The sequence below is a fragment of the Sesamum indicum genome, linkage group LG1, assembly GCF_026168435.1.
Source record: "Sesamum indicum cultivar Baizhima isolate 11 linkage group LG1, ASM2616843v1, whole genome shotgun sequence".
NCBI classification, from domain to species: domain Eukaryota; kingdom Viridiplantae; phylum Streptophyta; class Magnoliopsida; order Lamiales; family Pedaliaceae; genus Sesamum; species Sesamum indicum.
This window is the reverse complement of record NC_142657.1, coordinates 15,643,326-15,748,243: the sequence shown is the minus strand read 5'-3', so window position 1 is coordinate 15,748,243 and position 104,918 is coordinate 15,643,326. Positions and strand designations below refer to the sequence as shown.

General features: G+C 33.9%; 12 protein-coding genes and 3 non-coding genes across 18 annotated transcripts; 7 read left to right on the top strand and 8 right to left on the bottom strand.

The window, feature by feature from the left end:
• Window positions 1-13,386: 13,386 nt before the first annotated feature.
• LOC105163137 (transcription initiation factor TFIID subunit 9-like) lies at window positions 13,387-15,742 on the top strand. The gene is made up of 3 exons (XM_011081386.3): window positions 13,387-13,837; window positions 14,516-14,809; window positions 15,263-15,742. The coding sequence occupies exons 2-3, from the start codon at window positions 14,549-14,551 to the stop codon at window positions 15,545-15,547; spliced, it is 546 nt and encodes a 181-aa protein (XP_011079688.1). The 5' UTR covers window positions 13,387-13,837; window positions 14,516-14,548; the 3' UTR covers window positions 15,548-15,742.
• LOC105163128 (putative GTP diphosphokinase RSH2, chloroplastic) lies at window positions 15,650-19,452 on the bottom strand. Its single transcript, XM_011081366.3, has 6 exons — window positions 18,365-19,452; window positions 18,080-18,265; window positions 17,235-17,695; window positions 16,729-16,887; window positions 16,294-16,645; window positions 15,650-16,071 (listed from the first exon to the last, which is right to left on the bottom strand). Exons 1-6 carry the CDS (start codon window positions 19,064-19,066, stop codon window positions 15,781-15,783), a joined length of 2,151 nt encoding a protein of 716 aa, XP_011079668.2. The 5' UTR covers window positions 19,067-19,452; the 3' UTR covers window positions 15,650-15,780.
• An 8,682-nt stretch (window positions 19,453-28,134) lies between these two features.
• Window positions 28,135-34,887, top strand: LOC105163116 (exportin-T). 2 transcript variants are annotated; one of them, XM_011081344.3, is made up of 14 exons: window positions 28,140-30,286; window positions 30,414-30,503; window positions 30,588-30,677; window positions 30,819-30,923; window positions 31,182-31,241; window positions 31,595-31,657; window positions 31,728-31,823; window positions 32,114-32,278; window positions 32,552-32,725; window positions 32,832-32,897; window positions 32,968-33,066; window positions 33,627-33,773; window positions 34,205-34,361; window positions 34,451-34,887. In XM_011081344.3, the coding sequence occupies exons 1-13, from the start codon at window positions 28,556-28,558 to the stop codon at window positions 34,292-34,294; spliced, it is 2,976 nt and encodes a 991-aa protein (XP_011079646.2). In that variant the 5' UTR covers window positions 28,140-28,555; the 3' UTR covers window positions 34,295-34,361; window positions 34,451-34,887. The 2 variants fall into 2 exon arrangements, with proteins under 2 accessions (XP_011079656.2, XP_011079646.2); XM_011081354.3 differs by lacking the exons at window positions 32,968-33,066; window positions 33,627-33,773; window positions 34,205-34,361; window positions 34,451-34,887 and having other exon boundaries at window positions 28,135-30,286; window positions 32,114-32,295.
• Window positions 34,888-35,164: 277 nt separating this feature from the next.
• Window positions 35,165-37,979, bottom strand: LOC105163106 (trimethyltridecatetraene synthase). Its single transcript, XM_011081332.3, has 3 exons — window positions 36,846-37,979; window positions 35,911-36,159; window positions 35,165-35,609 (listed from the first exon to the last, which is right to left on the bottom strand). Exons 1-3 carry the CDS (start codon window positions 37,737-37,739, stop codon window positions 35,229-35,231), a joined length of 1,524 nt encoding a protein of 507 aa, XP_011079634.2. The 5' UTR covers window positions 37,740-37,979; the 3' UTR covers window positions 35,165-35,228.
• A 4,394-nt stretch (window positions 37,980-42,373) lies between these two features.
• Window positions 42,374-42,445, top strand: TRNAD-GUC (transfer RNA aspartic acid (anticodon GUC)). The gene has a single exon. It is a non-coding gene; the product is annotated as a tRNA-Asp (tRNA).
• A 146-nt stretch (window positions 42,446-42,591) lies between these two features.
• On the bottom strand, window positions 42,592-42,673 carry TRNAS-GCU (transfer RNA serine (anticodon GCU)). Its single transcript has one exon. It is a non-coding gene; the product is annotated as a tRNA-Ser (tRNA).
• Window positions 42,674-45,044: 2,371 nt separating this feature from the next.
• TRNAS-GCU (transfer RNA serine (anticodon GCU)) lies at window positions 45,045-45,126 on the bottom strand. The gene has a single exon. It is a non-coding gene; the product is annotated as a tRNA-Ser (tRNA).
• Window positions 45,127-47,516: 2,390 nt separating this feature from the next.
• Window positions 47,517-48,848, bottom strand: LOC105163095 (uncharacterized). Its single transcript, XM_011081321.3, has 3 exons — window positions 48,396-48,848; window positions 48,148-48,313; window positions 47,517-48,063 (listed from the first exon to the last, which is right to left on the bottom strand). Exons 2-3 carry the CDS (start codon window positions 48,309-48,311, stop codon window positions 47,703-47,705), a joined length of 525 nt encoding a protein of 174 aa, XP_011079623.2. The 5' UTR covers window positions 48,312-48,313; window positions 48,396-48,848; the 3' UTR covers window positions 47,517-47,702.
• Window positions 48,849-52,544: 3,696 nt separating this feature from the next.
• LOC105163073 (Alpha/Beta hydrolase fold-containing protein) lies at window positions 52,545-57,356 on the bottom strand. Of its 2 annotated transcripts, none has more exons than XM_011081302.3 (8): window positions 57,096-57,356; window positions 55,805-56,117; window positions 55,042-55,239; window positions 54,656-54,928; window positions 54,444-54,546; window positions 54,189-54,307; window positions 53,659-53,835; window positions 52,545-53,513 (listed from the first exon to the last, which is right to left on the bottom strand). In XM_011081302.3, the coding sequence occupies exons 2-8, from the start codon at window positions 56,102-56,104 to the stop codon at window positions 52,713-52,715; spliced, it is 1,971 nt and encodes a 656-aa protein (XP_011079604.1). In that variant the 5' UTR covers window positions 56,105-56,117; window positions 57,096-57,356; the 3' UTR covers window positions 52,545-52,712. The 2 variants fall into 2 exon arrangements, with proteins under 2 accessions (XP_011079604.1, XP_011079612.1); XM_011081310.3 differs by having other exon boundaries at window positions 55,805-56,108.
• A 7,787-nt stretch (window positions 57,357-65,143) lies between these two features.
• LOC105164552 (protein NEGATIVE GRAVITROPIC RESPONSE OF ROOTS-like) lies at window positions 65,144-66,614 on the top strand. The gene is made up of 4 exons (XM_011083224.2): window positions 65,144-65,271; window positions 65,463-66,028; window positions 66,123-66,294; window positions 66,368-66,614. Exons 1-4 carry the CDS (start codon window positions 65,211-65,213, stop codon window positions 66,385-66,387), a joined length of 819 nt encoding a protein of 272 aa, XP_011081526.2. The 5' UTR covers window positions 65,144-65,210; the 3' UTR covers window positions 66,388-66,614.
• Window positions 66,615-68,877: 2,263 nt separating this feature from the next.
• LSM1B (Small nuclear ribonucleoprotein family protein) lies at window positions 68,878-72,343 on the top strand. The gene is made up of 5 exons (XM_011081283.2): window positions 68,878-69,311; window positions 70,902-70,970; window positions 71,049-71,164; window positions 71,250-71,312; window positions 71,834-72,343. Exons 1-5 carry the CDS (start codon window positions 69,251-69,253, stop codon window positions 71,909-71,911), a joined length of 387 nt encoding a protein of 128 aa, XP_011079585.1. The 5' UTR covers window positions 68,878-69,250; the 3' UTR covers window positions 71,912-72,343.
• Window positions 72,344-73,804: 1,461 nt separating this feature from the next.
• Window positions 73,805-78,117, top strand: LOC105163057 (uncharacterized). Its single transcript, XM_011081269.3, has 5 exons — window positions 73,805-74,206; window positions 75,202-76,120; window positions 76,680-76,775; window positions 77,202-77,338; window positions 77,655-78,117. Exons 1-5 carry the CDS (start codon window positions 73,998-74,000, stop codon window positions 77,824-77,826), a joined length of 1,533 nt encoding a protein of 510 aa, XP_011079571.1. The 5' UTR covers window positions 73,805-73,997; the 3' UTR covers window positions 77,827-78,117.
• Window positions 78,118-80,239: 2,122 nt separating this feature from the next.
• Window positions 80,240-82,608, bottom strand: EXO70D3 (exocyst subunit exo70 family protein D3). The gene has a single exon (XM_011081258.3). The coding sequence runs from the start codon at window positions 82,442-82,444 to the stop codon at window positions 80,636-80,638; it is 1,809 nt and encodes a 602-aa protein (XP_011079560.1). The 5' UTR covers window positions 82,445-82,608; the 3' UTR covers window positions 80,240-80,635.
• A 1,501-nt stretch (window positions 82,609-84,109) lies between these two features.
• LOC105163037 (pollen receptor-like kinase 3) lies at window positions 84,110-86,944 on the bottom strand. Its single transcript, XM_011081246.3, has 2 exons — window positions 85,472-86,944; window positions 84,110-85,373 (listed from the first exon to the last, which is right to left on the bottom strand). The coding sequence occupies exons 1-2, from the start codon at window positions 86,835-86,837 to the stop codon at window positions 84,652-84,654; spliced, it is 2,088 nt and encodes a 695-aa protein (XP_011079548.2). The 5' UTR covers window positions 86,838-86,944; the 3' UTR covers window positions 84,110-84,651.
• A 12,686-nt stretch (window positions 86,945-99,630) lies between these two features.
• LOC105163022 (jasmonate ZIM domain-containing protein 1) lies at window positions 99,631-101,915 on the top strand. Of its 2 annotated transcripts, XM_011081227.3 has the most exons (5): window positions 99,631-99,934; window positions 100,196-100,343; window positions 100,538-100,929; window positions 101,070-101,127; window positions 101,662-101,915. In XM_011081227.3, exons 1-5 carry the CDS (start codon window positions 99,766-99,768, stop codon window positions 101,753-101,755), a joined length of 861 nt encoding a protein of 286 aa, XP_011079529.1. In that variant the 5' UTR covers window positions 99,631-99,765; the 3' UTR covers window positions 101,756-101,915. The 2 variants fall into 2 exon arrangements, with proteins under 2 accessions (XP_011079529.1, XP_011079536.1); XM_011081234.3 differs by lacking the exon at window positions 101,070-101,127.
• The last annotated feature ends 3,003 nt before the right edge of the window (window positions 101,916-104,918 follow it).

The window sequence follows — 104,918 nt, the reverse complement described above, 5'->3', positions numbered from 1 at the left end:
TCTTTTTTCTTAAATCTTAATTGAGCTTTGTCTTCTTCTTCTTTTTTTTCTCTAATTGAGGTAATGATCATGGCTGACTGGGTTGGATTCATTTGGTCGCGTTAATTATTGTTAATTTCTCTGGCAGGCGTTGTTTAATTTCTGTGAAATCTAATTAGGGTATTGATTTTCTTTTAATAGTCAGCATTGGGGATTCATTGGACGAGATTTGGGTTGTAATTGAATTATGGGTTTAAGTGCGCAATTCAAAGATGCTTGAATTCTATGTAAAATTTGCATTCAAAACCTAAATTTGGTAAAAGGCCGAAGGAGAAAAGGTGGAGTTGAATTTGCTGAGCTGAACTGAAAGTAACATTCAGTATTCTCGACCTTGGATTTTTCATTCGTTCTTCCCCTTTTTCTGGTTTTATATCGCATTCCTGGACATAATACATTGATAAGAATTCTCTCTTAAAAGGTGGCTTAGTTTCCTTACTGATTTTGGTGAAAATGTTCAGGGGAAACTAACATATGAATTCATGTTCAGATTTCTTGCAATCTGGAACGTGATCAGTGAGAGATGGCAGAAGGGGGAGATGATAATCCAAGGGATGCAAAGATCGTAAAGGAATTATTAAAATCAATGAATGTCGATGATTATGAACCACGAGTCATTCACCAGTTTTTAGAACATGCTGCAAAATCTTCAATTGATTCTGACGATGTGAAGCTTGCAATACCGTCTAAAGTCAATTTTAGTTTCTCACAGCCTCTACACGGCTATAACTCCTCGGACTTGGAGTTGCACTTAGATGACCTGAGTGGCGATCAGGGGGCCGAGCCGGAGAGACGCGATCCCGACAGCGGGGACAGATCTAAAAAACGGAAACGGGCTTCGCACAAGCACGGGCACGGGGGTGAGGCAAAGGAGAAAGAGCCAGTGGAACCCTCTGGCTCTTCAAGATCTAAGCCCCAGCATTCGAAGTCGTTGAGCAGGATGGCTAAGGAAGCCGCAGAGCAGACCAGCCAGGCCGAGGAACGAGAAAGGCTCTTGAGGTTAGCGCAGCTCGCTTCATGCTGGGAAGAGAGCAGGGAGGCCTTGCGAGGTGGTCAGTCTCAGGGAGATCAAGCGTCTCCGAGGTGGGATAACTCTTCCAGCTCTACGCTCTTTTCTGAAGCGGGGGATGAATCCTTCGATCTCTATGACTCTTTCACCTCCTTTCGCGACCAAAGCTCCTTAGTAGTGAACAACCCCGTTCGGGTCGAGGAATATGGGGTCCATGCTCAACTGCAGGTATTCTCTTATTTGTTGATCGTTGTTCTAGCGTTTGGTTTCTAATCGATTTCATTCGATATCGCAGGCATTAACCTTCTTTCGAAGCTTATCCATGAAATGCACTAACTATCGAAGAAGTTCCATATTATCCGATAGGAAGGTGCAGGATCTTCAGACCCAGCTGGCAGAGCGGGATAGAATGGACCGAGCTCACATGGAGGAGATGCAGACTTTAATCGAGAAGGTCCAGGGTCTGGAGAGCGAGCTTACAGCTGCTAAAAAGGATAAGGAGATCGCCCTATCTAAGGGCCGGAAGGAGGGATTCGATGTCGGCAGGGAGGTCGGCCTGGTAGAAGGCCACAAGCAGGGGCTGGAGGAAGGCCAAGCTGGTCGCATCACTTTAGAAGAACATCATCAAATCCTGGCCAGCTCTCGAATGTCCACAGTCCGCGATTTCTTGAAGACGGACACTTTCGTGACCGCTGTAGAGATTAAAGCTGCTGACTCTTTCGCCAAGGGTTACAATACATGTGAGGCTCAGATTAAAAAACTTGGCGGCTTCCAAGAGTCATTCGACCGCGGTCAGTTGGACATTACGCTTGATGGAGATCTTCAACCTTATCCTGCTGAGCCCGACCTCAAGGATGATGAGTTCGCTGCTTTGAGGGAAGAACTGGAAGCTGAGGCTGATGCTTGATGTGATCTAGTTCCAAACTTTTTGTAATAGAATCTTGATTTTGTTTGAACAATTCTTTCCGTTGATACACTGGCTAATGGTTTGCTTGGATTGTAATTTTTTGATATTGGATTCTAAACATTGAAGGGTATGAATTTTTGATATTGCCCTGTAAATGATGCTTCATCAATGGAAAAACAAATCTTTTGGCAGCTCGTACTTTCGCTCTCTTCTATCTCAGTTTATTGAACACTTCCCTTTTAATTGTAGAATGTATCTTTTTCAGATCGCATAATAGTGGTCTTTTTCAGACGCCAGCTCTCAACTTTTTCAGATCGCGTATAGTTGGGTGCCTCTTTTTCAGTTGGCACGAAGAGTGCATCTTTTTTCAAATCGCACAAGTTGAACGCGTCTTTTTCAGTTCGCGTGTAGTTGGGTGCCTCTTTTTCAGTTGGCACGAAGAGTGCATCTTTTTCAGATCGCGCGAGTTGAACGCGTCTTTTTCAGTTCGCGTGTAGTTGGGTGCTTCTTTTTCAGTTGGCATGGAGAGTGCGTCTTTTTCAAATCGCACGAGTTGAACGCGTCTTTTTCAGTTCGTGTGTAGTTGAGTGCCTCTTTTTCAGTTGGCACGGAGAGTGCATCTTTTTCAGATCGCACGAGTTGGACGCGTCTTTTTCAGTTTGCTTAGTTCTTCGAAGAATTTAATAACAAATAAAGACAAGCATAAAATACGCGTATTTCTCGGACCATTATAATATGCAAAGATAAGTTGGTTTCTTAAAATTGCTTCAGAGAAATTACAGTTCGTACAAGTTTTAATGACTGCTTTCTAATACAAAAAATTCGAGCATCGTAACCTTGATGTGAACTCTCAAACTCGAATTCCTCCAATGTGATCTTCGTACTTGGTGGCCTTTCGCAGGCTACTCAGTCTCCGAACGGTCGATTGGCCTTTCACAGGCACCCAGAATGCGATCTTGTCGCAGTTGATGGCATTTCTCAAACTTTGGATAAAATAGATGATAAAACTCATAAGAATTTAAAAATTCTAATTTTGTAATTAATATAAGTAATATTAAAAGAATTTGATAAGATTTTAAAATATAGTTAAAAAATCTTTATTTATTTATTTTTAAATACGTTTATAAGCTCATAATATTTTATTATTTAATTTTGAAGGCTTATTTCTAGAAAAAAGAAACACTTATGCAATACATGAATTGATGGGTACGTAAAAAATGAATAGAAAAACATTGATCAGTGGGCCCTATTATAGCCCACAAGCAGATTGCATGGACGGGCCCAGTAAGAAGGTGATATGGTTAAAAGCCCATAAGGCCCAAGAGCGCCTGCAGAAATAAGCGAAAGTTAACCCAACCAAACACGCCCAATATTGGCTCCCAATTACCAAATTCTCCTCACTCACAGTCGTCGATCTTCTTCTCGGGATCAACTTAAGAACTCCTCTCGCGTTCTAACAGTCTCTCGCGGGAGGGCTTACAGTTCATCTCAGGTCTCTCTCTCTCTCTCTCTCTATATATATATATATATATATATATGTGTGTGTGTGTGTGTGTGTGTGTGCGTGTGTGTTTGGATGTATTTGTATGTGCGTGTGTATATATTGACTGTGATGAGAAAGTTTTCCATCTTTTTTCTTAAATCTTAATTGAGCTTTGTCTTCTTCTTCTTTTTTTTCTCTAATTGAGGTAATGATCATGGCTGACTGGGTTGGATTCATTTGGTCGCGTTAATTATTGTTAATTTCTCTGGCAGGCGTTGTTTAATTTCTGTGAAATCTAATTAGGGTATTGATTTTCTTTTAATAGTCAGCATTGGGGATTCATTGGACGAGATTTGGGTTGTAATTGAATTATGGGTTTAAGTGCGCAATTCAAAGATGCTTGAATTCTATGTAAAATTTGCATTCAAAACCTAAATTTGGTAAAAGGCCGAAGGAGAAAAGGTGGAGTTGAATTTGCTGAGCTGAACTGAAAGTAACATTCAGTATTCTCGACCTTGGATTTTTCATTCGTTCTTCCCCTTTTTCTGGTTTTATATCGCATTCCTGGACATAATACATTGATAAGAATTCTCTCTTAAAAGGTGGCTTAGTTTCCTTACTGATTTTGGTGAAAATGTTCAGGGGAAACTAACATATGAATTCATGTTCAGATTTCTTGCAATCTGGAACGTGATCAGTGAGAGATGGCAGAAGGGGGAGATGATAATCCAAGGGATGCAAAGATCGTAAAGGAATTATTAAAATCAATGAATGTCGATGATTATGAACCACGAGTCATTCACCAGTTTTTAGAACATGCTGCAAAATCTTCAATTGATTCTGACGATGTGAAGCTTGCAATACCGTCTAAAGTCAATTTTAGTTTCTCACAGCCTCTACACGGCTATAACTCCTCGGACTTGGAGTTGCACTTAGATGACCTGAGTGGCGATCAGGGGGCCGAGCCGGAGAGACGCGATCCCGACAGCGGGGACAGATCTAAAAAACGGAAACGGGCTTCGCACAAGCACGGGCACGGGGGTGAGGCAAAGGAGAAAGAGCCAGTGGAACCCTCTGGCTCTTCAAGATCTAAGCCCCAGCATTCGAAGTCGTTGAGCAGGATGGCTAAGGAAGCCGCAGAGCAGACCAGCCAGGCCGAGGAACGAGAAAGGCTCTTGAGGTTAGCGCAGCTCGCTTCATGCTGGGAAGAGAGCAGGGAGGCCTTGCGAGGTGGTCAGTCTCAGGGAGATCAAGCGTCTCCGAGGTGGGATAACTCTTCCAGCTCTACGCTCTTTTCTGAAGCGGGGGATGAATCCTTCGATCTCTATGACTCTTTCACCTCCTTTCGCGACCAAAGCTCCTTAGTAGTGAACAACCCCGTTCGGGTCGAGGAATATGGGGTCCATGCTCAACTGCAGGTATTCTCTTATTTGTTGATCGTTGTTCTAGCGTTTGGTTTCTAATCGATTTCATTCGATATCGCAGGCATTAACCTTCTTTCGAAGCTTATCCATGAAATGCACTAACTATCGAAGAAGTTCCATATTATCCGATAGGAAGGTGCAGGATCTTCAGACCCAGCTGGCAGAGCGGGATAGAATGGACCGAGCTCACATGGAGGAGATGCAGACTTTAATCGAGAAGGTCCAGGGTCTGGAGAGCGAGCTTACAGCTGCTAAAAAGGATAAGGAGATCGCCCTATCTAAGGGCCGGAAGGAGGGATTCGATGTCGGCAGGGAGGTCGGCCTGGTAGAAGGCCACAAGCAGGGGCTGGAGGAAGGCCAAGCTGGTCGCATCACTTTAGAAGAACATCATCAAATCCTGGCCAGCTCTCGAATGTCCACAGTCCGCGATTTCTTGAAGACGGACACTTTCGTGACCGCTGTAGAGATTAAAGCTGCTGACTCTTTCGCCAAGGGTTACAATACATGTGAGGCTCAGATTAAAAAACTTGGCGGCTTCCAAGAGTCATTCGACCGCGGTCAGTTGGACATTACGCTTGATGGAGATCTTCAACCTTATCCTGCTGAGCCCGACCTCAAGGATGATGAGTTCGCTGCTTTGAGGGAAGAACTGGAAGCTGAGGCTGATGCTTGATGTGATCTAGTTCCAAACTTTTTGTAATAGAATCTTGATTTTGTTTGAACAATTCTTTCCGTTGATACACTGGCTAATGGTTTGCTTGGATTGTAATTTTTTGATATTGGATTCTAAACATTGAAGGGTATGAATTTTTGATATTGCCCTGTAAATGATGCTTCATCAATGGAAAAACAAATCTTTTGGCAGCTCGTACTTTCGCTCTCTTCTATCTCAGTTTATTGAACACTTCCCTTTTAATTGTAGAATGTATCTTTTTCAGATCGCATAATAGTGGTCTTTTTCAGACGCCAGCTCTCAACTTTTTCAGATCGCGTATAGTTGGGTGCCTCTTTTTCAGTTGGCACGAAGAGTGCATCTTTTTTCAAATCGCACAAGTTGAACGCGTCTTTTTCAGTTCGCGTGTAGTTGGGTGCCTCTTTTTCAGTTGGCACGAAGAGTGCATCTTTTTCAGATCGCGCGAGTTGAACGCGTCTTTTTCAGTTCGCGTGTAGTTGGGTGCTTCTTTTTCAGTTGGCATGGAGAGTGCGTCTTTTTCAAATCGCACGAGTTGAACGCGTCTTTTTCAGTTCGTGTGTAGTTGAGTGCCTCTTTTTCAGTTGGCACGGAGAGTGCATCTTTTTCAGATCGCACGAGTTGGACGCGTCTTTTTCAGTTTGCTTAGTTCTTCGAAGAATTTAATAACAAATAAAGACAAGCATAAAATACGCGTATTTCTCGGACCATTATAATATGCAAAGATAAGTTGGTTTCTTAAAATTGCTTCAGAGAAATTACAGTTCGTACAAGTTTTAATGACTGCTTTCTAATACAAAAAATTCGAGCATCGTAACCTTGATGTGAACTCTCAAACTCGAATTCCTCCAATGTGATCTTCGTACTTGGTGGCCTTTCGCAGGCTACTCAGTCTCCGAACGGTCGATTGGCCTTTCACAGGCACCCAGAATGCGATCTTGTCGCAGTTGATGGCATTTCTCAAACTTTGGATAAAATAGATGATAAAACTCATAAGAATTTAAAAATTCTAATTTTGTAATTAATATAAGTAATATTAAAAGAATTTGATAAGATTTTAAAATATAGTTAAAAAATCTTTATTTATTTATTTTTAAATACGTTTATAAGCTCATAATATTTTATTATTTAATTTTGAAGGCTTATTTCTAGAAAAAAGAAACACTTATGCAATACATGAATTGATGGGTACGTAAAAAATGAATAGAAAAACATTGATCAGTGGGCCCTATTATAGCCCACAAGCAGATTGCATGGACGGGCCCAGTAAGAAGGTGATATGGTTAAAAGCCCATAAGGCCCAAGAGCGCCTGCAGAAATAAGCGAAAGTTAACCCAACCAAACACGCCCAATATTGGCTCCCAATTACCAAATTCTCCTCACTCACAGTCGTCGATCTTCTTCTCGGGATCAACTTAAGAACTCCTCTCGCGTTCTAACAGTCTCTCGCGGGAGGGCTTACAGTTCATCTCAGGTCTCTCTCTCTCTCTCTCTCTATATATATATATATATATATATATATGTGTGTGTGTGTGTGTGTGTGCGTGTGTGTTTGGATGTATTTGTATGTGCGTGTGTATATATTGACTGTGATGAGAAAGTTTTCCATCTTTTTTCTTAAATCTTAATTGAGCTTTGTCTTCTTCTTCTTTTTTTTCTCTAATTGAGGTAATGATCATGGCTGACTGGGTTGGATTCATTTGGTCGCGTTAATTATTGTTAATTTCTCTGGCAGGCGTTGTTTAATTTCTGTGAAATCTAATTAGGGTATTGATTTTCTTTTAATAGTCAGCATTGGGGATTCATTGGACGAGATTTGGGTTGTAATTGAATTATGGGTTTAAGTGCGCAATTCAAAGATGCTTGAATTCTATGTAAAATTTGCATTCAAAACCTAAATTTGGTAAAAGGCCGAAGGAGAAAAGGTGGAGTTGAATTTGCTGAGCTGAACTGAAAGTAACATTCAGTATTCTCGACCTTGGATTTTTCATTCGTTCTTCCCCTTTTTCTGGTTTTATATCGCATTCCTGGACATAATACATTGATAAGAATTCTCTCTTAAAAGGTGGCTTAGTTTCCTTACTGATTTTGGTGAAAATGTTCAGGGGAAACTAACATATGAATTCATGTTCAGATTTCTTGCAATCTGGAACGTGATCAGTGAGAGATGGCAGAAGGGGGAGATGATAATCCAAGGGATGCAAAGATCGTAAAGGAATTATTAAAATCAATGAATGTCGATGATTATGAACCACGAGTCATTCACCAGTTTTTAGAACATGCTGCAAAATCTTCAATTGATTCTGACGATGTGAAGCTTGCAATACCGTCTAAAGTCAATTTTAGTTTCTCACAGCCTCTACACGGCTATAACTCCTCGGACTTGGAGTTGCACTTAGATGACCTGAGTGGCGATCAGGGGGCCGAGCCGGAGAGACGCGATCCCGACAGCGGGGACAGATCTAAAAAATGGAAACGGGCTTCGCACAAGCACGGGCACGGGGGTGAGGCAAAGGAGAAAGAGCCAGTGGAACCCTCTGGCTCTTCAAGATCTAAGCCCCAGCATTCGAAGTCGTTGAGCAGGATGGCTAAGGAAGCCGCAGAGCAGACCAGCCAGGCCGAGGAACGAGAAAGGCTCTTGAGGTTAGCGCAGCTCGCTTCATGCTGGGAAGAGAGCAGGGAGGCCTTGCGAGGTGGTCAGTCTCAGGGAGATCAAGCGTCTCCGAGGTGGGATAACTCTTCCAGCTCTACGCTCTTTTCTGAAGCGGGGGATGAATCCTTCGATCTCTATGACTCTTTCACCTCCTTTCGCGACCAAAGCTCCTTAGTAGTGAACAACCCCGTTCGGGTCGAGGAATATGGGGTCCATGCTCAACTGCAGGTATTCTCTTATTTGTTGATCGTTGTTCTAGCGTTTGGTTTCTAATCGATTTCATTCGATATCGCAGGCATTAACCTTCTTTCGAAGCTTATCCATGAAATGCACTAACTATCGAAGAAGTTCCATATTATCCGATAGGAAGGTGCAGGATCTTCAGACCCAGCTGGCAGAGCGGGATAGAATGGACCGAGCTCACATGGAGGAGATGCAGACTTTAATCGAGAAGGTCCAGGGTCTGGAGAGCGAGCTTACAGCTGCTAAAAAGGATAAGGAGATCGCCCTATCTAAGGGCCGGAAGGAGGGATTCGATGTCGGCAGGGAGGTCGGCCTGGTAGAAGGCCACAAGCAGGGGCTGGAGGAAGGCCAAGCTGGTCGCATCACTTTAGAAGAACATCATCAAATCCTGGCCAGCTCTCGAATGTCCACAGTCCGCGATTTCTTGAAGACGGACACTTTCGTGACCGCTGTAGAGATTAAAGCTGCTGACTCTTTCGCCAAGGGTTACAATACATGTGAGGCTCAGATTAAAAAACTTGGCGGCTTCCAAGAGTCATTCGACCGCGGTCAGTTGGACATTACGCTTGATGGAGATCTTCAACCTTATCCTGCTGAGCCCGACCTCAAGGATGATGAGTTCGCTGCTTTGAGGGAAGAACTGGAAGCTGAGGCTGATGCTTGATGTGATCTAGTTCCAAACTTTTTGTAATAGAATCTTGATTTTGTTTGAACAATTCTTTCCGTTGATACACTGGCTAATGGTTTGCTTGGATTGTAATTTTTTGATATTGGATTCTAAACATTGAAGGGTATGAATTTTTGATATTGCCCTGTAAATGATGCTTCATCAATGGAAAAACAAATCTTTTGGCAGCTCGTACTTTCGCTCTCTTCTATCTCAGTTTATTGAACACTTCCCTTTTAATTGTAGAATGTATCTTTTTCAGATCGCATAATAGTGGTCTTTTTCAGACGCCAGCTCTCAACTTTTTCAGATCGCGTATAGTTGGGTGCCTCTTTTTCAGTTGGCACGAAGAGTGCATCTTTTTTCAAATCGCACAAGTTGAACGCGTCTTTTTCAGTTCGCGTGTAGTTGGGTGCCTCTTTTTCAGTTGGCACGAAGAGTGCATCTTTTTCAGATCGCGCGAGTTGAACGCGTCTTTTTCAGTTCGCGTGTAGTTGGGTGCTTCTTTTTCAGTTGGCATGGAGAGTGCGTCTTTTTCAAATCGCACAAGTTGAACGCGTCTTTTTCAGTTCGTGTGTAGTTGAGTGCCTCTTTTTCAGTTGGCACGGAGAGTGCATCTTTTTCAGATCGCACGAGTTGGACGCGTCTTTTTCAGTTTGCTTAGTTCTTCGAAGAATTTAATAACAAATAAAGACAAGCATAAAATACGCGTATTTCTCGGACCATTATAATATGCAAAGATAAGTTGGTTTCTTAAAATTGCTTCAGAGAAATTACAGTTCGTACAAGTTTTAATGACTGCTTTCTAATACAAAAAATTCGAGCATCGTAACCTTGATGTGAACTCTCAAACTCGAATTCCTCCAATGTGATCTTCGTACTTGGTGGCCTTTCGCAGGCTACTCAGTCTCCGAACGGTCGATTGGCCTTTCACAGGCACCCAGAATGCGATCTTGTCGCAGTTGATGGCCTTTCTCAAACTTTGGATAAAATAGATGATAAAACTCATAAGAATTTAAAAATTCTAATTTTGTAATTAATATAAGTAATATTAAAAGAATTTGATAAGATTTTAAAATATAGTTAAAAAATCTTTATTTATTTATTTTTAAATACGTTTATAAGCTCATAATATTTTATTATTTAATTTTGAAGGCTTATTTCTAGAAAAAAGAAACACTTATGCAATACATGAATTGATGGGTACGTAAAAAATGAATAGAAAAACATTGATCAGTGGGCCCTATTATAGCCCACAAGCAGATTGCATGGACGGGCCCAGTAAGAAGGTGATATGGTTAAAAGCCCATAAGGCCCAAGAGCGCCTGCAGAAATAAGCGAAAGTTAACCCAACCAAACACGCCCAATATTGGCTCCCAATTACCAAATTCTCCTCACTCACAGTCGTCGATCTTCTTCTCGGGATCAACTTAAGAACTCCTCTCGCGTTCTAACAGTCTCTCGCGGGAGGGCTTACAGTTCATCTCAGGTCTCTCTCTCTCTCTCTCTCTCTCTCTCTCTATATATATATATATATATATATGTGTGTGTGTGTGTGTGTGTGTGCGTGTGTGTTTGGATGTATTTGTATGTGCGTGTGTATATATTGACTGTGATGAGAAAGTTTTCCATCTTTTTTCAAAGTTTTCCAATTTTTGGAGAAGTCAAAAGTGCCCTTTATGATAAACTAACTGTGCTATTCAACTTTTCAAAATTTACATTAATTGATAAATTATTTTTGTTTCTTTCTTTCTTGTTATTAATGTAATGTGTTGGTTTATACATTTTACTCTTATTTATAATATATTATAAAACGTAAAACAATTATTTATTATATGTATGTAGGAACGACGTGCTACAACAACTAATATAAAAAAAATTCCATTTTCACACACAAATAGCGATTACTTACACCGTGACACTAATTTTTTAAATTACCAAAATTGTCCTAATGTACTTTCAACCATCCCTATTTAAATTCTTTTTTTAATCTATATTTATGCTAGCTATCTATATTAATATGAAAATTTTACTCACAAATGATGGTTTGTAAAACAAAAATACCAAATTTTGTGTATTAATAATATCACTAAATTATTTTATTTTTTTTAAATATGATATATTGATTTATATATTTTATTTATAATTATAATATATTTTAAAATATAAAAAAATATTTATTATATGCTCGTCAAAATAGCGTGCCATAACGACTAAGTGCATATATATATATATATAAGTAAAATGATTTCTTGTGCCGCCCTATTCTTAATTACAGTGTGGATGGGTTGGTGGGTTTATAACATTTACTGCCGACCAAATTATTATTATTTTTTTAGTTGTTATTTATATTAATGTGTGTTTGTGTGTGCATATGAGTTGGAAGATCGATGGTGTCAGTAAGATGCTCATGCGTCAGGTTGTAATCAACATTTCTTTATGTCTCAAATTTAGTTTTTATTTTATTAATTTGGGCCCAAAATTAAATTAATTTACAGAGAGCTTCATGATTAATTACAGTTGTTAAGTATAAATACACTTTTTAAAGAAATTGCACAGACGTCTCTTTTATGGGGCATAATTGCAATTTTACGAAGATCGGAATATAGTTATGTAATTAGATATGACTTTATGGGTGTTGATATAAATAATTGCATGTATGGGTGGCATGTGATGTGAGGCTGATCAAATTATCAATAGCTTTTGTTTGTTTCTCTCACACGTGAAAAAGTTTGTTTCGGACCCTGTGAATTCGGTGCAGTAAAATTTTAGTTACGGCCTACTTAAATGGGTTTATATTCTGATTTGTGTTAATATTTAGGAATAGTTACACTGTTCTTTTATGGAATTTGAGGTAAATATACACAATTTTTTTGTAATTTAAAAAATTATATATAATACTCTTCATATTTGTTTTAGTTCAATAAATAGATTTAGTTGTTAGTCACAGTTCACGAGATTTGTTGATATTAACAAAAAAAAAATTGAATAAAAATTTATATTTATCTCTAATTAATTTACTACGGACTTATTGCAAGACAAATAAATATTTTTTTACGGAGGATTTTAATATAATTATACGAAACTTCATAGGAGGACAATGTATTAATCCTTAATATTTATCTGAACATATAGAGAATTAATTATCTCCTAATGTAAAAATAAAAAAAATATCTTGGACAATTCATTTATATTTGCTATATATATATATATATATATATATAACATCTTTCTCACTTACAAGTAGCGGTTACTTACATCGTGAGAGTAATTTTTTAAATTAACAAAAATGTCCTTATTCATTTTCAACCACCCCTACTCGAATTCTTTTTCTCATCCATCATACTGTCTATCCATACTAATATGAAAATTTCATCATACTAATTTTTTTTTCTCATATTGATATTTTCCTAAATTAGTTTTATTTTATTTATTAATTAAATATGATGTGTTGGTTTATAATCTTATTCTTATTTATAATATATTTTAAAGTGTAAGCAATTATTTATTATACTCACACAGGGATGGCGTGCCACAATAACTGTATATTATGTAAATGAGAGATCAAGGGTGACACCCTATAGACCAATCAAGGAGGTCTGCACGTGTGTAATGTGTGCCAGTTAGAATCCATACAATCAGTTTACAATTATCAAAAGTCAAAGTCTAACGACGTGAAAATTAAACACGTAGGACATGACGTTTAATTGGCTCCACTAAATATCTCGGCAAGATTTCAAATCCATGTGTTGGTGCGACGATGTTCACCTTAACTATTAGATTATGAAGATTGGTGGTATTTACAACTATTTTTATTGATTTTAATTTTTGTATGAGCTAATTCCATTAGGTTTTTATTTAAGTTTTGTGGAAAACAACCCAATATGTCATTTTTGAATTATGAATTATAATTTTATATATTTTTTTGAAATATTTTTATGGACTATTTTTTTTTTCAGAAAATCAATAAGGGTACAAAAGTAATTTCTACCGCATCATATAAGAACAACATAATTATTTTTTATTCAAATGGGTATTTGAAAAATAATTGAAATAATAAAAAATATTGGTAATTATATAATTATTTTTATTAAATTGATCAGACAAAAAAAGGGGTTGTATCTATTTTTAACTATATATATAGATTTCAAGTTTGGAGATAGGTAAAGAAAAATGAGGTATTTTTTATCTAGTAGGTAGATTATAGATTATATTATACCCATGTAAATGGTAAAAATCCACTCAGCAACATAAAAAGCCAAAATTAGATTAACCGTTGAATCCCGCCTTCTCTCTCTTTCCATTCCCGTCTTCGCTGTATCCCATCTCTCTCTTTCTCTCTCTCTCTCCTCCATTTCCTCTCTCTGCTCCTTCTCCATTGCAGAGAATTGGGGGATCACGACGGGGATCCGAACAGGAAGAGAATATTAGGAAAATAGGTAGAATTTCCATATCCGGAAACCCTTGATTACTTTTGCTTGAATGTTGTTCGCCTACATTGTTGACTTAGGTTCGAGAATCCAATGTGATGCCCTAACCTTAATTCTCCGATTGAAGGATCCTTCTGCCTCGAATTCGAAGAAGAATTCAACTTTGGGACCAAATCTTTGGACCCTTTACGTTGATTTCTTCAAAACCAAAAGGAATCCTGGAGGCCGGTCTGTTCAGAAATTCCAAACCCTGGTTTCTTTGAATATCCCCCCCTTTTTCTCCCCCTGTTGAAGGTTTGAATTTTCATCTTGTTTGGTTTTGTTAGAAGAGGAGTTTTGAAATGAATCCAGATGCAGGGTGGGCGTGAAGAAGCTGTCTTTGTTTGAAAAGAAACAATTTTTACTTTGTGGCGTGATTTGTATGGATTCGCCATTATTGACTTTGTTCATTGCTCTCTTCTTTGGTTTCTCTGCTCTCATTGTTGAGTCCCAAGAAGATGTGAATACCCCACCCATGGCTGACTGGGTTGGATTCATTTGGTCGCGTTAATTATTGTTAATTTCTCTGGCAGGCGTTGTTTAATTTCTGTGAAATCTAATTAGGGTATTGATTTTCTTTTAATAGTCAGCATTGGGGATTCATTGGACGAGATTTGGGTTGCAATTGAATTATGGGTTTAAGTGCGCAATTCGAAGATGCTTGAATTCTATGTAAAATTTGCATTCAAAACCTAAATTTCTTAAAAGGCCGAAGGAGAAAAGGTGGAGTTGAATTTGCTGAGCTGAACTGAAAGTAACATTCAGTTTTTCTCGACCTTGGATTTTTCATTCGTTCTTCCCCTTTTTCTGGTTTTATATGGCATTCTTGGACATAATACATTGATAAGAATTCTCTGTTAAAAGTTGGCTTAGTTTCCTTACTGATTTTGGTGAAAATGTTCAGGGGAAACTAACATATGAATTCATGTTCAGATTTCTTGCAATCTGGAACGTGATCAGTGAGAGATGGCAGAAGGGGGAGAAGATGATATGCCAAGGGATGCAAAGATCGTAAAGGAATTATTAAAATCAATGAATGTCGATGATTATGAACCACGAGTCATTCACCAGTTTTTAGAACTTTGGTACCGGTACGTTGTCGATGTGCTGACTGATGCACAGGTCTACTCAGAACATGCTGCAAAATCTTCAATTGATTCTGACGATGTGAAGCTTGCAATACAGTCTAAAGTCAATTTTAGTTTCTCACAGCCTCCACCCCGAGAGGTAAGTAGCTATGTGTTTGTTTATGTTAATTCTTGAAGTATCTTTAGAATAGTTCTGATCGTTGTTTGGGGGTGTCGATGCTTCTTATACTGTAATACGAAGTGGATGAGAAGTGTAGTTTAAGCATGCAGAACCAACACTTGCATGTAATTGATAAGTCAGTTTAGTTCAAATATGCGGTATCAAAATGAGTTTCTTTGATACATTGATGCAACTTGGATGGTCATGAGATTTGGTCATTCAAATCTTGCCTTTTTCTTAAATTGAAATATGTTTTTAAACTCCGCTCGTCAGTACTCGTACCCCAAAATGCACCTGATCATTTCTTAGGACTAATACTTTAAATGGCCAAGGAGTAGGTTCTTATGTGGAAAAATGCTCTATACTTTCCCTTTCTGTTAATACGTGACTTTGTTATGGATGCCAAGATATTCACACCAGAGCGTTTGACAGGTGCTGCTGGAGTTGGCTAGGAGCAGAAATAAGGTTCCATTGCCGAAATCAATAGCAGGGCCTGGAATCCCTCTGCCACCGGAGCCGGATACCCTGATTAGCCCAAATTATCAATTAGCTATTCCCAAGAGGCAGAATAACCAACCTGCTGAAGAAACAGAAGAGGATGAAGAAGCTGCTGATCCCGTTACCAGTTCTAATCCAAATTCTCAAGACCGTAGAGATTTGCCCCAAGGAACACCCCAGCGAGTTTCTTTTCCCCTTGGAGCTAAACATCCACGATGACTATTTTGTAATCATGTCAATTAGATCAGAATAATATATTGCGATGATGATGAATGAAATCATGTCTCAGTAACATTGAGATTCATGTATGATAACATCATCTTAATTGCAATTAGATTGGCATTTCATTTCATTGCAGAACCATGAAAATCAGTTTATGTACAAGAATGACTGGTTCCTTTTTCTTCTTTTCAATTGAATGGTACACTACGAAAGAATGAGTTCAACTAAGGTCAACTTCTATAGCTAGGCACAGCACTTGATATGCTGCGACCCTGGTCATACATCCGCTGGATTTCTTCCCGATACACAGTCAATGACTTATCTGGTATTGTTGGAGTCAGTTCCACCACATCCCCCATTTTCAGTTTACATGTTGGATCACTGACAGGCTCATGGTTTAGCCGTGGCCTAAGGTCTGCCTTCACCGGAAGCCCATAAGAAGTCCACCGAGAACTGCCTCGACCCGTAGTTTCCAACAGATCCATCACAGATGAGTTTGCAGGTAACTCCTGAACTGACATCTGCAAGCCAATTACTGGGTCAAAAGCTGATTCATGCAAGAACATATAATACACCAGAATAACACAAGTGCACCGTTTGACAATGTATCCATGTTTAACATTTGAATACTATTGATTAATTTAGAAATTCCGCAACGAGAGATGCATAAGCAACCCTATATTAAATTCTGAATAAGCTGTTATCTACTTCCAAGTCTTGTGCATATAAAAGATATCACAAACCTTATCATTCTCAATCATGATGACGAAGACAGGTCCATCAGAGCCACATTGAGGTTTGCATGAAAATGTGCAATCTTTCGAATGGGTAGGGAACATGCAAGGTAGCTTTGTGGAGTCAAAAAGATCAACAGATGACCTGTCTTTGCTCATGGCCTCGCACTGCCAGGTAATGACCCATCGCGCCCATTCAACCATCTGAAGGACAAAGGAAGAGTATTTACAGTCACCTTCTTTGTATCTCCAGTGGGCAGCAAATCCATACTCAGCTTGCAGATGCATCTTTTTTGTTCGGATCTGAACTTCTACAGGAACCATACTCTCAGATATGACTACTGTATGTAGGGACTGGTACCTGCAAATTGTAAGATTAACATTAGGCATATCATGTAGCAAAACCCATTAAAAGTTGCATCTCCACTTTGAAGTCAGGCTTACCCATTACACTTCGGATAAACTATGTAGTCCTTGAACCTCCCAGGTATTTCATGCCATAGCTGCTGCACGACTCTTAAAGCTTTATAGCAATCTTCTTCAGTTTCAACTATCAATCTTAACCCGTGAATATCATGAATTTCATCCATATTTAGCTTCTTCCTGGAAAGTCAAAAATTACAACTCATGAGATATAATTACACGAAGAAGCAAATATTGAACAACCACAGCGTAGACGAGAAGACGACTGTAACTCTGAGATCTCTTTGCAACTTGCAAACACATGTAAATCGATAAATACACAACAATTATCCAAATCAAGTAAATGGATGTGTAATTTCAGAATTCTCACTCACATACTACTCACTGCTCAAAAGTCTCTTGCTCGACATGACTTATGCTGATGATAAATCGGGGGGGGGGGGGGGGGGGGGTAAACATCCACTTCTTTGTGTGTACCTACATATGCTTGTTTATGAGAGAGAGGCAGAAGGGAAAAATCTACGTACTTCAACATTTTGGAATAGATGCTAAACAAGCTTTTATGCCTCCCTGACAGACAGTGGTAGGAAACTGAACCAGCCTTGAGAGCTTGCTCTAGCTTCTCTAGAGAAGAAGTAATTACAGTCTCATCAAACGACTGCAGGAGCTTGGATGATAATTCTTGGTGCTGGACTGGATTGAGATGTTTGAAACAGAGATTTTCTAGCTGTTCTTTCCAAGTGTAGATCCCTAATCTATTTGCCAGTGGCACAAATATTTCTGAAGTTTCCTTTGCAAACCGTTGTTGTTTGTTCAAAGGTAATGCATCCAAAGTCATCATATTGTGCAATCGATCAGCCAGCTTTATTAAGACAGCCCTAGCATCTGCCATAGCGAGGAACATCGTATGCAATCGATCTGCTTCAACAGTTCTATTGGCAGTGTTATTCTCCCTTGCAAGCTTGCTCATTTGGCTCAGCTTAGACACCTGTCAGAATCACCACACCTCAGTACGAGTCTCCTTCAACATCAAAAGTTGAAAGCTCATGTTGTCTAAACTCCAAACCCACATTATCCAATTATGAAAAATATAATTAATAGACATCTGTCCTTCAAGTCATCACTCCTTTTGTCAATCATAAACGTATAGGCAACCAGCAAAATCAAGAGAACAACAAGATATCACCAAAGTCGGGCCATATTGATTAACAACATCCATTTACAGTAAGAATTGGGCGTGTTATGGCAAATAGCCAGACCAGACATTAAGTTGAACTGACAAGTTGAAATGATATGTGATTACAAATCCTATAACTGAACTAAAGCCAACAACAAATCTGATAGAGAAGCGTAAAAGTCATATGTCCCTTACCCCTTCCACTAAATCAGCCACTCCAGCTCCAAATGACCTTGAGATATGGTCATAAGTAACAGACGAATCGTCAACAGTGTCGTGCAAAAGGCCTGCAGCAACAACTGTAGAATTAGCACCAATGTTTGCCAGTAGAATTGCCGTCTCCAAGCAATGCTGCAAATAAGGATGCCCGCTTGCTCGCGTCTACACACATCAAAAGCATCACAATGCTCAGCTTAAATTACCGTCACACTTTCACATAATATGCAAAAATTATCCCAAAAAGAGAAAACTGCAAAATACCTGGCCTCTATGAGCCTTCTCTGCTTCATAAAAAGCCTTGACAACAAAATCATCCCTGAAAACCAAATGCCTCGACTGCGCATCAGAAAGCAAGTCTTTTGCATAAGACGGCAAATCCAGCTCCAGCAAATTATCCTCCATGTTGAAAGTAAGTTCATCATTTGACATAACATTCGAGGATGAGGACAAATCAAAGTCCTTAATATCCAATGCCAAAGGGGATGAATCATAATCTACACAAGAACCCAACGCATGCCTCACGAATCCATTAAACATACCCCCACTAACATACCTAATTGAACTGAAATCAGCGCTAGTTCTCCTGTTAGGGCTTCGAGAACCCAAACCAATTGAACTACTAGGCCCTTGAAGCACAGAAACCGGGCTGTGATGAGCCTGATCTCGTTTCCACGACGAACTCAACGAAGAGTATCGGAAAGAAGACCCCGATTCCTCGGTCCTATCATGCCATAAGGAACCCAATTCCTCCGCCCCGGTTGCATAAGTCGCAGATTTAATTGGCGGGGTCGAAAACAAGCAAGATAAGCCCCCCGCCACCGCTCTTTGCGACGGAGATGCCGACGCCGACGACGTTGACCGGCTGTTCACGTCTAAATCGTACGAGGCATGGGAACTAATCTGGTGGGGAGCCGAGCACACGCTGCTTGGGCTGGCGTAAAGAGCTATCGTCGGGACCGTCATACTCTGAACCAAATCTTTCAGCCCCGAAAACTCGTAATCGCAAGAACTCCAGTAATCTCAAGTCCTAATCTCTGCTCTAATCTTCAATTATCACTATCTAAATTCACACCCAGATAATCTAAAAAGAGAAAACAAACTGAAGTATCAAATTCCACGAATTATGGCGCTTTTATATACACACACACAACACAAATATATACGGATCCCAGAAAGACTTTTTCGATTAATTTTTCGGGGGGAAAAAAGAACAAACAGAGAAAGGAAGAGTCAAGACAGTGAGATCCCGAGAAGAAGAAATCGAAGGAATTTTAGAGAGAGAAAATTCCGGGGGTATGCTTCTTTATTCTTCTTCTTCGCCGATCTTTTTCCTGATTAGCTCGTGAGAATGTCGCTGCTTTAAGCCAATAATCGTGGGAATAAGAAGACCTTAATACCCTCGGAAAGTACCGGAAATAACGGGTTTGTGAATTTGTGCTTGCTGCTGCTTTGCAGCAAACAAGGAACCGTTTGTTCACTCTTTTTTCAGGAAAATTTAATTTATTTCAACTAGTATTTTTAGACTTCACTCTTTAATTATTATTAGGAATAATTACACTGTTGTCCCTCTATTTTGATGTAATTATATATAACTTTATTATAATTTGATATTTTCACCCTTATTGTAAATGAATTTTTCAATTACATAACCATTTTGTTAATACTCGTAAATTTTACTAATAAAAGTATTTATTCGTTAGATAAAGACATACGTCAAAAGTATTAAATGTAATTTTTTAAATTATGAGGATTTTATATATAATTACACTAATTTTATCGGAAGATGGTGTAATTATCCCTTACAACTATTATTAACTATTAATTATAATAGTATAGTATTATGCAATGATTATTTCAAGATTCCCAATCTAACTTTGAGATTTGCGGATAAGTTCATACGATTAAATTAATCCAGCTGGTCTTTGGATAAGATTGGAATTTACGTTGGAGCGATTTGCAATTATTTTAATATTTTTACGCTAGTCGATTACTGTCATCCAACGAACCAGTCACTCCATAACAATTTGCTTATTTAAATATGTTTACTGTCAATTTTGATTCATATATATGCACACCACTTCATTATTTCGCTAACCAACATCAAATAAATACAAATAATCAATAACTATTATTAAAGTACATCAGTCCTCAAATATCAATAACACCTCTTGATTATGAGACCTCAATTTCGTCAATTAAATTAAATTAAATTAGCTGTAAACTCTATATGTTAGCTATTGTTATTCCATTTTTTTTTTTTGTCCAATTGATTATTTAGAAAATTTACATGCCCTAATTGTTTTTTTTGAAAAATGAATATTTCAAATTGGGAGTAAAAATAATAATAATAATAACAATATTTATTGAAGGGTCATTAATTATTAATATGTAGACATGTCATGAGGCATTACTGTACTAGTAATAATGCACTTCCATTAGTCTACAACCATTAGAAGCTTCTTGCAGATATTATTTACATTTAATTAAATAATTATGCATTAAAATATTATTGTTCTTAGTTTAATTTATTTTAGAATTAGACCACGTAATTCTTTTCATAATATTATTATTGTACATATATAATTGCCTAACCTATTAAAACTATTATTTAAATTAGTCACCTAAATGACTTGACTGCCAAGTTAAGTTGATTAAGAAATAATAAGTGGACCACCAATTTAGGTCATAATTTATTTCGGACTAATTGATTTTACAAAGTGATTATGGATTTTGGATTTACGATTTTAATAATTGTTGTTAACTTTTAAAACCAACTTCATGTTATATGGTTAAATTTAATGTCGGAAGTGATTCCTGAAAAATGAAAAAAAAATTATATTTACATTGGAAACGTAAATTTAATGTCGTAATTATAAATATTTATTATTATTTAAAAATTATAAATACCCGACTAATAAATAATTAAATACCAATTGCATGTAAGAGTAGTTATTAATTAGATTAATTCAAAATTTTCATGGACAATGTCATTTTCTTTAAGAGAATCGATAATTATATGATTAAATTAGTAATTTAATAAATTGAGTAACTAAATAATAAATCAATTTGAAGAATATATCAATATAGTTAAATATTATAAAATAAATTATAATAAACTCGCATAAAAAAAAATAACAAACATCCATATATTTAATGTAACTCAAATTCATCATCTAAAACTTGTTATTAAAAATCTGTGAACCCATATATTCCAAAAGAAATGGATATAATTTGATGCTGTGCACAATATTCCCAACTAGATTTCCTTGTTTGAATAGTAAAAAAGTGCTTTAACTAAAGTATTTCATTGCTATTGTTAATCAAACATGCTTACCTTTTTAAGTTAAAACTTTTTTATATTTAGGCATTTCTACTTATATTTATTTTCTTCTAGAGAGAAAAAGAAAAGTGATGATGCTGTTTTATGATTCTTGCCTCTACAAGTTGGAGAATGTGACCCATATTTCTCCCCCTCTCTCTCTCTTCAATATAAGCGTCATCGTCTCATATTAAAGATAAAATCAGTCCTATTCACAACACGAGCACACGAGTTAAATTTAATCTAAGACTCCGAACCCTACTCATTAACAATAATCCACTCTGTAACAACTCGTTTACCGCTGGACCAACAACATGTCCGTGGAGAGTATGCTCATTGTTACTAGAAGTGGGCGCAATCAGAATTAAAAATGGTTTATTTGTCTTTAAATGAAAAAAAAATTGAGTAATCCAATTTTTAATCAAATCGAACATAAAAAATCCATTTTATTATTTTTTGGTATTTGTTATTGTTCGATTAACTGAAATTTCGATCGGATTGAATGTGGTTGTACGGGACGTACACCCCTTAATGGCATGATATTATAAGGTTTAGTATCAAGAAGAATATGTGTGGAGTCAGCAATCCACTGAATCTCTATAAAGATACTATTTTCTTTTTCCAAAAATAGATTCCACAAATATTTATGGCCACATCAATAAAATTCAAAGATGATAAAAGTGAGGAGTTTGATGTTGTGTGAACCAGTGCTAGAGAGCCTGCAGCTGCCCATGTCTGTAGAGATTCTATTGTTGTAAGGGGAACTATTACCTGCATTCAGTTTTTTATTTTAAATTCTATTATATATCTATTAAATTTAATATATATGTACACATATTTTTTTGTATAGTTTTTTAAAATAAAATAAATAATATAATATTTATACACAATATATATATATATAATAAGTAAAATTGAAAATGCAATACGATTTAAAATAGAAAACGGCACGTAGAGGTAATAAATAGGAACATATAGGGTTTAGCTCTTTAAAAATTAATTATTAGCGGTATCTAAGTTAAATCTTAATGTATTATTGCCATTGTTCTTTCGGCTCACTTTTTGCATTTATATTATTTAATTTCACAAGATCAATATCTAATTCTTTTTCTTTGGTCAAAATAAAATGGAAATTTTATTTTTATTGTTAATAAAAAGAAAAAAAAATCACAAGGCTAATTTGGTCATTGCGCAGAGAGTACATAAAACAAGTGAATGATGAATCATAGGGACCTTCCCGAAGAATTTTCATAAATAACTGTGTATTAATGAAAACTTCATGAAAAATGGAGATTCTTGGGATTTGTTCGTATGCGGGACAACAGCGAATGAGCAACCACGTGGCGGTCGGTGAATGCCATGTGGTCAGCAACGACGGCCTGCACCTGCTTCTTGGATAGCTACTCCCACCTTCCCCTTGAATCCCTTTTTCTTTTTTTATTTCTTTAAATATTATTATTATTATTTTTAATATTACAATAAGGAAAATTTGCTTTTGGTGTCAATTATGTCATCTACAAACGTAGGAGGAAATGAATTTTATTTTTTATGTTACACTAAAAATTTTAATTATAATAATTAATTTATAAATCAGTCTCAAATATTTATAAAATAGAGTAACACCTATCGGGCGGGGTAATGGTTGGATTTGAATTCTGGAATAATTCCATCTACACCCTATGATTTGTGATAATTTACATAAATTATCTTTATCTTTTACATAATTACAAAAAACCACCCATTGCAATCAAAATGTAAGAATAGCTTGTATAATAATATTGCGTGATCTAAAATGGATGCATATATTTAAAAGAAAATAAGGGTAATTTGTGTAAATAATATTAATATTTATGATGGATATATGTATAATTTTTTAAAAAGCGAAAATGATTTAAAAAAACCATAGGTCAGGGGGTGAAAATATAATTATTCCTTGAATTTATGATTCATAATTTTATGTCCTCGCTTTCGCGATAGTTCGCTTAGCGATAGATTCATTTTTCAGTAGTTATAATTCGATAAGAATATTATATAACGATAAAATATTATTAGCTTAATAAGATTTTTAGTTAAATTTATTTAAAAAATATTATAAAGTGATAAATCTGAATAATATCTTTTAAGTTTATAAGAGGGGAAATATTTTATAAATAAATTATTAAAATACTTGGATGAAATAAAATTATAAATTAACCACATAAAGAGTTAGTGACCATAATTTTCTAATCAATATGGTATTTTTATATATAATAAAAATTATATATAACCCTTAATTCTGACTCAGTCTATTTTTTGATTGATTTTAACGCCCTCTTGTATCTTTTTCTTTCTCTCAACTTTCTTAGTCTAGTTGATGCTCGTCTTCCTTGTATTTTTTTTCAATTTCACTATCCTTTACCATCATTTATCAAAGAGAAAGAAGGGCGCTGCGACTCTCCTTTATGTTCTAATTTATATAGTAGTTCTTTCTTTTAACTATCTCTTGCGTTTCAAGGTTTTTACTCTTATGGGTTCTTCTAAAAATTACATATACATTCTCTAAGAATGTAGCAGTGTAATAGAAAGTATTTATGTAAAATTTCATCGCTGAATAAAAAATATGCTCATAATTACACCTGCAACCTAATGCAATGTACATATAAAAAAATGTGTTCGTGAAATTACACATGACATCAGAACGTGTCAATGTAGGCTACCATTTAGAATATTGAAAATATATATATATATATATGTAGATACAATTAGATACCCTCTAAAAATTACAGAATTATTATAGTGATTGTAAAATAAATAATTGAACAATTCACACGTTATAAATAGAAGAAAAATTTATTTCAAGTACACAAAAAATGAAGTCACTTTCATATAAATTTCTAAAAAACACAATATATATTCATAAAAATAAGACAAAAAAGAAAGTTGAAAAATAAATAAGAAGTGTCGTGCTTTGACCGTGCCCAAAAATTTTGTTGACCCAAAACCCAAAAATTTTCCCAAGAAGTTGGAGCTGTGTCGGTTGTACGCATGTGGTGTGTTTTGTCTGCAAAGATTGCTATAGTCTTCAAGTTGTATTAAAACACCATCTCCGTACTGCGTCGTTTTGTGCATCAATGTGACTTTTTGTGGTATGTTCCGTGAAAGCAAAATTCAAACTAGCCTTCAATTTTGACTAATTAAACATTTACTCAAAATATAATTTCATTTTTTGTCTTTTTTTTTTGTCTTTTTTTTTGCCACTGTAGCACGCAATATTTGAATTAAAATAAATAGATAATATTGATTTTCAAATTTCGATGTTGTGATGTCGCAACTCCCGTGCAATAAGCTGACATGAGTTAGTGTTACTTTCAGGCACTAATCAATTTATAAGATAGAAAATCATAAAAAAAATGTTTAAGAGAAAATATTCATTTGATGATCATAGCTACTGAAAATCCCAATTAACAAAAAAAATATTATGAAATAAAATATATATTATTATTATTTATTTATTCCTTCTCAATCCTCATTATAAATCTTAAAAAAGAATTGAAAAAGGAAAAAAATACAAGCAACTCTCTGTGATATTACAGATGAGTAAATTATCTCCTATGAAAAAAAATTAGTAATTTACCTCAATGTGTTTTCTAAAATTCAGCAATTTATCCCACTATATTCTTTTAAAATGAATCAATTTATTTTATAAATAGAGAAATATATTACTTTATTTCAATTAACACCAAAAATTAAATTACTATTTTTTTTATAAAAAATAATCTGCTCATTTACAATATGACATCAAGTAATTGTAGCGAACCCAATTAAGAAATGGAGTGAAAGTCGAAAAAAAGAGGGTGTAATTATTTAGAGGAATAAATGTCTTTTTCTTATTTAAGATTAGGTAGATGAGTGCATGTGGAAACACAGAAACACGTGAATAGGCGTAGAAAACAAGTGCATTGCTTGTGCCAACTGTTGTAGGAAACGTGCAAACTATAGCTGGTGCACAACCTGTCCTTGCTTGTCTACATATCCCATCTCCACTAATCGAAGTGAAAAACAAGCAAAAGAGAGAAAAATGGTTTAATCAAACAAAATAAATAACAAATATACTTTTAGCATAAATTACAACAAAATTTCTTAAGTTTCGATATAGTTATAACAATCTTTCATTATTTGAAAAAAATACTGATGCCCCATTGATTTTAAGAGTAAATTATATTTTGTTATTTGAACTATGATTGTTTTTATACTTTGCAATCAATTTTTTTTTTTTTTTTGTGTAAACTTATTATCTCAACTTTGCGAAATTTGCACTTTGTCATATATGACCTTTCTTTTATTGATTTTTCTGCTGGAAAAACATCGCATTTGTACATGTGTGAAAAATATTACATTACATAACCCTTAATATCACATGGAATTGCATGTGATGTCTTTTTGACAAAAAACTTAGTTAAAATATAGTTATAAATGACAAAGTGCAAAATTTTATAAAGTTGAGATTGTAAATTTTCATCTATTTTTTATGATGAGTTGATCAAATTGCCTTGTGAAATAAATTATAATTTTTTAAATACTTATATGAACAAAGCAAACTTTTTTTTATTTATAATTTTCAAAATTTATCATAAATCTCGTCTGATTTTTTTTTGTATTTTAAAAAAAAAGTAAAGTAAAGATAAAACTGACAATTTTAGACTTTAATTCAAAGATTATATAATTTCATCAAACATTAGGGAAAAACATTTGTAATTTTTCAAATAATAAAAGGATACTCATAATTATATTAAAACCTTAGAGAAATTTATTGTAAATTACCCTATATTTTATTTATCATGTAATTATAGTTGGTGCAACTTTTTGTGATAATTCCTAGACTGCTTGTATAGCTTGGTTTTGCAGGTACTAGTTGAAAACGATGATTCGAGTGTAGTGGCAGAAACTTTTTGACACACTGGATCATTGTCCCCAACTTCGTCCTCTATTTTAACTCTTTTTGTAAGGGAGTAGTACTCCTTCCTTATGCTTTTGTGATTATCTGTAAGGGAGTAGTACTCCTTGTTTATGCTTTTGGTGATTATTTGTAAAGGAGTAGTACTCATTTTTACAGCTTCTTAGACATGATAGGGAGTCAGTACTCCCCGTTGTAAATTTGCTCCCTTTTTAATTTTAATAAAGAAGGATCGAGGACTCCGAAAAGCTCCTCCCACCCTTAGGTGGTTTTTTTTTTTTTTTAAAAAAAAAAAAGAAAAGGGAAAAGTAGTTTTTGGAATGAGAAGAGATGATACATATTGATACCGGGGGTATCCCTTTTTTAAGCTTAATGCCAAAAAGTCTAGCCTAAGGCAAAGGGATTTGGCCCAAAACAACCAAACATCAGTAGGCCAAGAAGCTACTAGTCCAACACTATCTCAACCTGCTGGCGAGATAATAATCAGTCTAGGTCCAATTACAACAAGACGGGGCTTATCCTACCCAACGGATACATCAATAATATTATACAAATCATTACTAGAACACGCCGGTAGGGATGGCTCCGGTAGCTGTAGCATGCTGGATAGCATGTTGGCAAGGGGTACTTGCTAGATTTTTGCCTACTTTCTTGTTGATTTAGCAAATTCTCTTCGTGTTGTCGTGGGGTGCATATGACATGGCAAACATATGGATATATACAATTTTATTGCAATAAAGTAGACATATCAAAAACTTTAATTAAGAGTATCTCAACCTCCTTTAATCACCCTTCGATTCTCACCTGCTCTTATAAATAGGGGTTCAGGTAGATCAAAGTCGGTACCCACATTTTTTTAACAAGTCCACTACTCAGTTTCCACTCTCCACACGAATTTCAGCACTGTCATTTATATTTTCAATATCTTCCATACAACTTTGACATACTTTACCAATTAAATTTGCTTGATTTTACATTTTTACTTGGATATTTTTTTTTATTTTATTCATTTCAAACACTTTACTAATTTAAGTATCGAATTGCTAACTCCTATTTTATAAATTAATTTTCCGATTATCTTTGATATAGACATAAAATTTTTCGATTTTTATGGTGCTGCTGAACTCCCTACCTCACATATTTAACTAGATAGTATGACTAAAGTTGCTTAAATAAATTTGTAACAAAGTATTAAATTTTTGTCTATCAAATGATTTGTTAAATTCTATATATATATATGTATTTGATTTACATGGTGAATTTTAATTATCAACATGCGTCAATTGCAAATATCAAGTATGTACAATTAATTAATAAAAATTATTATATTTAATCAACAACTATTATTAAAATATATCAATACCTACAGATTGATGATGAGACTTAAATCTTAGAGCCTCTATTTCGTAGCTTCGTTGGCATTAAATTCTCCATTTAACGACAATAATTTGGAGTAATTGCGACATTGGGGATTTGGGCCTCGACATAGACCATTGTGGGCCTTGTTATATTCTGTGGTGGGCTCATAACTGGGCTGTATTTGGGCTTTACTTCATAGTAATTAGGTGAAACTGGCCCAATAAATCCAGGCCCAACAGTTTTCATTACTATAATAAATTAGAAAATAAATAAATAAATATTTTAATAATTGCATTTTAGAAATTGTGCTTTTGTATAAACCTGCACATTGTTTTTAAGTTGTAATTTTTCTTTTTAAATTTTAAAAAAGAAATAAGAGAAAGGAAAGAAAGAAAAAAAAAGGTGGAAATAAATTAAAAAGAAAAAAAAAGAAAAAAGAAGAAGAAAAATGGTGAGAGCATTATTCAGTGCTTGGCGTGGTAGTAGGGTGGTATGTATTTTAAGATGTGAGCGGTTAAAAGAGCATTCTTCCTCTCTGTAGTGTTCGCAATGATTATAAACCTCCATTCACATAAACCTCAAATCTGGAAACAAAAGCTTTGCGGTTTTCTACTTCATTTCTGAATCCCTTTTTGAATTCGGGGTCTAAAAATTTGTTTAATCGGAGGTAAGCATTTGGAGTTTTGATTCATTTTGTAAAATATTCGTTGATAGCATCGGAATTTCCATGGAGAAGTAGAGAATTTGGTAGTCTCTTTAAGTGTAGTTCGAACTCGATAAAGTGGGCAATCAGGGGTGGGTTTTGAGTTTCCGGGTTTTGTTTTTAGTAGAGTGTAGGGTTATGGATGACCTGGAAAAGGCGATTTTAATTAGTTTTGATGAATCTGGTGCGGTTGATTCAGTGCTGAAATCGCAGGCTGTTGCTTTCGTTCAGCAAATTAAGGAGACACCATCCGTCTGCAGCATATGCATTGAGAAGTTGTGTTTTTGTAAGCTAGTTCAGGTTCAATTTTGGTGTTTGCAGTGCCTCCATGAGGTTCTTCGTGCTAAGTATTTGTCTTTGATGCCGGAGGAGAAGTCTTTCATTAGGAAATCAGTGTTTGGGATGGCTTGTTATGAGTCTGTGAATGCTAATGATACTAACTGGGTGAAGCTATTGGATGGCCCGGCATTTATAAAGAACAAGCTTGCGCAGGTTGTGGTGACTTTGATTTACTTTGAGTATCCGTTGATTTGGCCATCTGTGTTTGTTGATTTCTTGCCAAATTTAAGTAAAGGAGCTGTGGTGATTGATATGTTTTCTCGGGTGTTGAATGCTCTGGATGATGAATTAATTAGCTTGGATTATCCACGTAGTGGGGACGAGCTTGCTGTTGCGGGGCGAATTAAGGATGCTATGAGGGGTCAGTGTGTGCCACAGATTGTTGGGGCCTGGTATGACATTGTTCTGATGTATAGGAATTCCGATCCTGAGTTGTGTGCCAGCGTTTTAGATTCTATGAGGAGGTACATTTCATGGATTGACATTGGGTTGATTGTCAATGATGCTTTCACTCAATTGTTGTTTGAACTAATGCTGGTTGATGGCTTACCCGATCAGCTACGTGCTGCTGCTGCCGGTGTTGTTCTCGCAGTAGTTTCAAAAAGGATGGATCCAAAACCAAAGCTTGCTCTGCTGCAAAGCCTTCATATGAACAGGGTTTTTAGGCTGGTTGCCAGGGATGGCGACTCCGAGTTAGTTTCCAGTGTGGCTTCTTTGCTTACTGGGTACGCTACTGAAGTGTTGGAATGTGCCAATAGTTTGAGCTTGGAAGACGGTAAGGGAGTTTCCGGAGAACTCCTGAATGAGGTTCTGCCCTCAGTTTTTTATGTCATGCAAAACTGTGAAGTTGATTCAGCATTCAGCATTGTGCAGTTTCTTTCAGTTTATGTTGGCACAATGAAGGGCCTTCCCACATTGACGGAGACACAACTGCTTCATGTTGGCCACATATTGGAGGTGATCCGTGCACATATTCAGTTTGATCCCATGTACCGCAGCAATCTTGACGTGTTGGACAAGATTGGGAGGGAAGAAGAAGACAGAATGGTGGAGTTTAGGAAGGATTTATTTGTATTACTCCGCAATATTGGTCGTGTTGCGCCAGATGTGACTCAGATGTTTATCAGAAACTCCTTGGCTAGTGCTGTTTCCTCGTCAGAGGATAGAAATGTTGAAGAAGTTGAAGCTGCTCTTTCCTTGTTTTATGAGCTTGGGGAATCATTAAGTGATGATGCTATGAGAAATGGTAGTAGTCTACTGGGAGAATTGGTTCCAATGCTTTTATCAACTAAATTTCCTTGTCACTCCAACAGACTTGTTGCACTTGTGTACTTGGATGCAATAAACAGATACATGAAGTTTGTGTTGGAGAATACTCAATATATTCCAATGGCCTTATGTGCCTTTCTTGATGAGAGAGGTATACACCATCCAAATGCCAATGTGAGTCGACGGGCAAGTTATCTTTTCATGAGGGGTGTGAAATTGCTCAAAGCAAAGCTTGTGCCGTATATTGAGACAATCTTGCAGGTAACAGATCACACTTCTTATTGATTCTCGCCATTGTTGACATCTGGGCAGATGCTTGATAAAGAGTTACCAGTGTGGTAGTTTGCTAATTTATCTCATGTACTGTATTTATGCTGTTGAATTTCAGAGTCTACAGGATACAGTTGCCCAATTTACAAAGATGGACAGTGTCTCGAAGGAACTTTCTGGATCTGAAGATGGAAGTCACGTTTTTGAGGTAATTTTGTGCTTTAATATGTTTGGATACTTGTGAAATTTGACACTTGATGCTTCTGCTTGAGGATTTCACTCTCTTCTGCAGGCAATTGGATTGTTAATCGGGATGGAAGATGTACCCCTTGAGAAGCAATCTGATTATCTTTCTGCGCTGCTCACTCCACTGTGTCAGCAGGTCAAATTTATTGGCCTATTTGATATTTGTGCATTTTAACTACCCTTAGACTTCGTTTTCAATTGTGTGAGAATTATTTGGATATCATTTAGCTTTTCTGGGACAATGCTAAACTAATTGAAAACTCGTGTGCTTGTCCAGGTTGAGGTGGCCCTCTTAAATGCCAAATCTCAGAATCCTGAAGGATCTCTTGCACACATTGGAAATATTCAGCAAATAATTGTGGCCATTAATGCCCTTAGCAAGGTTCTTATGATTGTTTTATTTGACTTGTCTTAGTTTCCAATTCCTGCTCTTCTTTTCATGGTTATAACTTGATATGCTTTCATCTTCTCATTGGGTTGACACAAGAAATAGAACTTTTGAGAAAAATGGAGAAAGTGTTTTAGTTTTGCTATAAGTGATTTATATTTACCAAAAAAAATCTTGTATTTAGCTTAGTAGCTCCCTATGTACTTTCTTCATAAATATTTACTATGAACATAAGGCTATTGTGTGCTCCAGGGCTTCAGCCAGAAGCTTGTAACCACCAGTCGTCCTGCAATAGGTCTCATGTTCAAACAGGTAAGTTATCTAGGGCGGCAAACTTTTGTCAGATAAAAGAAATTAGGTTTATTGATCTTCTTCTTGAGCTTTATGACAATCTTGTTCCCGTTTCTCCTCCCATGCTCTTCATGCTTCTTTCTTTTTCTTTCCCTCTCTCTCTCTCTCTCTCTCTCTCTCTCCCACACACACACACAGACATGTGTGCACACCTTTGATATCTAGACCAACCCCCTGAACATGCAGGGGGGGGGGGGTGGCAGATACAAAAAAAAAAGGTTTTGCATTCCAGGTCTTTATGAAATAAATATAATGCTGAAGTCTGGTGGAGGTATCGGTATTTATATTACTAATGAGTTGATTCTTTGATACAGACTTTAGACATTCTCCTGGAAATACTTGTTGTCTTCCCGAGGGTAGAATCCCTGCGGTGTAAGGTAAGAATTTGAGATCTTTCACATTATTGCAACATTACAAACTCCTTGTACTGATGTTTTATTTTGGTAGGTCACTTCTTTCATTCATCGTATGGTGGAAACTTTAGGAACTTCTGTTTTTCCATATCTTCCAAAGGCACTGGAGCATTTGCTAACAGAAAGTGAGGTATAAACATTTACCTTTTTTGTGATTGAGACTTCATCTAAAAACCGTTCTGGTACGAGTGACTTGAAGTAATTTGCTTCTGTTTATGAGATTCTTTTTATTATATATTTTAGTAAGTGCTTTGAATGTGGCTTGGGATGTGGATGGTGACAAATAATGCTTCGGTCTTTGTTACATTCTGTTATCAGTGATACTGGTATTCTTAAACAAAATTAGTCGTGTTATACATCAGCTGTTTATCTCTCTTGGGTAAAGGTGAGGTCATTGATTTTGCTAATGCTGTCCTGCAGCCAAAGGAACTGGTGGGATTCCTGTTACTGCTTAATCAGCTCATCTGCAAATTCGGTGTTGGGGTCCATGACATATTGGAAGAAGTATACCCTGTCATTGCTAATAGGGTGTTTAATATTCTTCCGAAGAATGATATTCTATCAGGACCTGGCAGCTGTACTGAGGTACACAAGTCGCTAAGGTCGATTTAGTTGCTTAACCGATGGAATAGTTTACGTATATGGCTTTCTGCAGAAACTAAGATATCTTGATGAAACTCTGTATAGTATAAAAGTGTACATATCGGATATAATATACTGGTACTTGAGAAGTTGAAAAAGTCAATTGATTTGTGATTCGACATGTCTTTTTAGACCTGTATTGAAGCTGATGTACATCTGTCTGGTCAGTTGATGATCAGTAGACTACTTTTAAATCTTCATGGCTCTTTTCCTCAGGAAATCCGTGAACTGCAAGAGCTTCAGAGAACATTCTTTACATTTCTAAATGTCATTGCAACACACAATCTGTCGTCGGTTTTCCTATCCCCCAAAAGTAGTGGATGCTTGGAATTGATGATGCAGTTCCTATTACATGCTTGTTGTAATCATAAGGATATCCTTATCAGGAAGGTGTGTTTTAATGAATTTCGCATCCCAGAGGTTTATGATTCCAGATCTTTTAATTATTGGTTAATATGATTATATAAGACTGAATCATGCGTTGTCCATCATTCAGGCATGTGTTCAGATATTTGTTCGGCTAATCAAAGACTGGTGTACTGATCCTAATGGCGAAGAAAAGGTATTGTACTCTTGTAATACCAGTACCAGAGTCAATTTCTTCAAAGTGTTGACATAAAATTATGTTTCAGGTACCCGGTTTCCGGAGCTTCATAGTTGAAGCATTTGCAACAAATTGTTGTCTGTTCAGTGTGCTTGACAAGTCCTTTGAGTTTCGTGATGCAAATACTGTAAGTTTCCAGTCGGATTAGAATGGGCATGCTTATGAGGATAGCATTTGTAAATGTATGTAGATGTGTCACTGTCACCATAGATGATATAGATACATATACTAATCTCCTTTTGAAGTTGGTTAATGTAGTATGGCAATAAATTGACCATGCTATCTCTGTGCCTTACAATTTTGTCCTCTTGATTATTTTTAGCCCCCAAGAATAAATTGTCTTCTGATAAATATTGAAGCTCCATGGTGGCTTCAAAGTGAGCTTTACGCGCTCCCTGGTTTTCCCATGTCTGTAATTTTGTGTATAGATTCTTGCAATCTCTTTTTTGTTTTTGTTAGTAATGAAATCTAGTAATTTCTATGTCTTCTCTGGTCGACATGATTCACATGAACCTTTTTTAGAATATTGTCATTAACCTTGGACAATTCAATTAGTTGTGCATGAAATTTTCATAATTTAGCTGAACGAGTCACTGCTGTCGAATTGATTGGTGATTGCCTCTTCTTTTGGCTTTCCAATTCCTGCTTAACCACAACCTGATCTCTTCTTTGGGGTTTCTTTTGCAGCTGGTCTTGTTTGGTGAAATAGTAATGGCTCAAAAGGTCATGTATGAGAAATTTGGCAATTTTTTTCTCCTTCACTTTGTATCAAAAGGTTTTCCCAACATTCATTGCCCTCAGGACTTGGCAGAGCAATATTGCCAAAAGCTGCAGGTACCACATATAGCTTTCAAAGCTTTTGACATATATTGGCCAGTTATAGCATGTAAGCTGAGTGTGTTTACAGTATTGAGGTCATAAAAGTTATACTTCTAAGTAGTTGTCGTTTTGAAAACAAACAACAGTTTAGTTCTAAAAGATGATAAACTTAATTTTCCGAAAATAAGCTGGTTGATCTTTTTGGCAAACTAAGACAAATAGACGTGCCCATGCATGCACATTAACAAGTAGAAACTGATATAATGACTGGTTGTGCTGACTACTGTAGCTGTGAGCTAAATATTTTTAATCTTCATTAGACTCTTAGTAAGCATAAATCTTCTCTGGCCTTTCTCTTTCTCTTTTCTTTTTTATCTTTTCTCTCTATTGATGGTGACATCTGCATTTCTCTAGCGAATTGCCTAAAACCTGATGTCTGTTATCAGGAAAACGACATTAAAGCGCTGAAATCCTTTTACCAGTCTCTCATTGAAAAGTTAAGGCTTCAACAAAATGGCAGCTTGGTTTTCAGATAATAATGTGACAACATACTTGTTGATCCCCAATGTTGCTACTAGTGCTGTTCCGGAATTTCGTCAAAAGGTTAGTGTGCTAGTTAGTCCCGTCTGAATGTATTACCAGAAAACTTTAGTTGCAACCTTAAAGAGCTCTTGTTATTGATAAAATTGCAGGGGTCTTTCATGTACATAAAATTTGTCTGTTAGCTTATCACTCACAGCGAGGTACGGGCGCAAACAGGTCTGCATGGGATATGTTTTGTAGAATCCTGAACGGTTGTCCTTGGTCAAGTGGCAAATTTTCTTTTCATTCCCTTGCCATGGCAGATGTAAATTTGTGATTTATTCTCTCTCCATATTGTTCTTGTTCTATTTTGCCATATGTACTTAAAAAAGGGCTTCTCTTTTTTCAATTTTCCCTTTTCCTTTTTAATACAACTTTCTTCTCCTTTGCTCCATATTTGCTTTTCTTTTCTTTCTTTTGTTGTTTCCTGGAGCAGTTTTGTTGTGTTGGATACTGGAAGTGAGTTTCTCCTTGCTTATGAGGTTCTGGAGCTTCAAATGTGGTGTGTTGTACTTTATCTTTCTATTAATCTCACTATATTCATTTATTTCTTGTTTACCCTCTCATGATTGCTTTGTAAAACTCATTAGCATTATTATTATATTCACTACGCCATTTTCATTTCTTTCCCGTCTGCCCCATGGCCCCCATCTCCGCTGTTTTGACTTTCACTGTCGTGTAATTCTTGTGCTATGAGCCGTAAATGTGTGATTCCTTTTATGGTAGCGAGATTTGTTTGAGGTGAAAATCATACAGAATTTAGTGCATAACCTCACCAGTACTCTTTTCCTCGTATTCCACAACTGATTCTGTCTTGCCCCATGTGCATAACCTTATTGTTATTAGTACATTAAACACTTCGTGCATACAAGAATCTATCTATTAATATCACAGGTTATAAACCTCATATGGTAGTCTGGGCTTAACCACAGCAACAAGTGGGATCTTTCTTGGAGTTGAAAGTCCGAAAATTTCCTCCATGTTCAAATCTTCGGGCCTCATGTGATCAGGCAGTTCCCAGTTGAATCCATGAAGAAGGTTAGCCAAGCTCGACTGGATCACTTTTAAGCCCAGATTGTAGCCCGGGCACATTCTTCTTCCCGACCCGAAAGGCAAAAGCTCGAAGTCTTGTCCCTTGACATCGATCGCCTTTCCAATGAATCTCTCGGGACAAAATTCTGTCGGGTTTTCCCATAGTGATGGATCCCTACCTATTGTCCATACATTCACTAACACTTGGGTCCCTTTCTTGATGTCATATCCAGCAACCTAAATTGAAAGATGCAAGATAGTGAATTTAGTACGGGCTTTAACTAAAATAAATATCAAACTTTATGACTCGGGCATTTGTCACATTGTTTCAGTTGTTCCTTCGTAGAAAATTGACTCCTTGATGTATTGACATAAATAATAAATTAGTAGTGACAGTCTTCATGTGTCACATTTTTTAAATTGTTCCTTCATAGAAAATTGCCTCTTTGATGTATTGATATAAATAATAAATTAATAGTGACAGTCTTCATGTGTCGATGATTGATCGTATTGAAAACAATAATGAGTGCTGACATACCTTACAATCTTCCCTTGAGAATCTAGGTACGAGCAGGGGTGCGACTGGATGGAGCCTCATGGTTTCCTTGACAATGGCCTCTATGTAAGGAAGGTTAGGTATATCCTTCTCTTGAACCCATTTGTTTTGTCCTATGACGCGATTCAGCTCTTCCGTTGCCTTCTTGAAAATTTCAGGCTTTTTCAGGAGTTCTGCGATTGCCCACTCCACTGTCACCGCAGAGCTTTCGGTTCCACCGGCCAACAAATCCTAGAGAAATAATCAAATTACAGAATATCATATAATTTTGTTGAAAAATTAAAACATTAAATTTTGATAAACAAAAAAGGCGGATAAGAAATGAGCGGGAAGGGTGCCTAAGGTTAGACTCGACTATATTTTTAACAAGCGGCAATATTTGTTTAACTTAACCGAGCTTTCTCACATACACTTTTCATATGTGTACATTTGATAATGTCTTGAATACTAATTGATCATTGTAGTAGTAGTTCTTTTTATGTCGTCTATTCAGAGGTAAAGTACATTTTTTGAAAAGGTCAAAAAAAAAAGAGAATTTGTAATATATTATTGAAATTATAGAAATAGATGAATTTATATTGAGCTCAACCCAAATAAAGACAAACTTAAGCTCTCGATAAGCAACTCAAACTCAAACAAAATCTTAAACTTGAGTTTATTCGGACCCAATTAAAATCCCATGAAGATTGATCATAAACTCAAAAAATGTAACTCAAATTAATTTTAAAAAAGGGGCTCAAAGTTTGCATTCGAACCCACCTGACACCTTCTCGACTCGTACTCAGAAGACTCGAATTTAAATCAAAAATAGACTGACGAGCAGACCCAACTCATACTCAAAATACTAAGAAAACCAGGAATTTAAATTAAGAAATTGGGAGCCAACTCAAGTCTGACCCACTGGTTCGTACTCGTACCTGAGTAAAGGCCTTGACTCCATGCCTCTCCAGCTTCACCTCCAAAGTCGGATCCTCCGCAAGCTCCAGCAGAACATCCACCATATCTCTACTCACATACCCCTCCACTCTCCTCCTCCTCTCCTCATGCTCATCAAGAACATGCTCCAAAAACCTGTCGAATTTCTTGCTCACAATCTTCATCCTCTTCACATACCCCTGCAAATCCAAGAAACTGATCCAGGGAATCAGATCCCCCACGTTGATCACCCCATTCAGCAAGAACAGCTCGTCCAGCATTTTCTTGAACTCCTCCGGCGAAACCACGGCGTTCTCGTTGTCTTTGTCCAGGTACCTCTTCCCCAGAACCATGCGGCTGATCACATTCAGGCTCACCGTCGACAGATAATCCTTCAGCAAAACGGATTGACCCGAGGATTTGAACAGGTTTTTCAGCAGAGAGTTCATTTCCTCCACCCGGATGTACTCGTAGGATTCAAGCCTCTTAGCGCTGAAAAGCTCCATCAAGCACATTTTCCGGGCCTGTCTCCAATACGGGCCGTAGGGCGACCACGTGATGTCCGAATAGTTGTAGGTGGTGTACTTCCCGGCGGCGGTTTTGGGCCGTGAGGCGAATGTGACATCCATCGTTTTCAGGAAGACTTTGGCCATCTCCACGGAGGAGCCCACGACCACAGGGAAGGACCCGAATTGGAGATGCAATAAGGGCCCGTATTTCTGGGAGAGTTGGTGTAAGGATCTGTGTGGGAGAGGGCCTATGAGGTTCAGGTTACCAATAACGGGCCAGGGTTTCGGGCCGGGCGGCAAATTCAGTTTTCTACGTTGGATTGTTTTCGCTAGGAGATAAAGGAATACGAGCAGCAAAAGACATGCAGACCAAATTGGGGTTTCCATGTTGAGTTGCGATGAGCCCGAAACTGCGTAAAAATAATATGAAAGATATGAAGAATGTTGGAAATGGTGGGATGAGGTTGTAATATTTATAGGTGAGAAATTTGAAGAGATATTGAAGACTTCTGGTGTTAGTTGACTTGGAATTCTGGCAGTGGCTGCCTGCTTTTTGGGTGCTCAACTTCTCAGAAATTTTCCCAGTGTTTCTGTGAAACTTGGACGCATCTCTCTTTACTTTCGTGTACGATGTGTGTGTTCATTGCTTAAGTTTTATATCCAATAATCATCAATTTCTGTTATTTTGTGTGAATTTATTGTATTTTTTTAATTATAATAAAATATTGATCGAATATTGATGTACGACTCAATTTATATTGAGACACCCTACAGGAATATCAGCAAAAACAAAGAAAAGAAAAGGACTAATTTTATAAAAGCACTTGAAATTTGAGAATTTTACTATTCTTATGTCATTTTTATGAATCATTTAAAATTATTTCTCTAAATTCTTAATTCAAATACAAATCCATCAATCGAAATACACAATAATAGTTTATTAGGGGGATTTACTTGATACAATCTTAAAGAATTGGGGTCTGGGCTTGTGGCCTAGATCCGACATTAAACACTATTTCTCGTCAAGACTACTCAATTCATTTGGACAAGACAGATGAGTTTATCGTCTTGATCATAATTTTTTTTTAAAGAAATTACTAAGTTTTGTTTGATTGGTTCGTCGTCCTAAATATTAAGTTTTTGTACATTTTGTCGAGAGAGTACAAATTTTTATGTATTTTACAAATAGTACATGAAAATCTTTATGTAATTAAATTTCGAACATTATGAACAGCAAAAACAAAAGCATTCATAATTTTGTTTTTTTAATGAACACTCAATTTTGTAAGCTTCATTCAACAAAATTGTTATACCTTACAAACTTGTATTTTTAAAGTAAGAATGAAAATTATGCGTATGAGACTTTGTTCGAGTGGTAAGATTGATACTTCACAATTAAAAGATTATATATTTAGATCCCACGAAATCAGATATATAATTTACTTTTATAATAATTTATTAGTATATATTTCCTTTAAACATGTTGGTCGATTCGAAAATATCAATGAATTGAATGATATAAATCGAATCATATAAACAAAGAAAAAGTGTGGTTGAAATTAAAATAATTTTTTAAAGTAAATAGAAAATGTGAATGGATTAGTTTAAAGTGAAAGTTGCTTTTTAGTTTATTTAATAGTTAGTGCTACTTAAGAAAGTGACGACTTTGACTCTTGACTTACCTTTACAAAATTTCCTCATCTTTTCTTGACATGTTCATCACACTTTTCAGTACAATTCCAATTATTTATTTATTAAAAAAATAAAAAAACAAAATTGACTTGAGACAGACCAACTGAAGCTGATGGCTCTATGTACAGCACATTCAGTGGGACAGAACAATAAGGTTAAATAACCATCCTTCATTTCCAATTACATATATTTAGCATGCACGGATTCAAGCTGTAAATTTCTGGGGTTTCTTTTTTTGTCAATTTTAGAAGAATGGTTAAAATAATAAATATAAATAACCGTCAGAAGAAATATGACTTTTCGTCGTTGTGATTAATTACCATGATTCAAAGTAAAGAATTATAACGACTACTAATTAATCACGTTCACGCAACTGTTATTAGCTGTTGTTTATGTAAACGATGCTAAATATTAGTTATAGCTGAAAATCATAACAAGTATTTTGATTATAGATAAAATCATGGTAAATATTGATTAATCGTAGCCAGAGATTAAGTTTTCACATCAATTTTATTTAATTGTATTAAAAAGTGCTGATTTTAGTGTAGACAATATTTTTTTTGTTAAAATGGTATTACATTTAAGTTTTAAATATTAAGTTTCAAACAATTGAATGATGAATAAAATAAATATAGCAGATACTAATGAAATTTTATTATTATTATTATTATTATTATATGTTAGGTACAAACTAATTAAGTAATATTAAAAATGAAGAAAATGAGTGTGGAATTAATGACTTTGGCTTTTGGAAAGTATGGTTGAAGCAGCCAAGTCCATGTGAATGTCCCCACCCACCCCTGACATATGGCCATGCCACCCTAGTGACAAAATAGGGTGAATAGCGATTTATCTGCTTGCATATAAATTACACCCGACTTTAATTTTAATAGTAGTCTAATATCTAGCTCAATCATTAATTTTTGTTAGATTTTTATTCAATTTTTATAATAAATTGATCAAAATTTATAATTTTAATTATTTTCATAAATGAAGTGGGATTTTTTTTTATACTTTGCCATTCATGCCGTCAAATATTTTTATTTTTTACAAATATATAGATATACAGCAGGGGCAAAGTTGATAAGCCTCAATTAGAAGATTACATAATTTTTTCAAACATTAGAAGGGTATTGATTATTTTTCAAACTACGAAAAAATATTTATAATTATGCCAAACCTCTTAAGAACTCATTATAATTCGCCCTAATATTTCTTCTTCTAAATTTTCACCCCCATATGTTTTATTGTTAAATGTAAGAAAATTTAAATTAACTTCCAAAAGTAGATTTTTCTTACATAAACAGTTATTTCATATGATAATCCTAACTTTGGAACCAAACTCATTATTTCTTTAAAAATAAATAAAGAAGGATATCAAAATTAAAATATAAGCGATATATGCAATTGAATTAATAAATACCAACAAATTTAGATTGAAGTAATTCAGAATATAGTTATTAATATTATGGGATTGTAAAATTTCAGGACAAGTTAGAAATAATAAAATTTTCAAGATAAATATGTATATTGACATCGACATTTTTGGGGTGAATTACTGATTAAAAATCCAAATAAGTTGACAAATAATTGAGTTTCATATTAAAATTTTATATATTGTATTTGGGCTCTATAAATTTATCAGGTGGATTGATCCCAATTGAAGTATAAAATTGTTTCTTTATTTTGAATGGCTAATGGAGTCAAAACACTTTTAAACTAGTTGTTCTGGTATGTTGTTCCTGTGTGTATATAAAGATTAATTTTTTTTACATATTTTAAAATATATTATAAAATAAAAATATAGAATATAAATGAATACATTACATTAAAAATAAAAAAGAAAGAAAGGAAAAAATAAATTTTCAATTAATGAAAAATTTGGAAGGTTAAATAAGTTAGTTATTCTATCAATTGAAGGGCATTTTTGACTTCACAAAAAATTGATACAGTTGTGTAATTAACCTCCGTTTGTGACTGTGGAATACCCCCCCCCCCCTTTTAATATATAGTATTGATATGGATAATTGCACTCCCCTCACCTAAGTTTTGGTGTAATTATACGTAAACTCAGTGATTTGAGAAATTATATCTAGCAGTCCTAAGGTCAGTTTTCGTCTAACAAATCAGTTCCCCCGTTAGTCGAAATTCATCAAATTTACTGATATTAACAATATATATATATATATATATTATATACCCTCAATTGACTTATAGTAGGTCAAACAAATATTTTATGACCAAATTATTTTCATACATCATCACTGGTTAATGCATGTGAGGAGGTATATCTTTATAGTTATAAGCGTAGTTTAGTCCAGAAAAAATATTTGATTTGTAATAAGTCAATCGATGGTAAATATCAATTTTCATTCAATTCTTTTTGGTAGTATTAACAAATTCAAATATTTATTAGATTGAAGCAAATCTCAAGAGTGCTAGATATAATTTTCTAAACAACATAAAATCCACGTGCAATTATATTAAATTTTAGGGAAGGAAAGTATAATTATCCCAAAATTATATTAATCAATATATATACTCATTAATAGTAACTACTATGAAAATATAAAAGTAAGTAGTATTAATTAAAAGTAATTATGATTTGATGTGACCCAACAACCATAAAAGTATGAATTTTACATAAATTATTGATATGGGTGTTTAGTTTCATTTTCAACAACAGGTTACATGGGTTTTAGTACAGATTATCTGATTCACCGCCGAAACAAAGCAATCGAAAGTTATCTCGAATTTACACTTTAAAATGACCGATTCACCTTTCGTTCAATACTACAAAGTTTTGATAAAAGCAAGAATCACTAATTTTGGAGTGATATATCTTAAAGATAAACGTAATTTACAGTAGCTGGTGGAACACATTATTTTCTGCAGCTTCTCTTCCATGTTACAATACAGTATGCTTTCTTTAATTCATCTTATATATCACTTTCCCAAGAAATTAAGACAAGAGAGAATTTTCAAAGAGATGGTAGAAGAGTATTCCTTTGCTAAAACAAAAATAGAGACAACTTATTAGTGTTCATGCACCTCTCCTCTCGTTTTCTTTCTTTATTTCTTGTGGGTTCTACACCCTTCTAATGCTCATTATCACTATATCTATGCAAGTGGGTGTCTGTCTAAATCAAATCCAACATCTAATCAGTTTCAAAAATATCTTATAAGATATTTTAAAAAAATTTAGGTAAACAATCTCTTAATTTAGTAGTAAACTTATATTATGCAAGTTGGAAATAGCATCTGTATTTTTTGATGAATCCAAATATGTTTTTATTTCATAACTAATGGTCAGACAAAGAAACAGGCAAGTCGTTGTAGTATAGTGGTGAGTATTCCCGCCTGTCACGCGGGCGACCCGGGTTCGATACCCGGCAACGGCGTTTTATTTTTCACTATAAGTAGAATAAACGAAAAAGAAGAAATTAGGTTTTGGGCCGTTGATCTCTCATTGGGCCATCAGAACTCCGAATAATTTTCCTTCTGTTGTGGAGAGGAGAAGAACAAGCAAAAAGCAAAAGTACTATAGCGTCGCCTGAGAGATTCGAACTCTCGCGGGGAAACCCCATGTACTTAGCAGGCACACGCCTTAACCACTCGGCCAAAGCGACACTGACTTGTGTGTATGTTCATGAACTGAAATTAGAAATTATGTTACAAAGTAGATAGTACACTATTGTAAGCACTGGATAAAATTTAGACTGAATAGCATAACTTTTCCTGTATTTTAAACATTCATTCTATTTTAAAAATAGACTAAAAATCTTCTTTACTTTTGTAAACATTGTTCACTTGACCCTCTTTATTAAATATAATTAATGGCATTAAGTTTTGATTAAGCGACTATTATATTCTTACTTATTATATATTATTTCATATATTACTAATCGTTGGATTCTTTTTTAATGGATAAGAATCGTCTGATCTAATATATTAATTTCAATCATTAGATTATAAAAAATTTAAGAGCTTAGATTTAATCAATTAATATAAACATATATAATATACATAATTATAAAAAAAATAATTAAATAAGATTAACCCCTCGTTGCACTTCTGCTGGCTTACTTGGGCGGTGCTAATGTCGTCGTCCAGAGGAGATCGAGTTATTTAATTTTTTATTATAAAAAAATTATATTAATATAATTTTTTTAAATATATTAATAATAATATAACAAGTCGCGACTTAAAATTGCGATTCGATTAAAAAATTATTAGTTTTTTTTAGAAACAGGCCTTTCGCAGTTCGAAATTGCGACTCCAAATACAATTTCATCTTGCAACTTGGGTTGCAATCTTTTTTTCGTTTAATCAAATTTTATATAATTTTATTTAATTATATATAATTAACATATTAAACTTTAAAATTTTATAATATTAAAATTGTATTAGTTTAAAAAATTATAATTAAATATATAAATATAATATGTATATTTTTTGTACAGTTGTAAAAAATACAATGAAGTATACAATTATTTTTGACAATTCGATACCGGCACATTTGATTGTGTAGAAGAATTTCTTTATTGGAATTATTGCCTTGCACGCGTTTGCGCCCAATCCATCTCGTTGTGAATAATTTATAAAATTATATTATTTAATTAGTCCTTTTATTAAATATAGTTTATATTGAGCGATGTATTATTTAACCGGAGCATTTTATAGTTTTGGCTACTTATATTAATGTTGAGTTAAACATCACATTTGATATAAAAATGATATAGTTGGTTAATTAAATTATTAAATTTATTATATTTAACCAAATACATAATTCTATGTATTGTTGTTTAATTAAATTATATAGTAACGATAAATTGATGAAAAATTTATAGAAATATTTCGAAAATTGTCGGTATCGGATTGTTAAGAATAATTATATACTTTATTGTATTTTTTTACAACTGTACAAAAAAATATACGTTATTACATTTGTACACTTAATTATAATTTTTTAAATTAAATAATTTAATTAATTATATATAATTAAATGAAATTATATAATTAATTATTCAAAATTTAATTAAATGAAAAAAAATAACAAGCCCAGGCTGTGATTGGGCTTTTCTTTAAAAGAAAATTTTGCCCAAGTCGTCATTCATTACGACTTGGGTATGTTTTTAAAAAAAAAATTTTTTTTAATCGAGTCGCTATTTTAAATCGCGACTCGTTATATTATTATTAATATATTTAAAAAAATTATATTATATAATTTTTTTTTATAATAAAAAATTAAATAACTCAGAGGAGACCTGAACAGACGTGCAAATGTGGTCGACATGGTCCGAGCAAATCTAGGCAAGGGCGACCACCTTCGCCAAAATTTTAAAAATGTTTTTTTTTTTATAAGTTTTAAAAAATAATAAAAAAAACTTAAAATATGTTTCAAACTTAAAAAAAAGTGAATAAATTGATATTTATAATATTTATTTAAATATAAAAATATTAATTGTAGTAAATAATATAGTTTATTTGAAATACATTTAAATTAGTTAATAAAATATAATTATTATAATTGATTAATATTTATATTCATAAAATATTTAAAGTTAAAAAAATAACTTGTAACATATTGATGTTTGTATTGTGATTTAAATTTAAATGATAAAATCTTTTCGGTCCCTCGTTCTAAGAGAGTAGAGTGATGGTGGGGTTGGGCGTTGGATGAGAAAAGTAATGTGAATTGAATTAATTGATTGGTAGAGGACGATACAAAGTATAATGATAAAAAAAAAAAAGTTGGATCCAGATAAAAAGATATCCAAATTACTTACATAAGGGATTGATTATTTGTATTTTCAACGAGAAAAATGTGAATTTGATTGAGAGGAGAGAGATATTATGAATTTCTGTGTTGGTATTTGTGGAGCGTTATTGGGCTCTCAAAGTTGGGGTTTGGAGAGTTTAGAGTTTTATTGGACCATTAATACAGGTACAATTTTACAGTCTTCCAATATAATTTAGAGTTGTATCAAAATTATTAAACGTCGCCTGAGAGATTCGAACTCTCGCGGGGAAACCCCATGTACTTAGCAGGCACACGCCTTAACCACTCGGCCAAAGCGACAATGATGCCTAAGGTCACTTTTATCATTTTATTTAATCATTAATCTTGAAAAGTATATTTCAATTGATCAAATTAAACCATATGAAAAAAAGAAGGGGACACAAAAGTCAGAGAGTGAAAAGTAGAAATTGATGATAGAATCCAAACTAAAATTAAAAGAATAAAGACACTAAGCAAACATTTTTTTATTAATAACAGTATACATTATCAGTTTTTAAACTTTAAAAAAAAAATACTATTATTAAGGAGTTAATCCGTTCAAAATTCAATTCGACATTTTAGCTCATAATCGGCTTCTACAATGCCGTAGCGATTCACTAACTCAAAGCGTCTCGCTACCAGAATCTAGTTTCACCATGCTCGACTACCCCTTGAAATTAAGTTAATTTGTACGACTTTCTAGAAATCTACTTTAATCCGGAATCATATATTTGAATAAAATAATATTGGGTAAATAATCAATATTCTTAGTTTCATATTTGTTAACTTAGTTATTTATAATATATATATATATACTTATACAAAACCCTGTTTGATCAAAATGTAAAGACTAAAGAGCAACAATGCTTTTAGTTCTCTATGTAAAGGATATATTATAAGAGTGAAGAAGAAGATGTGATATATTATGCATATCAAAGAAAGAGAATATAGGAATTTACAAGTCAACTGTCATTATCCTCAGTTTGTGTCATTTCTTGCCTTTTTTGAGGCAATAACATATCCAAGTGCTTCACCATATCTAGCAATTATATGATTCTCCTTTCCCATTGCTATGATCTTTTTCTGGAAATTTCAATGTGGATTATGTAGGTGCAAATTTACATCATTAAATCAATATATAATAAGCATTATTACGTGGCTAAGAGCCATAGTAAAAATATTTATCATAACAAATATTTTAGCCGGTTTTATAAATACTACGGCCAACAACTATTGTATGGTCGTGATTAATGACTATTTGCTACAATTATTTTTATTTTAATCATGACACGTAAATATGATTAAATGTTGCATTTTTTTTATAGTAAGGTACAAGTCAGTAGCTGTAACTCTGTTTTCATGTAATAATTTTTTCACCAAAGGAATTGGTACTGCACGATCAACTTGTGTATATACAATTGAATAATAAAGTAAATAAATAAATGGAGAAAAAGCTTCTAGGATCTTTATGTATATAGAAGGGGCAAATGATTTATTACAATAAAATATTTTCTTGAATATATTGGGGATGTAAATTTTATACACGTATCATATATGTATAGATAGAATATAACGTGCAACAACATTGCTTAAAATCTTAGTGATGAGGTCGCACAATCCGGGTCGGGTCGCTGAACCCTTTTTCGAGCTTCCTATAAGTGGATTCTGATAATAGAACGCACGTTAGGCTTGTTGGATAGTTCTAACTAAAGCTCTCTGATGCTTAAGTTAAAAAAGGTGGGGTCGAAAACGATCTAAGAAAAACTGATGAGATTGAAAACGTTATAAATGTACTTGTTATAAAATATTCATAAATGCTGGTATTTATAGTATACGATACCGCATGGTAAAGTGCCACGTGACATCATTTGGGTATCCTGGTGTCAGAAAATCCAACGATTGATAAAGCGGGCGGATCGATTAGACCATGCGCGGATCTTGCCCTCAGCTGCAAATATTTCAAAAAATAAGTGCAATTTGATCTTTTTGACTGCTAATGTAATTATCCTCATCACTTAGTTAGTTGGTTATTAAAATTCTCGAAACCAGAGTAATCATATTCTATGTGCATATATTTTATCTTGAATTAATATTGTATTTTATATTTACTTTATATATATATTATATGTAAATAATTACAAAGAATTACTATATTCCAATTTTACTATATACTTTATGATAAATTTTTAGTATATTTTTTAAAAAATATCTTTGAATTAAATGAATAATTATATTTATATTTATAGTGTGATTGATTGAGCAACTGGTCATTCCACTGCCATCTTGCAATCATTGAGAATTGGGCTAAAATAGAAAACTAAAGTCTTACCTCAGGACTTGCAAATTAATGGGGCATTGTTAAGATGGTAGTTAGCCACAAGAATATCATGATGGGGGTTAGGTGCAAGAAGTTGATATTCATGAACAATGCGCCTTGCCTTCAATAATTGTGCCTAATTCTTGAAAATACTCAAACATTATATGTCCTATTTATTTGATGTTCAGTAATAATCATAAAATTATATGTTTGAACATTGTCATTACTTAGTGTTGGAAATTATTGGTTAGTCATAACAAAATTTGATATTAATAATTAATATATTAATTATTGATAATAAAAATTCTTGATATTATCATTATCGGCTCACCGGAAATATACCAAATTATGTACCTACAAAAATGGGGCAGAATTTTTGCAACAAGCTCTAGAACTAGTATTTTATTTTTCCTTCCATAACACAAAATAATTTCTTTACAATTATCGAACATATAACCAAAATTACTTGCTAGGGTTCTTGATATTTTTCGATTTTTCTCATTTTTTGTCCCTTAATTGCTTTCATCAATGTGCAGATTTACGAAATTCTCCTCCATCCTCATTCACAACCTTCCTCCACCCCACAATACACCGTGGCCTCGACCAGGGTTAAAGTTGGAATACAGCTCTCCGACCGAGTTAGCACGGCGCCCTTCATGTTGAGATTCTCTCTTTTAGTGATCGGACTGCTCGGCATTGACCTGAGAGACTTCGGGCTCTCCAAACTCTTCCTCAGGATCTGCCTCATGGCCCGAATCAAATGCACAGTGGGATCCTGGGGCGGCCCTGAGGCCCGAAACTTGCTGCAGAAGCTCAAATGCCGGGCCATAGCTTCATCCGGGCTTATCAGCGTTTGACAACGCAAGACTTCGTCTTTCACAGCCTCCGCACAAAGCCCGCAAATCCATTTACCGCCGTACCTGATGAAGGACAAAAGAAAATTCTGTATGAATACACCGACAAAAGAACTAGCTAGTAGAAACACTGCTATGAAGATTGATTACCTCTCTCGAATTGTCTCTATGTATGAAGGGGTGCATTCTTCGGTAAGCCCGCAGCAGTCGCATTTCACAAAGTCCACCTCATTTTGGGCCGGAAGTTGTTTATTTACGGGCCCGTCAGTCCCGGGAGTTATCACCATGGCATCATTAACTACAGTAGCTGACATCCCTGGAAAAACCACCAAAATCAAGAATCCTGAGATGGGCGTTGCAGAAAAACAGAGTTCAAACACTCAAACAAGAACAGTTACCAGATGAAGAAGAAGATGACAGAGATTTCTGTGTATTAAAGCACTGATCTTGAATATAAACAGAATCAATCGGGCCTAGCTCAAAATCCCTCTTAGGCTAAACCCCAAGAGAAGAAATTCAAGAAAAAAAGGAAAACTATATCTCTGTTTTTCTCTATCTCTCTTTTTCCCACTCGCCTTCTTCCACCTTGTTTTCTTCAGGGATGAAGAACGCGTACATGAAAGACATTTCAAAAAACCCTTTTTTTTTTTTCTGTCAATCAACAGCCCGAAAAGAGAAAGAGAATTTCACTCATTCAATCAATTTCAAGACAACGGAAAGATGGATTCTTCTGGGCTGGCTGTCTTGCACGACAGATTCTTGCTGAGAATGGAGGGGCGGGGGAAGAACAATGGAGACAGAGAGAAGTGTATGTATATAAACAGAAGGAATTTGTTTCTGTTGTATTGTGTGGAAAGAAGGGTTCAATGATTGGCGGTCTTAGAAGGGGTTTTGGAGGGGTAGGGGGCCGGGGGGGGGGGGGTAGGGTAGGGTGGGGTGAATTCTGGCCGTACATTGGTGGATTGCCAGCACGACGTTATCTGTGTTTGAAGAACTGTCCATGTATTTTTCCAGAGAATATATTTTGCTTTAAAATTTTATTATGCCATGATAGCCAATGAATGGCAGCCACTTCAAGATTCCGACGTGTATTTTTCCTTTTTTCTTAATAGTTTCCATTTTGGTCTGTGGGGAATATTAAATTAATGAAGTAATTAATGTAAATGGTCGTAATTAGAATAATTAATTGCGTGTGTGTTCACACTTAATCATGATGACTTTTTTTTTAATATCGTTCATTATTTACGTTCAACCCAACTACTAATTTAATATATTAATAATCAGCATAAACTAATTTTAAATATTTTTTCATATCAATCGGTGTAAATGTTCAATCCGATACACCATATACCTCACAGAGAAAGAGTATAAGATCCTGACTCGAGAAAGAAAATGCTATTAGCTCTGAAACCTCTCGATCAAACAACTTCTATTCAAGACGGGAAGAAATCATCGAAATCAATCAATATATTCAAAATAAACAAAAAGAAAAGATATTATTATTACAAACAACTATCAAATCACGTTTATGGGACTCGAACTCACAATTTTATAATTATGAGATTTCAATCTCACCGTTCAAGCAAAGCCTCGTTGGCCTTAATTATGATGAATCGTCAACTCAAATGGTTTGCTAATTATTTCTTATGGTGCACGTTTCTTTTTTTTATTATATTTTTTAAATGATTTTGTTTACTGGTTTTTGAGGAATAAGCTAAGGAGATTCCTTATATATAATTAAATGAAATGGTTGGCTGATGAACTAAGTAAAATTATAGAAGTTAACAATGGAGTTGTCATTGTCATCATATTGCTACTATTATTTTTTAATGAACTTAGAAAAAAAAATCTTGAAAGATTCAGTTCCTTGAAAATGGATATTCCAAGTGTTGTCTAAAATAAAAATTATACGTCGGTATTCTTTGTGATTATGTCAATTTTATCAATAGAAATATCATTTTCAAGAATTCTATTAAAAATGAAAAAAGAAAAATTTATCTACTTAAAAATATTTATTTTAAATGTTTAGGAGATTTGAGTGCGTATTCGTGGATCAAAATATCTATTCTGAGAATTAAGGGCCACTCATTCTTTAAAGTTGATTGTTCATGGTAGAGGTCAAAAGTGTTTATTTCAAGAATTTAGGGGATCTAAGTGTTAATTTGACATAATTTTGCAGAGCAAATTGCTTAATTTAATAGTTGAAAGAGTAGTTTGATCAGGGTCAAAATGATAATTTTTTAAAAGTTGAGAGGGCATAGCGCTATTTAGAAGTATTCTTCATTATTTGAAAAATTATCGATATTCTCTAATATTTGCTATAATTATGTAATCATTGGATGGTATAAAGTGGAAATTTCAATTTTAGCTTTATTGAAATTTTAATGTTTTTTTAAAAAATTGAATATTGGACGGTCATTATTATTATATATAAATTTAATATAAAATTTGGATGAAACTCTAATACTACCCAATAGAATGAGTTAATTAGTGAAGAAATGTTATTATTATGGGGTATCAATAATTTTATAATTATATCAAATTAAAAAAAAAAAAAACTCAATATAATTTATCTTACTTCTTAGAAAAAATTAAATAAATTTAGATTACAAGTAACATACACATGTAAAGCAAACCAACCAAAAAAGTGAAATGATTACAAATTCCAAGTGGGCGATCTAGTTGGCCACTTCAATTATTTGATTTGGTGCAACATATCGATGGAAGATAAATGTGTGTGCACCCCATTGACCAATTTAAGGATTTGTTTGGATCATGGTAAATTACACGTTTTTAGGCACGATTTTGGTCTCTAATTTTTATAAATTATTATATTTTTTGTCCAACTAGTAAAATTATGGTTAAAACTAACGGAATTGGAAAACAAAGCTATGTTCTTGTATTTGAGCAAACCCAATTCAGATATCACCGATTTTGCGAAAAGTTGATCTTCTGATTTTTGGGCATGGATGTTGGGATTTGGAGCCAAAGCAGTGAACAGAAGACCCGTGTTTCTTGGACTATTAGATGTGGTTACAAGACATCACCTTGTGCGACAAAATCGGTTCTTTTCCTAGACATATTGTTGAAGAGGACTATTCCGGTGAGGTCGTGTAGATGAAAAAGTCAATTGGCGAGTCCGTTGAGCAGCGCGCTGCCGGAAGGGCCCAGGATGGCTAGGATTTGCCCCCAGCGCCACCGTGGCAGTGATGCCGTTCAAGATTGTTCGTAGAGTTCTTCAACTCCATTAGTTTTAACTTGTAAATTTAATGGTTTGACGAATAATGTAACAATTTGTAAATTATGGACCAAAATTAATTTTGTTGCAAAGCTTAAGGACCAAAAGTGTAATTTACCCCAGAAAAGGACATTTCTTTTCTTTTCTCTTTTTGTTTTTTTTGCATTAAATGTCAACTACTTTAAACGTGAAAATCGATTCATATTAAAGAAAATATCCCTTTTGAAAGTATTTATATTTTAAATTTTGCATCTTTTGATCATAGCAAAGAGAAGGATGGATTCACTGATGAAGAATCGCACTTAAGAGTAAAGGATGAGGAAATAGGTGTAAAAATATATTGCACGATTCCGAAAGAGACACCCACTACCCTCAACTACGCACACACAGACACACATACACATACATATATATATATATATGTATATATATATTCTATTCTGTGAAAATGAAATAGAAATGATACCCCTTTTGCTTTTCCTAGTAAGGTGCGTGTGTGTGTGTGTTTTGTCATAGTCAAGTTTTGTTCACATTATTGCTCATATTTTATGAGATTGTGTTGATTGAATCATTTTTACAATTATAAGTTTTTCTTCACATCTCATCACATATTTGAAAGGTTATAAACTTTATAAAATTATTTGGTATTTTTTTTAATAAGATGTTTGAGATCTTATAATTTTTTTTTTTTTTTAGAAAAAATCAAACCCATTATTGTTTTTATAAGAGTTTTTAATTTTTTATTTTATTTTAACATCCGATAGACAAAAATAGTCTTATAATTTTTTGAGTATTTTTTTACTACTATCTTTCATATAATTGATGTTTTCTCCCCTAAAGTAAAAATACCTCATTCGTATGATTTTGAATTATAATAGTTTTGACAGAGTTTTTGATCATTGTTACAATATGAAATGCTTATTATACCAAATGTAGTAATTACATTTTATAAACTCTGACATTTTATTTATCTAAACATTTTACGAACTTAATTAAAAAATAAGATTATCAACATTTTTAAAATTTAAAAATATCTATTGATATAATTTTAAATTCTAACAGCTTGATGGAATTGGATCGTTATACAATATAAAGAGTTTATTACGACAAACACTCTAACATCTAACATCTTATTTATTGAAATACTTGAAGATATCATTTTAAAATAAGATATCATATTAATCACATACATCATAATAGATTGATTGCAGCAATTAATTTTATTTCAAACCCTCATCATCATATGTAGCAGCATTTGATTCTCAAACATCATAATAGATTGATTGCAGCAACCGTAAATGAAATGAAATGAAATATGAAATGGTCCTTCTTCAAGTCAGAATCTTTTTAATTTTGCAGTGACTATGCTACATTCTTGTCATCGGGTCGGGTTGAAAATACGATGAATCAAAAGTACCTGCTGTCAATTCATTCTAATGTTAAAAGGATATCAGAACAACTACTCTAATATCACTTTCTACTGAATTTCGTCCTCACTATTATGAGAATCAGAAATTCCTTCCTTTTCTACTTCTCTAATCAGCTTCTCTATTTGTCTTCTATAAACGGGCATAAAATGATCGGCAATCATGGTCTGTGACAACCTTAGTTTACTGTATAATGATCTAGGAGTTAGAAAAATCCCGACCTTGGTGTCGTCGTCTTCTTCTTGGCTGTGTTCCAGATCACTGGAAGTGGATGTATTGTTATCACTTTCTTGATCGGGCTCATCGGAAACTAGTGACACAATGTGCAGTATCCTTCCGGCAGGGAAAAATCTGTGCACCTCGTTTGTATTAGGGACTGAGCTTTGAGACTGAGTATCGCTGACCTCTGCAATGGCTTCGGATTCTTCTTCCCTAATTTCTTTAACCGTATCGACCTCCTCGGGTTTCGTCTCCTCGTAAAGTTCATGCTCTAATTCTTGCCACAATTCTACTTCCGTCATGCGATCTTGATAATGATCGCCATAGTCTGACTCAGAATCCGTACTATTCTCAGTCGTGTCACTGTCTGATCTCCGACCTAGACCCTTGGATGAAGATATGGGAAGATCTGTTGTTTCAGTAACCGTGGTTGTCTCCTCCACAGTTGTGAGGAACGGCTCGGAGGGGTCTTGTTGAGTTGAAGAAGATTCTGAAGGGTCTTCGTTTACATTGCAAGTTAAATGAGCTGCTGAAGGTCTACGGCGGGGACCAATACAAGACCATGAGGATATTTGTAGGCTGGGACGGGACCAAGCAGCTTGCGCCATACTTTGAGCTCTCCTCATAACCACCTAAATTTGCAAGGAAAAACCCAACTCTAACAATTAAGTAGATGAAAAGTTATAGATGAAAGGGCAATACTGTCTTTGAGGCAGTACTAATAGGGACATCAACTTTAGAAACCTATAGAGCAATATTAAAATAAGATATATATACCTGAGTACCGCTGGAAACTGGGCGTAGTATTGCACCAGCGCCAGCAACTTTTGCCTTAGCAGTGGCCATGGAAGGAAGACGGGAACCCAAAGCTGAAGCAGAGCGATAAACTGTACTAAGTATTCTGGTACGTTCAATCTGATTCCTCAGATCATTCAACCAAGCAGATGCTGTGACCTGCAACAGGTAAAAATTTTCCAATATTCAATCAACATATACCAAACCTTTCTGCAAGCAAGTGGGTGCAAAAGATTCAACAGAACATTCCTCCATGAAGTCATATCTCAAATAAAGTGATGGCAGAGCCAAAGATGAGTTCTTGTGGGACCAGAGAATAATTTCAAGAAGTATCCTTTTCTTCAATGTTATTTTTCATTCTTTACCATTTCATTGTATTCTGAACTTCACGAGACTTAAGGTGTTACATGTTGAGTGAGTAAGAAGAGTAATCACAAAAGCTAGGGAAAACCATAAAATGGCAACAGTGAAAAAGAAAATGGGGGAGATTTTAAAAACACTCACAATAATACCTCAGCACGCAAATCGTCCACTGATGCAGCTGAAAACGTGGGCACTAAATCAGCTCCATTTATTACAGAAGTAATAAAGTCATTTCCTGATTCAGCCAGTTCCCATGTCATACAAGCAGCTGCATAAGATCACAAAAGAAAAGGCAATTTGAAGTCACCAGAAACAAAATCAGCCCATAGAAGGAGTAAACCAAGCAGGAGAAGAAGAAGACGAGGAAAATTAGAAGAATTTTCTCAATGGGAATTAAAAATGACCTGGAGCAAATGCCACACAGGTAGCGGTAGATAATTCTTTCCTTTCACGCAAAATATATGTTAAAAGGGCAGCGGTTCCGCCACCAAGAGAATGTCCTACTATCTGTGGGCAACAAATGAACAAGTCTTGAGACCACAAAATGACGAGACATAAGGCAGAAACTGCGAAATGGGAAAAAATCTCGAGTGTATTGGAATGCAACTTGTTAAACCTTAAGTTTATAATCAGGGTAACTGTCAAGCGCCGTAAGAAGTAAAGGTGTGGCAAGCTTTGCAATCCATCTAGCAGCTGCAACCATTCCACAATGTGCGTAACCTAAAACCAAGTTGCTGACTCCTCCCCCACACACTACCGTATGATGGAATGGCACGACTACTCCAGTAACTGCTGTCAAAGTGTCCTTGACACTATGAGTCCCACGGATAAGTAACAGGAAGCTTTTTGTTTTGTGGTCAACCAAGACAGTAAAGGCTGGCTTTAGAATCTGCAAGACAATACATTTATGTCATCAGAAGAAAATTGAACTATTATTTTTCATTCTTATAAATTAAAGAAGATAGATAAACCTGGTGACAACAAATCATAAAGGAAACTTACTCCAGCTTTAGGTTCGTGGAGGATAACATCTTCATGGGAGTAGCCAGTCTCCTCCAGAAATAAGTCAAAAGGTTTCTTGGAGAAATGCCAGCAGAGAGTTAGCAAATTTAAAAGATATCTGAGCTCGGCCGCAATTTCAGGTCCTTTAAGCTGTGAACTATCTTTACCGCCAAATTCACGGCTGACATGTAAGTTTCCCTGCAGAGTATGTTCATAAAGTTGAACTCAGGACCTTAGAACATTAATTTCACTGTAGAAATGTTTTACAAATTAACTAACTTTTTCGACATTTTGATGAGTGAATATCTCCTAGAACTATTTGGTTAACCCAAATATCTAATGCTTCGACAGCACACCTTGCGGCGCTACAAGTTGAACAAAATTAATGTACTGACTGCCGAAGTATACTGGCACATTCTTTTTCTACTAACAATTTTCCCAGCATACTCCACCTAACAAGCTTTACAGCTACAAGCAATATTCTTCTCCTCTATCAGATTCAACACATTTCAAAACCAGGAATGAAGATACAAGTACTATGTTCTCCTAAGCTCAAAATAACAAGTAGGCAGTGGTCATCAGATTAATTAAATTCTCGTAAGTTCAAGAGTGATCGGTAGGTTACAGGATTGCGTCATCGGAATTCATTTATTGTAGGTGCACGATGTCAGTTACTGAAAGGTTAGAATGACACGTGTTACATATAAAAACAGATTATGCAAGAGAATTGCTAGAAGCATATCATTCATCGACATGAACATACCTGCCTTTTTAAGAGAAAGCTGATGCCAAATGCCAAATCACCAATGGGCCACTTTCCCAAGGTCTCTGAATAAGTGAATCTAAGGGTCTCCGATAATGTTGAAATTGTTTCTAACCATGTTGCAGGAGCTTGTATAAGTCTATTGGAAATTCTATCAATCCCCAAAGCAGCATCATTATGTACCTCACTTCCATTTTCATCATCATCACCTGTTGCCGGACTTGACTGCAGTTTTTTGTTTAATGTATAGTACAGAAGTGCAGCTGCACCTGCTGCTGTGGCCATTGTGGCGGTCGCCATGAGTCTGGGATGCCTATGGTAAAGTAAGTTAAAAATGCAATAACTCAAATAAAGAAGTTGTATTCAGAGACAATTTCTTCAATGCATCCCCCACAAACTTGTAGAAATGGAAGGCAAACTTTCAAACTACAAGCAAGAAGGTAGATGCTTAGAAGAAACCCTACAGCTGAAATTCCTTTCTTCAACTTACAACAACCATAAAAGGGGAATAGTGTGTGCACTGTCGAATCACTAGCAAATCATTCAGAGAATACAAAAAAAGGAATATGCAAAAAGAAACTGGAAGCACCATATGATCCATTTATCAAAAGCTTGGACACAAAGCAAGCAAAATAAATATCGCAATCTTATAATGCGAAAATTTGAATGCTTATTGTCATATGACAAAACTCTATAATTCTTCAACCGTTGAATTTTACATAAATACTATAAAGTGAACAAAAAGCAGAAATCTTTTCACTCTCGATATGTGTATGTCGGACTTCAGTACCGCCCATCCACTAAACACAGTAAAATAAATACAAAAATCAATCCATTCTCAGAAACTTTGCCGATTTCTGAACCAGCCTAATTCAACTAATCTATAACAAATTCACCACAGTCCTTGATTACGATCGTCAATAAACCCATGAACCAAAAATTTAAAAAAAAAAACCCACTTTTCCTAATCCCGGAGAACCCGAAAAGCTTTCAATTAAAAAAAAAAAAAAAGAGAAAGAAAGAAAGGACCATTTCTGGTTATCTTGAAATCTGGAAAAATACAACCAGAAACGAATTATTACAATAAAAAACCTAAACAAGTACAAGAAATTAACCTGAACATAACTAAAATCCGCCAAAGCAAAACCCTAAAAAACCCAACTCTGACATACATTTAAACGTGGAAAGAAAGAAGAACCGCGGCTGCCGAGGGGAAAAAGGGGGAAGAAAAAAAAAGGGCATCAAAACACAAAAGGGATATACTAAAAACCATCGTACGTTATTCACTCACCTGAATTATCGGATGGGTTTCAGAGAAACTAGATAACGGATGATCGGTGGTTTTAGCTTCGAGCTCAAGGCATGCGAAAATTACGCGAACAAGCAAAGTGCGGTATAGAAATATGAGGTTGTAACGTCACCACGAAAATTCAGCTTAAGGGTTTGAAATTCCTTTCTTCTATCCAAATTGGGAAATTTTGGATATGGAAGAATTTGAAGAAGGTTTGGTGTTGGAATTTTTCTTGAATTGGAGGTCAGTGGGGTTTTTCGTATTTCTTGGCCTTAATATATATGTTTTCTTGGGGAGAAATAGAAACGACACGTGTTGGGTCATTAATGAGGAAATCTCCTGCTGTCTGATCTAACCTACTAAGGGCAATTTCGTCAACTCTTCCCCCTTTCTTATTTTTAAATTTTACTCTAATTAAAACTTTTATATAGCTTTTACTCAATATCATGAAAGCAATATGATGAGCAATGAGTATTTTACAATTCAAAAAAATTCAGAACGAGTCTCATTTGTGTATAGTAATTTTCAATTTAGACCGTAGTTTTTTTTTTATGAATGTGTAAATTATCGTAATTCAATTTAAATTAATTTAAAAAATCAAATTCAATTATTTCAGTATTAGCATGTTAGGAAGCAATAAGTCTAACAGGCCCAATGCTATCTTTGGTTTGTTGGACATGTGGCAATCAATCCATGCCCAAATATGGCCCTATTGGACATACCAGCAACATTCAATATCTCGAATGATATTCCACCATAAAAGTATCCATGGCACCACCTTGGCCCTCTGATTGAGAGATTCCCACGAGAGCCCAATGTCACGGGACTACATGAACACATCTTGCTACATTCGGTCATTCGTGAGGGGCAGTGGCATTGGCTTAGATCACTGATAGGGAATGTTTAGAAATCGTGCTCACGTTACCAATGATCCATGGAGGTAGCGATCGGATCGTTTGAAGATGCTCGGGTGGATCGCCTACGACTCAAGTCCTATATAACCTGTTCGAGCCTCCTGGTCCGAAAATAGGCTAGTCTTCATTACTTTCGGGACCACTTAAAATCCCGCGCCACATGTTTATCCTTTGGCTTGCTATCTTAGAAAAGTTGCCCACGATAGACAAACATTGGTTATCACACCTTAGGGGAAGATGTATCCTATGTCGGCAGGACAACATGGAGACGCACTCACATTTATTTTTTCGTTGCCAGTATAGTCGTCGATGCTTAATAGCTATTCGGCGTGTTGTATATTTTTTTTGGCCTAACAGAGAGTGGCTCACCGATATTGAATGGGCCACTAGGAAAACACATCACTAACGTGACCTACTGTAATTACTTGGTACTTGTGTTTACCATATTTGAAGGGAACGCAACTTGAGACGATTCGAGAACATTGAAAGATCTCCGACTATAGTCACTAGTGTCATTATTGAGGATATCAAATTACGTATTCTTAGTATTAACTTGCCGAGTTCTGTTAGTACTAGTGCGCTTTATAGATTATGGCGTATCTCTTCGCCTGTCGAGGGAGAAGGTAACACTTTAACACTGTTATATTATATCTTTATTCACTTCTATGAAATTTACCTTACCCGAAAAAGATATTCCACTATAAAAGTATTTCAGCAAAGATATAACTTGCAGAATAAAATATTACAAGTAACAACTAACCACTTCTCTCATTTTCACCTACTTCTTTGTTGATATGACAGCTTGAGTTCCCGTTGTGTGTGGAACCCATATAACACGATATACAATTGGACCAATCATACCATAAAAAATAGACTTCCCAATGAATCTAAAAGATATTTTAACCACCTTCAGCCGCATTCTCATTTCTCTCATTATACTTTTATTTTTCAACTTTACTTGTAAACTCTCACACACTAATTTACTCACTTTATGAACAACATTTACTATTGCTTACTCGACATTTTTTTCACAAATTTGATAACTAATGTCTTTGATTCTTATATATGTTCTTAGTCTTCTTGCTTTACTTTTTCACTAAGCCAATTACTAATTTAAACATCAAAATATTAATCCCTATTTTATAGATTAATCTTTCAACAATCTTAGAATACTCCAAAAAATTTTAGATATTGCATAGTGCTATTGATTTCGGTACGCATCAAATTATACAAATAATTTGGAGTCTTCATTGGTATTTAATTAAAAATATTAAAATGTTAATGTAATTAAAGCATAATTGCTTGTTTATCTAGGAAAAACCAAAAAAAGAAAAAAGAAAAGAAAAGAAAAAGAGGGCCATACAAGCAAGGTCACATGTCCAGGAACAAATGTAACTATTGGGCCCTAATCTTTAGATTAAGCGGCCCAAATGGTTAAAATGAAAATGGGCCGGACCACTCACAACCCGAAGAGAATGTTAAGGACCAAAAAAAAATAAACAATTAAAAAAAAAAAAGGAAAAAGTCACGGAAGGGTATTATTATTATTATTATTATTGGATAATTAGTTGTGGAGGGTATATTAGTCATTTACAGCTTAAAATTTCTACATTCACGTAAGCCCTCCAAACTCAAGTTATATATAGGGGTCAAAACAGTAAAACTCTAATTCCTTTCACATATTCATTGAATTATTTATATAGGTGATTTACTTAGACCAAACATATCAAGATGACGTGTATGATAATTTTCACTGATCAATTAAAAATAAATGGTCGGTTGAGATGGGCATGTTAGAGCTCTGCTCAATCTGAACTGAATAGAGGTGCACCAATCATTCATCAGTTCAAATAGTTTTCAACTACTAAGTTTTTAATAGTTCTAAAAATAAAAAGTGCTCAACTCCACTTTATCTATATTTACTTATTATTTATTTTGGTTAAAATAATTAACAATTATTGAGAAAAATTATATCGAGTTCTGCTGATATTTGATACAATACAAAGATCCTTTCGTTGTCTGAAAAATTATTAATAATCCCTACGACATGTGATATATTTGTAATCATTACAAAGTAGAGTGCAAATATCAAAACTTTACCGTTGAAATAATATAAAAAAATTCTGATGTTGGGTGGATATTATTATCAAAGAAGAATATAAAAAAATGATGTTGGTCGGACATTATCATAAAAACAATATATAAGATTATAATTTAGGTTCGAATGGGTATTTTAGATAATTCAATATAAAATTTAAATAAATTTACGAAAACTAAATGAATGAGTCAGTTGCCGTAACGATAATTTTTTAAATAATAATAATAAAATATTTATAATTGTATCAAGTGGATATAATTTACCCAAATTAATAACAACATAAAGAGGATCACATCTCTCCACCCTGTTTGTGAACTCTAACTTGTTCAAATTTGATGGCAAGAGTAAATTGAAGAGGCCTTGAAATGGTAGCCAGTGAAGCAGTTATACGAGTGCAGGAGCCCACATCACCCACAGTATTTGAGGAGAATGTGCGGAACTTTGCATATTAGGAAAGTCGTGATTGCTCTTCAGCGATTTTGGGGTTGGTTTTGTCGACCCCAGACATCTACTGCCCGTACTCCCTCACATGGCTTTTCTTTCTTTTTGTTGGCAACCTATTTTCTTCAACATGCATCTCGAGGAATAGGAAGCTCAAGGAAACTTGAAAGAAATATCGTGCCGCCTCGAACTACGCTTTTCTCTTAAAAATATAAAGTGTCTAACAAGAGAGAGAGAGAGTGTCTAAAAATAAATTACAATTATTTTCTCTAAAATTTGATATAATTACAATTAAGTTATTATTGTTAAAAAATTATAAATACCTCCTCATTTTAACCCTCGTCTAATAACAAACACATTTTATTAGCATCCACCAGATTTCTATCTAATTTTACTGTGAGCTAATAAAATTTTTATGGATTATTTACTTTACACGTCATCAGAATTTTTTATATATTTTTAATTTTAATAAGGGTTTATAGTAATTTTTCAACTTACTGTTTAAAGCTATATAAATAGTTTCTATTTGAATCTTCTAAAAAAAAAGTTTCTATTTAAAGGAGTTATTCTTAATTTTTCAGATAATAAGGGATATTTATATTTATGTCAAATATCGAGATAGGTAGTTGCAGTTTACCCGTTACAATACCTAAAATTCGACTGAAAAAAATTGATGGCCAAAATTTTATATATCTTTTTTTTTATATATTTTGGAATAATTAGAATTTCAATTCTAGCATTTCTCGTTTTCTATAAGAGGGAAGTTATATATTAAGTTATAATTAAGAAAGGAATTTATAGCTGTTTTTTTAATTATTAATTGATAATTTAATTACATCCTTTTATTATTATAGTTATGTGTTGCTGAAATTGAGGGCGCTTGTCGTATCTAGAAATGGAGAAGCAAACTGATAGGCTATAGTTCAAAGACAAGCCGACCCCATTGGTGGATGTGTTGGCGGTCCAATGTGCTGTGGTGGAGGTAACTAATCTTCAAGAGGGGTGAAAATTGCAATAAACCCCCCATACTTATCAAAACTAACAATGGGGTCACACCTTTCCACCCTATGTGATTTAGCATAAATGATCATCATGAAATACTAACAAAAAAAGTGATTATATATCATGAGATGTAATTTACTATCGGATGTTGGAGTATGAAATCTTCCTTAATATTGGATTCAAATCATAGCACCGCATATTTAGTTAATAAAATTTTTATTTGGGATCTATTTGTAATTTTATAATATTTTCGGATGCCTTAGTATAAATAATCTTTCATTATAATTCACACGATATTATCCTAGTGAAAATAGATTTTTGAGCAACCTTAAAGGTAAAAAATTTTCAAATCCTGCCACCACACGAAGAAATATGACCATTGGTCTTGGTTAATTATCATAGTTAAAAGTAAAAAACTATAATAAATACTAATTAATTATAATTGTACAACGATTACTAGTCGATGTTTCTGCGGCGATGCCAAAATATTAGTTACATCTAATAACCATGATTAATATTTTGGCCATAACTAAAATCAAATTGATTAACTATAGTCAAAATTTAAATTTTTCATTGATTTTATATTGATATGGTAAGATAATATTAATTTTTTATAGTTTTTAAGGTGTAATCACTTATAATGTAGAGAATAATTCATTCTTTTTAGTAAATTTTTGTATCATGCAATTTCCTTTTTATTGTATTTTTTTGTATACGTTGGCAATCTATAAAAAATAATTAGTAATAAATTTTCATTTAGTACTCATATTTGTTTTGGCATATATATATATATATATCAGAAAAATCCGCATGAAAAATTACTACCCATCAATTTCTAAACCCTAAAATTCTCTCTAGTTTTGAGAAATCATCCTTTCCCAAATATATCCTAAATTCCAAAAGAACATGTAACATAAATATTTACCATTTTAGACCTATTTCTCAATACAAATAATCCACGCAAACACATATCTAAAATTATTTCTCAATACTCTCAATTATAGACCTATTTTCTTAATTCAATAATCAAACTAATTTCAAGAAAAAGGTTTGATGTGGGGTTACATAATGATATCTGAAATTTACATAATTTCCCCCAAATTTCTTAATAATATAAAAATTGGCCATAATTGGCGCCTTTAATCTTAATCGGCCCTTATTGCCCCGACCAAATTGCGCCTAGGTACATGACGACTCATGCTAACTACTCAATTATTTCTAAATTAATTGTTCACACGATCATACAATTCAAGAATATTTATAAATACTAGTCATTCATGTTTAAAGTACAATTTTTACTACCATGAATATTTTTACATCATATATTCTCATATACAACCTTGCTGATTTAAGCAAAGAAGGGCTATAACGTTCACGTTATTTATTTATTTTTTTTTTCTTGGTGGAGGGGTAAATAACTACTAAGCCAAGTGCATATGATAATTTAGGAGAGTTCAAGGAAGATTCTATGGTGCAAGAGAAGTACTTGAGATTTATGTTGTTAGGGTTGATCTTGACAAAATCTTATAATCGATGCATTAAATATGGGATTATCACAAATTATGATGCAAAATTGTACTTCTTATTGAATGTGGCTGATACACAACCAATTTCCATGTCCCTTCTCAACTTCTTTACTCTCGAAAATCCAAATACTTACTTATGTCTATAAATGTCTATGATGATTTTAAATATATACCATCATATAATCAGCCAATCAAATGGGAAAACATTATACATAATATGTCACTAATATTCAATTTTCAAAGGTTGTTTTTAGACAAAGTGATGGTTTTATTAATTTTGATCCTTGTCATGGTCTCAATCATAAGATGGAATCTAGATTCTTCATCTTGAAAACAAGTCTATAAATCAAAAGTCAGACTATAAGGGAAGCCCGACCTCAATAAGAACATTCCGATTGGGATTTTAACGAAAGGATGAAGTAGGACTTTTACCCACGACACAATAGCTCACAAGATGAAAACACGATTTACGAGGGATTTCTTGGGAGGTGTCTGATCACAATCAATGAATAGCAGTTCATGTTAAAAAATAATATCTTGATATTTATAGTGGTGTTAAAAATTATGTAGTGTTGTAAGGTGTACGTGTTTATTGTATGACTTGCATGTAAAAAATTACTTTTTTACCCTTATAAATAAATAAATGCTACCAACATATACATCACTGATATTCAAATTGGTCAATAATGGTGAAATCTAATAAAAATATAAATAAATGCTGTTTTAAATTTACCAAATGAATAATAGGATGAGGATGTTTCGAACTGTAATTTCTCACACACACACACACACTCTCTCTCTCTTACTCTTTTAAGCTGAGTAGTAGCAAACTGCAAAGGAAAATTCATACTTTGTTTTTTTATAGCTAAAAGCTTAAAATACCGTAAAGGAACTTCTGCTAATATTCTCTTAATGACAATTTGATATAGTAAATTATATTTTGAGATATCGTTATTAAGCTTAATACATCAAGATTACAACTCTTAATGTCATGGATTAGACTAATGGTACGACTACTCATTTAGCTAATCTTGGTGCCCAAATCCATCTCACCTTAATGTTTGTCACCACTCCCTGAGGCCTTGTTTACTTTGTTGTATAGAGTATTAGTGACATATTAAGAATAATATTTGTGACATATGTCACTAATATGTTATGTTTTGTCACCATTTATTTAGTATGATTGCAGTGGTGGGATTAAAAAACAGTTTACATGTTTACTTTGTATGGTAACAATAAGAAAAAATTTGAAATGTCCGTACTTATTTTGACTTTTTGTGGCTAATGACAAGACATGACAGTGAAGTTTAGGATATAAAAGTAATTTTTCAGGAAAATATATGGACAAAACAGAAAAATGACGCTATTGTCAAATTTGTGTTGGTTTGCAGGATAATTCGTTCTACCAATTCAGGTGGGATGAGTTATACTATTCGATATGAAATACGCTCAGGCGTATCGAGTAATTTGGGGCTTTCATCAACCTAAGTAAATGTCTATGTCGTTGGGAGTGGACTGGTTATCCAGCCCGACTGTGTGAAGGAAACGTAGCCTAAATAAATTATTAAAAAGGAATTAAATGCACGTATATGTATATATATATGTATATATTGATTAAGGGGAAGTAATGTCATTTACATGGAAGGGTGGGGCATGTGCAGGTATGTTTGTTCAAAGTTTGATACTAGATTGAGTTGAAGTGGTTGGATCATGGACTTAGACAAGTAGAGTTGGAAAGGGGGGTTTAATTGCCTAGTAGGCTGCAATTGGGAACTTGAACCAATAGAAAAGCAGCTCAGCTTTGCCATGGTTTTCATAAGCCCTTAATCTTTATTTATTAGTCCCAATGCTCAAATCTCATTGGCTTCTAGGATCTGCCTCTCCAACACCTGCCCTACCCTACCCCACCCCACCCCCACAAGGGTAATAACCCCTGCTTCCTTAACTATCTCTCACAGACATCATCTTGAACAATTCTGAGGAGTTGTCATCACTTTCTTGCCAAAATGAAGGTCAGAGGCAGTGAGAATTATCAAACGTGCCTAACATGTTCATTTTCAGAACTCACTCTTGTTCTTGTTTCTAAGTTACAAGTGTTGTTTTTTCATATGTTTGGCTGCAGTTCTTCAACTGGATGCAAAGTAAGTTCAGTTCAGGCCAAGGGGATAAAAGGGCTAATTCAGTTCTTGATACAAGTAAGTTTTTCTTTTTGATTTTCGTGGTCGTTGCAATTCCTCTCAGCCCTTCTTGCATCCATTTTTTCTCCTAAATGCATGAGAACAACAAAACTGCATGGCATTACTCTATGAGTCGGTGAAACCACAAGATCAAAATTTCGACCAACGAGGTCAGATAATCTAATTAAGGTCGATCTACGCTTTTGCAGATCCTAAAAGGGTAGAACCACCGAAAGAAGAGTTCAGTGACTGGCCTCACAGCTTGCTAACGATCGGGACGTTAGGCAACAAAGACCTCAAAGACAAGCAAGAGATTGTTCAAGTTGATCAAAATCTACAGAATGGAAGAACCCCTCAAGAAGAGCAATGTTCATCACCCGATTTCTCAGAATTCACAGCTGAAGAAGTAGGGAAGTTACAGAAGGAACTGACGAAGCTTCTGAGGCGAAAACCGGCTGCCTCAAAACCTGAGGAGCCGATGGCTGATCTACCACTGGACAGGTTCCTCAACTGCCCTTCAAGCCTAGAGGTGGACCGCACGGTTTCTGATAGGTTCAGCACGTATTCAGTCGACGATAAGGATGAGGAAGAAATAGACAGAACCATTAGGATCATCCTAGGAAGATGCAAAGACGTCTGCGAAAAGAAGAAGAAGAAGACAGCAATTGGGAAAAAATCACTGTCTTTCCTAGTCAAGAAAATGTTTGTCTGCAGCAGTGGATTCGTGCCAACTCCTAGTTTACGCGATACCCTTCAAGAATCAAGAATGGAGAAGGTAATTCATCAATGCTATATATACCTTAGTGAACTCTAACAAGAAATTGAACTATATTTGATCATATATGTTTGTATTTCATTACATTTTGCAGCTTCTGAGGACAATGCTGTCCAAAAAGATATACCGTCGGAGTTCGTCTAGAGCAACATCGACAAAGAAGTGTCTACAGGATGGTAGGCCGACATTAACGAATCCAGAAACGGAGGACGAATCACACGATAAATACCGGGATGGATCTAAATGGGATAAAACTGATTCTGAGTGTAAGTTCTTGATCTTCTTTTGTTTTCAATTATATAAGTAGATCATTGATAAATCTTATTTTCTTCATTGCAGATATTGTTCTAGAGATATAGATTTGGGCTCCAGATGATGAGAAGATTGGGCGTCATGCAGAGATGATCAACTTTTTCTTGTTTTTTTTTACATGGTTGTATTCAGATGGATGGATACAGTCATGTTATATTCTGACCTATTTTCTTTAGGATTGTGCAGCTGATCAGGACATTTTCTTGAGTTGTAAGTCATTGCTTACACTTTTGTCTGGACCTTTTAGTTGTAGTTACCTAGTGCAATAATGGTAGCTGACATCCTCTACTTGTATAAACTATTTTTTCAAAATAATATAAATTTATACGCATGATGCATTATATATTAAATAAAGTACCAAATATAATACTATTTCATAATAAAAAATTCCGAATTACAATACAACCTCAGAATTTTCTTGCATAGTGCATTGTTTGTTAAATCATTTAAGATTGCATTTGGATTGAAAATTTTTTAATAACAAATCTTTCGCATGTGTTTGGATAATTTTAAATTTAAAGAATTTTAAATCATTCTATTCTAATTTTGAACTATATTTTGACAAATACGGATGCATTTTAAATTTTTTTGTAATCGAGTAATTTGAATTTCTTTCTCCAATCCTTTTCTCAAATTCAAATCAATCAATCCATATACATTCTGGGCGAAGTTGAAACATCAATTTGAACAATTTATTATTGTATTAATAGATTAAATTTTTTTATTTCAAATCATGTTCCAGTTTTTAATATATATATTGACCATATACATGCTATGTGTATAAAAGATGATACCATATAATTTAGGATAAACTGCAAGGGGCTCCCCAAAAATTGCCATAATTACAAATACTCTTTATTATTTGAAAAATTACAAGTGTCTAATAGAGTGTCACAAAAGAGTATTCATTAGACAGTCGTTAACTTCAGGGGTATTTATAATTTTTAAAACAACACAAATATTTGTAATTATGACAAACCACATGAAAAAATTATTGTAATTTATCCTATGTTTTACTTATGAAAAGAATTTATATATTTGGTGTGTATATATTAAATAAAACAAAAGGTACAATAAAATTTGGAATAAAAAATCAAATCCCTATTAAGAAACCCCTTCAAGAATCATCTGCACAAGAAAATTGTCAAATAGTAATGAAAAAAAAAATCGCATCGAGATAATTAGTCAGTAAACTGTCATTATTAATTTAAGAAATTTACTTGTTAATGAATTTAGCAAGAAAAATTGACTTGCTACGAGTTTAGCAACGAGCCATTTAAAAGATATATTAAATAATATAGATTAACAACGAAAGTTTTACTAGCTATTAGCTCGATGCTGATTTTAACATCAATTTTTCGTAGTTATTAATTATTTTTCTTGTAATGCGTGAATAATGTAAAAGATAAAAAACACGAAATCTTTTAAAAGTTGAAAAAAAATAAAATGTGATAAAGTCGGGATAGTCGCAGCCTCTTAATATTAGTCGTTCTAAGTACTACTTCAATTTGTGTTTTAAAAATAAGATAATATCCCATTTATTAAAAATAAAAATTGGAACCAATTATGGGATTTATTAAGTACCTATTTATTTTGTAAAAGTAGTGCAGTTGTTATGTATAAGTATTGATAGCATGTAGAGTTCGATCAATAGATCGTACCAAAAAATTCGGTATGTACCGAAATTCGAATCTAAAATTTGATTTAGTATTTGATAATTAATTTTAGAAAATATCATATTTATTAATTATAATTATATATACATATAAATGTGTGGGATTTTTTTTCTTCAAACAAATGGATGCATTTGGTAAAAACTAAATTGAATTGAATTTTGTTCGATTTCACTACAAGAAAATAGTTTAATAGCTGCGAAAAAATTTAATGTTGATATCAATATTGAGTTAATTAATAAATTAAATTGCCGTTGCTAATCTATATTATTTAATCTATATTTTAAACAATTCGTCAACAAGTAAAGTTTTGTTGCTAAATTCATTAGCAAGTAAACTTTTTGTATTAAATAATGTATATTAGCAAATTAAAATTTTATTAGTTAATTAGCTCAACATTGATTTTTCTCATAACTATTGAACCATTTTATTGTAGAATTTTTACCGCATTGAATCGAATCGAAATTGTTCCGTATGGTATTCAATATGTTGTTTTGGCGCCAAACAAAATCAAAATTATTTGATTCGGTATTCAATATAGCATTTTGACGTATTAAAATTTTGGTTCGATTTTTACCGAACAAACACCTCTAGACTATGACTCTATCTCCCAAATTTATATATGTGGATACATAAAGAATAGAAACAAATTAATACAATATGGTCTCCAATTTATTTAAATTAGTAGTAGAATTAAAAAATTAATTAATATATTCAGGTAAAATTAATTTATTATTACTTATGAAAAAATATAGTTATATATATAGGAAATTCCAACACATTATTTGAGTAAGTTTTGAAAGTTGTTACCGGGAGAAAAAGTATAAATCGTTTATTAGTAGAAAAGAAAACCAGTAAAGCTTTACTGCAGTTTGATAAGAGAAGTGCTTATGTGCATGAGCCAGCTTGTTTGGGGATAGGCCCATACCCACCCATGCCCACCATCAGAGCTTAGGGTTTCTCTCCCAGATCTCATCCTCAACCAAAAGTCAACACCAACTTTCACTAATCTTTACCCCCTTTTCCTATCTTCTTGAATCAGGGTTGTTAGCGGATTTATAACTGTTCAAGATACTTTCAAGTCTTTTTTATTTTTTCCTTTTCTTGGGTTGGAGGGGGGCAGTAAAAGGGGGCAAATTTGGGCTGCCAATGCAATTTGTTTCATTGAAATTGTTAGAATTTTCGGTGGATTTTTGTGGGATACCGAAAAAGTTGAAGCCTTGTTTTGACCTCATCGATGTCTTGGGCAGGCCCGGAAGATGTCTACCTCTCCACTTCTCTTGCTAGTTATCTTGATAGTAAGTGTTTATGATTTTGTCCTTTTAATTCTTTTTGTACTAACTTGGAGTGATCCATATGTGATTTTGGGGTTATTGCTTGGCGTTTTGAATTCGAAAGTGTGGTTTTTTCTCTTAGTGTTCTTGATTTGTTGGGTGTTTTTGGACTGTGGCATTGATAGTGGAAGTTCTTGGTGGGACTTTGTTGTGTGGGTCTCTGTGAAATGCTGTAACTTTGTTTGCGCTAAATATTGGGTACTTGTCTTCTTTCAGTTTTTCCTTTACCAGTTTCTTTAGTTTATGTTCTTGATGGAGATTTATTTAGAGTTTACTTCTGGCTTTGAGTTTTGTAGTGCATAGTGCTAGGTGGTTGGTGCTTTTCAAGTCAAGAATAGGTCTTGTTGGGAAGTGATGCAATTGTGCGATAAACTTTAATCAGTAAACCTTGATAGCAAGATTTGCTAAATTACAGAAGTTGAATACAACCATGTATAATGGCTCACAATAATCTATTTCTGTAGCCTTTTGAAGCAGTTAGAATTTTACAGAATTCATTTGAAAGGGGTTGAATTTCATATAAGCTCCAGATATGCGGAAACCAAATTGTAAAGCCAATGACAATTTTTCTCTTAAGAGTGATTTCCCTACTAAGCAAGAAGCGTGGAGATCTTAAGGAGTTGAAAATGCGCATGAATGTTATTATGATCTGTCGAAACAAGTTTTTAAATGCGCGAGGCACGCAAGTGAAAGTGCTTCGGTTGGTAGATGGTAAGACACAACTTCTAGTAAGACATATTATGTTAACCAACTCTAACCTCATGATAGTTGAAGATTTTATTTCCGGACCTTATATACCCAATGGCTTCAGTAATTGGCCCAGAGCTATCACATTAAATAAAATGAGGGCGTCACACATCCTCCCAGCAAATTTCTGTACTACATAGTCAATGTCTTCTTGTTATCATCAATTTGTTTTGCATCTTTATTCTTTCTTGGATTTGCAATATATAGGAGAGTTCTTTTGGCTTTCTAGTTTGGAGTTTTGGCCTGCGACTGGAAGAAAAAGACATAGGTCATTGTTGTTGTCCTTGAGTTGAGGCCTCTTATTTTCATATTCTCTTGGCGTGATTGCTTTAAGAGCATCAATTAACTCCTGTTCGATAACCAAGATAGTTATCATGTTTATTAATGATCTTTTGGCATAGTTTTTACTACAACTGCAAATTAACACATTTATCTTTAGTTGTTCTGGGTATGTCTGTTTCACCACTCTAGTATCTTGTTCGCTTCGATTCTTCCTTCCCATACTTTTCATAGAGTTGAAGGAAAATAGACATTGTACGGTAAAAATTTACCTATACATTGCAAATCCTTATTATGAAAATCAGATTCTGGTCTGACCATGAGTTGGAAATGTGAAAGTCTGTTTTATTGCATAACATTAGTCTCTTTTCTTCTGAACATGATTTTTTGTTTTCTCCAGTGCAAGGTGTAAAACTTCTTTTTTTTAAAAAAATAAAAAAATTCTTTTATTTTAGTTGACAATGGATTCTTTTTGCGTTTACACTAAGTTTCTTATAATTTGAATTGAAATGTGTGTCCTTTTTACAGAGAAACTTCTTGTATTACTCCGAGATGGCCGGAAACTATTAGGGATTCTTCGTTCCTTTGATCAATTCGGTATTGATTTTGAATTATCATTTGTTTTAGCTGTCCTTAATTTACTGTGTATCTAACAAAATTTGCTATCTTATGTAGCTAATGCTGTCATAGAAGGGGCATGTGAGCGTGTTATTGTTGGTGATCTGTATTGCGACATTCCATTAGGTCTATATGTAATCCGTGGGGAAAACGTTGTCTTGATAGGGGAGCTGGTATGCAGTGTTACTTTTCAAAAAATTACTCTTGTGACATCTCTTTTCATTTTCGGCTAACATAAGATGTAACATGATTGGTCAGGACTTGGACAAGGAGGAACTTCCCCCACATATGACTCGTGTTTCAGCAGCAGAAATAAGAAGGGTAAGTGCTATGTTGGTGTTCTTTTATCAACTGTGCCGTGTCACTGCTTTATCCTTTCTTTTTTTGGGGTTTGGGGGGAGGGTTAGAGGCAGAACAGTAGTTTTATATGCACGCCAACAAGAATATTCGAGTAAGTGCATCCACAATTCATAATGAATCAAAACTATCAATGAAGTCTGCCCTTTGCATGAACTGAGTACTTACCTTTCATGCCTTTCACCCCCATTGTCCTTTCCTGCTTTCTTGGATGAATCAAAGAGTATGGATCTCTTGCCCGATTTTTATTTCAGTTGACTGGATAGGATATGGAGTGGTCTTTTGTCTGATTTTTTAAGTGCACATTATACATACCTAGACATTTGGTCAAAACTTCGCCTGCAAGTAGAAATGTGACCATTCTTACACCCTCCTTTCATTTTCTCATTGCATAGACTTTCCAGATATTTCCTCTGCACGTGCACTTTTTATTACTGTCCGAATGTTCTGGTGATTCAAGTATTGTATATTTCCTATTTGCTCAGGCACAAAAAGCCGAAAGGGAGGCGTCAGAGCTCAAGGGTACCATGAAAAAGAGGATGGACTTCCTCGACATGGATTGATGAAGTTTCTTGTGACATTAACTTCTTAGTTTGCAACGGCACCTGCAAATACTACCGCGTATGCAGCATCACCGGAAACATTAGTCGTCTGGACGATTTCTGTCAAAAATTCACAGTTCTCTGTAGCATTCACAACCGCAAACAGTAATTAGCCTTATGTTGGACGATTCAATTTCATTTTATGCCTGTGTTGATGTTATTGATCGGGTCAAAGAAGATCAAGACAATACAACAAACTGCGATTAGGTCGTGGATTCACTGTTGTTCTGAAAGAGAGTCGAAGTATCTCAGGTTCTTCCGTATATTTTGTTCTGGAAGGACTCGGGGTTTCTCTCGTGTTGGCCGAATGAATGTATAGACTGGTATCGTGGCATGGCGTATGATCCTTTACTCAAGTAACATCTGAAGCTCTGCTCTCTTCCTTTGTGTAAACCCATATTTATATGCATGCACCATATGCTGTTCTCCTCTGTGAATTTGGATTAGATAGATAAACTTTTGAGCTTCGCTTCGATTCGTTAAAAAATAACAAAATATATTTAAAATTATAAAAATAACTCAAACTCAATTTATTTGAATTTAATTAGATAAATAATCAAATTCAATTCAATTATAATTTTTTAAGCTGAATAACAATTTAAATAAATTTGAATTTGAACACAACTCGAGATCATTTAGTACTCAAGTTGGATATGATGAGTAAATGACTGTCATAGTTATGCACTCTTTCATGAGATTTGGTATAATTACGCGTAGGGTTCTGTGAATTTGAAAATTTTATTTAGCACTTTTGAAGTTTGTTTTTGTTTAACAAATAAGTCCCTCTATTATTCAAAATTTATTAAATTTGTTAATATTAATAAAAAATTTATTTATTTTTAATTAACTTATTACTGATTTTATTACATGTCAAATAAATTTTGTAAAATCAAATTATCTTCATACGTTTTAACGCGTTAATGCATGTGAGGAGGGGAACCTTTACCATTATAAAGGTAGTTTAGTTTAAAAAAATAAAATATTTGACCTACAATAAGTTAGTAATAAATTAATTGACAATAGATATCAATATTCATTCAATTTTTTTATTAATATCAATATATTTAGTGAATTTTGATTAATAAAATAATTTATTTATTAAATAAAAATAAATTTTAGAAATACTAAATATAATTTTTTTAAAAATTTATATATAATTACATTAATTTTGGACAAAAAAAAGTAATTATCCCTAAATGATTTGTGGAAAGGGTAAAGGCAGGAAATGGAATTACCTCGTAACGGGCTGACAGCCACCGACATGTTTCTTACATACGCTTCAGACTCAACTGCCCCCACCCTAACCCCATGCCGTGGTCACAGCCCCAATCCACTGCACTCGGTCGCATCATTTCTGCAAGTAAATCAAAATCTGATAATGCCACGTATCTCCACCAACCTTAAACAATTGTACAAGGATTCTCCAGTTTGATCAAAATGGATCCTGCGGTGGGTAAGTGCGCATTGAATTTTTTATTATAAATTCTATTACATGTTTTATGTTCATAATACTTTTTAAATAAAATATGTGATCTTATTTTGTTTATAAATTATCTGTATGTTGAACGAAGTAAAAAGTAGAATAAGTTTTACAATTAAAAATAGAATAAATTAAAACAAACTTTCCTAAAATTTAATATAATTATAAATAATTTTTTATTATTTTAAAATTTATAAATATTTTTTAAAATTTTAATATAATTATATAATCTTTGAATAAATATTTAAAATTATCAACTTTAGCTCTAAAAAAAAAAAAAAGAGCGTGAGGTAAGTGGTGTTGGTAAAAGGCAAGGCTGTATTGATATAGATTTGACTTGCATGGTGTGGTGGAGGCAGGGGATCTGTGCCGTCTCCTGTACTTTGTTCAGTCAATAAGTGTTTAACCAGAGTTAAGACTCTTGACTACGCTCTGCTCTTTTGGCCTTCATCATTTCAGCATCAGATCTCGATCTCTCTCTCCCTCTCTCTCTCTCTCTCTCTCTCTCTCCATCCAACAGCAGATCCACACAGCCTGAGCTCAAGTTGATTCCACGCAGCAGCAGCGATGTTGCGCTTGAGCTCCGTAATTACCATTCTGCCCCTTCTGGCGGTGCTACTGCTCTGTGCCCTCCGCATTGAGGCGTCGGTGCATGAGTACGCCGGAGAGAAGTTCGTCGGCAAAGGAAATGCATTCGTTGTCCACGGAGGAAGCGAGGGGATTTACGCTTCTGGACCTGCACTCAATGAGTCCTCCCCCGGGGACTCTTTTATTCGGTGAGGTTCTCCTTTTGTTGTAATTTCTCCGCTTCATTTGTGTTGGCATTGTTGGCACGTGGAATTTACTGTTCCCTATTTTCTCGGTTTCGATGTTACGTGGTGTTTTCGCTTGGCGGTGGGAAATCAGTGTGGTTTCCTGAGATCCAGTTGAGACTTGACTTGTAATTGGTGCTTGTAGCTGGGGATAATAAGCAAGTGGGAGATCATGCAAAAAAAGAGAGAAAATAATCAAGGTTTATATACAAGTGATACGATTAGGGTTTTACTTTTCTTTAGACTTTACAGAAGTGGAAGCATATTTGGTGACATAGATTGGTGAAGAAACTTAACCGTGTTCAGTGATTAATCCTGGTTAATTAATTAAAGAGCTTGGCAGAGGAGTTATTTGCAGAGTTTTTGTTCCATCAATGCTGCGATTGCAGACAGTGGCTCTGCTTGTTGCAATGGCTTAAGCTTATATTAAGTTTGAAGAATAAATTAACAAACCACTTTTTTGGTGATCAAGTGGATTCTCATATTCATTATACTCAATAGAAAGCATTTGCCTATTGCCTTTTGTTTTTGGATTTGACCAATTGGGATCAGTTTATCCCACAATAGCTGTTGGCTTGTATTTTAGCTGATTGTTCTCACCTGCTGCAAGCAAGATTCTAGGAGTGACAGACAATATTCTGAATTATGGTCGCACCCTAGAAATGATATCTTTTCAAATATTAATGAAACTTTGAGCACTGAATTTGAATTAAGAATGAAGGATTGACATCTTTTCAGGGTTTGGCAGTCTGAAATCCAGTAGCTGTGACAAACTAAGTAGGGTGAATACAACATCAGATTCCCCTTTTTAGATGGACAAGTGCCTCCCCCCCCCCCCCCCCCCTCTTTCATAACTTGGAATTGCCTACTTCCCCTGTTCCATGTTTTGGATAGGGTTCCGTTTTTATGTTATGGTACTTAATCCGGGCAACAGCTGATTTTCTATTTTTCAAAACCAGATTGGAAAAGATTGTATTCCGGAGGCCTTTGGATCTATCTAATTTCAGCTCAGGATCAGTTCATGCAATTTTATTTGAGGTGGATGACAGGGAGACAATAGGTGGTTCCGCATATGGAGGTCAAAGAGCTGTGTGTTGCACAGCAGATCTTGCAAAACTTGGAGTCTGCAAGCAAGGCCAAATTATTCACCGGCCATCTACTAATAATCCAGGTTGGCCTCAAGTATTTGGTGCCTCATTTGATATGGATGCGACAGAGACTACTCTTCAGCCAAGGTCCATACAAATTACGAAAACTGGAATGTATAATCTGTATTTCATTCACTGTGATCCCAAACTTAAAGAGGTTACTGTTGACGGGAAAACTGTCTGGAAAAATCCTACTGGTTACCTACCTGGTAGAATGGCACCACTGATGAGATTCTATGGGTTCATGTCTCTGGCATTTGTGCTGCTAGGGATCTTCTGGTTTTCACAGTATGCTAGATTCTGGAGAGAGGTTCTTCCATTACAAAACTGTATTACACTTGTCATAACCTTAGGAATGTTTGAGATGGCCCTGTGGTACTTTGATTATGCTGAGTTCAATGAAGCTGGAGTCAGACCCACCGGGATCACTGTCTGGGCAGTCACTTTTGGAACAGTGAAACGTACTGTATCAAGATTGATCATTCTCATTGTTTCTATGGGTTATGGTGTTGTCAGACCTACCTTAGGAGGTCTTACATCAAAAGTTATTTTACTTGGAGGGACTTTCTTTGTTGCATCTGAAGTGCTTGAACTGATTGAAAATGTTGGTGCTGTGAGTGATCTCTCAGGGAAGGCTAGACTGTTTTTTGTCCTTCCTGTGGCAATTTTGGATGCTTTCTTCATTCTTTGGATATTTACCTCCCTCTCCTCAACTTTGAATAAGCTTCAGGTACTTTATTTCTTCTGTTTATTTGTTTTTGATGGATATACCTAAACTAAATGTTCTTTCTTCCAACTGGTACTTTAGGGTGATCTCTTATATGAGATCTGGCAATGCAGCCAAAAACGTATGGATGTTGGAAATATACTTTCTGTTTGGGTTTTATGTTGGAGTTCTTTTTGTCATTGGATTCTAAAAGTAGTCTGAAGCCAAAAATACAGGGCTTGCAATGAGATGGAATCAAAATGTTTCATAGAGCAACCATTTCATTAGTTGTATAGTTGTATTTGACTGACTGCCTATTGCTTAAAATTCAAGAGAACTAATATGTTTTGCAGTGAAAACCAAATTAAGTCTTTTGTAGTTCTTAAATTGAGATAGAATTGTTAGGCAGTCCGTATTCCTTTGCTGGTCCATTATGACTTGGAACAAATTTTTTCCCACTTTCACACTCTAAATCTTTTCCCATATAACAATTAGTGTTTCGTTCATTAGCTTTGCGAGCGCCAATTAATTTTTATTCAAGTGAAACATTCCACTTCAATTTCTTTGTTACTTGATGTAACAGGCTAGAAGGCTGAGCGCCAAGTTGGATATTTACAGGAAGTTCACGAATGCATTAGCTGTTGCAGTTATCGTGTCTGTTGGATGGATTTGCTATGAGGTAATGTTGGTAGTATATCTTTACATTGCTTAGGCTCTCCTTGTTTTGGATTTCAACAGGTGAATAGATATAAAAAATTGCATAAAAAACAATGCTCATACTTGAGAAGATTGAGTCACAAACCATGTGCATCATATTCTACACTGGCTATTTTCTAAAACTAGATCAAATTGCAACCTAGTCACACTTATGAACAAAGATCTATAAAATGAGGAATCTGTTAATAAATGATGTCGGCAAATCAATATTGATGGCTATTTGAAAATTCTCAAGTTAATGTCTGATCAACTCAAGCTCTCTTTGATGGTAAATGAAAAGTTCTTTGTGAAAGAATGACTTGTTAATTAGAACGGACACGAAATTTGTATTTTTCTAACTTCATCATGGCTTTTTACATGGTATGACATGCTGCCTTGGATTATGCAGCTTTATTTCAAGTCAAAAGATGTATACAACGAGCAATGGCAGAATGCTTGGATCATTCCTGCCTTCTGGCAAGTCTTGTCTTACTCTCTCTTGTGTGTCATATGTGCTCTTTGGGCGCCATCACAGAACTCAATGCGGTAAGCATATTGTTCCCTCTTTTAGTGTGTATATTGTACATGCCTGTAGTGATTCAACTCGTGGCAAATCTTTGTTTCCACACTCTGCCTTAAATTGGTGGTGGTTTGTTTCTATCTTGCACATTGGCATCCGTGAATGCCTTAATCTATATTATTCAAATTAGATATTTACGTTATTATTATTCTCAATCTGACTCACCTATGCATCTAGTTTTGCTTTGTTTTGTGGACATCGTCTTTAAATGTGATTCATTGATGTTTTCTCCCCCTTTTCATTTTATTTTCAGTTATCTTATTTTATTTTTCCTCTTGATAGATATGCTTACTCTTCTGAGGATGCCGCTGAAGATTTTGACAAGGATGAGACCTTGAAACTCATAAAACCGTCCCCACTGGCTTCTAAGGATGTACGGAGTCCTGAACTAAGATCAGTCGGGAGTGGAAATGGTTTATCCCACACAGACCTTCAAGAAGAAAAAACTGCATAAAACAAGCCATACTCTCTGTAAGTTCGACACATCAATGTACGTGTGGCCATGGCTCGTCTAATCAACAGAATACTCAAGTTGTAACCATTATCTTGTAGAGATACGAGGGTGAAAGAGGAGAAAGCATGTGAGAAATATCAAAATCTGTTGGCTAGGTAGACTTGGTGTCTTATTTTCTCTCGTTGTTCTTGGTTGTCACCCATCTCTCTTGTTTTCATATATTTGTTGATTGGATTTTATTAGTACATTACTAGCAGTTAATCACACGGTTTAATATAGCAATTTTGGTTACATCTGTATCATTTTCATTTTCTTCTTGAACTCGTATAGCTAAATAGCCAGCAAATATCAAGGGTTCTTTGACCCTTGATGTGCTCGTTGGATTCTTGTTTTATTTTTTGTTTGGTGGGGAGTGGAATCCATTGATTCACCAAATCTTAGATAGATTCGGTTAGGCATTTTGCAGTGTATAAAGAAAATGAAGAAACTCCTGTGGGGTTACGCGGGAGGGGGAGATGCCCCTTCTCCCAATTATTGAAGTTCGTAAAAATTCTTTTCTTGTATCCCAAATGTATCGGTGTTTAGTATTGAATGGAGTAATTGGTAATATGTCGCTTTTATGTCCTTTATTTTAATCTTAAAAACTTGATTAAATAATTCTTGCGATAATGCAGACCTTTATTGAGAGACCATTGCTGCTGTGGACCTCTCTCACCTTCACCAAACCAAACGGCAAAGGCACTGACTTGACTAGTCAAGACAACGACAAATAACTAAAGTCGCTGAATTTACAAAGAACTTTTACTCCGTTTCACCCATCTTGATTGTGACATCCAAGGAAGAAAAGTAAAAAATGGCCTCCCAGCTAAACTCAGTGTCGTATTAAACTGGAAAATTGAACATTATCCCATCCATCTCTAGGCCGGCAACGCCATCCCATCGTATTAAATGAAAATCATACATAAGAAACGCCACAAGTACAATATAGAAATAGAAGCGCACGAGCTGGAAATACTTGAAAAGAACCATCATAACTCAGATACCACCTTGTCAATAAAGAAACAGCTTTGGGAAGTATTGGCCATTGGGCCTGGTGGAAATGGAGTCAACTATAAATCTGCGTTTCTCAATGGATAGTTCATTGACTCAGACAAGTCCCTGTCCCGTTTAGGCCGAAGGAAAAGTCCTCTGCTCTAACAGGTCAATTTTGGGGATTAGACCATATGAAACTACACTACTTCTACGTGGTGGAAAACAAAAATTATTCGTCAAGACAGCAGCTGCTGAAATTAGACAAGTTACAAGACTTAGTGGTCTCTACTGTATAGGCTTTATTTATCGTATTGTTTCTGAGCATACCCTGAAACTGTAATGAACATGCAGTCATCTACCCGGTATTGTGAAGAGTCAGATGTGGAAGCCAAGAAGAGATCTCTAATGCTTAGGGATTTTGGGTCCAGGCAACGTAATCCGCAAGGGACCAAATAACATAACAATAGGTGGTGATATGTATGAAAGAGTTGGTTTTAGTCGTCTATTCGTGTGGGACACAAGCTCAAGAATTTAACCTTCAAGTCTCTATTGAAATAAATACCTATATCATAAGACAGACATGCTAGCCAACTCTACAAGTATGAAAAAAGACGGCTCAAGTCGGTTCAGCAATAACGATTCCTTAGAAATTTACACATCATTTCTTAACCTCCTATTTGTTCTTCTCATATATCCTTCTCTCCATGAAAGAGAAATTTGAGCTAAAAGAACAGTTCAGATGACTACATAAGAAAAGCTTTTATCCCCTGCTTGGAGCTTCCATTTAGGAAAAATTCAAGGATTGAGATTGACAGTGTCATCGAGGCCTATCTTTTCCTTTTTGGAAAGTGAAGAAGTTGATCAAATTTTCCAGTTTCGGGGAAGGGTTATTTTGTATCATTACTTAGCAAACCTCATTAACATGATAATGTCTAATTACTTCAAATGTAATGATGAAGCTCCAATGAACTGCTTACGGCTAACCAGAAACAGAATTTATTCTATCTCCCTATAAAATATGCATCTAAGCAAATAAGTTCCAATCCTTTCTCTCAAGTTCATAGTCCTCAAAATCTAGATACAGGTAACAAGTCTAATTATCCGTTTCAGCTGCCAATAAGCCTACTGCCAAAAGTGAATAAGTGAGTCAACTAAACAAGTTCCAGAATTATTTATAGTTTTGCAGAAAGCAATATACTAAAACAAGTCAGAGGCAAATATATGTAATTTTAAAGAAGCAATAATGACCCAGAAATTTCAGTAAATTCTACAGCAATAAACATGAACTAAGGAACCCCAAAAACCAACACGCCGGTTACAACTAAACTAGCATCTATGGCCATTTGAGCTAGAGAGATGCTCAGTTCCTTCAGATCTAATATTTCAAACACAATTGTTATTAGTCAGTTGAAAATCATCAAGACTAACTTAAATTCTTTTCTTCACTGATCATAATTGCATAAGAATATTCAACAATACAACAAATACAAGAATTCCCATATAAATGAATGAAACAAAATCTAGAAGCTGAGGAGGTACAGACAACACATGCTTACAGGCGGACGCATTCTGGAAGAGGCATATGCTGCTCTGAGCAGTTAGAACCGGCGTTTGTCCTTTACTGATCAAATCTACCATCAGAATATCATATCTGGTCTCTATCAAGATATTGCAATTGATTTCCAAGAAGAAGAAGAACCTCATCCCAGAACACTCCGCAAAAAATTAAAAGAATCGTGTCCTATATTCTAAGTGGCAAAACTCAGTTCCAGTTCTCTTACTCAGATCTTCTCCTCAGATGCTGGGACACTGGGTATCCCTCAAAGAAGTCCAATACTGCATTCTCAAGGTCCTCAACTGAGTACTTGATGTAGTTCTCTGGGTGCCTCCCGCTCTCAATATGACTTCTGAACCTTCCAAGAAATGATCTATAAGCTGGGATAAGCTTCTCCGATATGGAAATCCTAAGTTCCTCGCGGAGCTGAGTATCAGGTATCAACCATGTGGCCTGAGTTCTATGCACCTCCTCAAACATAGCATTGAAGGCTTTGAATCTCTCTCTCAAAGCGCTCTTTGACACACCAGAAGAAAAGCTTCCACTTACATGCAAACCCTCGTCTCTTAAGCAATGCAGCACCCTGACCCAGGTTGACCGCTGGTAGTTGGTAGCAGCCAACCGGAATTTCCCAGTCAACTTTTTCAAATAATCATCTCCAATCATTTCCCTCAACTCCGGGGACCCCTTAATCTTCTGCACAATGTAATGGACATTGTTCATCATAAACAAATGAGCCAAGGAAGCATCCTTGTAGTGCTTGGACTTGCCATCCAAATTGAATTGCAAAATCACAATAATCCAGATCAAATGAAGCGCCAAAGTTGAAGTCTGCCCCTCATATTCGGAAAGATCCATATCTGGTACATTCGGATCACTTGAATACCTTGACCCTGTTGAGGGCTTCGACACAATCAATTCAATCAATGTCTGTTTATAATCCGAAATCAAACTAATATAATTCATCACATATCTAGTCAAGGGATGAATCGTCCCTCCAGGAACGGGTACTTTTGAAGGTTCCCTGAGCACAGCATTCTCAAATTCCGATAGTATCCCTCTCGCAGCCTCAGCTAACCTAGATAATATCTCAACAGCTTGTACTCTAATGGATTCGCTCGATTTCGACTCAAACACAGACTCAATATCAGGCAATAAATCGGACAAAGCATCATGTAAATCCAATATCTTAAATAATTTCTCAGGCGACCGCCTGCTAATGCTAATCGCCTCCGCGAAATTAAACAACTGAATAGCAGGACTTTTAATAGTTTCCATAAAACAAGCATCATCTGCTGAATTTCCCAAACCTTCGAATATCTCCTCGCACAACCTCCTTTCGCTCGCAAAGAGCACGCGGACGCATATCTTTGCAGCCCGTATCCAACGCCGGATCTTCGTCTCCAGCGTCTCCCACCCGAGTCGTTGTATATCGCCGATGCTCAATTTCTCAACGTTGAGCTTCTTCAAGCTCGCGTCCACCGCAGACTTGCGCACGCTCGCGTACACCTGAATACACTCACGCAAGTATCCGGCGGCGATCATCCGCTCCGCGATGCAGCGGAGATCGTAGACGGCATCGCTGGGTATAAGATCTACTTCTCGTATACTGCTAGTAGTCTTGTAACAGCTGCTCGTGGAGCTACTGTTGCTCTCCTGATGCTCCAACTGTTTGTCGGAGCTACTTTCAGCGATCTCTTCTTTCAACTCAAATTCCTGAGAAGCGAACTCCAATTGAGTTGACTCCGTGAGCCAGTCGGCCTCGACAGGGGAAGTGTGGGAGAGGAGGATGTTGCGGAACTCGTCCTCGAGTCGAGCCATCGCGATCTGGAGCGCGGAGGAGGTGGTGGATGAGGAATCAGACAAAGTGGCGGAGGACATGGCCTTCTGGAGCTCGTCGACTGCGTCAAGGTAACGGTCGATTTCCTGACGGTCACCGGTGAAGATCATTCTTTCACGAGCATCTTCCGACGCCGTGGAATCCCACTGGAGGATTATTTTCTCTGCGGCGGTTGATTCCGGCGGTTCCATGGAGGGCAACAATATTTAATTACTTGTTTTCTTTTTCTTTTTTGATTCCTGAAAAATGGAGAGGTGATGATGATGATGATGAAAATGAAAATGAAACAAAGAATTGAAAATGGAGGGCTTGTGGGGTTTTTGATTTCTTCTGCTTCCCTTCCTTTTTCTTTTTAACTTTTGTTTGTACAGTCGGAGTGGCGCGGTAATATTTTCTGGTTTCCTATTTTTTTAATATATGTATTTTATTTTATTTTATTTAAAAACAATTTCTTAAAAGATCCTAATAAAGAAAAAATATATTTCGGCCTAGTTGTTGAGGATGAGTCTTACAATAAATTCGAAGTCATAAGTTTAAATTCTATCACATATATGAGTATTTGTTTTTTATATAATTTATTACTATATCGATTAAAACGATATATTATTTAATTTTCAAAATATAGATATAATTGCTCATTTTTATTGATCGAATCCTATCAGGGTATTTGTGAGTTCATTATAATTATTTTATATGAATGTGATATCAAGTATTGTTGTATTATTGAATCAATTGGTCTATTTATTAAAATATTATATAATTATGTGATTTAAAAAAAAAAAAAAAAACAAGGAATCAAATTTAATGAAGTCAACTTAGATGTCAAGATTCACGTGCATGCATACTCGCACGTACGCAACACTGCTCTGCATATACACAGTACTTCTCCTGCAAAGATTCTTATTTTTGTACTAATTACTCCTAATTAAAATTGCTCTAACACAATAAATTATAATAAGATATTCACCAAAATAGATTTTTCTTTTGCTGTTTAATAATTTATACGACAGGGGTTACACAGTTGAAAACTCCTATAACATCAAATCGCCTTTTTCAAAATACCTATGAAGTATTATAAGAATCTGCATTTTTTTGTTCAGATTGGGTCTATCGGACAACATAAACATTTAAGAGCAGAACACTATGTGGATCCCTATACCCTCTAACACACCGACTCTTATAAATATTTTGTGGCTTCATAAGACATATATGTATTTTTTACTGTGAGGTATGACCTTAAATCTTTGTGTACTGACCCCTAATCGAATTGTTTGGGATTCAGAAGTGAAAGATGCACTTCATTGATTAATTCAAAACACCTCTTCCTTGATCTCGATAGTATCTATGAGTACTTTCCAAGTTAGAACAAAGGGTGAATCAATCAATTTTCTGGATTATATATATTTTATCTCCTGACAGTATCCGTATAAAACTACATCGGATCTTTCCTGAATATAACCTAGAATCAGATCTTCATTATCTAACCGAACCTAACTCTGCGATCCCAATATTTATCATCCAAATTGAGAATAAAAAGTAGAGTCCATTTAAAACCATCAAACTCAATTTTTCACGTCATTACTTACCTTGATCTGAATTAATATAAATATTTCATTAGAATATATATATATATAAGATAGGAGAGATGTGTGGACTAAATATTTAATAGAGGACGTGCCACTGTGTTTTATATTTTATTGAGAGTTGAGTTTATTACACTTTTATTTAATAGATATATAAACATAATGATAGGTTTTGACAACTTTAGTTAGGAAAAATTAGAGCATTTTCCAATCATTAATGATCCAGCTGTACGTAATGAGATGTGCCCTGAATGAAACTGTCAATGAGTTGGAACAACAATTGGAAATCTTACTCCTCACTTCTCACACATCAGATCAAACTTGGAGCCCCTCACAACTTCCGGACCAAACCTCTGTGAGCTGCCAATAAAAGACAGTTGCATATACAGATATACCACAACAATGTTTTATCCATATCGATGTGTTTGGTCAAATTGAATCAATCACACGATAACGGTGTATTTGGAGAGAGAGAGAGCATTTGTGTAGAGAATAGCATGAGATTTCCATCACCTCTCAGCTCTGATTAACTCCAAACTATGTACACATCAGGAGGCTGTTGAATCGACTCTCAGAAAACAATCCAACGAACCACTTTTTTTCCTATCAACTGAACCCTCTAAACCCCCCCACCCCTCAGATTTTTCTTCTTCATTTTATCACTTAATCCTATGTGTACATTGTGGCTACTTTAATCCTATCAACCTAAAAGAGCAACCTGATTCTTGCTCACAAGTGGAGGGAACGTCGTTCCGCTTACTGTTTCTAAAGTGCTGACCATTCTATTCTGTCTCATATTCATGCTAGGGAACTAGTCAAGATACATCCAAATCAATACTACTATTGCGTGATTGATGCACAATGATGTCAGACCGTCTGGCTGAACGCCTGTTGTGATGGTCTACTCCATATGCTTCGGCAGACGGTGGCAGAACATGGTTCATTTCCGTTTGCTGATAACTCGTGTCTACTGGCTTTAAGCCCTCTATTCTGCTGATGGCTTCTGCGAGGTCCAACCGATGATCAGGGTTGCTCTGCGTGCAAGCAACACCAATGTGGAGGAGTTGCTCCATCTGATGTATTATAGCTTTGGTGCTCATAATGTCTGGATCGAACAAATCGGCCTCTCTCCCCTCAGAAGCAGCCAATCGCACCCATTGGACTAGGTCCGTCCCGCCTTCCCCATTGCTGAGATTGTGAGATGGGAACTTCCCTGTAAGGATTTCGAGAATTATGACTCCCAGGCAGAAAACATCGCACTTTGGTGATATAGAGTGATCCAGCGCAGCTTCTGGAGACTTATACGCGGCCAGTGCTTGTGCGGCGTGGCTGCTGCTGACCAAGGCGCAGAATCCGTAGTCTGTGAGCAAAGGCTCGAATCCTGGGGTTAATAGAACGTTACTCGACTTGAGGTCACCATGGGGCAAGTCGAGTAAAGAGAGTTCAGAATGAAGATAGCCCAATCCTCTGGCTATCCCTTGAATTATCTTCAATCTCACAGGCCAGGTCAGCTGTGCATGAGCTACTCCTCGATCACCTAAACACAAATGGCAAAGAAAGAGCTCATTCAGTAATCGATACCTCAAATGCTCGATTACGCCAAAGTATTCCCATTCAAAGAAACGTCGTACATACCATGCAACAGAAAGAGTAAACTGCCTTTGGGTTGATACTCATAGACAAAAAGCTTTTCATCTTTACGGTAGTGATAAGCGAGAGGTGGCAATACGTTCTCATGGTTTAAACTCGCAAGCTTTCTCATCTCAGCATCGAAATGATCTCTCCCCATCTTAGGAATCTCCTTTACTCTCTTCACCACAACTGTCAATCCACTAGCCATAGTGGCTTTGTATGAAGAACCCAAAGAGCCATTCCCAAGCACCTCAGCTGCTGCTCTCATCATATCAGCCAATCCGAACTCACCCTTTTCATAATTCAACATCACTATATCCCCAACCCCTCTTGCAAATCTTGACGACCCTTTCTGGCTGGACCCTATCCGATGGCCTGAGCCGAGTCCATCCCGGCCTGTGTCAAAATCCTTCTTCCTTATGCTTGATGCACTTATACTAGGTGAATCTTCGATCACCAGGTCAAACCTATCTTGCCTTTGTTTGAGCACGAATATCCCGGCTGCCATTAGCAGAAACAGGACAGCTGATGCGACTAGAACCCAAATGAATATGGTTCGTCGGGGACCATTGTTTTCTGCTATAATATTTGATGATTGCACAGACGTGTTGCAGGGCTTTCCAAGACTCCCACCACAAAGCCCGGGATTCCCCTTAAATGCATTCGCGGGAAACTTCGCCATGCTTGAAGGGATCTGCCCCTCCAAGTCATTGTTAGAAAGGTCGAGAGAGATCAAACTTTGCTGCACGAGTGAAGGAATTGGGCCCGAAAACTGATTGTCCTCGAGATGCAACTCCATCAAATGGGATAACTGGCCTAACGAAGATGGAATCGGGCCCGAAAACCTGTTTCCCGATAACCAAACCTTCTTCAACCCCAACAATTTCGTGAAGTAATCCGTTGGAATCTCACCTGAAAATTGGTTCTTGGAAAGGAACAACGCCTTCAAAGCGCCCATCCGATGGAACTCCGGGATCGGGCCTGAAAATGCATTCGACATGAAACCAATACTTCTCAAGCCCGAAAGAGAAGCCAATGCCTCAATATCTATCGTCCCCGACAGGCCCAAATTTCCAAGTCGAAGGGCCGAAACCACGGTGTTGTCACAAATTACGCCAACCCATGGCTTGACTTTGGCGCAGGGCTCTGTTCCGGGCCGCCAAGAATCAAGAGCAGTTGCATTCGTGAATGATCCTTTGAGCTTCAAAAGAGCTTCAGATTCAGAAACTGAGCTTGTAATGATAGGAAAATTGAGCAGAAAAACATAGAAAAAAATGGATGATCCAAGAACATGAATAATGGCCATAAGAGGAAAAAGAAAAGAAAAAAAAAGGTGCTTAAGATGTAATATCCATGGCTGTTCATGCATTCAAGAATTAGCAGTGATTTGTTTCAGGAAGAGGATGGAGTTATGGGAAATCCGTTATTGTCGTTGCGAATGTTGCCTTTTTTGGGCAGGAATAGACATGCAAGAAGTTGCAACTGTAATAACTAACCTCCTCATTTCTTCTTCTTTCGCTTTCTCAGACTGATTTATTGTTAAATCTTAACATAGTATGACATATGGGCCTGGTTTGGTTTGTACGATGGATTATGCATCATCGGATTGGTTGAGATAGTAGACAATAATAATTAATCCCATCATTTATTTATATGTTGTTCAATTTGACATATTGTATTGTGTGGTATCCCGTGTGATAATATAATTTTGTATAAGGTTGAAGGGATACAAAATAAGACTAATAAGAGTATTATTATTCCATATTAACATTACAGTTTGTGAATAGTTACAAAAAAAATATAAAAAGTATCTCAATATTTATTGACATACCTTTTTTAAAATAAAAAATTGTTTCAAAATATTTCATGTTTTTCCAGGTAAAAGAAATTAAAAATAGATATTTTTAATAAGATAGAGAGCATAATTAAGCTTTTCGCTAATAAATAAGAGTAAAATAAGCAGTAATGCCACTTAACTAAGAACATTGCAATAATACTAAAAAGTGTTTGTGTTGCACTTTTATCTTTAAAAAAATCAAAAATAAGAATGGTGGTGTATTGGAGAGGGAAAGGAATTGATGAGTGGAGGAAGTCAACTGGATTTTTGGCCGATTACTAAGGGCATTTAAGTCATTTACAAAACATCCATCCTCGGTCCAGCCCAATGTGGGCAGATAACAATAATCTGTCCATGTCCATATCCACATGCAAATGATTAAAAATCGTTTGCAGTGTGCCCATTGTGTCCCAATTTATGCCTTGGTTAATGTCTGTAATGCCCCTAAAATTGGGCCAAATTCAAGAACTTTTTTTTGAATATTTTCATTAACACGGGCAGGTAAATTATATTTAACCCTAATAAGTAATCTCTTTTTATCGTTTTCGGCCCTCAATTTTCTATAAATTTATTGGGGCGTGGATAATTTGGGTGAGAATTTTAAATGGGAAGGGAACGGCGCCTTAAGCCACTCCCAAGATTCATAAATCGCAATCTTACCGAAATTAAGGCTGCGTGGTAATTGTTGGTAGGTGAGGAGGAGGAGGGGGGTTGGAGGTGTGGTTGCTGAAAGTGGAGGGAGAGCATTTAGATGCGGTGGGTGGGAAGTACTAGTGATCCAGTAGGTGGATGCCCATCAAGAAAACTAGAGCATCAATCACCCAAATTCTACATAGCTCATCAAGTTCGTGCCTGAAATTTTGGCCGAGCTTAGCTCATTTTTCCCCCTAACTACACCTCGGAAAAAAGAATCAAATGCAACCCCACTGGGGCGTTTGTGTTTGCAAACAAACTAACCATATTAGATGGATGCTCAAATTACCTTTTAGTTCACTTTATTATAAAGAGTATTTACTTAAGGACCAAGAGATTCATCCGGGTAACTACAATGCAGCTCTCCTTCCTTTTTTCTTTCAAGACTGGCAAGATAAGGTTCATTATTTTAAGGGTTAATTACGCTTAGACCCCTTAAAAAATATAAAATTTTACTTTTTATTTAAAAAATTAAGTTTTACACTTACACCTTTTTCAAAGAAATTTCATTTATATCTGACCGTCTTCCATTAGGGTTTTGATGAAAAATACTTATGTTAGTGAAAGAAATTATTTCAATTTTCTATTTTGTCCCTCATTTAATATTTTTACATATATATTTATGTACTTATAAATGAAAAAATATAATATCTATACATGGAGTAGGGTTACCATCATTATATTTTTTCCTTTTTAACTACAAAATTATTACACGAAAATATTAAATGAAGGATAAAATTAAAAAAAAAAAAACTTGTGTAATTTTTTACTAACGTCAGCATTATTCACCGAAACTCTAACAAAAGAAGTCTAGGTGTAAATATTGAATTTTCGGAGGGGACGTAAGTGTAATTGTTGAAACGCAATTTTGTAATTTCAAGAAGAGGTTTAAATGTAATTAACCCTAATTTTAAAATGCTTCCATGTAAGCCAAGTTGCAACCATTGGTAAAACCCCACTTAGGACAGAAAAGAGGACATTGTGCAAATAGAAAAATTTCAAAATCATAAAAAACAAGGGTAAAAACTCCTCGTAATTAATAAAATCGATTCTCATAGAGTAACCTTCCAAGAGATTATCAAAGCTTTAGCCACACAAACATCTGAACCCTACATCAGACAATCGTGCCAATAATAAAAGAAAAAAAAATATATATATATAAGATCATTACATCTTTCTCTTATAAATGTAAAATTATTACGTGAAAATGTTAAATGAGAGGTAAAATTGAAAACCTATGTAATTTCTTTTACTAACATCATATTTTTTTGTTTAAATCCTAACAAAAAATGGGTTATGTGTAAAGAGTAATATTCAATTGACATTAACAAAACATAGTAATCATTGCAACAAGAACCAAGTGCTCACAGAATGCAATCACTTACATAAGATTCCGGGGCCAGGATGCGCAAAATGAGTTGACAAGATTACTCCCCACTTCCATAATGAGTAGTCGCCAGTTCACAACGTTTGTTTAATGAAATGAATTCCATAAATGCCCCTGTTTTTCTAATGGGTCCCACCGTTTTAAAATGGTAAGGCAGTTGCGATTGTTTGCTTCTTTTCTTTTGTATGCATAAGCAATTTGCTGCCTTTCCCAGCCGCGTCTTTTTACATATAAAAAATAAATGGTGATTTCTTATATGGCGACATTAATTTTTTTAAAATATTAAAAATATCCTCATATATTTTTAGTCATTTTCTATACTATCTCTATATCAATACTAATATAAAAGTTTTATTCACAAACTGTAGTTCGTAAAATAATTTATTTTTTTAAATGTGATTTGTTGGTTTGTATATTTTATTTTTATTTATAATATATTTAAATATAAATAATTATTTATTATATGCATGCATGGACGGCGTGTTATAACAATTAGTATATATATTAGAGGTGTACGATTTTAATTAAAATAAATAATCATGATAAAATTTAGAATAGAATTAAAAAGGTGACGGGTCAAAGTTCAGGTGTTGGCGGGTAGGATTGGTGGGTTACCGGGCCTTTTTTAATTGGGCCTTTAATATTCTGTAAATTGCTTCTTCCTAGATACTTAAGTTCGGCCTGTCCCATAGGTATAGGCCCATCAAATCCAATCCTAATCCAGGAAAATTAGAGCATTCGTAAGCCCAAACACTTCATGGGCTTCGCAGCCCATAAATGGCCCTAATAAAAATATATATTTTTTAAGACCAACACTCACAACTGACATGATTTTTAAGATGGTTGGTTATCGTATTTGGATAACAATAAACATCGTGAGTCTCGCTGCAACGGAGTGTAACGCCCACAATTGAATTAAGGGTGGTGGTAGGAATACGGCCCTAATTGGTCTTCCAAATTAAAACATAATCCGTACGGATTCGTTTTGAAATCACTTTTCAATCTCTAAAATCTCCCTTACAATGATGAGCTATCTCTTTTATGTGTGGTTTGAATACCACAACTATATAAATGTCGGTTTTTTCTAATCAATGTATAATTGATTATAAAATAATTGATTTTAGAAAAAAGAATTTTGATGTTTGTGTTCACAAACTCCAAGTTTCAAATTAACCTCGTGTCAAGTGGTTTTAGTAGAAATTAGTGGGTACACATCGGTAATTAGATTGCAGTTGAATTAAAAGCTATACATTTGTATTCTTTATCAAAATATGATGATCATGGTAGAAATTAATCCCAAAAGCGACTGTGGAGTAAAAAGTCAAACATAATTAAAACACACACACACACGGACATTTACACTTAAGAGATGTTGATTCAGTTATAAGACGAAACATGCACGTATCACCATATGTTGTCCAAACCATAACGACCACAACTCATACACTTAATAACATCATTAAATTGGTCCCATTATTGTAAAATTGCATTCAATACAATTTACAAGCTTCATTTTCTTATTTAATAAAATTACTTTGAAAAAAATATTTTTAAAATAAAATTTAATATGTTATAAATTCCAAACATCCTCTACATATAGCAACTTATAGGTTGGTCCCCTCCCTTAAGAGTAAATAATGTTGGAAAATCAGACAGCTCAAACAATAAACATTGAAAGGAGCTTTGTGTATTTTTCTCTTTTCATTTTTGCCCTCAATTTTTGACATCAAATGGGATTAGATTTAGTGGGCCCTGGATAGTTATAGAAAAATATTGGAAGTTAAAACTGGGCACTGTTGGTATAAAATATATAAGAGTTAAATTGGATAGTATTAACGAAAAAATTATTCTAAAATAAATTTAATCGATTAAAGATTATTTTATCTAAAAAGATATTATTTTTGCTTATATTTGTACTTGTTGTTTGTCAATAATAATAATTTTTCTTCAAAAAATAATAAATTTTTTTCTATTAGTATATTTCATAATTAACTTTTTTTGAAACATTAATAGAAAAAGTGAATGTTTAATATAATAATGCTCCGATTAAGTAATAGAATTATTGATTTGTACACAACAATTAAATTTGCATGGTTAAAAAAAAATATTTATTTAATTAATCATAACAGTTTAATTTATATTTTTTAATGATGTAGGATTAATATAGTTAGGTGATATAGCATATAAAAAATAAAAATTCTAAAATATTATATGCACAAGTGTAAATTTGATTGTTGTTAATTTATTCAAATTATTTAAAAATTTTAATATCAACTTTAAATATTTAATCTTAAAAATAAGGTAAAAATATAAAAGTTGAATTAAGATTATTATAATATTTGTAAAATAGTAAATAATGAAGTTGAATTTATTTACAGAAAAGCCAAAGCAACTAGAATCACTTTCTAGTGTAAAAATATTTCTTTTTTTAGCTTTAAAAGCAGAAGCTAACATTCCAAACACCTCAAAAGTACTTTATTGAAACCATAAGCTAAAAAACAATTTTTTCGAAACTTGCGCAAACACTCTCTAAATATAACTCTTCTATTTTGGGATGAACTTTATTAGTTAATTACTATTATCACTATTTTTTGGACTAAAATTTATTTTATACCCGAGTTTTTTATTATTATTAAATTGATACATGAGTTTTTTCATAAATATTGAATTGATACATAAGTTTTTATAAATAATCCAATTGCTACTTGAGTTTTTACGTAAAAGTCAAATAGATGCATATCTCTATTTAAAATATTTCATAATAACAAAATTACCCCTTTAATCTAACTTAATTTTTATATATATCCATTTATTTAAATCACAATAAAGTCATATGATTAAATAAACTATACTATTATAACAATTTAAATGATAACAATGAGTAATAAAGTAAATTAGTTTAGTATATAAAAATATTCATTCAATAATTAAAATTGAGAATTAATAGATTGGGTAGGAAGTGATGTTTTTAAAAATATTTTAAGCAAAAAGTATTTTGATGTTTATGAAAAAATTCAGATATCAATTGGATCATTTATAAAAACTTATGTATTAATTTAACAATAATGCTAAAACTCAGGTACCAAAATAATTTTTGCTCCTATTTTTTGTATCTGGAGTAATAAATTATTATTAATTGAAATAACTCAATTACAATCATTCATGTCAAATATTAATATCTAAAAAAGACAATTACAATACTCTAATCAACAATATCAGATAAATAAAATTTAAACAGTACATATCACAATATACAATAGAACAAAACCTCACACATACAGTGGAATTCGAATTCATAACCTCTAAAATCACGAGACCTCAATTTCACAACCTGAGTTATGCCTCGTTATTATTAATCATTATTGTACACCAATGGTCCCTGTTTTGCTGGAACACATACACAAATTACTTTTTAATTTAACAACAAAATTTAGAATCACAAAATTACATTTTATTTTTACTTATTCTATTACCCATCGATATAATTTTCTCAAAAAAAAAAAATCCCATTAACAACACCTGTACATAATATTTTAGAAAGGATAACCATATAAAACACATTTTTTTTTATTGTTTGATGAATATCTTTATTAATAATTTTTAATAACATAAAAATATTGTAGTATAATATTAATTTATTTATTTTTTTAATATTAACGTAAAAGTTCATATACATCGAGTTTTACATTCTCCTAACCAATACCAAATTATCTCTTATACATTCATTTTTACTCTCACTTTTCTTACACGCCCACTTCTCATTCCAACCAAACGTACTCTTTTAGGAAAAACTATTAGTCATTCTCCTCGACCTCACTTTTTCACTTCCCATTTTCTCTTTATTGAACCAAACGAACCGTAAATCTATCGATAAAGAGATTTCAGAGTAGACATAGAAAGAATATCTCGTCTACTTATAATTTTGGGACCACAATTATATATAAATATGTATATACGAGCGCGTGCGGTAATTATTAAAGTAGTAATAATATTGGTGTTTACATATATTAAAGCAGACAACCAAAACTTAATCACTTCCCATAAATTGGTCAGAATTTAATACCATGATAGCATTTAGATTCACAATTAATTAACATAAATATAAACCCATACATTGGATTAAAAGACCCCACACGCTCGTTTTCGATTGATTAAAAGGGTGTTTTGGTCAATTTTCTTTTAAGATAAGTTATAAAATGTTTCGAAGCTTATCCTGTATTATAAAGTATTCAGTGATTTTTCTAAATTAAAAAAAATAAAACTTATAAATTTTAAAAATAAGATATTAAAAGCATCGTTTCAGGATAAAGTTATTTAGCTGGGCCCATTTGAATACGAGACACAACTCAAACAATAAATATTTATGGTCCAATAATTTTCTCTCACAAAATTTTAAGCACTGTCAAAAAAAAAAAATGAATTTTTTGCTATATTATAAATAATTACGGCTTAAAAAAATTGATATAAATCAATATTATTAATCATGGTTAAATAAAAACTTAAATTTTTACCACGATTAATCTATATTCGCCATACTTCTTAGCCATAATTAAAACATTTGCCATGGTTTTGGCCATGACTAATGTCTTCTTTTAACTATAGTAATTAACCGTAACAGAAAATTATATTTTTTCTAGTGAAGCGTTGATTTATTAAATATTTTTTACTGTTTGGATGGTAAAATAGTCAACAATTTTGATTTTATCATTTCAGTCCCTAGAAATTTATAAAATTTTAAACTAATTTTTTTAGACCAAAAAAATAACTTTATATATATATATATATTTTTATGTTGATATGTTGTAATTATCTTACGTGAATAATAAAAATTTTAAACTATTGTGAACATAATAATAATAATATATTGCTTAACTTAAGATGAACTATTTTTTCAGTAGCAAAAAAAATTAAAATTATGAATAAATTTTATAATTGCGTCATATTCGCCACATAAAGATATAAAAAAAAAAAAAATTCCTTTACATAAAAAAATGACTAATTTGCTAAGTTTACAAACTTAAGGGACTATAGAAATTGATAAAATCAAACTTAATTTGACCGTTCTATCCTCCAAAATGTCAAACTCCAGCCACACTATCATCGAATGTTTATTGTCTGAGTCCATTTAAACATCTCAAATGTTTATTTTCAGAATAAGATCTAACAATTTTACATATATGCTTTAAAAATATTTCACAATATGTCTGATGAGCTTATAAATTCTCTTTAAATATGAATAAATAGTTCCTGGACAACCTTTTTAATTTATCTAATTACTGATAGTCATGCTCATTATTATGTGGAGCATAGTATAAATATGAGACATAGCTCGAACAATAAATATTCATAATCCAATAATTTTGGGGTTTGAATTTAGTAAGTATTACTACATGAATTTAAAATAGTTGGTTGTTGTATTTAGATAACAATAAATATCACGAATCTCGTTGCAGACGAGTGTAATGTCCACAATTGAATTAAAGAAGGTGGTAGAAACGTGTGAATTACATGTGAATTTAATAGCACCCATAACTTGAATACCAAAATCCAAGAATCAACACCACTCTTGATAAATCAATTTATTTATTTATTTTTTATAATCAAAATCTATAATTTTTTTCTCAATGATCAACATGAAGTTGCTTTGATAACCCTTAACATAGTTACTTTAATGGTGCAGATATTTCTTTGAAGATAGTACAGTGGTTTGAGCCTTAAATTTTTTTAGAGGTCTTGTGTTTAAATTTTGAATATATACATGAATCCACGAAAAAAACAGTACAAGTTTTGAATAAATCCCACATTGATTATGTCAAATTATCAAGAAATCAAAAAATTATATGCAAAAATCATATTTGAATTAATCATGATGAAATATCAATCTTGATATATATATATATATATATATTACCTATTAATTATATAACATAATTAAATTGGTCCTATTAATTAAAAAATCGCAATCAATATATTTTACGAGCTTCATTATCTTATTTTATTCAATTATTTAAAATAAGATTTGATATTTTATAAATTTCAAAAATATTTTATAAGATGTATGAATTTATGAAAATTTTGAGACAAATGTAGCTGAACACCTTTTGAGTACAAACTTCTTTAGCTAATAACTTATGGTCATTGCACGTTTTATATATATGGTCCACTTCCTTTTAATATATATAGGGATATATATATGGTCCACTTCCTTTTAATATATAACGGAAAATGAATAAAGTTTAAAGATCAAACAGCTCGAATAATAAATATTCATAGTCCAATAATTCACTATCATCAAATTTTGAGCGGGAATACTCTCCATAAGTATCACCATATAATTTTTAAATGATTGTTTCTTGTATTTAATTAACAATAAATATCACACGTCTCATGTCAAATAATCAGCTACACTCACAATAGAACTAAAAATAATTATCAAAAAATCAGCTCGAATCAAGTTTAACGAAATCATACTCGACATGTGACTGATGTATAATTTAAAAAATAGAATTTATGCAAGAGCTAAGTTATTACGTCTAACCGCCGTCTTTGAATTGTAACTGTTAAGAAAGTAGAAATATCAATGATCTTTATCGACATTGCACCACTAGAATTTAACAGCTATGGACCATTGGACTACTTGGCACGCCTTAATTGCACCAAGCGTCCTATCAAATGGGACTTTTAATTCTGTGCCAGGTGGCCACCGGTGTGAGTCTATATTTTTATATAATTAATATTTAATTGATTGATTTTTAATATTTAAATGTAATGAATAATATAATTTAAATGTACATAAATGTAATGCTGCATTTTGTGCACGTCATAAATTTTAATTTCAAGAAATTTTATATGAATTTACTGTAGTTATTACTGGCGTAGAACACGCTATCTATGTTATATATATTTTTTATATGGTGCTATAAATGATTCTTTTACGCAAAATGAAATTTTTATTTTTAATGGTTAAAATATAGTAATTCTGAATAGATTGATCGTTTTTTTATTATGTAAAACATAAATATTATGTTATACTTACTTGATATAAATAATTAAGCGAAGTTTGAGCGTCTTCTACTTTGTACTTTTCTATAAAATTATCATTGTTAATTATATCAATTACGGTTAATTTGTCCCTACTGTATAAAGAAGTCCAATTTAAACCAAAAATTGATTATATAACGAAGGTGCTATATTTATTATATTGTACTATTTAAGTTTTCGATATAAACAAGAAAAGTTGGAGCGTCTTCTACTCTACACTGTCTTACAAAGACTATTGTTGGCGATTATGTCGATAGCAGTTAACCTATCTGTACTGTATAATAAATTTGAATTTAAATCAAATTTGATTATTAAATGAATTTGCTATGTTTATTATGTTGTACTATTTAATTTCTCGAGGGCCTTCTGCTTTAAATTCTCCCTCGCAAACTATCATTGTCAATTGTGTCGATGGAACTTAATTTGCCTTTACTTTATAATAAATGAACGTCACCGTTTAAATTCGTTGTCCATTAATTTTTGTGAATTAATTGATTTGAACGAGCTTCATCTTGGTTAGCATCTCGTAAAAGTTATATTGCGCGGAATGTAGTAATTACACACGGCTTGTATCAACACACCGTATTAATAAATCTTACTTAAATAGTACCCATACTTGTCAGAATTTTAATAATCAACAAATAACATTATCAATTACCAGTATAAAATTTAAGTAACTAAATAATAATTACTATTAAAACACACCAATTATTTACATATTAGTGAGATTCAAACCCATGATAATCAGATCTCGATTTCACTAACTACGTGCAGCCGCATGCATGTTTGAGCAATTTAATAAAATAAAATAAATAAATAAACATGTGTGGTCAATTCACGAGTACAACTAACATATTCATATATATGAATAAAAAATCATATAATTAATTTTGTGAGTAAGTGAAATTATTCACATGATATTTCTTTATCTTCGCATGTTTGTAATTTATTACTCGGACAACGTCGGAAGGACAAAATCTGTAAATAGTACATATTTTCACTAACTAGATATTAATTAAAATCCCTACTTTTAACCTTACATAATTATTTTATTAAAAGAATATATTTAGGTACTTGAAATTCCTAAACACTTTATTGGTAAAATCTGAAAAGTACGAATTTAGAGGGACTAAAATTTCAATCATTAGAAAATGAAATTTCCAAGTACATATTTTGTCGTACAGTACAAATTGAATTTTACTAAAATTATTTATGGGTAGCTTAAACGACCAATCACAAGAGGGCTTCCACTTTGGTGAAGGATGGATGGGATTACTTAATTGGGAAAGGTACCGTGGGAGTAAATACTGGAGAGTAGAGGGGGTTTTCTGCAAATTTTATTGATGGCCTTTTGATTCATTGGAGGGCTGGTAGAAAAGTGCAAAGTCGTAGTTTGTTTGTGTTTGTCATGTACTCTTTTTTTTATTATAGTAATTAATCGTAATAAAAAAATATTTTTTTTTAGTGAAGTGTGGATTTATTAATTTTATTTATTATTTGGATGGTAAAATAGTCAACAAATTTGATTTTGTCATTTTAGAACCTTAAATTTATAAAATTTTAAACTAATCTTTTTTTAAGCGAAAAAAATAACTTTATATATATATTTTTTATGTTGATATGTTGTAATTATCTTATGTGAATAATAAAAATTTCAAACTCTTGTGAACATAATAATAATAATATATTACTTAACTTTAAATGAACTACTTTTTCAGTAGTTAAAAAAAATAAAATTATGAATAAATTTTATAAAATTTAACTAGTATGAAAATATAATAAATATACATATATAATCAGTAATTTTTTATTTCAAGAGTTATAGAATATTTTCTATAATATAGAACAACTAAAATGAATTTTATATTTATTTAAAATCCATCAAATAATCTAATTAAAAATACATTCCATCAATTTTTTCTTTAAAACTATAGTTGTTAATATTTATTAAACATTGTTAAGATTTAATTTTAAATAGACATACCTTTAACTCCTAAAATTTTTAATTCGACTTAGATTTTTTTATTATATTTATTAAATAAATTTTATAATTTTGATTTTTTTCAATTTTCAAAAAAAAAAAAGAGACTATTTATTTTCAGTTAAGCAATGTGTTATTCTAATATTTACAAGAGTTCAAGTTTTTATTTTTCATACAGGATATAATTGCATCATATTCACCACATAAGAATATAAAAAAATAAAACAATTTCCTTTATATAAAAAAGTATCTAATTTGCTAATTTTACAAACTTAAGAGACTATGTAAATTGATAAAATCAAATTTAATTTGACCATTCTATCCTCCAAAAAGTCAAACTCCAGCCACACTGTCATCGAAAAATAGTCAGGAAATGAACTAGAGGGATGATCAAGTCATGAAATGAACTTAAGGATTAAAGAGATTAATTTTAAACGAAAACTTAAGGAACCACTACAAAAAATTGAGGTTTCGCTACACTATAAATGACAACGGCTTATAAACTATGGCAACTCAATATATTAATCATCGTTAAATAAAATCAAAGTAAAAATTTAAAATTTTTACCACGATTAATCAATATTTGCCATGATTTTTTACTATAACTAAAACGTTAGCCATGGCCAAGACTATGGCAAATGTCCATTGTGAAATCGTGATTGATTTCTATTTCAAATTATTTTTTTCTTTTAGCTATAATAATTAATCATAGTGAAAAATCATATTTTTTCTAGTGAACCAAATATAACATTTTACCCCGTAAACTGCTTTTCAATTTAACAGTACCAAAATACAGAATAATCAGTTTAAAGAAAGCTTAGAAGATGGTTGAGCTAACAAGCTCCTTTCCAAAAGATAAAAAGTACTAATTAATATTGAAAAAAAAATAATATGTTTTTCAACTTATAATCATATTAAATACATAAATGCAATTAGCAATACTTATACGCTTTATTGTCTGATTCTATTTAAATATCTCTAAAGTTTATTTTCAGAATAAGATTTAACAATCTTATATATATGCTTAAAAAATATTTCATAATATGTCTGATGAGCTTATAAATTCTCTTTGAATATGAATAAATAGTTCATGGGCAACCTTTTTAATTTAGCTAATTACTGATAGTCATATATACTCATTATTATGTGGGGCATAGTATAAAGATGAGACATTGCTCAAACAATAAATATTCATATATATATATATATGTATATGTATATATATATTCCGTGACCCTAAAGCACAAGAACCTAATAAGCCTCGGTTCTCTCGAATTCTGTCTCTTGAGTCACAACTTAAAGGAAAACCACAAGATTCTTGACTGAAGAAGAATATCTGATCGAGGGAATTTTTCAACATGTCGAGTCACAGACATATTGCTGATGGCCGGAGACTGGGAAAAGCGCCGGAGAAATCCAACTTCGTGCAGACATGCAATCTACTAAGTCGGTATATTAAGGAGAAAGGAAGTCTCAGAGATTTGAATCTTGAAATTGGTGGAAAAGTTGAGAGTCTCGAAGCCATAGGTATTATACAACAAGAACAACTATATCCTATCTTTTTTTTTTTCCTTCATAGATTTTTGTTCTTTATATATGATCACTTTTGAATTGTTTGGTGTAATAAATAAGTGAAGATTCCCATGGTTTTTTCAGTTTTAAATAGTTTCTTGAAATAGTAAAAGAAAATCTTCATAGATATGAGGGATTTAGGATCAATTTTATATCTTGAAAATCTCTCGTTTTTTTTTTATTGATTGATTGTAACTGTTTTTTGCTTGATCTCAGTGAAGCCCGGGACATCGATCTCTCCACCAGCTTCTGCAACAATTTATAAAGTGAAATCAGCACAGCCCTTGACAGATCAGCACCCACCCATAACTCCTCATGACTCCTCCATTAATACAGCAGAACATGCTCCACATAAACAGACAAGGTTTCGATACCTCCTGTCCTTTTTTTTCTGCCTTCACTATTAATGTATTTAATGAGAAAAACTGACCCTTTTCCAAGAACCACAAGAATATTCTGGTTTTCGATTTTTTTTTTTATAAAAAAAATATTATTGTTTTATTCTTTTTGGTGTGTTTTGGAGTTGAATTTTGGAATCTTTTTCTTGATGAATTCCAGCAAAGAGGCGATGACAGAGAATCCCAAGACTGCTCAGTTGACGATTTTCTACTCGGGTAAAGTGTTGGTTTTTGATGATTATTCGGCCGACAAGGCCAGAGAACTCATGGCATTTGCCCGGAAAGGGAGCTCTAAAATGTCGTACGGCATTTTGTCGAACACCTTGGGAGAAAGGCCGAGCCCCGGCGCTGTTGTGGCCCCTACCCTGGCCTCCACCTCCACCCCACGAGATGGACTTCCGCCACGGCCTCAAGCGAGTAGCTATAATAAGGGTGTCGGCATTTCACCGGACACTTGTAAGGACAAATCGAACGCTGCATTTGCTGGGTCTGTGGCATCGAATTTCAGAGCAGAGGAACGGGTTTCTTCACAGTCGGAGGCTAACGATTTTGGTAATTGACTATACAGTTATTTTACCAATTTAATTTATTTATTTATTTTTTTTAAAAAAAAAAGAGGAAATGGAATAAGAAAATTTTAAATCTTGGATATGAATTTATATATATTTTTTTTTTTTTTTGTGGGGCTATAGATTTACCAATTGCAAGAAGGTCATCACTTCATCGGTTCCTTGAGAAGAGGAAAGAGAGGTAGCAACTTTGTGTTCATCATTTCATATATATATACACGTGTGTGTATGTTTAAAATTAGGATTGAAAAAACTTTTAAATAATTTTTTTATTCTGTCCAAAATATTCTTATAAGAAAAAGAAAAAAAGGACGAATAATAGCCATGGCTCCGGGATTTTTCCATTATTAGTCGCTCACCATCTAGTAGTGGAGTGATTTGGATGATACGTCTCTTGTTGAATTTTTAGGTGAAGTGAATTAAATAAAAAGTTGAAAAAGACATTTTGATTGTAGGGAAATGTGACAATTACATCAATAAATGGATGGAACGTCCATTTTCATCGGCTAATACTTCCATCAAAAGGCGTACAATTCAACAAAGATAATTTTTTAGTATTCAAAAATCAATGAACAGTTTTAACTTTAATAATAAATAAATATGATGACAGAACCCCAATTATTGCTACTGCTAGAGATAGTAAATGGTTATAAATTTCATATTTATGTTGAATTATCTAACACATTGAAATTTCTTGCACATGTCTACGGTGTAGGGCTGCTGGTGGAGGGCCTTATCAAGTTGAAGGACAGGCAGCAGCAGCCTCTCCTTCCAAGGGAGATGAGGGGCAGCTTGACCTCAAATTATAGCCATTTCTCCACTACTACAACTTCAAACAATTAGGGTTTCATATTTGAGTTTTTAGTTGAGAGAATTCCTAGCTAGGTTTGTTGTAATTGTTTGATTTTTTCAAGTATTTGTTAGTGTTATATGTCATTAATTACTAGAGAAAAAAAAATTATATTTGTACATAGTGATCTTCACCACTTTGAGTACCACAACCCATTTTCATTCTTATTAATTATATATCACCTTTACATTTCTTAAGTGAAGCAATTCATAAATAATTTAATTTTTTTTTCAACTTATAATCATATTAAGTACATAAATGCAATTGGCAATTCTCATACGCTTTATTGTCTGATTCTATTTAAATATTTAAAAAGTTTATTTTCAGAATAAGATCTAACAATCTTATATATATGCTTTAAAAATATTTCATAATATGTTTGATGAGCTTATAAATTCTCTTTAAATATGAATAAATAGTTCCTGGACAACCTTTTTAATTTATCTAATTACTGATAGTCATACTCATTATTATGTGGAGCATAGTATAAATATGAGACATAGCTCAAACAATAAATATTCATAATCCAATAATTTATTATCATAAAATTTTTGGGGTTTGAATTTAGTAAGTATTAAGAAATGAATTTAATACAGTTGGTTGTCGTATTTAGATAATAATAAATATCGCGAATTTTGCTGCAGACGAGTGTAATGCCCACAATTAAATTAAGGAAGATGGTAGAACGTATGAATTACATGTGAATTTAATAGCACCCATAACTTGAATACCAAAATCCAAGAATCAACACCGCTCTTGATATATCAATTTATTTTTTTATTTTTTTATAATCAAAATCTATAATTTTTTTTCTCAATGATCAACAAGAAGTTGCTTTGAAGATAGTCTAGTGGTTTGAGCTTCAAAATTTCCTTTTAGTGGTCTTCTGTTCAAAATTGGCGAAGAAAAGAGTACTAGTTTTGAAAAATTCCCGCATTGATTATGTCAAATTATCAAGAAATCAAAAAATCATATTTGAATTAATCATGATGAAAAATCAATAACATAATTAAATTAGTCCTATTAATTAAAATGTTGCAATCAATATATTTTACAAGCTCATTACCTTATTTTATCTAATTATTTAGAAATATATTTATTTTTAAATAAGATTTGCTATTTTATAAATTTAAAAAATATCTTATAAAATGATAAGATTTTTCCGATAAATTTAGCGTTTGAGCACAAACTTTTTCAGCTAATTACTTATGGTCATTGCACGTTATATATATAGGGATATACATATGGTCCACTTCCTTTTAATATGTACCGAAAAGTGAATTGAAGATCAAACAGCTCAAATAATAAATGTTCATAGTCCAATAATTAACTATTATCAAATTTTGAGCGGAAATCGATTATACTCTCGATAACTATCACAATATAATTTTTAAAATGATTGTTTCTTGTATTTAAATAACAATAAATATATCAATCTCGCGTCCTATAATTAGCAATATCTACAATAGAATTAAAAATGATAGTAAAATAATCAAATCAAGTTTAACGAAATCATACTCGATATGTGACTGATATATAATTTAAAAAATAGGATTTATGCAAGAGCTAAGTTATTACGCCTAACCACCGTCTTTGAATTGCAACTCCTAAGAAAATAGAAACATCAATGATTTTTATTGACATTGCACCACTAGAATTTAACAGCTATGGACCATTAGACCACCTGGCACGCACGCTTTAATTGCACCAAGCGCCCTATCAAATGGGACCTTTAAACTCTGTGCCAGGTGGCTGCCGCTCTGAGTCTATATTTTTATATAATTAAATTTAATTGATTAATTTTTTGTATTTAAATGTACATAAATGTTGCCAATTATATATGGCTTGCATTTTGTGCACGTCATAAATTTTAATTTCAAGAAATTTTGTATGGACGCTATCTACAGTTATATATATATATATATATATTAAATTAAATAAAAATATAATATATGATCTAATAAATGATTTTTTTATGTAAAATAAATTTTTTATTTTTAATGGCTAAAATATAATAGTTTTGAATAGATAGACCGACTTTTGATTATGTCAAACATAAACATTATGTTGTACTTTTTCGATATAAACAATTAAGCAAAGTTCGAGGGCCTTCTACTTTACACTTTTCTATAAAATTTATCATTGTTGATTATATCAATTTCGGTTAATTATCTCTATTGTATAAAAAAATTTAATTTAAACCAGAATTGATTATATAACGAAGGTGCTATATTTATTATGTTGTACTATTTAAGTTTTCGATATAAACAAGAAAACTTGGAGCGCTTTCTACTTTACACTATCCTACAAAGACTATCGTTGTTGATTATGTCGATCGCAGTTAATCTATCTCCACTGTACGATAGATTTTAATCTAAATAAAATTTGATTATTAATGAATTTGCTATATTTATTATGTTGTACTATTTAGTTTTCCGATTTAAATAAGCTAGGTTCAAGGCCCTTCTGCTTTACGTTCTCCTGTAAAAACTGTTGTTGTCAATCGTGTCGATGGAACTTAATTTGCCTCTACTTTATAATAAATGGACGTCACCGTTTAAATTCATTGTCCATTAATTTTTGTGAATTAATTGATTGAACGAGCTTCGTCCTGGTTGGCATCTCTAAAGTTATATTGCGCGGACTGTAGTAATTACACATGGCTTGTATCGACACACCGTATTAATAAGTCCTACTTAAATAGTACTCACACTTGTCATAATTTTAATAATCAACAATTAATATTACCGATTTCCATTTTACTAACCATGTTTGAGCAATTCAATAAAATAAAATAAATAAATAAACATGTGTGGTCAATTCACGAGTACAACTAACATATTCATATATATGAATAAAAAATCATATAATTATTTTTTTGAGTAAGTGAAATTATTCACATGATATTTCTTTATCTTCGCATGTTTGTAATTTATTACTCGGACAACGTCGGAAGGACAAAATCTGTAAATAGTACATATTTTCACTAATTAGATATTAATTAAAATCCCTACTTTTAACCTTACATAATTATTTTATTAAAAGAATATATTTAGGTACTTGAAATTCCTAACACTTTATTGGTAAAATCTGAAAAGTACGAATTTAGAGGGACTAAAATT

Coding starts and splice junctions, on each gene's coding strand:
- LOC105163137 (XM_011081386.3), top strand. CDS start 14,549: ATGGCAGAAGGGGGAGAAGATGATATGCCAAGGGATGCAAAGATCGTA. Junction 14,810..15,262: donor CACAGCCTCCACCCCGAGAG/GTAAGTAGCTAT, acceptor AGCGTTTGACAG/GTGCTGCTGGAGTTGGCTAG.
- LOC105163128 (XM_011081366.3), bottom strand. CDS start 19,066: ATGACGGTCCCGACGATAGCTCTTTACGCCAGCCCAAGCAGCGTGTGC. Junction 17,696..18,079: donor TGGCTGATTTAGTGGAAGGG/GTAAGGGACATA, acceptor TGATTCTGACAG/GTGTCTAAGCTGAGCCAAAT. Junction 16,888..17,234: donor ATCTATTCCAAAATGTTGAA/GTACGTAGATTT, acceptor TTGACTTTCCAG/GAAGAAGCTAAATATGGATG.
- LOC105163116 (XM_011081344.3), top strand. CDS start 28,556: ATGGATGACCTGGAAAAGGCGATTTTAATTAGTTTTGATGAATCTGGT. Junction 30,924..31,181: donor CCATTAATGCCCTTAGCAAG/GTTCTTATGATT, acceptor TGTGTGCTCCAG/GGCTTCAGCCAGAAGCTTGT. Junction 31,242..31,594: donor TAGGTCTCATGTTCAAACAG/GTAAGTTATCTA, acceptor TCTTTGATACAG/ACTTTAGACATTCTCCTGGA.
- LOC105163106 (XM_011081332.3), bottom strand. CDS start 37,739: ATGGAAACCCCAATTTGGTCTGCATGTCTTTTGCTGCTCGTATTCCTT. Junction 36,160..36,845: donor GAGTCAAGGCCTTTACTCAG/GTACGAGTACGA, acceptor TTATTTCTCTAG/GATTTGTTGGCCGGTGGAAC. Junction 35,610..35,910: donor TCTCAAGGGAAGATTGTAAG/GTATGTCAGCAC, acceptor CTTTCAATTTAG/GTTGCTGGATATGACATCAA.
- LOC105163095 (XM_011081321.3), bottom strand. CDS start 48,311: ATGTCAGCTACTGTAGTTAATGATGCCATGGTGATAACTCCCGGGACT. Junction 48,064..48,147: donor ATAGAGACAATTCGAGAGAG/GTAATCAATCTT, acceptor GTCCTTCATCAG/GTACGGCGGTAAATGGATTT.
- LOC105163073 (XM_011081302.3), bottom strand. CDS start 56,104: ATGGCGACCGCCACAATGGCCACAGCAGCAGGTGCAGCTGCACTTCTG. Junction 54,308..54,443: donor CTGTGTGGCATTTGCTCCAG/GTCATTTTTAAT, acceptor GATCTTATGCAG/CTGCTTGTATGACATGGGAA. Junction 53,836..54,188: donor TGGACGATTTGCGTGCTGAG/GTATTATTGTGA, acceptor TACCTGTTGCAG/GTCACAGCATCTGCTTGGTT.
- LOC105164552 (XM_011083224.2), top strand. CDS start 65,211: ATGCAAAGTAAGTTCAGTTCAGGCCAAGGGGATAAAAGGGCTAATTCA. Junction 65,272..65,462: donor TAATTCAGTTCTTGATACAA/GTAAGTTTTTCT, acceptor ACGCTTTTGCAG/ATCCTAAAAGGGTAGAACCA. Junction 66,295..66,367: donor GGATAAAACTGATTCTGAGT/GTAAGTTCTTGA, acceptor TCTTCATTGCAG/ATATTGTTCTAGAGATATAG.
- LSM1B (XM_011081283.2), top strand. CDS start 69,251: ATGTCTTGGGCAGGCCCGGAAGATGTCTACCTCTCCACTTCTCTTGCT. Junction 69,312..70,901: donor TCTTGCTAGTTATCTTGATA/GTAAGTGTTTAT, acceptor TCCTTTTTACAG/AGAAACTTCTTGTATTACTC. Junction 71,165..71,249: donor TTGTCTTGATAGGGGAGCTG/GTATGCAGTGTT, acceptor ATGATTGGTCAG/GACTTGGACAAGGAGGAACT.
- LOC105163057 (XM_011081269.3), top strand. CDS start 73,998: ATGTTGCGCTTGAGCTCCGTAATTACCATTCTGCCCCTTCTGGCGGTG. Junction 74,207..75,201: donor CCCGGGGACTCTTTTATTCG/GTGAGGTTCTCC, acceptor TTTCAAAACCAG/ATTGGAAAAGATTGTATTCC. Junction 76,121..76,679: donor CAACTTTGAATAAGCTTCAG/GTACTTTATTTC, acceptor TTGATGTAACAG/GCTAGAAGGCTGAGCGCCAA.
- EXO70D3 (XM_011081258.3), bottom strand. CDS start 82,444: ATGGAACCGCCGGAATCAACCGCCGCAGAGAAAATAATCCTCCAGTGG.
- LOC105163037 (XM_011081246.3), bottom strand. CDS start 86,837: ATGCATGAACAGCCATGGATATTACATCTTAAGCACCTTTTTTTTTCT. Junction 85,374..85,471: donor TTTACTCTTTCTGTTGCATG/GTATGTACGACG, acceptor ATTTGTGTTTAG/GTGATCGAGGAGTAGCTCAT.
- LOC105163022 (XM_011081227.3), top strand. CDS start 99,766: ATGTCGAGTCACAGACATATTGCTGATGGCCGGAGACTGGGAAAAGCG. Junction 99,935..100,195: donor TGAGAGTCTCGAAGCCATAG/GTATTATACAAC, acceptor GCTTGATCTCAG/TGAAGCCCGGGACATCGATC. Junction 101,128..101,661: donor CTTGAGAAGAGGAAAGAGAG/GTAGCAACTTTG, acceptor TCTACGGTGTAG/GGCTGCTGGTGGAGGGCCTT.